At 43.4% G+C, this 143,026-nt stretch overlaps 8 protein-coding genes and 1 pseudogene across 14 annotated transcripts; 6 read left to right on the forward strand and 3 right to left on the reverse strand.

Moving 5' to 3' along the window:
- Positions 1-12,256: 12,256 nt before the first annotated feature.
- Positions 12,257-17,273, reverse strand: LOC115141643 (homeobox protein otx5-like). The gene is made up of 3 exons (XM_029680695.2): positions 16,518-17,273; positions 15,233-15,384; positions 12,257-15,070 (listed from the first exon to the last, which is right to left on the reverse strand). Exons 1-3 carry the CDS (start codon positions 16,612-16,614, stop codon positions 14,438-14,440), a joined length of 882 nt encoding a protein of 293 aa, XP_029536555.1. The 5' UTR covers positions 16,615-17,273; the 3' UTR covers positions 12,257-14,437.
- Positions 17,274-18,523: 1,250 nt separating this feature from the next.
- LOC135559668 (uncharacterized) lies at positions 18,524-38,781 on the forward strand. 2 transcript variants are annotated; one of them, XM_065000247.1, is made up of 2 exons: positions 18,524-18,768; positions 32,130-38,781. In XM_065000247.1, exon 2 carries the CDS (start codon positions 33,907-33,909, stop codon positions 34,543-34,545), a length of 639 nt encoding a protein of 212 aa, XP_064856319.1. In that variant the 5' UTR covers positions 18,524-18,768; positions 32,130-33,906; the 3' UTR covers positions 34,546-38,781. The 2 variants fall into 2 exon arrangements, with proteins under 2 accessions (XP_064856319.1, XP_064856318.1); XM_065000246.1 differs by lacking the exon at positions 18,524-18,768 and adding an exon at positions 21,039-21,258.
- Positions 38,198-41,169, reverse strand: LOC115141646 (histone H3.3A). Of its 2 annotated transcripts, none has more exons than XM_029680697.2 (4): positions 41,061-41,169; positions 40,091-40,234; positions 39,720-39,873; positions 38,198-39,509 (listed from the first exon to the last, which is right to left on the reverse strand). In XM_029680697.2, the coding sequence occupies exons 2-4, from the start codon at positions 40,216-40,218 to the stop codon at positions 39,381-39,383; spliced, it is 411 nt and encodes a 136-aa protein (XP_029536557.1). In that variant the 5' UTR covers positions 40,219-40,234; positions 41,061-41,169; the 3' UTR covers positions 38,198-39,380. The 2 variants fall into 2 exon arrangements, with proteins under 2 accessions (XP_029536557.1, XP_029536558.1); XM_029680698.2 differs by having other exon boundaries at positions 41,065-41,166.
- A 1,002-nt stretch (positions 41,170-42,171) lies between these two features.
- LOC115141644 (histone H3.3A) lies at positions 42,172-45,165 on the reverse strand. Its single transcript, XM_029680696.2, has 4 exons — positions 45,059-45,165; positions 43,679-43,822; positions 43,392-43,545; positions 42,172-42,920 (listed from the first exon to the last, which is right to left on the reverse strand). Exons 2-4 carry the CDS (start codon positions 43,804-43,806, stop codon positions 42,792-42,794), a joined length of 411 nt encoding a protein of 136 aa, XP_029536556.1. The 5' UTR covers positions 43,807-43,822; positions 45,059-45,165; the 3' UTR covers positions 42,172-42,791.
- A 4,112-nt stretch (positions 45,166-49,277) lies between these two features.
- LOC115141647 (ribosome biogenesis protein NOP53-like) lies at positions 49,278-54,176 on the forward strand. Its single transcript, XM_029680699.2, has 12 exons — positions 49,278-49,601; positions 50,044-50,120; positions 50,221-50,317; positions 50,844-51,043; positions 51,137-51,192; positions 51,347-51,442; positions 51,585-51,686; positions 51,787-51,933; positions 52,035-52,210; positions 52,541-52,607; positions 52,856-52,932; positions 53,498-54,176. The coding sequence occupies exons 1-12, from the start codon at positions 49,396-49,398 to the stop codon at positions 53,556-53,558; spliced, it is 1,362 nt and encodes a 453-aa protein (XP_029536559.2). The 5' UTR covers positions 49,278-49,395; the 3' UTR covers positions 53,559-54,176.
- A 3,034-nt stretch (positions 54,177-57,210) lies between these two features.
- Positions 57,211-93,293, forward strand: LOC115141648 (gap junction delta-2 protein-like). The gene is made up of 2 exons (XM_029680701.2): positions 57,211-58,427; positions 86,732-93,293. Exons 1-2 carry the CDS (start codon positions 58,357-58,359, stop codon positions 87,573-87,575), a joined length of 915 nt encoding a protein of 304 aa, XP_029536561.1. The 5' UTR covers positions 57,211-58,356; the 3' UTR covers positions 87,576-93,293.
- A 14,390-nt stretch (positions 93,294-107,683) lies between these two features.
- Positions 107,684-111,011, forward strand: dmac2 (distal membrane arm assembly component 2). Of its 2 annotated transcripts, none has more exons than XR_003865393.2 (6): positions 107,684-107,785; positions 108,640-108,830; positions 109,160-109,240; positions 109,399-109,538; positions 110,009-110,302; positions 110,494-110,581. XR_003865393.2 is itself a non-coding variant. In XM_029680702.2 (6 exons), the coding sequence occupies exons 1-6, from the start codon at positions 107,768-107,770 to the stop codon at positions 110,645-110,647; spliced, it is 747 nt and encodes a 248-aa protein (XP_029536562.1). In that variant the 5' UTR covers positions 107,685-107,767; the 3' UTR covers positions 110,648-111,011. The 2 variants fall into 2 exon arrangements, 1 of the variants encoding a protein (XP_029536562.1); XM_029680702.2 differs by having other exon boundaries at positions 107,685-107,785; positions 110,009-110,171; positions 110,494-111,011.
- LOC115141250 (NAD-dependent protein deacetylase sirtuin-2-like) lies at positions 111,011-113,371 on the forward strand (annotated as a pseudogene).
- A 6,967-nt stretch (positions 113,372-120,338) lies between these two features.
- On the forward strand, positions 120,339-140,813 carry LOC115141650 (ras and Rab interactor 3-like). 4 transcript variants are annotated; one of them, XM_029680704.2, is made up of 9 exons: positions 120,339-120,751; positions 124,449-124,561; positions 124,700-124,772; positions 126,400-126,482; positions 129,556-129,760; positions 131,636-132,283; positions 132,466-132,816; positions 132,957-133,088; positions 135,825-140,813. In XM_029680704.2, exons 4-9 carry the CDS (start codon positions 126,441-126,443, stop codon positions 136,238-136,240), a joined length of 1,794 nt encoding a protein of 597 aa, XP_029536564.1. In that variant the 5' UTR covers positions 120,339-120,751; positions 124,449-124,561; positions 124,700-124,772; positions 126,400-126,440; the 3' UTR covers positions 136,241-140,813. The 4 variants fall into 4 exon arrangements, with proteins under 4 accessions (XP_029536564.1, XP_029536566.1, XP_064856321.1 ...); XM_065000249.1 differs by having other exon boundaries at positions 120,340-120,751; positions 132,466-132,783; XM_029680706.2 differs by lacking the exon at positions 124,700-124,772.
- Positions 140,814-143,026: the final 2,213 nt, after the last annotated feature.

Here is a 143,026-nt window from a genome sequence, read left to right on the forward strand (position 1 = left end):
TCTAGGTCCAAGAGACTTCTAAACAGCTTCTACCCCCAAGCCATAAGACTCCTGAACATCTAGACAAATGGCTACCCAGACTATTTGCATTGCCCTCCCCTCTTACACCTCTGTTACTCTCTGTTGTTATCATCTATGCATAGTCATTATAATAACTCTACCTACATGTACATTTTGGCTCAATTTCTTAGACTAACCAGTGACCCTGCACATTGACTCTGTGCCGGTATCCCCCTGTACATAGTCTCGCTATTGTTATTTTACTGCTGCCCTTACTTTTATTTCTTATTCATATATATATATATATATGTGTGTGTGTATATATACAGTATATCACAAAAGTGAGTACACCCCTCACGTTTTTGTAAATATTTGAGTATATCTTTTCATGTGACAACACTGAATAAATTACACTTTGCTACAATGTAAAGTAGTGAGTGTACAGCTTGTAACAGTGTAAATTTGCTGTCCCTTCAAAATAACTCAACACACAGCCATTAATGTCTAAACCGCTGGCAACAAAAGTGAGTACATCCCTAAGTGAACATTTCCAAATTGGGCCCAAAGTGTCAATATTTTGTGTGGCCACCATCATTTTCCTGCACTGCCTTAACCCTCTTGGGCATGGAGTTCACCAGAGCTTCACAGGTTGCCACTGGAGTCCTCTTCCACTCCTCCATGACGACATCACGGAGCTGGTGGATGTTAGAGACCTTGCACTCCTCCACCTTCCGTTTGAGGATGCCCCACAGATGCTCAATAGGGTTTAGGTCTGAAGACATGCTTGGCCAGTCCATCACCTTTACCCTCAGCTTCTTTAGCAAGGCAGTGGTCGTCTTGGAGGTGTGTTTGGGGTCATTATCATGTTGGAATACTGCCCTGCGGCCCAGTCTCCGAAGGGAGGGGGATCATGCTCTGCTTCAGTATGTCACAGTACATGTTGGCATTCATGGTTCCCTCAATGAACTGTAGCTCCCCAGTGCCGGCAGCACTCATGCAGCCCCAGACCATGACACTCCCACCACCATGCTTGACTGTAGGCAAGACACACTTGTCTTTGTACTCCTCACCTGGTTGCCGCCACACACGCTTGACACCATCTGAACCAAATAAGTTTATCTTGGTCTCATCAGACCACAGGACATGGTTCCAGTAATCCATGTCCTTAGTCTGCTTGTCTTCAGAAAACTGTTTGCGGGCTTTCTTGTGCATCATCTTTAGAAGAGGCTTCCTTCTGGGACGACAGCCATGCAGACCAATTTGATGCAGTGTACGGCGTATGGTCTGAGCACTGACAGGCTGACCCCCCACCCCTTCAACCTCTGCAGCAATGCTGGCAGCACTCATACGTCTATTTCCCAAAGACAACCTCTGGATATGACGCAGAGTACGTGCACTCAACTTCTTTGGTCGACCATGGCAAGGCCTGTTCTGAGTGGAACCTGTCCAGTTAAACCGCTATATGGTCTTGGCCACCGTGCTGCAGCTCAGTTTCAGGGTCTTGGCAATCTTCTTATAGCCCAGGCCATCTTTATGTAGAGCAACAATTATTTTTTTCAGATCCTCAGAGAGTTCTTTGCCATGAGGTGCCATGTTGAACTTCCAGTGACCAGTCGGTATGAGTGAGTGTGAGAGCGATATATATATGAATATGAATAAGAAATAAAAGTAACAAGCAATTAAAGAGCAGCAGTAAAATAACAATATATGTATATATATATATGTATATATGTTTTTTTTTTAACTGCATTGTTGGTTAGGGGCTCATAAGTAAGCAATTCACTGTAAGGTCTACACCAGTTGTATTTGGCGCATGTGCCTAATTTGATACTACTTATATTTGATACTACTACTAGTTCTACAATTACTACTATTATTACTACTACTACAACTAACTACTACTACTACTAATATCACTACTACTATAACTACCTCTACTACTAATATCACTACTACTACAACTACTACTACTACTAATATCACTACTACTACAACTACTACTACAACTACAACTACTACTACTATTACTACTACCACTACTACAACTTATACTACTACTACTACTAATACTACAACTACTACTACTACCAATCAGGTAGGCTCCCCTCACGGCTTCCTATTTAAAAGTAGATGTGCGTGTGTGTGTGTGTGCGTGCGCACGAATACACTGTCAACATTGTTATTGCGGGTTTGATTGAATAGGGTCATCAGATGTGCTGGAATATGAATACAGTAACAGAGTGAGGGGCTTATTGTTCAGGCTCCTCACACTGGCCCTCACACTGGCCCTCACCCATGTGTTCTTCAGATCTCACTGTTCCATTAGTAGACCAGGCCAGAGGGGAGGGAGTGGGTTGGAAAAGTGCCAGAGGTTTCAGCTGGAGCCTGTGCACACACTCTCTCTAGCTCTCTCACTCTCGCTTTCTCTTTCTGTCTGGCACTCTGACCACATCACTGTCATTGACTACTCTGCTCTAGGCCTCCCCCTACTGACGGCTCTTGTTATAGCAGCTACAGTGCATTCGGAAAGTATTCAGACCCCTTCACTTTTTCCACATTTTGTTACGTTGCAACCTTATTCCAAAATGGATTAAATTCATTATTTCTCTCATCAGTTTACACACAATACCCAATAATAACAAAGTGAAAACAGGTTTTTCGAAAACAGAAATACCTTATTTACATAAGTATTCAGACCCTTCGCTATGAGACTCAAAATTGAGCTCAGGTGCATCCTGTTTCCATTGATCATCCTTAAGATGTTTCTACAAATTTATTGGAGTCCACCTGTGTTCAATTCCATTGATTGGACATGATTTGGAAAGGCACACACCTGTCTATATAAGGTCCCACAGTTGACAGTGCATGTCAAAGCAAAAACCAAGCCATGAGGTCAAAGGAATTGTCCGTAGAGCTCCGAGACAGGATTGTGTCGAGGCACAGATCTGGGGAAGAGTACCAAAAAATGTCTGCAGCATTGAAGGTCTCCAAGAACACAGTGGCCAGCATCATTTTTAAATGGAAGAAGTTTGGAACCACCAAGACTACCTAGAACTGTCTGCCTCACCAAACTGAGCAATCGGGGGAGAAGGGCCTTGGTCAGGGTGGTGACCAAAAAAATCGATGGTCACGCTGACAGATCTCCAGAGTTCCTCTGTGGAGATGGGAGAACCTTCCATAAGGACAACCATCTCTGCAGCACTCCACCAATCAGCCCTTTATGGTAGAGTGGCCAGATGGAAGCCACAGCCCGCTTGAAGTTAGCCAAAAGGCACCTAAAGGACTCTAAGACCATGAACTCTTTGGCCTGAATGCCAAGCGTCACGTCTGGAGGAAACCTGGCACCATCCATGGTGGTGGCAGCAACATGCTGTGGGGATGTTTTTCAGCGGCAGGAACTGGGAGAGTAGTCAGGATCGAGGGAAGATGAACAGAGCAAAGTACAGAGAGATCCTTGATGAAAGCCTGCTCCAGAGCTGTAACGGTTTTCCTCTTCTGAGGAGGAGTAGGAAGGATCGGACCAATATGCAGCATGGTACGTGTCCATGTTAATATTTATTTAAACTGAACACAAAAATAAAATAACAAGAGAACGAACTAAAACTTAAACAGTTCTGTCTGGTGCAGAGACAGAAAACAACTACCCACAAAACCCATGTGAGCAAGAGCTACCTAAGTATGGTTCTCAATCAGAGACAACGACAGACAGCTGTCTCTGATTGAGAACCATACCTGGCCAAAAACAAAGAAATACAAAAACATAGAAAAAAGAACATAGAATGCCCATGACAAGAGCGCTCAGGGCCTCCGACTGGGGCGAAGGATCACCTTCCAACAGGACAACAACCCAAAGCACACAGCCAGGACAACGCATGAGTGGCTTTGGGACAAATCTCTGAATGTCCTTGAGTAGCCCAGCCAGAGCCCGGACTTGAACCCGATCGAACATCTCTGGAGAGACCTGAAAATAGCTGTGTAGCGACGCTCCCTATCCAACCTGATAGAGCTCAAGAGGATCTGCAGAGAACATTGGTAGAAACTCTATATGAAATTTGCTCTATCCAATTATATTTTCTTGGCATCTGTTTTTCTTTTTTTTATAATGGCTTGACTGGTCAGTAATCTCATGCCATTCAAAGTGCCAATTGTATCCAGTAAGTCATTATTGAACATTTGATCCATTTGTGATTTGTCGTGTGGTAAAAACAGATCAATAGGCCTATACAGGACAAGCTTAGTATAGTAGGTAACTATCTCTGTGTATTCTGCCAACATTTTCCTGTAGTTGAAATAAATCCACAAAATAACAATTTCCCCAAGTTGAAATGAGGTTGACCCCATGTCATTAATTCATTCTATTCTATATTTGTCTTTTCTCATAGAGAAGTTGATTACTTTGGTAATCTAAAAGCAATTAATTTTAACTTTTTAATACAAGGATATACGTAACTATCTCTGTGTATTCTGCCAACATTTTCCTGTAGTAAATAAATCCACAAAGGATGGACAAACTGATGTAGGTAATGGGGTAGGGTAATGCTTAGTGAAGAGTCTGTCACAGAAAGTATTATTTTTGTTCTCCCAGTGCTGTATAAATGGAGAACAGGGGCCGGATTCACAAAACACTTCTTACACAAAAACTTAAGAAGCTTCTTAAAGAAAAAAAGTTCATAAGATAGTTTGTAAGTGCAATTCCTCAACAATATCGTAATGATTTTCTTTTGAACTTCTCAAATATCTTCTTATGAATCTTCTTAAAAGATGTTTGTTGCTAGGCAACCAATTTAGCTATCTAGCTAGCAATGGCAATCATGTTAGCATATTTCACACCTAGATTACTGTTCTAAAACATGTTCTTGGGTTTAAAATACTCCATTTTGAAACTTTCAGGTGAAGTTTGAGTGAATTAAACATGTTTAATTGCTTTCATGAGCTGTTTTCTTTCACTGCCCTGAGTTTAAGACAAGGGTTTAGCTATCTTGGAATCTTGGAAAATATCCAAGAACCTTTTTGAGGAATATCAACTTTGCTTAACTTTCTTCTTTAAGTCTACAGTTAAAGGGAAAATGGCAGTTAAGAAGAAATGTCTTCTTAAGAATGTTTTGTGAATCTGGGCCCTGGTTCTGAATACTGTGTCTGTACTTGTTTGTCTAACTCTGACACGTGTTATCAATAATCAACAGACACAGACACATCGAGTCTCATGGAATCATTGGAGTCATCATGAATAAACATGTTGACTTGAAATTCCAAAAGGTCCACTCTGATATTTTGAAACTTAATGGAAATACGTACACCCCCCCACAACCCCCCTCGCCGCCTGTGATTAGTCACCACGTCCCGGCAGCACAGATTAAGACATGTTTCCCCACTTTACCTCCCCTGTTCCCCACGCCAGCATCACATGACCCATTACATCACTGGATTGAGGTCAGCTCTGGATTAGGATGCTGGGAGAGCGGTGGAATTACTGAAAGTGAGGGAGAAGTGGCGGGAGGAAGGGGGGTTCAGAGGGTACAGAGAGAGAGAGAGTGGCATTAAGAAGAAAGAGGGGCAAAGGGGAGAGAAATAAGAGTCCGTGTACAGTAGAGTGCTTAATGTAAAAAAAGGAGATTGTACAAAGCAAGCATCTTAAATTCCATGTCCATACTATGGTTAAAGTGCAGTTTGTGTGTGGTCATGGACCTCTGTTAGAGTTCTAACAATAATTTGTTATCAGAGGATAGATAATAACAGATAATGGTCTTCTACATAAGTGAGGAGGAAGGATATGTGACCCACAGGAATGGGGTCACAGTGAAATGATTGGTTGGCTGCTTTGGAGATCACTCCACTGTTTCTCTACTTGTCTGTTCTGTTCCTCTGTTGACCACTCTCTCATGTATTCATTGTATAACGTTGTGTTTATCAAGCCATGTGGGCAGTCCCCTCCGCCTGCTTGTTGCACTGTTCTCTCCCCTCCCTCTCTATTCCTCCCCCAATCTCTCAGGAGATTACGTCTGGAGACTTGTTATTGATGGTCGGTGATGATAACAGTCAGTGGTAGCAGCTTCTTAACAGCATTCCCTTGTACATACCATATCAACACGCATTGGGAGATAACAAAAAGCCACAGGTTCATAACAGCAGTCTAAATCTATAACAACAGACAGGTTCATAACAGCAGTCTAAATCTATAACAGACAGGTTCATAACAGCAGTCTAAATCTATAACAACAGACGGGTTCATAACAGCAGTCTAAATCAAAACAACAGACGGGTTCATAACAGCAGTCTTTTATTTATCCGTTATTTTACCAGGTAAGTTGACTGAGAACACGTTCTCATTTGCAGCAACGACCTGGGGAATAGTTACAGGGGAGAGGAGGGGGATGTATGAGCCAATTGTAAACTGGGGATTATTAGGTGACCGTGATGGTTTGAGGGCCAGATTGGGAATTTAGCCAGGACACCGGGGTTAACACCCCTACTCTTACGATAGGTGCCATGGGATCTTTAATGATCTAAGAGAGTCAGGACACCCGTTTAACGTCCCATCCAAAAGACAACACCCTACAAAGGGCACTGGGATATGTTTTTAGACCAGAGGAAAGAGTGCCTCCTACTGGTCCTCCAACACCACTTCCAGCAGCATCTGGTCTCCCATCCAGGAACTGACCAGGACCAACCCTGCTTAGCTTCAGAAGCAAGCCAACAGTGGTATGCAGGGTGGTATGCTGCTGGCAAGTCTAAATCTATAACAACAGACAGGTTTATAACAGAAGTCCCTAACTGCAGTATGTTGTCAGACATATCATTTAGGTGAGATAGAAATCCTAAACGGACTAGGACTTGTTACTATAACCCAGTGAATTCCTCTGAGCCAGACTCTCCATATTAGTCTGTGAGAGACTGGCACAGCAGGGCCTGGCAGGACTGGTAATGGCTACTGGAAGAAGTCGCACATGGCCAGCCTTGCCATGATGACCCAGAAAACACTATACTGTATGAAAACATGATAGCGATGGAAAGAATTTTACTGTAATTTTTAGGTGTTCTAGTTTTCTTCATGTTTTTGTCCCAAATGAATTTGTATTCCTCTCTTGTTCCAATATGTAGACCTCGTTCTCTTCCCTCATTTATGTACTACAGGTCAAAATTTCATTAAATATCCTTTTTCCCAGGATGCACTGGGCTTCGAGGGCAGATGTCATGGGTAATGTTGGAACCAATTTGTCATCTGGAGAGAGAAGGACAGTAATCCTGCCAGCAGAGAGAACGATGTCGAGAGAAGAGAAGAACATGGAGATGGAGAGGAAGAAAGGCTGGAGAGACAGCGACACCATAGACAAGAGAGAGAGAGATAGAAGGAAGAAGAGAGAGAGAGAGAGAGAGAGAGAGAGAGAGACTGTAATCCTGTCTAATTCACTTAGCGAAGCGCTGAAGGGGCAAAACACTAAAACACTAAGAGGATTGGGACATTCTCTAAATTAGATCAGTAAAAATAACAAAGTGCAAGGAGAGGTGAGAAGAAGTGTGGACATGTGGACACTTGGACACAGGCCAGGGGGCCAGGACAGGGCGACATGACAGGAGAGGGGGACTAAGGATGATAGTGGACATGTTTACTGGCAGACATCGGAACAGGTTGGCCTGGTGCTCCTGTTTGAGTATTCTCTCCAAGTCAGAGAAGGAACCACAATCCCCTAGTTAGTTCTACTTCAATTTAACCCTAATTCTAAGGCTGACCTACCTTCTTCCCCTCCCTCCTCCAACCCTGACTACGCCAAAATCAGACTTCTCTCATAAACAAATCTAATCCGGACAATAATCTCAGTCCAAGACATTAACAATAATCTTGGATCCGAACTCTGACTTTTACTCTCGATTATAACTAGGTGTTGAACTTTAAGCCCCCGTATTGACTTAGTAAAAGTATATAACATGATTGTCAGTCAAGTGTTGATCCAGTGAGAGACCTAACCATAATACTGATCTTATTACTACATGAATTTGAATTGAGCATACTGTATTTATCCTTTAAACAAATTATGGAGTGAGGTCATTCCTGTTGCAATTCTATCTTAGATGAATCATGACAGTAATCATCACAGAACATTTTCACTAAAATAACAATAATAACTTTATTAGTGTAGGACTTCTTAATACAAGTAACAACGGGCTTCACGTCGTAAAATAGAAGTACTAACAAAGAAACAAAAACAAGAGGGAGGGAATGGAAAAAAAGAAGATAGCTAATTAAAATCGTACAGCGAAATCGAACATTAAAAGCATTTTTATAAAGTGTATCCTCACAATGTAAAAAGAGGCACTCAATCTGCAATATGATGGAATGAACAGTAATTACAGTTGTCACGTTCTGACCATCGTTCGTGTGTGTTTTCCTTGTTTTGGTGTTGGTCAGGACGTGAGCTGGGTGGGCATTCTATGTTGTGTGTCTGGTTTGTCTATTTCTATGTTTGGCCTGATATGGTTCTCAATCAGAGGCAGGTGTTAGTCATAGTCTCTGATTGGGAACCATATTTAGGTAGCCTGTTTTGTGTTGGGTTTTGTGGGTGATTGTTCCTGTCTTTGTGTTTGCACCAGATGGGACTGTTTTAGGTTTTCTCACGTTTGTTGTTTTTGTTAGTTATCTCATGTGTAGTTTCTTTATAAATTAAAGAACATGAATAACCACCACGCTGCATTTTGGTCCGCCTCTCTTTCCCCAGAAGAAAACCATTACAACAGTGATAATGATAGAATATGATTACATTCATACTGCAGTTTTATTAGTAAAAAGAGATTTTCAGCCTTGTCATATCAAACAACCAATATCAGAATTAGACACCATTTAAAGATTCAAATGGGCATCTGTGATGTCATTTGGTTGATTGAAGAGAAATACAGTGAATGGCATATAAAGCTTGACAGGGATAGACATAAGCTATTTGTTATTGTTGGTCATATTTAGATGTAAATTTACAACCAATAGCATATTAGGATTAGGCTTTATGTCATAGAGAATACAGGCTTTGGGGGATTGTAAATTATCACAGATGCTATTTAAAACAAAGGCAGCCAAATTTTCTCCATCTTCTCTTATCTACAAAATGTAACTTTCTCTCTCAGTGTCTGTCTTCTTCCTCTTTTAAGTCTTATTTTGGACTTTAAAAAACAATTAAAACTTCACTTTCATGAGATGAACAAATTCATTGGATTTTCCTCCTTTCAGATTTTGCACCTATAGAATTGGAATTGACTTTTAATCAGCTTTATTTACAAACAAAGCATGTGGTATCCAGTAACCTTTGATTGGCTCCTTTCTGTTCACATAACCTCTCAGTTGTTTCAACCAACAATAAATGATAAACGGTTGTAGATAAAGAACTATCCAACCTATCCCTGAGAGCAGTCAAGAACCCTGCCTGGAACCCAGTCTTGAATCAAAAGAAAACAAGCATGCCACCGTGTTCTCACAAACAATGTTCCTCCCTCCCAACTCTTATGTGACACCAATTTACCTCTGTGAAACTATGCCTCTGAGCAGAACAGAGCATTATTGGGAAATTTTTATTTACCTTTACCCCCCCCCCCCCACACACACACACACACCCCTCCACCACCATCCCTGCCCCCACACTTTCTAGTTCCATCCAACCTATCACAGAGAGTAGTCTAGAACCCAAAGCCAGAGAACCCAAGCGTCCTACATGCCATCATGTTCTCACAAACAATGGTCCCCCCAACTCAATTCTTACATGACGCCAATTCATCACTGTGAAACCATGCCTCAGACAGAACAGAATTGGGAAATGTGATTTATTTTTCATTTGCTTTTACTCCTTTCAAACCACCCACCCCCTTCGTGCAGAATGTTGGGGTGGACTGGGGGTGAGTTGTTGGGTTGTTGAGATTAGGAATCGATTAAGAGGAAATTGGACTGTAGGGCTGGCTACGTCTCGTAGGGCCGCCGGCCTGGCCGCAGGATGATTACAGTATTTACAGAACAGCCCGGTGGCCAGCTTGTTTGCCAGGGATTAGAGGCAAAGAAATGAATCATATTTTTAAGTCCCAAGTGTATCTGTCTCCTGCTCTGTCCCACTCTGTCTCTGTGCTTTACTAGTCCATATGCTACTCCCAGGGATTACCATGGGGGAGGTTCTGGTCCTCTCGTCTGTTTCCTCCATCGCTCTACTCCTCTTTCTCATCTCTTATCCATCTCCTTACTTCTCATCTCGCTTTCCTCTCCTGCCTCGTCTCTCATTTCTCATATCTCTTTTTCCCTCTCTCTATTCCTCTCCCTCCTTTTTGTCTCTCTCTCTCTACCATTCGTCTCTCCGCTCCCTGACTATAATGAATACGGGCGGCAGGTAACCTAGCGGTTAAGAGCATTGGACCAGTAGCTGAAGTTAACAGTTAACCCCCAACAACAACTGCTCACTGGGCCCTGATGATGTTGATTAAGGCAGCGTACCTCTCTGAATCAGAGGATGCACTCAGATGTGCAACTGACTAGATATCTCCTATCCTTTTGGGTATCCTTACCATCTATGTCAGGGGTTTCCAAAGATGTTTCACTCAGGCCCCCCTTCTATCACTAAGGGAACACCCCCCCCCCCCCCTCCTCCCGCCCATGTGCCATGTCTATTTCTATGGGAATAAGCACGGTTCGTGACACAAAATACTCCCTCTTGTTATTTGAGCACTGTTCACATGACACAAACTGTAAGAGAGAACATTTTGCAGGTTTTTAGCTTATTTTCTGCAATTCTACACATTTTGCCATGGGGTGCAGAGAAATGTTTGCCATTTTAAAACTAATTTTCTGCAATTCTACACATATTGCCATGTCTTATGTGCGTTCATATGATATTTGAGTGACTTTAACATTACAACAATATCTATGGGCGAAAAAATGTTAGCTGACATGGGCTAGTTGATCTGGACATTTCTGACAAGTTATAAATAGCTCTGTAAGGTATACAATGACTGACATGAGAAGAAGAAAACTGATGATGCACTACCCTATTTTGAAATTGCACCTGAGTTCCTTAAAAAAAATAAAAGGGAGTTACATAGATTGTATAATCTTTGTAACTCTCTCTGTGGACATCATGTTGAAATGCAAAGATCCGAACAGAGATGCTGTGCCATTACAGCCCTAAAACAAACTTTGACCCAAATATGTCAATGCCGTACTCAGTTGATAGTGTGGAAGTATTTGTTTTAATACAAATCAACAAATATCACAATTGACTCATAGAACAGGTACAGAATTAGTCTTCTAGATGGTTATGCAAAGTTTTATTTAGGCTCATCTAGGATTGGTTTGGTCTTTTGGATAATAATGAATCAGATTATATGGACAGGAAGGACCCTGATCCTAGATCAGCACTCCTGCTCTGAGATGCTTTGTGAATATGGTCCCAGATCTTTTTTTGTTTGTTACATATATTGGTCTTTTTACAACCTGTCCAGTGCACTTTTCAGAACACTGGTATAGCTGACTTACTAATAAAACACATGGACATTTATGTTAGCCATCCAAATCCCTACCTCTCTCTGTTTTTAGGAGGTTAATCAATGGGCCCCCGCAGACTTAGGCCTACTTCTAATCTTCATAACTTGCATCCACTCTGTCCTTTCTCCTCTCAACATCTCCCCTCTCAAACGTTTGCATGGATTAGAGTAGTGTCCCCGGACGTCACTTTTCAATCCCACTCTGTGTATGTACGATAGATACTTTACATTCCGGCTCTCTTTGCAGGGATACGGGGATACAACGGGATAACACATGGGAAAGGGATCTAGGAGAGGCATGCGATCTTAACAGCATAATAGCAGTTGCTTCATTCTTATTGGTTGGATGAGTGCCGCTAAAGTGTCCAATGAGGTTGGACTGCTGCTGTTCATTTGCACACTGATAGGATTGTCTTATTACTTTGTTGGGGCCCATTTTTATGCATGTGGTTATTATGCAAGCATTTATATAGCAGTTTTAAAAGAGGAATGTTGCATATTTGATTTGATCTGTGGTGAATGAGTTTTTCAGCACATGAACTAGATGTAATCATTGTATAGGGATAATCTTTGACTATACTGGTCTTTGATTAAATGTTATTTTCGTAGCTGCAAAGCAATTTTTCTCTTGGATAATACAGTTATACTACTCCTGGTAGTGGTACTGTATCCATCAACCACAGTCTTTTAGCCTGTTGTGAGGCTCAGGGCACTGGAATGTGAGCACAAAACACAATGACCACATAGGTTTTCTTCAGTTGTTTAATGTCTTAAAACTCAATAGCTATCCCATGTAGAAGTGGGGGGTGGGCAAACACACAGGAGATATGTCCGATATACTAATACTAAAGAGGGGGAGTCATTCTTGTCAGAAGAAAAAAAACATAGATTAGAATGTGAATAATGAATGTGGATGATCAGGAAGTATACAGAGCGTTGTATGCTCTCACCACTAACTTTATTGGATAAACCCCTGAGTTTGAAAAACGTTGTTCAGAAAAGAAGAGACCAGAAAACAGAAAAAAATTACAATTAAAATTGCCAGTCTTCTAGAAATTTGCGTGGTGTGTCTGTGTAACACATTGTTGGTACCAGACGTGATTGCATTTTCAAGTGAAGTTTAATATTTACAAAAAGAACGACATAAACAGAATAATAGCAATATTCATAATAGCTTTAGAATTAATAATAATAATAATTATAGTAATAATGATAATATTAACTTCAAACAAATTACCACAATTTTACTTCAAAGGACTCACAAATTTAAAGAAACATAATATGTTATACTCTAATACAAAAAGATGAAACGATACATCAACACAAAATGGTACCCCTCGCTTCTTTACAGGTAACAACTGAGAGATGGTCCGTGCTTTCTGTGCAAGGGTAGTGCAGTCATGGCCAGACCCTTCCCTTTCTACTGTTGAGTCTTCTCTCCTGCAAATATCTCATTGTAACAGTATATTCGGCAACAGGGTTAGTTTAGTCATTAAGGGGAAATTTAGTATTTAAGTACTGGTGAAGTAATCGTCAAACCCCCCCCCCATCCGCCCAACAAACACAGTTGGATAGAAACGCAAAGGCTGCACATTTGTCATCCTTGCATATCCCAGAATGCCTTGTGCCCAGATGTGATTCATTCCACGATTGGTGCTCAAAGACAAGAGGTTTGTTACTAACCCTAATCACCCTAACCCAGCCCCCTCCTTTACCCCTTTACCCCACTTCACTCTAACACACTGTCTGCCGAAGGTCCCCTCCCTTCAAAGCTACTGGGTAAAAGGATACAACAATAGCCTATGATCTCTTCTTGACAGTACCAAAGGTTATCCTTGCTTTACCCATCCCCTCTTGCTTGTTGAGAAACCCATGCACATCTGTGTGTCTGTCTGTGTGTCTGTCTGTGTGTCTGTCTGTTTGGCTCCAGGATCTTTCGATTCACCAAATATGAAAAGCAGCTTCATAACAAAAATAAACCATAAAACAAATGACAGAGGTCAAAAGAAAACAACATTGTCCCCATTGGAGTCAGTATTCACCTATTGCTGGAACTCCCTCTGTTTGTTCAATATCAAATTCAAGGCAGAGTCATTTTCTTCATTACAATGGACACAAACTTTCAATTGTCCTGAAGTAATGACAAAAATAACCACTGGATCCAATTTGGTCTAAAGTCAAGGCCAGCCCACCCATCTTGGGGGTGGAATTCCACTTTTCCTTTCTAATTCTAGGTTACCATTAAGCACAACAAGACCACTAAAGGAGTGACAGAACTTGTTCAGAAATCAACTTGGGGTTGACTAGCAGCTACCTGACCAATGGGATTCATTGCAACCAATATTTAATATCCTTTTTTTATTTGATCAATTGTTTGTTCTCTCCATCAAATTGATACTTCATCCAGCCTTCAAATTGCAAATCTCTATTCATTTGGTCCTCAAAACCCTGATTATGGCATACAAGAATGGACCTTTGTTAATTATGCTGTTTTTCGAAATGTAATCATCAAATTAATTTCATTCTACAGGTATTACTTTCAATCGTGTGGTATGTATTCCTTTTTAAAATCAGTTCTCAATTTGAGTATCTCAATTATCTTCTTACATGTCGATTCGTTTGTCATCGCTTCTATATGACTAACTTTATTACCTCAATGTCCCATTGATTGTACATCCTCACGTTGATAATACTGTATTGATTGGATATCATTGATTTAACAATATTGATTCTTGTCACCTTCCCAAAAATCACAAAGCCCAACATCAGTGGATCTGCTTCCACATTGCTTTCCATAAAACAAAAAATAATGACATTTTCTCAGTCATTGAGTTCGTGGACTGAAATGATTAGTTGACCATCTATGTGTCCAAGTCTTTAACACTGAATGGAATGGGAGCTTCTCCTGGCTGGTCCCTTCCTTACCTCCTCCCACCTACAAGACCTGGAACTTCCAGGAGTTCTGGTCTTTGTAGTCCAGGCAGTCAGCTGCGTTGAAGTTGAGTTTCCAGGAGGCCGCTTGGTCCTTGTAGTCCAGGCAGTCGACGGCCCCGAAGCCCAGCGAGGCGGCTGTGTAGCCCTGCGAAGACAGAGAGGCAGGGGACTGGCCGAGGTGCCCGCCCATGGAGGTGATGGGGCTGAGGGCGCCCCCGGTGGCGGAGAGCTGTGAGTGCATGGGAGACAGGTAGGAGCTGCAGTCCAGGCCAGAGAAGTAGGAGGACGAGCCTGCGTAGCTCTGGGTGTAGGCCGGGGCCTGGGTGTAGGTCATGGGGTAGGCAGAGGAGCGCTGCATGCAGGGCGTGGTGGAGGCTGACAGGGGGTCTGGCAGCGGGGAGATGGAGGCAGGGCTCCAAATGGACACGGTCGCGTTGGCACTGCTGGAGCTGGGGGTGATGGCGGGGCCAAGGGGAGGGGGTACTGGACTGTAGGACCCGTTGGTGTTGACACTGGCCTCAGAGTTGGCCTCCCGGGCTGGAGAGGCCTTCTTCTTGGGTGGACGAGGTTTAGACTGGCCTGTGCTCTGCTGTGCCTGCTGGCGGCATTTAGCACGGCGGTTCTTGAACCATACCTGTGGAGGAGCACGTGGTGAGTTCTCAGACAACTCAGCTCCCATTCTGGCCAAACAATCACTGAAGATTTGTAAATAGACATTTGACCCACACTTTCATTTTTGCAAGATCATTTGACCAATTCTGGTGGGCATTTATGCATGAAAGTATATATATCTTACCTGTACACGAGACTCTGGTAGGTTGATCTTGAGGGCCACTTCTTCCCTCATGAAGATGTCGGGGTAGCGCGTTTTGGAAAACAGTGCCTCCAAGATGTCTAACTGCGCGCGCGTAAACGTGGTCCTTTCTCGACGCTGCTTTCTGGGGATGTCTAAAATACACACACACAAAAGTTATTTTTTATTATATTTCGTTAACTCATCATATATTTTGTTTTGTGAACCTTTTCCCCCTTGGCCAGAATGCTTTCAAATGGAACATGAGAAAAATAGAACGGAAGTGAATTGTGAATCAAAATTTGTCAAATTGCCAAGTTAAATAATAGTCTAAATTCCATTAGAATCATTTAGAATTTAATTCGTATATATTCGTGTAATATAATGTTACTAATAACTACTTATACTGAGGTATATATGATGTTATCTATTAAAACATATATTGTATATCCACGGGTGCTTTGTTTCCAATGTTATAGAAAATAAACATATGTCTCTAGCCTATATTTAGGCTATATATATATATATATTTCCCTTTATTACAAATGTTTTTTATTTAATTTTCGAGTGTTCTATATTTTTCTCCTATCTCTTCACATTATACATGAATTCAGCTAAACACTGTTGCTTTATAAAACATAAACAAACACTAAATCAAATATGTTCGATAAAGGGAAGAAATGTTTCTTGATAAAACATGAATGTTTTCACATGAAGGTAGAGCTCTATAAACCTTGATTTCACAACTGACAGGAACCTAAAATATCTAGAACTACAGGTCTTTGTGAATTAGACTGGTGTTCACAACGCAAGACCCTGGGTCAATCAAAAATCAAAAATAAAACATCTGCATTTTTTTTTCTTCATACAAATAGTTGTTACCACATACACAAGAAGTATATAGGTCATCTCATTTTAAAGCTGGCATTTTACTCCAAGGCCCTTGAAACAAGTTACTATGGACGTTGACCACATCTTTAAAAATACAAACATGGTTTGGTATGGTATGTGAGCATGAAGGCATTTCCATTTGAAACAATGTGAGTGATGACCCTCAACATGTGATCAGCTAAGAATAAGACATGGTATCCGTAGTATGACTATATATTATCCACAATTCGCCGTCATAAGTCTAACAATAAGAACGTAAACAACATAATGGGGATGTTGTGCACGATTCCTTTTACGCACTCGTTGCTCGTGGATATGTTATCAGTACCGCTTGGAATTCAGGCAATTGTTGAGACAAACAGTTCTAAAACATGAAAAAGTTACAAATATGACTTACTTGGGTATCCGACGGCAGAGTGTAGTAGATCCATGCCAGGACCAGACAGAGTTAACCCGTTCACGGCGTAATGAGGCTGCTTAATGTAGGACATCATGCTTGTGCCGGCTTTAAAACGCTCCCTCGCCCTCTCTCTCTCTCTTACACTCAGGCCGGGGGCCGGGTCTTCTGCTATTCTCCAAGGGTTGTCCCGCTTTCTCTCTTCCTCTCTCTCTGTCCCTCCCTCTCTCTTTCTCTCTATCACTTGTTTTTCTTTATAAATGCCAATCGGCTTTTTGTTTTCCTCCTTTGTCTCTGACCCTCTTGCAGTACTTTGCAAACTTTTGAGGCTACAGTAGTACCACTCTACTCACTGGTAAAGAGTGCAGGTGCAGGGCGCCTCCTTGTTCTGCTGCCTTCACACCTGTTGATCAAGCTCTTTCAAAGCACATCTATTCAATAGGTATTGTGGTGCCGGTGTATTCTTTCAATTTCACTTACAAAGTAGCCTGAAACCAACAATTAAACACACTAGCCAGTGGTATGATCACCGTTCTAATTGTGATGAACCTTTCAATCCAAGACGTGCGCTTTCGAAGTGCGCATCGGCGTCAAGAAGGGAAGGTATGGTTCCTTATTCTTCCGGTGTCAGATCTAGCGTTCCCTGGACTGAACTAGAGCTTGTCTGTTGAAGCAAAGAGGATCGAGTCGTGCTTCCCGTGAGTGGCGATAAGCTGGGGTGAGAACGCGGAACTGAGCGAACCAAGAAAGAAGTTGGCTAATTAGAGTGAAGTTCTTGCGACGAGTAGACTCTGACCCCTCCCTCCCTCCCTCTCTCTCTCTCTCTCTCTCTCTCTCTCTCTCTCTCTCTCTCTTGGTATGACAATTTTGAATTAAAACGTACAGTAACTGCATAGCCTACCAATCCACTTAACCAAAACATAAAATATTACACTCATTCATTAAATTAAAAAGATGTGCCACTCATCATTTCTGAGTAGCCTATACGTTTGGTGTGTTATAAGAGTCCGTTTTGAATTGTTAAAGACAAAAGGACAAGCTAGCAACTCTGTTGAAGTCATTTTCCAGGAGACGAAGAGGACATTTAGGAGTTGAATAACAGTGCTGCACTGTCAGGGAAAGCTTGATAGCCATCAGAAGAGTACATTTCGTACATTTTACACCGCTTTAAAAAACACAGAAGTAATTGGGCGATGTAGTCTGAGTGAGGAAATTCAAGGGGTGGAAGGGGCTGGGGTGGGGTGGGTGTACAAGCAGGATTAAAACTACATAAAGGCCGCGTTGTTCTCTATTAAACCCCCTACTGATCCCCAACATACTCCCTCTTTTACTATTCATCTTTCTGTAGTAATAATAATAACAATATGAATACTTATAATTATGATATTAATAATAATAATGGTATGATGTTATTTGTTGTAATATTATCATTAATAGGGATAACAGCGCATCTTATTATTGTCTATCAAAATAGTAACATGCTATCAACATTATGGTCATGACTGCAATTTAAAGCCATACATTTTTAGAGTCTCTTGGTGCATTTCATTCCAAATAAATGGGTGAATTATTATAGGAAAACTTGCAGAAGTCTATTTAAGTTGTACTCGTTAGCGCATGTCCCTCGGCGCATTTAATTGCATTTAATCATGACCATAATGTTTTGATTGATAGTTTCGTCGGTTGTGGTGTAAAACAATGTTAAAGACAGCATTAAAATTGGACAAAAAGTTATAATAAACCGCAATGCCACTTGTTGTTGAGTTGGAACTGAGAACATTGCGTTGCTTTAGGTTACTTTGTCCAGTGTTTTTATTCGTTGTAGATGTCTACCCCGGTGATGCAAATGGCCTGTAAAGTCTTGGTGATTTATTTAAATGCGATGAGTTGTTGTCCATCCTGCGATTGTTGGCCTGTGTCTCATCCTATCCCTGTGGCCAGACAATTTCACAGTGTCCAAAGCCGATTCTCTGCTCTTGTTAATTGAATCGGATTTCTTATAGTTTAAAATCCACACAGACCCATGTACTGCCCAAACTGTATAAGGGGTTTATCTGAATCTGCAAAGCCACGACGGAGATATAAAGAGAGAGAGACTATACCCGCATGTTGAACATTTTAAATCTCAAATAAACGTCTTTACCTGCGGCATCTGCCGGTGCGCACAGCGTGAGTATGTGTGTTGTTTTAACCGTCCAATTTGGAATATGTGTTTCAAGAGGCCACATCACCTGCTCAACTAGGCTATCAGGTATGGTTTTTGTCTTTACATTTCATATAGATAATAAAGAAAGCTGACGATCGAATTAGCCTATTGTTTGTAAATATGACAAGAAGCGCAACAGTCGATGGTTAAAGACTAAAACTCCGTGTTACATACTTTCTGAGGAGCAAAACAAAGAGCGCGTGTCAGAGTAGGCCTACACGCGCACTCACGTGCACCTGCTCGTCTGCGCTTCTAGGTCTCGCTCTCTTACCATTCCTTCACTACAATTTTAGGATATGCTTTTATGCGTTGGGAGAAACAATTAACCCGTACAAAAGCTTTTCAAATATAGTATTTAATATTAATGATGTACGTTTTTCCACGCATTTCCTGATTGTTATATTATTTTTACCATGATCAAACCGGTAGCCTTTTCAAAGACAACCAAATTGTATTCATGTAAGTTATTGACTTTTGGTTAGGCATATTTCCTTGCCCAACATTGAAAATGCCATACTTTTTCTGATTTCTTTAGTTTTTATTTACGATTTCGTTGCATAAAATGCTAATGTTATGCATTTTGGTTATCGAATTAATTCGATAAAAGTTAAAGACACACGCTCGGTTAAGGTGTTTGTGTTTGACCTACATTAGCTTATTTCTTCATTCATTCTTTTTCATTCTAGTCTACTTTACTTTATCCTAAAATTGTGTTTAAAACGGAGGACATTGTAAACACAAAAAAATATAGAGCCTACAAATTGTGCATGAAGAAGCACTGCATTTTGAGACATTTGGCAGTAGCCTATCATTATTATATTTCTAGTCTTCCAGAAACGTGTCAACTGGTGATTTATTTTCTGAAAGTATTGCTGTTGTTCTTTTGTGCTGTCAATAACAACTCTAATAACAGTTGTGAATTTATATTTTAGGAGGTGATTCTCTTGGAAATGTACTGTGCAGTGCAATGAATTGTGGTATGGTTGCACTAGGACCCAGGGCAGATACAAATTCAGGACACAACCACCACATAAGAGGCTTACCATATCTAATCACACACACACACACACACACACACACACACACACACACACACACACACACACACACACACACACACACACACACACACACACACACACACACACACACACACACACACACACACCACTTAGAAACATCATATTATTTTAAACTGGCATGCAATCAGTCTCAGAGGCATAACAACTGCTGTATTTTGATAACATTTTCATCTTCTCCAAACTATTTTATTCCCCATTTGACCCCGACTTCTCTCCCACTTTGTCAGAAGACTGCAGCCATATGTTGCATGGTTGCTCTTGTCTAATTTAATTACCAAAAATGTAAGCTCTTTCAATGCATATTGTTCCTGTTTGGCTACAAAGAAAACGGGTAAAATGCAAACATGTTACTTTCCAAACCAATGTCTAAATGTGTAATATTATATATATTTGCACCAGACACGTAGTAATCGGCCTATACATGTATTGATATATTTACTGGGGTCAAAACATTAGTTTGTGGAGCCAGTTTCCCCTCCAGGGGCCTTCTGTTGTAAAACAAACAGAGGCCTGTGGATATTCAGGTACTCACTGAAAAAACTGTCATGAATGTGAGGATGTGACTTATTAGTGAGGGATATTAATCTCTATTTAACATCCAGGCCATGTTAAGACAATGTAACCTTGATTGGTTGCATATACAATTTGAGTGTACTTATGTGAGTGTGTGATACCTTGGTTGTACAGGGCCTATGCTCATGGGTGACAGTGCTATGGCTCTCAGGGAATGTGTGTGTGTGTGTGTGTGTGTGTGTGTGTGTGTGTGTGTGTGTGTGTGTGTGTGTGTGTGTGTGTGTGTGTGTGTGTGTGTGTGTGTGTGTGTGTGTGTGTGTGTGTGTGTGTGTGTGTGTGTGTGTGTGTGTGAGAGAGAGAGAGAGAGATTGTGTTAGCACAGGAAAGAGAAGCTTACCCAATGATCACTACAAAGTTTAAGAGGTCACCGATATAGAGCATTGGTGATTGGTTGCATTAAGCATGGGCCAAAAAATACAAACCAAACACAACAACCCCCTCCTCCAAAACCCCCAAAACCCCAACAGTGTTAGTGTGCAGCTGCTAGAGCCCTGACTTCATGGTATTTGTTCGATACACACATTGTGACACCAACACCAACACACACACACACGCACAGAGTTCAGCCGATTTATCATAATATGCTTTATCTGAAAAGTAAGTATCTTACCTCGGGATAAAGGGAGGATAGTGGGGCTTGTAGTCAGATTGGCAGAGGAAGGGAGAGGATGGAGGGAGTCCGCTAGTCCATAGGAAGGACATGAAGGACCTGTTTGGAACGAATTGATGACTGATAAGATATAGGGGCCTGCTCTCCAATACAATGGGGAAGTGTTGTACCCAGGAACATAGATCTCTGTGGCACTGGGAGATATGATTGACAGATGGACCTGGAGGGACCATCGTCGTACATAGATGGGATTGATGGATGGATGAACAGGTAACCCCCGAGGAGGAGGGTAGGGTGTTTGGACCCCACTGGGGGCCTTTTCTATAGTTGGAAGGAAAAATAATTGTGTGATTCCTGATGAAGGAGTGTAGAGAACGAGAGGAAGTAGAGAGAGAGGAAGGGAGGGGTATAGTGGGAGGGGCGTGGGGTAGGACGTGTCCACAGAGACATTATCAGCTGCATACCTACATACTTTTTACAGGTGTGTGTTTAGTTTTTTCAACCCTTTTGTTGTGCTATGTTTTACATTTGAATTCCAATAGTTTTCTTTATGTGTCTTGTGTGATTGTGGTTTTGTATGTGATTGTCCTTATGTGTAAATCTGGCAAATACTGGCATTTCCATTGAATCGTAAACGGTTAATGGTGAAGTGTTAATATCCATGTCAGTGGTTGTCGTGGTATCAAGGTCAGGCTGTGTCAATAATGAAATTAGACTGATGTAGGGATTACGCTGTGTAACTAAGCCAGGCAGTGACTGTAGTGAGTCTGTGTGCACAGATACACTGACTGTACAAAACATTAGGAACACCTTCCTAATATTGAGTTGCACCCTTTTTGCCCTCAGAATAGCCTCAGTTTGTCAGGAAATTGACTCTACAAGGTGTCAAACGCGCTCCACAGGGATGCTGGGCCACGTTGACTCCAATGCTTCCTACAGTAGTGTCAAGTTGGCTGGATGTCCTTTGGGTGGTGGACTATTCTTGGTGCACATGGGAAACTGTTGAGCGTGAAAAACCCAGCAGCATTGCAGTTCTTGACACACTCAAACCGGTGCGCCTGGCACCTACTACCAGACCCCGTTCAAAGGCACTGACATCTTTTGTCTTGCCCATTCACCCTATGAATGGCACACAATCCATGTCTCAATTGTCTCAATGCTTAAAAACCCTTCTTTAACTTGTCTCCTTCCCTTCATCTACACTGATTGAAGTGGATTTAACAAGTGACATCAACAAGGGATCATAGATTTTACCTGGATTCACCGTCTCAGTCAAAGACTCCAGTCACTCAAGTCAACTCTCTGCTACCGCACGGCAAGCAGTACCGGAGTGCCAAGTCTAGAACCAAAAAGCTCCTTAACAGCTTCTACCCCCAAGCCATAAGACTGCTGAACAATTAATCAAATGGCCACCGGACTATTACATTAACACGCTGCCCCTTTGTTTGGTGCCGCAGGTAGCCTAGTGGTTAGAGCGTTGGGCCAGTAACCAAAAGGTTGCTTGATTGAATCCCCGAGCTGACAAGGTAGAAATCTGTCATTCTGCCCTTGAACAAGGCAGTTAACCCACTGTTCCCCAGTAGGCCGTCATTGTAAATAAGAATTTGTTATTAACTGACTTTCTTAGTTAAATAATGGTTTAAAATTGTTTTTACACTGCTGCTACTCGCTGTTTATTATCCATACAGAGTCACTTTATCCGTACCTACATCAAATAAAATAACATTTGATTTGTCACGTGCACTGAGTACAATAGGTGTAAACCTTGTACAAAATAACTTGACTAACCTGTACCCCCACACATTGACTCGGTACCGGTACCCCCTGTATATAGCCTCGTTATTGTTATTGTGTTACTTTTTAGTTTTATTTGACTATTTTTACCTTTGTTTATTTAGTACATATTTTGAACTGCATTGTTGGTTAAGGGCTAAATAAGCATTTGTAAGTACGCATTTCAAGTTGTATTCGGAGCATGTGACAAATACATGTTGTTTTGATATGTCATGTGAAGAACAGGTGTTTCTAATGTTTTGTACACTCAGTGTATATCATCACTTTATATTTTCATTAGTGGTTCCTGCTTTATGTTACATACATTGTTTAATGTTTGATGTACAATAGAGTATAATATAAATTAGAGTTAATGATATGGGAGTATAGCACAGCTCATTTTGAACATGTATTAAAGGAGCAATCTGTGATTCAAACAAAAACAAAGCAAAAATAGATGTACCAATCCCAGATTGCCACTTGTAATCACAGGCCATTCAGTCTGGGTACATTTGTTAGGATAGGGTTCCTACTACAGTGTACAATTGAAGTCGGAAGTTTACATACACTTAGGTTGGAGTCATTAAAACTTGTTTTTCAACCACTCCACACATTTCTTGTTAACAAACTATAGTTTTGGCAAGTCGGTTAGGACATCTACTTTGTGCATGACACAAGTCATTTTTCCAACAATTGTTTGCAGACAGATTATTTCACTTATAATTCACTATATCACAATTCCAGTGGGTCAGAAGTTTACATACACTAAAGTTGACTGTGCTTTTAAACAGCTTGGAAATTTCCAGAAAATTATGTCATGGCTTCAGAAGCTTCTGATAGGCTAATTGACATGATTTGAGTCAATTGGAGGTCTACCTGTGGATGTATTTCAAGGCCTACCTTCAAACTCAGTGCCTCTTTGCTTGACATCATGAGAAAATCAAAAGAAATCAGCCAAATTGTAGACCTCCACAAGCCTGGTTCATCCTCGGGAGCAATTTCCAAATCCCCTGAAGGTACCATATTCATCTGTACAAACAATAGTACGCAAGTATAAACACCATGGGACCACGCAGCCGTCATACCGCTCAGGAAGGAGACGCGTTCTGTCTCCAAGAGATGAACATACTTTGTTGCGAAAAGTGCAAATAAATCCCAGAACAACAGCAAAGGACCTTGTGAAGATGCTGGAGGAAACAGGTACAAACAAGTACATAACCTGAAAGGCCGCTCAGCAAGGAAGAAGCCACTGGTCCAAAACCGCCATAACAAAGCCAGACTACGGTTTGCAACTGCACATGGGGACAAAGATCATACTTTTTGGAAAAATGTCCTCTGGTCTGATTAAACAAAAATAGAACTGTTTGGCCATAATGACCATCGTTATGTTTGGAGGAAAAAGGGGAGGCTTGCAAGCTGAAAAACACCATCCCAACTGTGAAGCACCGGGTGGCAGCATCATGTTGTGGGGGTGCTTTGCTGCAGGGGGGACTGGTGCACTTCACAAAATAGATGGTATCATGAGGTAGGGAAAATTATCTAGATATATTGAAGCAACATCTCAAGACATCAGTCAGGAAGTTAAAGCTTGGTCGCAAATGGGTCTTCCAACTTACGACTTCAGCTGTATGTGCATGGGGCAGGTTAAAGATTTACAACGTAGTAAGCCTTGTGTAGGGTTTCTTATAAGACGGATGGGTAGGGTTTGTAAAGTATAAATGTCCTGTGCCCAGACACCTTTGAATTACTATCTCTATGAACTATTGCTTCTGTGTGAAAATATTGGGCCTTCTCATTGTAACGTGCAGGTCTGGTGCTGCTCACTAAGATATTTACTCATAAATTAATCTGGCCGTTGGTTATGCATCTAATCAGTCCTGCCAAACTCTGATAATGTGTGCTATGCTGTATATCAATATGAGACATACTACAAATAATGGTAATTAAATCATGCTTTCAAAGTTTTCATGTTTTTATGCATTCATGGTTAGATGATGTTAGCTGTCTCTTTTGCAAAGGTTTTGTTGTTGATTGTCTTGTGAATATTCCTGAATTATTAAAGTTAGTTTTGTAGAGATATTGGATATTGAAGGAGACACAGACTGAAGGCAACATGTCGTATTGTGTTGCAGTGTTAATACACAGTCCCCAGCCAGGATTTGTGGCTCAGTCGATGTCTATTAAATCTCGGTATGTGTGCAATCAATACTCACAGTCTGGGTTGTGTCTTAATCAATGCCACTACTCTGTAAAACACACACACACACACTCACGACGCGTGTGCTGCTGACTGCGTCTGAGGGCAGATGGGCAGATTCCTAATCCTGTGCAGACGGCAGCAGGTGGGGTCTGGGACTGGGTGAGTCAGCAGGGCAGGCAGCAGTTTAACTGTGCTAATGACCGGCATTTAGAGTAGACACCCTGTCTTGCCCTGGACCACACTGTCCTGTCTGGGGATTACACAGGCTAACACCTGCCATGCTGCTTCAAAGTACACTGGGCCTTCACTCAGGCATATAGTCCATGTTTCAAATGACCTTTTCAATGATCCTTTGGTAAAATCCACTACATTTCAACCTATGCTACTATGTCACATAGCATAAGTGTACTTTTTAGTATCAATTCCTGCAATCCTTTATTGGTATACATTTTATCACGACTCGGGATATAACCCAGATGCAGACACAGGAAGCGGATGGTTCAGTTCTCAGATCATTTATTATAACACAGGGGGCAGGCAAAGGGCAGGTTGAGGACAGGCAGAGGTTTGTAAACAGGTCAGAGTCCGACAGGTACAGGACGGCAGGCGGGCTCGGGGTCAGGGCAGGCAGAGGTTTGTAAACAGGTCAGAGTCCGACAGGTACAGGACGGCAGGCGGGCTCGGGGTCAGGACAGGCAGAGGTTTGTAAACAGGTCAGAGTCCGACAGGTACAGGACGGCAGGCGGGCTCGGGGTCAGGACAGGCAGAGGTTTGTAAACAGGTCAGAGTCCGACAGGTACAGGACGGCAGGCGGGCTCGGGGTCAGGACAGGCAGAGGTTTGTAAACAGGTCAGAGTCCGACAGGTACAGGACGGCAGGCGGGCTCGGGTCAGGGCAGGCAGAGGTTTGTAAACAGGTCAGAGTCCGACAGGTACAGGACGGCAGGCGGGCTCGGGGTCAGGACAGGCAGAGGTTTGTAAACAGGTCAGAGTCCGACAGGTACAGGACGGCAGGCGGGCTCGGGGTCAGGACAGGCAGAGGTTTGTAAACAGGTCAGAGTCTGACAGGTACAGGACGGCAGGCGGGCTCTGGGTCAGGACAGGCAGAGGTTTGTAAACAGGTCAGAGTCCGACAGGTACAGGACGGCAGGCGGGCTCGGGGTCAGGGCAGGCAGAGGTTTGTAAACAGGTCAGAGTCCGACAGGTACAGGACGGCAGGCGGGCTCGGGGTCAGGGCAGGCAGAGGTTTGTAAACAGGTCAGAGTCCGACAGGTACAGGATGGCAGACAAGCTCAGGGTCAGGGCAGGAAGAAGTTCATAAACCAGGTCTGAATCAGACAGGTACAGAACGGCAGGCAGGTTCTGGGTCACGGCAGGCAGAAAGGTCAGAACCGGAATGCCTAGAAACAAAACACTAGAGAGCAGGGAAAAACAGGAAACACACTGGGACGACTTGACAAAACAAGACGAACTGGCAACAAACCAAAATAAAATGCAGATATGAGTACACAGGGGATAATGTGGTAAAATTGGAGACACCTGGTGGGGGGTGGAGACAAGCACAAGACAGGTGAAACAGATCAGGGTGTAACGCATTTATCATATATGTATAATCTGTCAAATCAATTTGTGACCCCCCCTGAATTGCTAATAATTTGCACCAGTCCCCCCCCCCCTTCACGAAATAAGAGCTGCAAGATTGACCACGTATGTCTCCCATTTCAGTCCTTCTTGGAGCAGGTGACAACATGTACTTGTATTTGTACTGTACATCCATTTAGAGAGGGCATTCTGTGGTGGACAGAGGGAGAGTTAACATCTCTCTAAAGTCTAAAGTCTACTAACCTTGCCCCCCCCCCCAGGATAAATCTGAGGGGACACATGCCCCTTTGTGCTCCTAATGGGCATGACTCACTGAAGTGATGTTTCAATTGTGTCAGTGTGTTTGGAGGAAGATCTCTGGTTGGTAATCAACTGGATTGAACTGGATGTATGAAGGTATGCAGAGTGAAGTGTATTCACAATTTGCAGATTCAGCAGGTTTCACAGTTACAGATCAGGTTAAAGACATGCCATGTAAAAGAAAGGAGAACAGCTGCACACTGAGCATCTAAACAGTGTGAGGATATTTTCCTTTCTTTTCACATTTCTAGAACACATCAGTAACTCATCTACTACACTAATTCTGACAATACTACTGGAATATAAATCGATAGTTATGTTATTATTGGACAGACTCAATCTAAATTCATAGATTGAACCATTCATTCAAACTGCTTGCTAGAAATAGAGCCTGTCTGATTGGCAGGGTTGTGCTGCAGGTACCAGACACAGACCAGGTTAGGGTAGGTTAGGTAGGTTAGGGTAGGGTAGGACCACTCTGCTCTCCATAAGGCATTGCATATGAGACCACGCATGAATGCACATATCAGCTTTATTGTTTGTGCTGGGGCACGTTGGAGTGTGTGTGTGTGTGTGTGTGTGTGTGTGTGTGTGTGTGTGTGTGTGTGTGTGTGTGTGTGTGTGTGTGTGTGTGTGTGTGTGTGTGTGTGTGTGTGTGTGTGTGTGTGTGTGTGTGAGACCATGTGTCCTGACAGAACGTGTGTGTGGTGGTGTGCTGGTGGGCCTGGATGGGTAGGGGGGTTGAGTGGGTTAAGGAGGGGGTGTACAGTGGCTTGGGCACTCTCCCCCAGCCCATATGGCAGCAGACAGCAGTAGTAATCAAGGAAGTGGAGCAACAGGCCTGAGTCCTTATAATCTCTAACCACACTCTGACACGTGCCATGCTGACGCACACACCACCCGCCACACAAATAGACTTGGATATATGCACACTCACACACGCACACAAACGCATGCAAACATGCACATCATGTACACACATACATGTGTACACATACAGAAGCACACGAAGAGATGAGCACTACATCACTGAAATCCAAAACATCTAAAAACACATTCACAAAATACAATTTTCTTACATTTTTGTCATTTAGCAGACACTTATCCAGAGCGACTTACAAAAGCAATTAGGATTAAGTGCCTTGCTCAAGGGAACATCAAAAAATATATACAGTGGGGCAAAAAAGTATTTAGTCAGCCACCAATTGTGCAAGTTCTCCCACTTAAAAAGATGAGAGAGGCCTGTAATTTTTTATCATAGGTACACTTCAACTATGACAGACAAAATGAGAAAAAAAATCCAGAAAATCACATTGTAGGATTTTTAATGAATTTATTTGCAAATTATGGTGGAAAATAAGTATTTGGTCAATAACAAAAGTGTATCTCAATGCTTTGTTATATACCCTTTGTTGGCAATGACAGAGGTCAAACGTTTTCTTTAAGTCTTCACAAGGTTTTCACACAGTGTTGCTGGTATTTTGGCCCATTCCTCCATGCAGATCTCCTCTAGAGCAGTGATGCTTTGGGGCTGTTGCTGGGCAACACGGACTTTCAACTCCCTCCAAAGATTTTCTATGGGGTTGAGATCTGGAGACTGGCTAGGCCACTCCAGGACCTTGAAATGCTTCTTACGAAGCCACTCCTTCATTGCCCAGGCAGTGTGTTTGGGATCATTGTCATGCTGAAAGACCCAGCCACGTTTTATCTTCAATGCCCTTGCTGATGGAAGGAGGTTTTTACTCAAAATCTCACGATACATGGCCCCATTCATTCTTTCCTTTACACGGATCAGTCGTCCTGGTCCCTTTGCAGAAAAACAGCCCCAAAGCATGATGTTTCCACCCCCATGCTTCACAGTAGGTATGGTGTTCTTTGGATGCAACTCAGCATTCTTTGTCCTCCAAACACGACGAGTTGAGTTTTTACCAAAAAGTTATATTTTGGTTTCATCTGACCATATGACATTCTCCCAATCTTCTTCTGGATCATCCAAATGCTCTCTAGCAAACTTCAGACGGGCCTGGACATGTACTGGCTTAAGCAGGGGGACACTGTCTGGCACTGCAGGATTTGAGTCCCTGGCGGCGGAGTGTGTTACTGATGGTAGGCTTTGTTACTTTGGTCCCAGCTCTCTGCAGGTCATTCACTAGGTCCCCCCCGTGTGGTTCTGGGATTTTTGCTCACCGTTCTTGTGATCATTTTGACCCCATGGGGTGAGATCTTGCGTGGAGTCCCAGATCGAGGGAGATTATCAGTGGTCTTGTATGTCTTCCATTTCCTAATAATTGCTCCCACAGTTGATTTCTTCAAACCAAGCTGCTTACCTATTGCAGATTCAGTCTTCCCAGCCTGGTGCAGGTCTACAATTTTGTTTCTGGTGTCCTTTGACAGCTCTTTGGTCTTGGCCATAGTTGAGTTTGGAGTGTGACTGTTTGAGGTTGTGGACAGGTGTCTTTTATACTGATAACAAGTTCAAACAGGTGCCATTAATACAGGTAACGAGTGGAGGACAGAGGAGCCTCTTAAAGAAGAAGTTACAGGTCTGTGAGAGGCAGAAATCTTGCTTGTTTGAAGGTGACCAAATACTTATTTTCCACCATAACTTGCAAATAAATTCATTAAAAATCCTACAATGTGATTTTCTCATTTTGTGTGTCATAGTTGAAGTGTACCGATTATGAAAATTATAGGCCTCTCTCATATTTTAAGTGGGAGAACTTGCACAATTGGTGGCTGACTAAATACTTTTTTGCCCTACTGTATTCACCTAGTCAATTCAGCGAGTTGAACTAGCAACCTTTCGGTTCCTGGCACAACACGGTTAGCTGCTAGGCTACCTGCCGCCCTTCACTCACACAACACTCATACTGTTTAACAACCCCATTCTACCACGCTTGCCCTATATTCACAGGTACCACTCACGAAAGAGCAACATACACACTCTGTCACAACAAGCACAATGAAACATCGGCACATACATTATTGTTTGTCTCTTTATTTGGATCCTCATTAGCTAAAGTGTCAGCTCCTCTTCCTGGGGGTCCACAACAAACCCACAACATGACAAGTAACAGAACACTGGTACACTGATTGACAAGGACAGTCACACAATTTGAAAATATAACGATATACAAACAATACAACAGAGAAATGATACCCGAACCAAAGGTGTCATTCATGCTGTCACACCCACTCATAGACGTTCAGGATCTTCTACACACATCTATCCTCATTCAATGCACAACTAAATCACAGGGACACATTTACACACTTTGACACACTTCAACACACTTTAACACACGTTTTCAATTTACCACAAAACACCTTGTTAACCCACCAAAATTCACAATGCATGCCCACGTACACACACACACACACAACCCCCTTTGTGGTGACGCACAAGGTCACACTCTCACAATGGTCTCTTATTGTTAATTGGCTGTTTAATCCTGTGGAATGTCTCTAATTAGTACACGCTGGCGGGTGAGGATCTTAATATGCTGCATTACAATAGACTGGCTGTAATGGGGATCTCAGACCACACTCTCTCACCTCCCATGCCCCAACTCAAACACACAACACACACTCATACGCACGCGCACGCGCACACATACACACGTAGCAGAATCTGTAGACAGTCACACATGCAAAGTCATTCATAATCGTGATTTTCATTTCCGGTCAGGTTTCCAATTCAATGCGTTTATATTGATAAGCGAATAGAGCATCTAGGACAGTTGAACCCTTGGAATTTGAAGAAGAAAAGAGGCACATCTACATACATGTGATCAATGACAAACAGATCATCATGAGCTACAGTACACCCTTCAACAGAACACGCCCTTTCTCAGTCCCTCAGATGCCGCCATCTGGCAACAAGCCGTGTTATTGGATGTCTTGCTAACTGTTGGCGAACAGGACCTGTAAACCTTGAGCTCACTTTACTGAATCTCCATGGTAGATCTCAACCCAGCCCGGCAATAGAGTCACAGGTTGTGTTTGCCGTCACTAGACTAGGCCTCAGTGCATGAGCAATGAACCAGTTACTGTTTGCTAGATTTTGCTGTGTGCTCCAAAGTGTCCTTTATAGCTATCCAACTAAGGTCATGTATAGCTTCGCCTGCAACGGGATGTGAACAGTAAAAAAACAACTCTATAATATGTCTGGATTCTATGCAGCCTGACTCTGATAAAACATTTCCTGATGAGGATAACAGCACCACCAAAGACGCTTATGATGACAAGGCCTTCCAGAGCCAAGCCTGTTCACTGTTTAAAGTGCAAGACTGAGGGCATGCTGGAAGCAGACACAGTCAGCACTGGGCCTAGTGACAGGTGTCATGCTGAGTAGAATGTGTGTAAGTGTGTACAGTGACATAGAGGTGGCAGTACTGATGCCAAGAGCTGAAGGGACAGAATAAGAGTGAGATGGAAAATATATACACAGGTTAAATGATGCAGAAGAGTTGTAAGAGAGGAATATTGAGAGGAAAGGAATGAGACAGAAAAGGGTGGAGGGAAAGGAGGTCAGACAAGAAGAGGAGGGGGGGCAGGAGTGGAGGGTGGACGTGTCGGGTGGTGGTGGGTGGGTCGAAGGAGGACCGGGCAGGGCAGCATCACTGCTGACACACTACTGCGGTCCAAATCCCAGCTTAGTGGGTCTAAAACAGGGCCGAGAAATCTCCCCCGAGGCCCCTAATGCTGAGACCGCTGTCACCCCCAATCACTCACACCTGCTTAATCCCCACGCCGTGACCCAACACTGACACACACACAGCCGCCCGCCCACAGCCACCGCACACCAACACCGGGTAGCCCATTGGCCCTGGCGGGGGGGCCGGTCCCAGCACTTGGTGACACGAGCTGGAGGGTCAACCTTCTGTGCCAGGGGGAGGGAAGAGGCGCAAGGGGGGGAAAGGGGGGGAACCTTTAGTAGCTGGGTAGAATTGGGGTGGGCTTCAGTAGTGTTTAGCATAGTAGTGATGCTATAAAATGGTTTAAGAGAATGTACGATGTATGATGCACAGAGAGCGGGAGTGAAGGCGTTTAAAGAAACCAGGACACACATACTAAAATAACCATTTCCTCCTACAACGCAGATATCCTGGTTCTATTGTTCTTGTCATATCAAATGATAAGCATTTGTTTTCTTGTTTATTCTGCAGGTACTATGTGAGCAATATATCCTCTGTGCTCTGAGGATGCATTTGAGAGTCAGACATGCTCATGTTGCTGAAAACGGTCTCTTTTGTGTCTCCCTGTAGGTCCTGTCACTGTCTCTACCAACACGGCAGCCCAGAAAGGTCCAGAGAGCCACAAGCCTATGAAGACTCGCAGTGAATCAAAGTGCTGCAATGAATTAGGAGAGAGGGCCTGGATGAGAGCGGATGCAGGGGTTTCTCATGGCCTCACATAGAATGGTCTCACTTACTTAGAATGAATTGTCAAAGCTTCTTTCGGAAGTGTTAATCCTAATTTAACTGTCTGCAAACAAGCAAACAGATAAAGAATCAGATTAAGTTAATAATACCATTTGGTTTTATCAACATAATGCTGAAACCCAGCCATGCTCAGGTTATGCTTCATATACTATACTGAACAAAAATATAAGCGCAACATGCAAGAATTTCAAAGATCTTACTGAGCTACATTTCCATTTGACCTCATTTCTGCCAGCATGTTAAATGTGCAACCAAAGGGAAAAAAACTCTAGATCACCTTTACTCCACACACAGAGATGCATACAAAGCTCTCCCCCGCCCTCCATTTGGCAAATCTGACCATAATTCTATCCCCCTGATTCCTGCTTACAAACAAAAACTAAAGCAGGAAGCACCAGTGACTCGGTCAATAAAGAAGTGGTCAGATGACGCAGATGCTAAGCTACAGGGCTGTTTTTCTAGCACAGACTGGAATATGTTCTGGGATTCTATCGATGGCATTGAGGACTACACCACATCAGTCACTGACTTCATTGATAAGTGCGTCGATGACGTCGTTCCCACAGTGACCACACGTACATACCCCAACCAGAAGCCATGGATTACAGGCAACATGCACACTGAGCTAAAGGGTAGAGCTGCCGCTTACAAGGAGCGGGACTCTAACCCTGAATCTTATAAGAAATCCTGCTATGCCCTCTGACAAACCATCAAACAGGCAAAGTGTCAATACAGGGCTAAGATTAAATCGTACTACACCGGCTCCGACGCTCATCGGATGTGGCAGGGCTTGCAAACTATTACAGACCACAAAGGGAAGTACAGGCGCGAGCTGCCCAGTGACAAAAGCCTACCAGATGAGCTAAATTATGTCTATGCTCGCTTCGAGGCAAGTAACACTGAAGCATGCATGAGAGTATCAGCTGTTCCGAGCTACTGTTTGAGAACTCTCTCCGTAGACGATGTGAGTAAGACCATTAAACAGGTCAACATTCACAAGGCCGCAGGGCCAGATGGATTACCAGGACGTGTACTCCAAGCATGTGCTGACCAACTGGCAAGTGTCTTCACTGACATTTTCAACCTCTCCCTGTCTGTAATACCAACATGTTTCAAGCAAACCAGCATACTTCCTGTGCACAAGAACACTAAGGTAACCTGCCTAAATTACTACTGACCCGTAGCACTCATATCTGTAGCCATGAAGTGCTTTGAAAGGCTGGTCATGGCTCACATCAACACCATCAAACCCTAGACCCACTCCAATTTGCATACCGCCCCAACAGATCTACAGATGATGCCATCTCTATTGCACTCTACACTGCCCTTTCACACCTGGACAAAAGGAACACCTATGTGAGAATGCTATTCATTGACTAAAATTCAGCGTTCAACACCAAAGTGCCCTCAAAACCCATCACTAAGCTAAGGACCCTGGGACTAAACACCTCCCTCTGCAACTGGATCCTGGACTTTATGACGGGCCGCACCCAGGTGGTAAGGGTAGGCAACAACATCTGCCACGCTGATCCTCAACACGGGGGCCCCTCAGGGGTGCGTGCTCAGTCCCCTCCTGTACTCCCTGTTCACTCATGACTGCATGGCCAGGCACGACTCCAACACCATCATTAAAGTTGCCGATGACACAACAGTGGTAGGCCTGATCACCGACAACGACGAGACAGCCTATAGGGAGGAGGTCAGAGACCTGGCCGTGTGGTGCCAGGACAACAGCCTCTTCCTCAACGTGATCAAGACAATTGTGGACTACAGGAAAAGGAGGACTGAGCACGCCCCCATTCTCATCGAAGGGGCTGTAGTGGAGCAGGTTGAGAGCTTCAAGTTGCTTGGTGTCCACATCACCAACAAACTAACAGAGTCCAAGCACACCAAGACAGTCATGAAGATGGCACGACAAAACCTATTCCCCCTCAGGAGACTGAAAAGATTTGGCATGGGTCCTCAGATCCTCAGTAGATTCTACAGCTGCACCATCGAGAGCATCCTGACTGGTTACATCACTGCCTGGTATGGCAGCTGCTCGGCCTCCGACCGCAAGGCACTACTGAGGGTAGTGTGTACAGCCCAGTGCATCACTGGGGCCAAGCGTCCTCCCATCCAGGAACTCTATACCAGGAAGTGTCAGCGGAAGGCCAGCCACTCCAGCCACCCTGGTCATAGACTGTTCTCTCTGCTACCGCATGGCAAGCGGTACCGGAGCGGACTCCTGAACATCTAATCAAATGGCTACCCAGACTATTTGCATTGCTCCCCCCTTTTACGCTGCTGCTACTCTCTGTTTATTATCTATGCATAGACACCTTAATAACTCTACCTATATGTACATATTACCTCAATTACCTCAACTAACCGGTGCCCCTGCACATTGACTCTGTACTGGTGCTCCCTGTATATAGCCTCGCTATTGCTATTTTACTGCTGCTCTTTAATTATTTGTTACTTTTTATTTCTTATTCTTTTTGGGGGGAATTTTTTCTTAAAACTGCATTTTTGGTTAAGGGCTTGTAAGTAAGCATTTCACTGTAAGGTGAAATTGTATTGCATGTGACAAACATATGTTGTATTCGGTACATGTGACAAATAAAATTTGATTTGATTTGAATGAAATCAGTGAATTGAAATATATTCATTAGGCCCTAATCTATGGATTTCACATGACTGGGAATACAAATATGTATGTTGGTCAAAGATACCTTATAAAAAAGATAGGGGCGTGGATCAGAAAAGCCGTCGGTATCTGGTGTGACCATCATTTTACTCACGCAGCACGACACATCTCCTTCGCATAGAGTTGATCAGGCTGTTGATTTGTGGCTTGCGGAATGTTGGCCCACTCATTTTCATTGGGTGTGTGAATTTGCTGGATATTGGCGGGCACTGGAACTCGCTGTCATACACGTCAATCAAGAGCATCCCAAAAAATGCTCAATGGGGGACATGTCTGGTGAGTATGCAGGCCATGGAAGAACTGGGACATTATCAGCTTCCAGGAATTGTCTACAGATGGGGCAGTGCATCATCATGATGAAACATGAGGTGATGGCGACGGATGACTGGCACGACAATGGGCCTCAGGATCTCGTCACGGTATCTCTTTGCGTTCAAGTTGCCATCAATAAAATGCAATTGTGTTTGTTGTTCCTCTGTTCACAACCTTGACATCAGCAAACCGTTCGCCCCCACATAACACAATACATGCTGTCTGTCATCTGCCCGGTACAATTGAACCCGGAATTAATTAGTAAAGAGCACACTTCTCCAGTGTTCCAGCTGCCATTGAAATTGAGCATTTGCCCACTGAAGTCGGTTACGACACCGAACTGCAGTCAGGTCAAGACCCTGGTGAGGACAATAAGCATGCAGGTGAGCTTCCCTGAGACTGTTTCTGACAGTTTGTGCAGAAATTCTTCGGCTGTGCAAGCCCACAGTTTCATCAGCTGTTCGGGTGGCTGGTCTCAGACTATCCCGCAGGTCAAGAAGCCAGATGTGGAGGTCCTGGTCTGGCGTGGTTGCAGTTGTGAGGCCGGTTGGACGTACTGCCAAATTCTCTAAAACGACGTTGGAGGCGGCTTATGGCAAATAAATTAACATTCAACTATCTGGCAACAGCTCTGGTGGACATTCCTGCAGTCAGCATGCCAATTGCACGCGCCATTAAAACTTGAGACATCCGTGGCATTGTGTTGTGTGAACATTAAATACTAAATGTTCCTCATCAATCTATACACAATACCCTATAATGAGAAAGCAAAAACAGGTTTTTAGAAATGTTTTCAAATGTATTAAAAAAAATAAAAAAAACAGAAATACCTTATTTACATAAGTATTCAGACCCTTTGCTATGAGACTCGAAATTGAGCTCAGGTGCATCCTGTTTCCATTGATCATCCTTGAGATGTTTCTACAACTTGATTGGAGTCCACCTGTGGTAAATGTAATTGATTGGACATGTTTTGGAAAGGCACACACCTGTCTATATAAGGTCCCACATTTGACAGTGCATGTCAGAACAAAAACCAAGCCATGAGGTTGAAGGAATTGGCTGTGCAGCGATGCTCCCCATCCAACCTGACAGAGCTTGAGAGGATCTTCAGAGAAGAATGGGAGAAACTCCCCAAATACAGGTGTACCAAGCTTGTAGCATCACACCCAAGAACACCTGAGGCTGTAATCGCTGCCAAAGGTGCTTCAACAAAGTACTGAGTAAAACTTTTTTTTAAACATATTTTGCATTCTTATTATGGGGTTTTCAGTGTAGATTGATGAGGAAACATAACAATCTAATACATTTTAGAATAAGGCTGTAACCTAACAAAATGTGGAAAAAGTTAAAGGGGTCTGAATATTTCCAAAGGTATTTATTTAATAAACGTATCTGCCTGCTTTTATATTGTTCTCTCCTGTCTGTAGAATGCCTACTGTTGTGTGTTTATGCTGGTGTTAATCTGTATGGAAGCTATACGTACTGTATATATTGTAGTGTGCGTCTGTGTGTACAGATTAAAAGGTGTGGTACAGTAATTGACAAGGACACTGATCCGGTGGCTAGATTAGGTCAGTGTGGGTGGAAACTAGGAATGAGGGACAGCTATTCCTGAACTGGAGAATATACTCTGTATATATATATATATATATATATATATATATATACCAATATTTTTCTGTCCTGCAACCCGGTTAAGCATTTCTAATCAGGTGCTACTTTTTTATATTATTAGCAGATTTGTTTGCAGACTTGCTAAAATGAACAAGTCTGCAAACTACACCTACGATATAACATAGGTATGTGCATAGGAATTATGTGGACAACGCCTGAATTACCATAATGAACAGGTTTCTACTAGTTTCCTGAACAAGCTAAGCAACTTGGTGGAAAACAGACATACTTGTTCAGGGGGGATTTCTAAAAGTCAAGAAGGCCGATTCGATCTTTATGTTGATTTTTCCTGTCCGGTGTCCACCCTTGTGAGAGATGTGCTATTCTGAGGCCCTTGCATGCTTGCTGTCTCAATCATATATTTGCACTTTAACTGTTCACTTCTAGCAGTTCATTAGGACAGACTTTCACAACTTCTACAATAAAACAGAATCTAAATTGGTGTGAATGTTGAAGAGAATGCATGGGTCTCTGAGGCTGAGCCCAGTTGTTCTGCTAGTGTTAATGTAGTTATCAATGTGATGACTGATCAAATAAAGAAACAAAGCCCTTTTTGAACATTCTCTATGGGGATGTTCTCTCTCTGATCTGAAGACGTCACATAAAAACAGGGACACATAGAATGACACTGTACTCTAGGCCTAACTTACCACAACGGGGAACAAATATCTGATACACTGCTGTTTCTGTAAGGTTTCAGTTTTATCTCAGATAGAGCAGCACAGCTCCAATGGTCTGAACACTGTTGAAGGGATACCTAAAATAATGTTTAGTATAGGGCTCTAAGGATACTCCTCCATCCATAGTCTTTACTTCATTCAGAGTATGGCTTGTCTATATGGCTCATTGTTGAAATGTGGTACTTTACTGCCCTCTATTGGTCGTTTTTTAGCTCTAAATTATTACGAGAGCAAACCATGTTTTAATTTGTATTATGTTTTTCCATTGCCTCAACTCAGTACTGGACACTTCTGTGTAACTCCTTTACGCAAGGATTTAGCGCATTCAGAAAAACACCAGATTGTGATGGTAATAGCAAACAAACCTAACTCAGGATTGTTCACAAGAATTTCGCTATACCCGCAATAACATCTACTAAACGTGTATATGACAAATAATATTTCATCAAATGTGTGCTTTTTACGGCTCTGGCCATAATATTAAATATCTGTTAGTAGTAACTGATTCAATCAATGAACTAAACAAAACTGAGACGTGTGTAACATCCATTTATTACCACATATGAGATATCTGGAAATTACAAACATTATTTTATTTAAACCATCTTAACATTTCAAATTCCAATTAAGAAACATAAATGATTTGAAGTTAAAAGGGTGACACAACCTGAGAAGCAAAGGGGGAGGTCTAAATATCCGTGACCATTCCAATTACAGCTCAACATTAACATTCATGATCACTTTACCAATTAGACTGTTTTTGGTTTGCAAGAGAGCATCGACCACCAGCTCCATAAACCTCACAACAAGGCCCCTCAGGAGTGATCACAAAGAACACTGGATTCACTATTTGTTTGCAAAAGCCTTAAAATGCTGTCTCCAATTATTTATCGCAGAAGCCAAATTTGAGAATTCAAAGACAAAGGGAAAATAGAGCCAATATAAGAGGCAATGAAATGAGAATGAACTATCTAGAATCCCCTTCGACAGCTAAAACAAATCACAAGCTTCAACACCTGTAGAAACGATAGCTTACGTCAATTTTGTTTTCTGTACAAAACTTTATTTGAATCCACCTCCATTTCATTCACAAATCTTTTATCCACTATGAAAAATGTGCGTAAGCATAAAAAATAAAAATAATACCCATGATAATGATCAATATTGTAATAAACAATTGCTCCAGAGATGTTTTTGAATTGTATACAATTTGCTGTGCTGATCAGAATCTACACTCACACACAAAGGGGGGGGGGGGCTGGACTCTCGTTCATGTGTTGCCATGAAAGATACCAGCTCAGTCTCTATTTCACTGGAAGAGTGGGGAAGGAGGAAGGGGACTAGGACAGTTGTTCTAGCACCCTGCAGAGAAAGAGGTACTCCACTCTGCAGACAAAAACCTAACCCCATCCTCCTGCGACCACAACCTATGTCAGATTCCCTGTCTTGTTTTATCTGATCTCTCCACACGGCATCATGACAATGGAACATCTGATTTGATGGTGTGATGGTGGGGGTCTGACCAGCAACAAGCAGGTACATGCACAAAAGAGTACCCTATAATAGTCTGCTGCCGAGAGTACTAAGAAAACACCACTATACACGTTATTCTTATCATAATCATTGTTTCTCTAAATCACTACCAACATAAGAGGAGAGGGGGAGGGAAGGGGAGGGCAGACTGTTGAGGGGAGGAGAGGTAAATCAGGTAGGCGTCTAAGCACGCTCCCCACGGATACGACGGGCCAGCTGGATGTCTTTGGGCATGATGGTGACACGCTTGGCGTGGATGGCGCACAGGTTGGTGTCCTCAAACAGACCAACCAGGTAAGCCTCGCTGGCCTCCTGCAGACAACAAAGAACAGGTTGGAGAAACGGCTCACAATATCAACCTGTAAAATTCTATTTTGTCATACATTCAGGCACACGATCGAAGCATTCCTCTTTAGTGTGTGATTTAAAAAAAAGTAATAATGCAATTATAGTCTTCCTGCCTCGAACTTGAGATCTGTGGTTTATGACAGCTTGTGTCCCTTAGTTGGGGTTAGCACTGACCTGCAGGGCCCCAATGGCTGCACTCTGGAAACGCAGGTCAGTCTTGAAGTCCTGAGCAATTTCTCTCACCAGGCGCTGGAATGGCAGCTTGCGGATCAGCAGCTCAGTGGACTTCTGGTAACGACGGATCTCACGCAGGGCCACAGTACCAGGTCTGGAAGGAAACACACACAGTTAGAACAATCCCATGACTAACACAACTGTATGGATTCATTACAGAAATCCAGAGTCAAACATGTCATCAAACTCTTTAGGCCTAAATTCTTCTCTCTTGCATCAGGTGGTGATGGAGTCATAATAAGGAACATTAGTGTGGCTCAGGGACAGAGGGCAGCTTTGGCAAGACCTTTCAGCCTCACTGTCACTCTCACCTGTAACGATGGGGCTTCTTGACCCCACCAGTAGAAGGGGCACTCTTGCGGGCAGCTTTGGTGGCCAGCTGCTTACGTGGGGCTTTGCCTCCAGTAGATTTACGGGCTGTCTGCTTGGTACGGGCCATGGCTCCTACAAATCACCTGAACAAAGGGGAGAACCACAAAAATTACTATAGCTTACACTTTCATTGCAATTATACCTGATAATAAGTAACTGGATTTGTATTCATCCATTACCTCAGCTGATTCAAAACTTTCACAAAATGTGAAAATCCCTGTGAAACAAGATTATTTCTGTACAGTAATTGGGTGTTCAACTCGCTGTCATTGAACACATCCTAGAACCAAAAAAAGTGTTGAGAGTCTACAACATGAATTTTCCCAATCAAAGTCGAGTGGGCCAATCAATCAATGGGGGAAAACGACGGTATTGGTTGGTTAGTCAATCTTATTGTGTAAACATATGACTAAGACCAATCATCCTATGTTCTGTCACGAGGCAGCGCAATCTACAACTCCTAGACGTTGGTAGCCCCGCCCACTCCGCTGTGACGATGGCGGCTGCTTGATGCGCAACCGGGATAAAGACCATAGGCAGAAAGAGCAAAGGAGTACCACTAAAACTTTGATATTTAAATAAACAGCTGTTTGACAATATCATCAAACAACTAATATACATAAAAGACATCTCAGAGAACTCGTATGTAGGCACAGAAACGGACTTCGACCACCAATGCCTGCGTACAACCGAAGCGAACCCGCGCATAATTTGAATTTTTTTTCATCCAGTTGCACTAGCTGTAGAAAAGGCTGCAATTCTGTGCCGTTTCGACAGTGGGGTTTGTTATTTTCCTCTACGACGAAAACGAGATGGATATCCAACAAAATTACACCACAATTGAAGCAATTTGAAACTTTTCGAATGTGAAGATCACGTAAATTAAAAGCAGTCGAGTGTTTGACTTACCTACACCAAAAGTGGTTAAAAAGAATGTGAGAAGTGTTTAGCTTGTCTGGCGGTGTCAGTATTTTCTTCCTCGTATCCACAATGGGAACAACCGTCCAGCGGGAAAATGGCCGCTATGTCAATCATTTCTCCCAGAATGCCATAGTGTATATAAACATTTCTAGTTTCGTTTCATTTGTGGTGCTCCAGACATCTTTGGATATTTTTTTGTACGCCACTGAATGTTACTTTATATCAGTTTCCAAATTTCATATGCGAACATAGCATACTTGCTATCAATATTTTTCTCAAGATGTTGTGGAAACGTTTTGGCTTTTCAATTTGCCATGTTCAAGAAAGCTATTATGCTGAAGTTACTGTGCATTTCTATATCAACCTTACATTCACAAGTCTTGTGCAAATGTCAAGAGGTCTGGTTTCCAATCAGTGGTGTAAAGTACTTAAGTAAAAATACGTAAGTACTACATTAGTTTTTTTTGGGTATCTGTACTGTAATTATATTTTGGACAGTGTTTACGCCACACATTATCCCCGACACTCTAAAGGACTTGTTACATTTTGAATGCTTAAGACAAGAAAAAGGTCCAATTCACGCACTTACCAAGAGAACGTCCCTGGTCATCCCTACTCCCTCTGATCAGACTCACTCCTCACAAATCAGTTACATATTTTGCAGATGTCACTGCGGGTGTAGCGAAATGTGTTCCTAGCGCCAACAATGCAGTAATAGCTAAACAATTCACACATCTTAATTATATTATAAGAAATATAGTATGACGCGCAAAGTCTGAATGTGATGTAAAGATTTTGGACATGCTTATAAATGCCGGAGTGCCCCTGGCTAGTCGTAAAAAATAAAGTTAACGGTGCCGTGTGCTTAGTAAGGAATTTGATCAAGTATATTTAAAACCAAATATTTAGTCAAGTAGTACTATACTGGTGATTTTCACTCACCATTTTCTATTAAAAAAATATCTTCACTTGGCAAGTAAAAGTGGGTACTTTTGCCAATGAATATGACAGTTCAAAAAACATTAAAACGGTTCACTATTCAAAATACCATTGCCAGCAGCATTCAACTCAGTACAGGCCAATCACTTCACTCAACCAGTTGTGGAACAGTAGTTTATCACCTTTGTATGAGAATCCTGGATTTTTACAAATGTCTGCTTAAAAATTAAAAATAATTAAAAAACACAAAATCAGTGTGAAAAAGGCATCACAACCTGATAAAGGAACTAAAATATTACCTGGATAAAAACATGGGAGAAATACATAAACATTGTACTACATAAGCCTATGCAATATTTTGAATCATGCAAAGTCATTTTTATTGATCAATTTCAGAACACAATTAACCATTTGTAAATGTATCATGTAAACAGTAGAAACACTAGTTGTAAAAAAAATTATAATTAAGGGTACATGTAAAAACACCACGTTTATCAATTAGAAAACCAACCCTGTCATAATGTAATAGGAGGGGGAAATGCTTGCCCAAGATGCTTCATGCATGCACCCTTTGCTGTGCCGAGTTGCATACAAAGGTGTGACTCAGATCAGCTTCAAAACAGATACAAAGTACCCTAAAAGTCTGCTGCTAAGAGAACTAAGGGGGACAAGACTACAGTTTACTTGTGTCACAATTACTCAAATCAAGCTCCTTATAAGGATAAGTGGGAAGGGAGGAAAAGACAGACTGAGGTATAAAAAAAAATAAAAGGGAGGAGTCTAAGCACGCTCCCCACGGATACGACGGGCCAGCTGGATGTCTTTGGGCATGATGGTGACACGCTTGGCGTGGATGGCGCACAGGTTGGTGTCCTCAAACAGACCAACCAGGTAAGCCTCGCTGGCCTCCTGCAGACAAAAAAAGTTGATTCAGCTGACATGCATAAGCTCTCGGTATGGACCAATGCATTCTTTGAACATTTGGGGAGATGACTGCCAGTAGGTCACCACCTTTTAAGGGAAACGTCATAATTTTGGCAATGAGGCTCTTTACTTCCCCTGAGTCAGTATGAAGAAAGTTTCTTGAGCCAATGCTAACTAGCATTAGTGCAATGACTAAAAGTTTACATCTATGAGCATGCTAGCAGAAACCCATAGACTTTGTCATTGTGCTAATACTAACTAACATTAACTCGCAAACCTAACTAACTTTCTTCATACTGGACAGACATATTGCATTCAGTAGTTCAGCCGACTCAGCAAAAGATGATAAAAGGGCCTCATTGGCAAAATTATGAAGTTTCCCTTTGAGTGTACAGATTCCCGATAGGGCTGGTTTTAGTGTTATTTGGCAGGTTAACAGAAATCATAAACCCTGACCTGCAGGGCTCCAATGGCTGCACTCTGGAAACGCAGGTCAGTCTTGAAGTCCTGAGCGATTTCTCTCACCAGGCGCTGGAAGGGCAGCTTGCGGATCAGCAGCTCAGTGGACTTCTGGTACCTACGGATCTCACGCAGGGCCACAGTACCAGGCCTGGAGTAAAACACACAGTAATTAATTAACCACTGTGGTCCTTTACTCCATCTACACAATTATTAAAGGAGACCACGACACCAGGTGGGTGAAAGGCTGTTCAGGCACTATGCGTTTCATCACTCTCCATCACCTGTAGCGATGGGGCTTCTTGACCCCACCAGTAGAAGGGGCACTCTTGCGGGCAGCTTTGGTGGCCAGCTGCTTACGTGGGGCTTTGCCTCCAGTAGATTTACGGGCTGTCTGCTTGGTACGGGCCATGGCTCCTACAAATTACCTGAATAAAGGCAAAGTTGAGAAAGGAATGTTAATGGAAGTGTAACCAACTAGATATCAAATTGCAGCGTAAAACCATGTTAGCCTGATAAACACCACATGTCATACTTCCAAATGCCAAGCTTTCATGAGGCATTTGATTTTAGGTGAGACACATTTCAACTCTATGAAACCATAAAAAAGCACATTGTTTGGTCTATTAATGATTGGATACACTGTCCAATCAACGTGGTTTGGAATAATCTGTTACATGTCATCTGATTACAAAGTTAACTAATGTTACCCTAGCAAAAATATTGTCATCCGATTAGAAACTTTTGAAAAACAAGACTGTTACATTTAGAAATACTGTTATAACAAAATACATAACCACCTTTCTAATCGCAGACTTTCAAGTCATCATTGGAAAAAGGCACGTTTAAATTTGTTCCACCTGATCACAAGTAGAGACCACTAGAATGACACAAAGCGTTCGATGGATCTTTTGTCTAACGATTCTAAAGGAAAATTAATCCAAATGTAAAAAGTAATCAGATTCGGTTAGTACTGGTTAATCCAAAAATTATATTAGAGTACAATGACAGGTAACTAGTAGCCGATACCACTTAAAGTAACCTACCAATCAACATGCTTACAATTTGATATTTGTTTACAACACGGATTGTACCCAAGTCTGTGGCTCAATTACGCAAAGATGAACATCAAACTTGAGCGAATTACAGCGTAACAGTTTCATACAACTACCAATCGGGACTTGTTTAGTGATCTGATGGGCGGGATTTTCTTCCTTGTTCGCCAATGAGCAATGTTTCTCACCAAATTAGGTCCCCGCCTCTTACGCATTGGAGACGATGGCTGCTGTAACAGGAACGTACTAACGGGAAGGAAAATTCGAATGTGTTTTACAAGAGGGTGACAATTAAAACGACGTTTAAACGATGACATTGCCGCTTTATACTAACAAACACATTGAAGATTGTTCTAAACACCACTAGGAATCGATTGAAAAACTTCAGTACTCAGAAGATCACTCAGAACCGGTGCATAACCGTGTCAAATTCGACAGGAATGCTTTGGTCTCTAGTTACTACAAGCAAATAATAGCTTGCTTTTTCGGTCGTCGAGCTTGGGTTTCCCTATGATCGCGGATTTAGTTGCAAAAAGATACTAAAGAACAAAAAAAGTGAAAATTCACAAATACACAATTAAAAAAATATATTTCAAACACGACACTTACCTTTGATACAACAGCTAATGTTTAAATGTTAAACTGGTCTCGTGTCCTTATTTATTGCGTTGTTCCCACAACAGAATGGAGTCCTATATTGGGTTAAAATGGCAGGTTACCCACAATGCATCTGCTGCGACAAGAGAGACCAACTTTTCTACACGTTTATCAATTGACCCATTCAATCAATTATCAATCATCTTAACTGAAAAATATGATCAATACATTCAGAAAAGCGTGATATACTACATAATGTGCGATGTTTTTTAAATGTATATTTATTGCATTGGCAGATATTGACCATTTAAATGTATGACATTTATGGACTAATTTAAGGTGTTTTATGGGACACGTGATTCCACGTGAGTGCACGAGACAAAATGTTTATAATTACAAAATTAGCAATTACTGGATTTCTGTTACCAAATTTGTTAATGTAAGAAATCAAACAACTTAGATTCTCAGATGACATTTCTTGGAAGGTTTGTGTATTGTGACAAACATTGCTTTAGTATTATAAACAAGTTTTAAATCACAAAAGTATTAAAATACCTAGAAAAAATACATAGCAAAAATCTTCATTTGATACATTTTGGGCCTACAAATATCTTATTTCCAGGGGTGGTTTTTACACAATCCCTCCTCGAGGTGGCGATAGAGGCCCATCAGCTCATGCTGAACCTCAAAAGAAAAAACATTCTACAGCTGATCCAGCAGAGCATGGACTGGAGACGTCGGAGGGCTACGCAGACGCTCGTTGAACTCCCGGGTACTGTTCTGGTAGTAGATTTGGCCAGAGAGGCTGAAAGCGGTGTCTAGCGGTTAATCTTAGATTAACAAACAATCAAACTTTACTCGGTGTGGCGGCAGTTGGCACCGCTATGCTGAGACTGGGTTAGATATGGTAAGAGATAGTGATGGAGAAGAAAATGAAACAAGTATGCAGGTCAGTAGGAACATAAAGTGGTTCGGAAGTTTAGGGAGGACAGAGGAGTTGGGGAGATGAGTCCGACAAGGTTAACGGCTGTGATAAAGGAGTTGATTGGGGAAGTTGTAATGCTAATGTGTTAAGAGATGTTGGTGTACTGTAAGGACATGGCGCAGAGGGAAGCAACTAGGGAAGTGTAGGGTGGTGTCGAGCAGCGGGGAAGGATTGGGGAGCTGGGCGTTCCTCATTGAGGACCATGTATGTTGCATTGATCCGATCTGTAATAGACTATGGCAGCATAGCGTATGGTTCGACAGCCCGGACATCATTAGAAAGGCTAGATGTCATACAGGGACTAGGACTCAGAATATATATGTAGTGGGGCCTTTCGGACATCTCCCAGAGGCTGCACTACAGGTGGAGATGGGGGACATATGCCATTGCAGATTAGGAGACAGCAGCTGGCAATGAATTATTGGGTCAACCTAACAGGGACATGGGGTGTCTCATCCTGCAAAAGGGATTTTACAGGCATGCTGGGAACATGAGCGAAGACAGAACACAAGCTTTGGGTGAGTGGGTAATACCCAGGCGAAGGTGATGGGACTGTATGGAAGGGAGTTTAGTCCAATGGTAGCTATTCCTGTAAATCCACCGTGGCTACTCCCGCCTCCAGTAGTTGATCTAGAAGCGTTGGAGAGATTACAGAAAGATGGGTGTTGATCCATCTGATTTGTTTAATGGACGTCTGGATACAGTGTATCAGGATTTTGTTGCCATATACACAGATGGTTCAAAAGATCCGAGGACATGACGTTCTGGGTCAGCATTTGTAGTGCAGGAATGTGGGGGTGAGAGTCAGGAAACGCGTTACAGATCATCTGGCTGTATAAACGGCAGAGCTGATGGCCATACTGTTGGCCTTGCAGTGGGTGGAGGAAGTCAAGCCAGACAGAGTAGTTATTCGCTCTGATTCATGTGCAGTGCTAAGGAGTCTCCAGTCCCTTAGGTCACGTAGCAGACAGGGCCTGCTGTATGAGGTACTATAAACCCACGGCAGTAAGGGACAGAAGAGAGGAGGCTATTTTTAAAAGATTACGGGTGGGACACAGCCAGTTGAATAAATCCTTAAATGTGGGAGGAAAGCATCCAACAGGAAAGTGTGATTATTGCCAGGAAACAGAGACCGTAGAGCATATATTGCTACCATGTGGGCAGTATCAGAGGGAAAGAGAGAGGCTCAGATCTAATTTGAGGGAGAAATTGTTACAGGAAATTAGTTTAAAGTGTATATTGAGTAGAACGTCATTAGATATTGTCTCAAATATTGTGTTGTCTTTTTTAAGTGCAACGGATCTGGCAGGTAGGATTTAGTTAATGCCTGTTTCTGGCCCACACTCCAGTACAGTAGCTGGCGGTAATGCACCATAACGTTGGATGTGGTAGGTGTGGTGAAGTTCTCGGAGCCTGAGGCTTGCACCGAGGGTCAGGATAAAGATGAGTCTGTGACAGTAGGAGGGACGTTTTTGGAAAAAGTGGACCCTTGCCTATTGGAAGATCCATTTTTGGTCTCAGGGCAGGTGAAAACAGAGTTGGGTGCTGTGGAATCGGTGAAGGAAACCAGAAGTGGTCTGGTGATAATTGTATGTGTTTCTGCTGGTCAGAGGGAGCAAGTGCTCTGAGTTAAGTGAATGGGGGGCAAGAGATGGGAATTGTTTTGCACTCAAGAAAAGGGCGCCATTGAAAGGAGTGATTTAATGGGGTCGTGGTAAATGTGAAAGCTGACCAACTGAAGGGGAAGATTCCCGGTGTTTGTGTTGCTCATTGTTTGGTGCGATGCAGACAGTGGCGTGAGTGGAGGAACAGAAGAGTCATTGTCTGTTCTTTTGAGTTTTGATGTTGAGTCTTTTTCCGACAAAGTGATGTTACGAGCTATTGTCCTGAATTCTTCACGTTGTTACAGGTGTCAAGCTTATGGGCATGTGGCATCAGTGTGTAGGAGGGAGGTTCCTAGGTATGAGAAGTGTGCAGAAGGGCATGAGACAAAGGAATACGTAGCATTGTGGAAAGTAGTGGAATGTGTTCATTGTAGGGGTGCCCATTGGGCAGGGGATCAGAAATGTCCTGTGCGAGTGAGGCAGGTTGAGGTTTCCAAGATTGGAGTAGTGCAGAAGTTGTCATATGCTGAGGCAGTGAAGAAAGTAGAGGAAGATGGGTCAAGGGGGAGGGATCCTGAGAGGAGTGGTGTGACTAGTAGATCTGTACCAGTACAGAGGGAGGGATCCTGAGAGGAGTGGTGTGACTAGTAGATCTGTACCAGTATAGAGGGAGGGATCCTGAGAGGAGTGGTGTGACTAGTAGATCTGTACCAGTACAGAGGGAGGGATTCTGAGAGGAGGGGTGTGAGTAGTAGATCTGTACCAGTACAGAGAGAGGGATCCTGAGAGGAGTGGTGTGACTAGTAGATCTGTACCAGTACAGAGGGAGGGATCCTGAGAGGAGTGGTGTGAGTAGTAGATCTGTACCAGTACAGAGGGAGGGATCCTGAGAGGAGGGGTGTGAGTAGTAGATCTGTACCAGTACAGAGGGAGGGATCCTGAGAGGAGTGGTGTGAGTAGTAGATCTGTACCAGTACAGAGGGAGGGATTCTGAGAGGAGTGGTGTGAGTAGTAGATCTGTACCAGTACAGAGGGAGGGATCCTGAGAGGAGGGGTGTGAGTAGTAGATCTGTACCAGTACAGAGGGAGGGATCCTGAGAGGAGTGGTGTGAGTAGTAGATCTGTACCAGTACAGAGGGAGGGATTCTGAGAGGAGTGGTGTGAGTAGTAGATCTGTACCAGTACAGAGGGATAAACCAGCAAGTGTTATACGTTTCAGTAAGATTGGATTTTTGGCATTTATGGCAATGGTTATCAACTGTACTGCAGGGATGGAACGTAAGTCCAAGAAAATAAAGGTTGTGGTGTCAGCTGCAGATAAGTATTTGGGTGTGCGAGACTTGACATCAGAATAGTTACAGGGTTTGTTAAGCGGTGGTGTCCCATTCTTTCAGGCTGTTGGCCTGAAAGCACTCCCTCGTGCTTCTACACCTGCATTGCTTGCTGTTTGGGGTTTTAGGCTGGGTTTCTGTACAGCACTTTGAGATATCAGCTGATGTACGAAGGGCTATATAAATAAATTTGATTTGAAGTAGGACTAGATAGATTTAAATAGTGGAGTATGGTATTTTATTTAGACATTATTATTATGTTTTTAGTAGTGTTAGATGGTAGGGCATTTGTTGTATTTATTTATTTTGTATTTTTTTCAAGCAAGGTTTAAGGGAGTTATACTCCAGTCTAGTAGGTGGCGGTAATGCAGCATTTATTGGATACCAACTGCCGTTAAACCTCATCAAAGAAAAGAAGGCTGATCCAGCATGGCGGCGCTTAAGAGACTCAAACTCGTGGCAGCGTTGCAGCCAGGATTCATATCTTTAAAATCGTCGGCCGAATCAGATGACTTGAACAGTGGCCGGAGGAAGCGTAAGAATAAGAAAAAGAAAAAGAATTGGAACAAACACATTGATATTAAAGATATCGAAGAGTTTTTGGATGCCGTGAGACTTCAGGAAAGAGCTACAGGGTGAGCAACATGTTTGCCAACAGAGCTAGCTGTCTAGCCAGCTTTTATTACCTGCTAATAAGCGTATATTTAGCAGGTATTGCGACATTATTAAACATCTGATTATTCTAGCAAGCTAGGTTTGCATGTCAATCAGTCCAGGTCAACATCTTGCAAAAATGGAAGTTGTACCTTACAATGCTAATGTACACGTTGGATTGTTTATTCTAATTAGCAAGCAAGCTAAGCTGGTTAACCAAGGGAGTTGGCTAGAGCAACACACCTAAACTGAATCGTTTCTTAACCTGTTTACTAGTAACGTTATGATTCGGCTGCTTTTATGTAACGTTACTAACGTTAATACTTATATTTAGAGTTTAACACATGCTTTATGCCGTAGCTACATATTTTGATTCAAATTGAATTACCTAGTTAAACTTTTTTTAAATATTTTATTCGACAGAGGACTGATATCTGAGAAGCCAGATGATAGCCTGTTCTTTGTGGACATCGGAGAGCAGAAAAAAAGTGTCCTGCCAGGTAAGCAATATCACTGTTTACTCAAATATATTTTCTGCTTCAACTTTGTTAATGTTTGGAGTGTCAAATCACTGAAGTTTGTGTTTTCTGTGTCTGCTAGAAGTCCAAGAGAGAAAGAAGGGGAAGAAGTCAAAGTCACGGCCCCTGAGGATAGACCTGATCCTGCAGCATGAGTCCCTTGTCCCTCCACCTAAAGAGTGAGTTTTTCTGATATACCCTGACAATTGCCCTCTCACCCCCATCCTTCCCTGGCCCTTAGCTGGAGATGGTTTGGCCCGGTTCAGTCAGCTTGCGCATGGCACAGTGTCCAGTGATGAACCCATCCTTGCGCTCACAGTATTCCCTTGGGAATGTGAAGACAATCATGGAACTCAGGGAGCTGTTGTGTGAACAGCCTCCTGGGAACTGAGGGCAATGTGCTGTTTCCCCTCTACTGGGTCGTATTTACTAGTAATGAAATGGAAACAAACGGGAAAGGTACTACCTGAACTTGTCCAATAAGAAATACTTGTTTTTGTTTTCTGTTGCGAAAGGTTTTGCTAATGTGCACAAACTAATACTACGCAGATTTCCCCCCACTTTGTAAACTGGAGTCATGCAGCAAGGCTGTATTTTGATAAGTACACAAGTGTACTCTGGTTAGCTTATTTCTCATAATAAGATGTGATTGTACACACTGAAGTCTAGGACACTATTTAAAATTCAATTCCCTCTCTCCCCCAGTGTTTTGGCCTACCAGCAACCAAACGCAAAGAAACTCCGCCGCATTGCAGAGAATGCTGAGAAATTGGCGGCCATGGGTGTGTTGTCACGGAGACAGAAACGGCTCTTGAACCGCAGACAGGCAACTAAAACGTCAAAGGCAAAGACGGCAGCCAACAACTTCCCAGACAGACCCTATTATGACTTGTGGGGAGGAGAGGGTAAGTTTGGCTATTCAAAATGCTAAACTAAGTCAAATAAATAGTTGGAGTTTTTCTGTCAGTGTTTGTGACCACCTTTTATTCATATTGCAGCCAAAGAGACCGCAGATCCTTACTACCTTGAGCAAACGGGGAAAAGGCGTGTGAAGGTGAGACTGCAGCATTGTCACTGCCTTAAAGTTTATAGTCTCTCAGTATTGTATGTGCTGTATCGTGAAAAGGGATACTTAGGCAAATAAGAGTGTTTGGATATTTACTGTCTTACCGTATTTAAGTTTTAAACGCTGTCTTGTTCATTCTTAGCGACCAGAGAAGCTGAACGCAAAGCCCTCTATTCTCCCGGCAGTGGAGGTCATAACCCCTGGAGGCTCCTACAACCCAGACTTCTTCTCCCATCAGGTAACTTAATACACGTAAGCAGTGATTTTAAATGCCAATGCCAACTTATTGTTTCTGCTCCCATGATGTGTGTGGTGTTCTGTCTCTTCATGTTGAGTAATGCTGTGGTTGATGTATTGAAGTGCTGACCTTTTTCTCCCAGTCCTTTTTACAAGAGGCCCATGAGGTGGAGGTGAAGAGGGAGAGAGCGGAGCTGAGAATCGAGAGACAGCTGGCTGTCAAACGAGAGGATACTGCCACTGAGGTACGACGACAGATCCCACTGTTCATCATTACACAATTCAGACCTGTATGTGGTCCTTCAGCTCCATTTTGCCTGACCTTCTTCTGTTGTTTCTCTGCAGGAGACAGTCTTCCAGGAACTAGTGGAAGGGTTAGTGGAGGAGGAGGAGGAGGAGGAAGAGGAGGATGATGTTTCTATTCGTGGTGGCTTGCAGCAGGAGAAAAAGACAGAGAAAGAAAGGAAGAGAGAGCGAGCCGACAAGATAAAGGCATGCAAGACTACAAAGCCTTTTCCCCCTAATGTGCTCTAGCCTTTCCCCTCCATGTGCTAGCTTAGGATCTGACCGACGGTGTCTCTTTTGCTGTTCAGTCACAACAGAAGCAGGCGGCAAGGGTGTTCACTGACAAGAAGCAGCAGCTCTTCCAGCTGCGCTCCACCCAGGCGACCCTGAAGAGGCGGGAGCAGCGGACCAGAGAGAGGGTGGCCCAGCGGAAGGCCAACCAGGAGGCAGAGAAGTCCATGCCCCGACGTCTCGGCAGACTCAAGTCAGTACCTCCACAAGAATGCCACTATTCTCATCTACCATCTTGGTTGTTTATTACAATTTATATCTAGAGCGAGATGCAACAGGTCCTCCATAGAGCTTCCTGGCCAATTTGAAAAGCAGGTAAAACGCATCCTAGTATTCACTGGAAGAAGCCTTAGACATTTCTATAACAATGGGCTCCAGAAAAACCTATACCCCATTCCAAACAAAGTAATTTAGCCTGATTTCCATAGTGCTGCTTTCCCCTTAGTGTGAGTTTCGTCTGTGCCGTTGTCCTCTCTGTGATCTCCATACTCTGTCTGAATTTGGCCCCCACATATCTCCCCAGGTTCCAGGCTCAGGATCTAGAGATCCAGCTGAGTGATGAGATTCCTGGATCCCTGCGGACACTCAAGGTTTGTGACTGACCATCCCTCTCACTGTCTACAATGCATTCACACTGGGCTGACCTTTTGAACCCATGTACATGTGTGTGAAACTGAAATGCTGAAAAAGTCACAGCATAGCAACTTAATTCACAATAATGTCACATGCTGACCCGTTTTGGAGCAAGGTCCCTCATCAGAGCAATCTTTATTTATATGGATTTACTGATGTGTACTGACATGTTTCCCTTCTCCACATGTAATTCTGTGTCCTGCAGCCAGAGGGCAGTGTCCCCAAGGACCGCTTCAAGAGTATGCAAAAGAGGAACATGATTGAGCCCAGAGAACGAGCCAAGTAAGTTATTCTCTCCCTTTCTGTAAAACAAACAGCATCTCGTGTCAGGTATATATTTATACATAGTCGTTTCTGCATGTCATTAACTCATAACTTTCATACTAGAACATTCTAGATTTGTTTGCATTATTGTCTGTTTCCAGAGAGGTATACTACAAAGCAGGATCTATGCGTTAGACCATAATATTGTGAAATTGGTCTAATTGACCCAACAACCAAACACACATTTAGCTGTCTTAATGAACCAGAAAATAGTTAATTTTGTTGTTTTATCAAAGTTAGCTGGCTGACAGGCGTTGTAGTATACCTCTCTTTTGGTTGTCATCTTAATAAGCATGACTATGTCCAGTGATGAACCCATCCTTGCGCTCACAGTATTTCCACGGAAATGTGAAGACAATCATGGAACTCAGGGAGCTGTTGTGTAAACAGCCTCCTGGGAACTGAGGGCAATGTGCTGTTTCCCCTCCACGTCTCCTTTTGTCTTTATTATACAAGAGAATATAGTCTTGATTTGATAAAGCCATTGAAGTGCTTTGATTGTGTGCTCCGCCTCCTCCCGCAGGTTCAAGAGGAGACACAAGGTGAAGTATGTTGAGAAGAGGGCCTTCAGGGAGATCACCTAGAGACCAAACCAACCTCTGGAACTGTTCAGGACTGTGATGTCACTCACAACACAGCCTCACCCACCGCCACTGGGCGACAGCCAGCCAAAGAGCTACTATTTGCCCCCTCAAATGTCTCCAATCAACTCGGCCCATTTTAAGTCAGTGATGGATTTGCCACCCTTTTAAATCTGTGTTGTTGGAAAATATTGAAGATCCAAGTCACCACGATTTGGAACATTATTTGCTGTGCAATGATATTTTCACGCACCAGCCCAATCCAGATGGCGCCCGTCAGATTCAGGGTCAGTTCTAATGCATTTGGATATTTAAATACACTGATTCTGGGTCTGTCGGCATCAGTTGGGAATGTTAAAGGCTTCAGAAAGGGGGCTCTCTCCTGTCCCTCTCCCAGTTGGTGATCTTGTCTTTTGTTCTTGCAAAACCAAGATTAATGCCCTCATTAGAAGGAGTGAATTCTTGAGTGAATAACAAGGCTGTTAATGGAAGAAAAACGTTTAAAGCCACTTGTCAACATGTGGACTTCGGTACATTCTTTCAGTTATATCTGTTGTGTACAAAGTCACTTGATTTGCTGTAATCTGACTTGATTTCATTAAAGCAAGTTAATTAATGAAATTGTTTTTATTTTTACTCTGATTATGCTATTTAAATCTGTTTGTGCTTCTCAACAAATAAGTCATGCATTATTAAGGTGTCTAGTATGATTGCAAAGAAGTTTCATATTTCTTAAAATTGTCTCAAGACCACAAGCATAAGTCTCCAGATGAAATTTGAAGTCTTCAACAGCTTAAAAACACTACATTGCTTACAAAAATATTTTTACAATTTCAACAATGTTTAAAGGGTCTAGTTTACATAGTGTATCCATGGTGCTTGTGGTATATAGAAATATCTTAGTGGTCGTGTGACCTTTGAAAATAGTGTCTCAAATGTATTATTCAGTGCCTATAGAAAGTACACGGCCCTTGGATTTCTTCACATTTTGTGTTACATAGTGAGATTCAAATGGATTTTATTGTACATATTTGTCCATTGTCTACACAAAATACTGTGAAAGTGGATGAGATTATATTTTTTAAGATTCATGGAAAATAACACTACCTTTAAGTATTCATCACCCTCAGTCAATACATGTTAACACTTTAACGGCAATTACAGCTGTGAGTTTTGGGAAAGTCTCTTAAGATATTTGGCTGTTCTTTTCACAATTCTTGACTACAAAATTGAATTCTTGCCATTGATTTTCAAGCAGATTTAAGCCAACTGTAACCTGGCCACAAACATTCACTGTCTTGGTCAGCAACTCCTGTGTAGATTTGTGTTGTAGGTTGTCGCGCTGAAAGGTGAATTCATCTCCCAATCTCTGGTGTGAAGCAGGTTTTTCTTTATGATTTTGCCTGTGCTGAGCTCCATCCCGTTTCTTTTCATCCTGAAAAACTCTTCAGTCTTTGCCTATGTCAAGCATACCCATACCATGATGCAGCCACCACCATGCTTGAAAATAAGGAGGCAGTTATTCAGTAATGTGTTGAATTTGCATTTCGGCCAAAAAGAGTATTCCTTTGCTGTTTTTGTTGTCAGTATTACTTTAGTGACTTGTTGCATATATATATACATGTTTTGGATTTTTTTTTTATTATGTATAGTTTTCACTCATTTTGGTCATTATTGTAGAGTCACATGTCGATTCATTCTCAGTTTTCTTCCATCACAGCCAACTTTTAAAATCACCAATGGCATCATGGTGACATCCCTAAGCAGTTTCCTTCCTGTCCTGCAGCTCAGTTCAAAAGGATGACCATCTTTGATGCGTCGGGGTGGTTTAATACATCACCCATAGCAGAATTATTAACTTGACAGGAAGGAATATTAACTTGATAATTATCATCTTAAAGAGATATTCAATGTCTGATTTATTGTTACCCATCTACCAATCACTGCCCATCTTTGAGGCTGTCAAAAAGGTCCCTGGTCTTGGTACTTGAATCTGCTTGAAATTCAATGCTTGACTGAGGGACCTTACAGATGTATGGTGGACAGAGGAAGGGGTAGTCATTCAAAAATCATGTCCGCCAGTATTATTTTACACAGAGTCCATATAATGTAGACTACATGGCCAAAAGTATGTGGACATACAGGCTCGTTGAACATCTCATTCCAAAATCATGGGCATTAATATGGAGTTGGGGAGGAGGAGGACACCGACAGGGAGGGGAGACCTTAAACCTTAACTACATAAACTTTAATTACCCCTGGCCAGGCAGTATGGAAGTATCCCCAGGTCCCGTGGGTGCCTGGAGCTCCGACAAAGCTGCTTATCCCTTAATCGGGGTGCAAATGTAATCTTTTACCTAAAGAGTGGCCCACCACCCGCCTCTGATCCCTCCCCACAACGCTAATCCCTGTGCCTTCCAGCCAGGCAACCTCCGGTGCCCACACCGCCCTGCCCCTACCCACAGTAGTTACACTCAACACACTGGTGCCTCAGACTGTGCCTGTAGTAAACCATACCTATGGTATGGCTATTTCACAACGCAATGGACAATAATGTTCTCGTTTAATCTATCGATGCTACCAGCCATCTTGGTTCACCATGACCTTCAGTCATTCTGAGTGTATAGATTTACGTGTGTGTTTGAGAGCGATGGTTTTCATGTTTATCTCCTATTTTCCCTCACCATATACATGTGCGAGCCATTGATGGAGTCAGATTGCATTAGCATGAGGTAGATGACAATGGTGCGCCGTGAGTGGAGCAGAGCGTTACACATTATGAACGCTTTCACTGCTCACCTGCATCACTTCATTATAGTGTGTCTCGACGCGGCTCCCTGAGTCAGCAACCATCAGTCCTCTCACCTATAGTCCTTATATACCTGTCTTCGAGCTGTCTTTTCTCAAATACACACGAATAGTGAAGGTGAGTACCTCATCCCCTCCCCTACTGACTGCACAGGTACTGACCTTAGGTCACTCATTTAGGACATGATTATGTCAAAGACCCTCTTGGGAGATATTTATGGTCTTCACCTGAACCTCACAGGTTTCTTGAACGTGAGAGGATGGGTAACAGTGATATGAACTGTGTACAATACAGTAGCTTTTACCAGTCAGTCCCACGGCTGTGTTCATCTGGGAGGATACGGGTCTGGATCCTGAAGAGAGGGGGGTGCATCACCTGAGTACATCACTCCAGATCCAACAGGCTCTCACAGTCACTGCAGCATTAGACTTTTCCCACGTTGCTCCAAACGTTGAATATCATCTTCCACCAGAGAATTAGCAAGTGTTTGTGCATTTGAGAGGGACCATAACAGCAAAGGTGACCACGACAAGTCTTCTACATTTGCATCCCCCAACACCATGCCAGTGCCAATAAACACAGTTGTCAATGTGAACGCTCTGTGTACACACAGAAGGTGAGAGGAGAGGTAGAACAGGCACACCAGGAGGTGGGGGAAATGGAGGGATGGATGAAAGGCAAGGCTGGAAGAGAGTGATAATGGAAAATGGTTTGTGTGTCGGTTGTGTTGTATTTGGAGTGGAACAGTGAGAGATGAGAAAGGAGGGGATAAACAGAGCAATGGAGGGAGGAGCAGAGCGATGATTCTTCTCTAATCCTCTGGACACGCGCGAACCGGGTGGCTGCAGACAGACCGAGAGTGTAAGAGAGTGAGAGGGAGTGGGCAGGTGGAGACGGAGAGAGTGTGAAGTCAAACTGTAAGAGGAGCAAGATGAAGGCAGAGGGAGGGAGGAGGAGAAGAAGAGCTATTATTCCTCTATCACGCTGAGAGAAACCAGTGGGGAGCGTTCCTTACGAGCAGAAGCGAATCAGCTATTCACTCTCTGCCAGAGGGGGAGAGCGAGCGATAAACGAGAGAGAGAGAGAGGTACACAACTCCGCTGACAGTGTGAACAGAACGAGGAGAGATGAGAGAGGGAGGGTGAAGCAGAAAACTAGACAATGTGGAGGGAGAGCGGTAGGTAGCAGCTTGTTCGGGAGAGGTGGAGAGAGAGGCAGAGAAGCACAAGACTAGCCACAGGGAAGGAGAGAGAGAGGACGGAGGAGAGACAGTGGAGGGAGGGAAGAAGAGGATGAGGGAGGAGTGGAGCGAGAAGACAGACGCTGATCTTTGACTGTTGAGGACAATGTGCGAGCGTGTGAGCGTGAAGTGTGCTTGTGAGACTGGGTGCGATGGATCACTGCTCCTGCACACTGTAAGTCTCAGTGCATGGCAGGGCGTTTAGAGTGTGTGAGTCTGGTTTAATTGTGTTTTACCAGACACAGCACAGTGGCTGAGGGATTACGACAGCGGGGAGAGAGTGTGAGGCTCTTCTATGTGTGTTGTGGTAGCGAGCAGGTGTGTGTGTGTGTGAAAGCAGCTGGAGACAGAGATAGGTAGAAAGGCCAGGTACACCTAGAGGGCAGGATCGCAGAGAGAGAGAGAACCCACGTGAGGGCAGAACTAGTGAAAACAGGGACACCAACTCTGCCACCAGATACAGTGCTTGTACGTGCACGCGCGTCTGCACGGCAGCACACAGAAGAAGCACCGTTCCAGTCATCTCAGGTCAGCGCGGTGGGGGTGGAGCCAGGGTCCATGGATATCCACCAGGCAGCCATGGGGGCCCAGTGAGCTGTAGTAGAGGACGCCCTCTGCCCCCAGTCCCACCCAGCAGCAGCACTCTCGCTTCCCCTCCGGTGGGTAGACGAAGGTGAGCCTAGGGCACCTCGAAGCCCCGAAGGAGGGCCTACAGCGGGTTTCCTGTACCCAGAGGAGGAACCACGGCCATCATGGGGGAGTGGACCATCCTGGAGCGCCTTCTGGAGGCTGCCGTCCAGCAGCATTCCACCATGATCGGAAGGTAAGCAGCATACTGATATCTAGAGCAGAGGTATTCAAATCTGAGCCTGCAGGTCCAGAGTACTGCCGGTTGTGTTCTACCTGATAATGAATTGCACCCTGGTGTCCCAGGTTATTATCAGTCCCTGGTTAGAGGGAAATATTGAAAATCAGTAGTGGAACTGGCTTCAAAGTCCAGATTTGAATTGACCTAATCTAGAGGTTAAATTACATTACATTCAAAAGCTTTAATGTCACATTCACTTTGTCTTTGGATTCCATTCCGAAGGCTCAATCGCAAACACAATGGCCATAACATTAAAATTATACAAAAATAAAAATAAGAACTTACATGACCATTTTAAAAGGGCAGATTGTTAATACATGTCATTGGTGTTGGCTGCAAAGGGCACTCTATCCTCCATCAGTTTTGATGGGGATGATTAGAATATACTGTAGGCTAGGTATTGGATAGGGGGCTTATTACAAGGATATTCTCTTCTGCATGGTCAGTTTGAGGCTCTCAATGAACCTTCCCCTATGTGTGTCATCTCTATGTGTTGCAAATATGGTCTGATTGAGTCTGTGGCTTCCTGTCCAAAGTGGCTGATCAGAAGCTGAGAGGCTTTGTTTTAATCCTGTGGACAAAGTGATGGGATGTATGATGGAGGGAGGGGAGAATGGGGAGAAGAGAGATGCCATTGGTCCAAGGGGCTTCAGCTGTCAGAGTTTGAAACAGCACGAGGAGGCAGAGACCTCATTTGACTTTCGCCCAGTCCATTCCTCTCACTTTCTCCTCTCACTCTCTATTCTCTCTCTCTCTCTCTATTCTCTCTCTCTCTCTCTCTCTCTCTCTCTCTCTCTCTCTCTCTCTCACTCCCTTGCACTCTCACACCCTCTCACACTTTCTCTTTCTCTCTTACTCTGATAGCGTGTCATGTCCTAAGTGTAGAAGGCATCAGAGAGCGTGTTTTCTCAGAGCTGCATGCAGGAGAAAGTGGTCTTCTTTGCTATGGTGTCTTCTGGGAAGTCTCTACAGAAGGCTGTGGGGTTGGTTGTGTCCTCATTATGGGCAGTGGTCACTGGTCCTCCCTGACATCTGCATAAAGATAAATGAATGTTCCAAGACTGCAGTGGAAAGTGTGCTCATTTGGCTTTGTGTGCGTCCCAAATGGCTCCCTATTCCCTACACACTGACTATACCAAACATTAAGAACACCTTCCTAATATTGAGTTGCACCCACCCCTTTTGTCCTCAGAACAGACTCAATTCGTTGGGGCATGGACTCTACAAGGTGTCGAATGCATTCCACAGGGATGCTGGCCCATGTTGATTCCACAGTTGTGTCAAGACCATTCTTGATACACACGGAAAACTGTTAAGCGTGGAAAAACCCAGCAGCGTTGCAGACACAAATCACAGCACCTGGCACCTACTACCATACCCCATTCAAAGGCACTTCAATCTTTTGTCTTGCCCATTCACCCTCTGAATGGCACACATACACAATCCATGTCTCAATTTTCGCAAAGCTTAAAAATCCTTCTTTAACCCGCCTTTCTCCTTCCCTTCATCTACACTGATTGAAGTGGATTTAACAAGTGACATAAATAAGGGATCATAGCTTTCACCTGGATTCAGCTAGGCCAGTTTATGTCATGGAAAGAGCAGGTGTTCATAATGTTTTGTACACTCAGTGTATAGTGCACTACGTATGACGATGGTCACAAGTAATGTAGTATACTATCAAGTGAATAGGGTGTATTTTGGGATGTACATTTTGTTACTCACTAAAGAGAAACCTCATTCATATCTGAGCATTTGAGTTATTATTTTATTATATTACATATACACTACCATTCAAAAGTTTGGGGTCACTTAGAAATGTCCCTGTTTTTGATTTTAAAAAAGCACATTTTTTGTCCATTAAAATAACATCAAAATGATCAGAAATACAGTGTAGACATTGTTAATGTTGTAAATTACTTTTGTAGCTGGAAATGGCAGATTTTTTAATGGAATATCTACAATGGCGTACAGAGGCCCATTATCAGCAACCATCACTCCTGTGTTCCAACGGCACGTTGTGTTAGCTAATCCAAGTTTATAATTTTAAAAGGCTAATTGATCATTAGAAAAATATTTAGCAATTATGTTAGCACAACTGAAAACTGTTGTCCTGATTAAAAAAGCAATAAAACTGACCTTCTTTAGACAAGTTGAGTATCTGGAGCATCAGCATTTGTGGGTTTGATTACAGCCTCAATATGGCCAGAAACAAAGACTTTCTTCTGAAACCAGTCTCAACGTCAACAGTGAAGAGGCGACTCCAGGAATTGCAAAGAAAAAGCAATATCTCAGACTGGCCAATAAAAAGAAAAGATTAAGATGGGCAAAAGAACAGAGGTACTCTGCCTAAAAGGCCAACATCCCGGAGTCGCCTCTTCACTGTTGACGTTGAGACGGGTGTTTTGTGGGTACTATTTAATGAAGCTGCCAGTTGAGGACTTGTGAGGCGCCTGTTTCTCAAACTAGACACTCTAATGTACTTGTCCTCTTGCTCAGTTGTGCACCGGGCCTCCCACTCCCCTTTCTATTCTGGTTAGAGCCAGTTTGCGCTGTTCTGTAAAGGGAGTACTACACAGCGTTCCACGAGATCGTCATTTTCTTGACAATTTCTCGCAAGGAATAGCCTTAATTTCTCAGAACAAGAATAAACTGACGAGTTTCGGAAGAAAGTTATTTGTTTCTTGCCATTTTGAGCCTGTAATCGAACCCACAAATGCGGATGCTTCAGATACTCAACTAGTCTAAAGGCTAGTTTTATTGCTTCTTTAAGCAGAACAACAGTTTTCAGCTGTGCTAACATAATTGCGAAAGGGTTTTCTAACGATCAATTAGCCTTTTAAAACGATAAACTTGGATTAGCTAACACAGCATGCCATTGGAACACAGGAGTGATGGTTGCTGATAATGAGCCTCTATGAATATTCAATAAAAAAATCAGCTGTTTCCAACTACAATAGTCATTTACAACATTAACAATGTCTACACTGTATTTCTAATCAATTTGATGTTATTTTAACGGACACAAAATGTGCTTTTCTTTCAAAAACGAGGACATTTCTAAGTGACCCCAAACTTTTGAACGGTAGTGTATGTTTTGAATTATATCACAAATGAATTGTAAGGTTCTTATGTCATTGGTTGTCCTAATGCAGTGGAGGCATAAAAGTGCAACTGCAGCACAGCGAAGTACAAAAGAGCTGTCACTGTCAGTCATTGTTGATGTTTTCTCATCACAAAATCATGTCTTGCCAAATCTACTGTAAGCCTAGAGAGAGAGAGAGATTAAAACCAACATCCAATATCGACTGTAGGCTACCTCATAATACAGTACTGGGCCCTATAGCTAGTTGTCCATAATTTGTCATACAAGAGTAGATACTTTGAGTGTATACATTACATGATCAACTATTCAGCACATTCATTATAGGCTGACACATTGTTTGAAGGGTACCTACATAACGACTTCATAACACATTCGTAACACTATCATAATCCGTGTGTCCATCGCTATGTCTATATGAATGTTCCTCCAGAACTAGCGCTATAGAATTACAGTATATTATGCATAGTGCCAAAGCTGCCTGACCCCTGGCTTCCACAAATCTGTGCCTCCATTAGGAGACAGACCAGTCAACCTGTATCCGGTAGCAGTAGTGGTGCTATGAAGGATCACACCTCCCCTACTCATTCATGATCCACACTGATCATCTGAATTAGTCACCAACGCTAGAAGAAGTGCGAGCAAAGTGTTATTCACACTCTGACAGAGGCAGGCGTCATCGCGTCAGTCTGCAGAGGCTGGTTACAGTCATAGAAATGTAATTACTAGAATGTTAATCCGATATTCAAGTAATGTTCTGATTTACCCATTCTATTGTCTTGTAGTAGTTCTATTTCTATGGTTACAGTATCAGTGTAAGAACTGTCCTCTCTCTCTCTCTCTCTCTGACAATGGTGTGAAAGGGTAAGATGGTAATATAAACATAAGCAAGTGGAGTATTAGAGTTCGAGTTAAAGCAGCTGTTTTGTAGCTGACTCATTTTGTCATGTTTGCTTTTCATCCACTGTTACACTCTTAGAAAGGTGCTATCTAGAACCTAAAAGAGTTAATTGCCTGTCCCCATAGGAAAAATCTTTGAAGAACCCTTTTGGGTAGGGTTCTACCTAGAACCAAAAAGGGTTCTCTTATAGGGACAAATGAAGAACCCTTTGGAACCCTTTTTTCTAAGATTGTACTGTAAGTAGCTGGCATGTTATCTGGCAATTGCCTTCACTATTGTTCAGCCGCGGTAGACAGTGATGGCTCTCCATGACATGACATCTGACCTTGGCATCATTGCTGTTTAGAAACATTGTGGAAACTGGAAATTCCCCTGAGCACAAGTCCCTGATTGGTCCTTATACTGTGGTTTGGGGCACCTCATTGGTCACTATCTGAAGATGCGAGGGAATAAGGAAGGAAGCATCATGGCTCCCTTATTCCCGCTGGTGATGCCACTGTGCATTCCCTCAGGACAATACGAAAACAAACTGGCTGCTTTTCAACATGAATCACGTGAATTGCATTAGCATTAACACACGCAGGAGAGATGCCACATTCCTTTCCCAAGACAGTGTGTGTGTATGCGTATGATTTATCAGACGTCGTCCACTTGGAAATAGAATTCCTGGCTGAGCTCAGATAGTAGCTTCCTTCCATTGATAGGCAGGCTGGAGAGGGAGAGAGCATGTCTGAACACTGGCCACATACCAGGGTTCCTATTGAACCAACCTTTGATCGACACTGATGCCCATTGTTGGAAGGAAGAGTCTCAAAACAGGCAGAGATCATAATGACTTGGCTATAACCCAGCTTCATGACTGATGAGCGCTATGGACAGTTGGTGGGAAAACATTGTAGACAGCAACAGACAAAGGGAGTAGGAGTTGGTAAAACCTCTTGTTTTGAATTAGATACAATTTGATTCACTTGTTACTTTGAGTTGGGTTAGACTTAGATAAAGGAGTAGGTAATGGAACATGTGAGGGAACCCATGCGAGGGAACCCATGCGAGGGAACCCATGCGAGGGAACCCACGCTCCAGTCAGGTTAAACCTGATGGAAACCATGTGGTTGGACACCAATTAGTATGATATTTTAACCTGATGGATTTGTTATAGTTACTTACTAATCATAGTTGCGCTGAAGCAACCAGCCCAAACGATGGCTTCCAGAAACAGGGTTTACCATACTTACCATACGGTGCCTTGCGAAAGTACTCACCCCCTTGGCATTTTTCCTTTTCTTACAACCTGGTATTAAAATGGATTTTGGGGGGGTTGTATCATTTGATTTACACAACATGCCTACCACTTTGAAGATGCAAAATATTTTTTATTGTGAAAGAAACAAGAAATAAGACAAAAAAACAGAAAACTTGAGCGTGCATTACTATTCACCCCCCCAAAGTCAATCCATAAAGCACAGCTTAATGTGGTCCTATGGACAGATACTCCAATCTCCGCTGGGGAGCTTTGCAGCTCCTTCAGGGTTATCTTTGGTCTCTTTGTTGCCTCTCTGATTAATGCTCTCCCTGCCTCGTCCGTGAGTTTTGGTGGGCAGCCCTCTCTTGGCAAGTTTGTTGTGGTGCCATATTCTTTCAATGTTTTAATAATCGATTTAATGGTGCTCTGTGGGATGTTCAAAGTTTCAGATATTTTTTTATAACCCAACCCTGATCTGTACTTCTCCACAACTTTGTCCCTGACCTGTTTGGAGAGCTCCTTGGTCTTCATGGTGCTGCTTGCTTGGTGGTGTCCCTTGCTTTATGGTGTTACAGACTCTGGGGCCTTTCAGAACAGGTGTATATATACTGAGATCATGTGACAGATCATGTGACACTTAGATTGCACGCAGGTGGACTTTATTTAACTAATTATGTGACTTCTGAAGGTAATTGGTTGCACCAGATCTTATTTAGGGGCTTCATAGCAAATACACTGCTCAAAGAAATAAAGGGAACAATAAAATAACACATCCTAGATCTGAATGAATGAAATATTCTTATTAAATACTTTTTTTCTTGGCCTCCTGGTTAAGGGCGCTGTACTGCAGCGCCAGCTGTGCCATCAGAGACTCTGGGTTCGCGCCCAGGCTCTGTCGTAACCGGCTGCGACCGGGAGGTCCGTGGGGCAACGCACAATTGGCCCAGCGTCGTCCGGGTTAGGGAGGGCTTAGCCGGTAGGGATGTCCTTGTCTCATCGCGCACCAGTGACTCCTGCGGCGGGCCGGGCGCAGTGCGCGATATTAAGAAGCAGTGCGGCTTGGTTGGGTTGTATATCGGAGGACGCATGACTTTCAACCTTCGTCTCTCCCGAGCCCGTACGGGAGTTGTAGCGATGAGACAAGATAGTAGCTACTAAAAACAATTGGATACCACGAAAAAGGGGTAAAAATTCAACAACAACAAAAAAATATTTTTTTCTTTACATAGTTGAATGTGCTGACAACAAAATCACACAAATATTATCAATGGAAATCAAATGTATCAACCCATGGAGGTCTGGATTTGGAGTCACACTCAAAATGGAAAACCACACTACAGGCTGATCCAACTTTGATGTAATGTCCTTAAAACAAGTCAAAATGAGGCTCAGTAGTGTGTGTGGCCTCCACGTGCCTGTATGACCTCCCTACAACGCCTGGGCATGCTCCTGATGAGGTGGCGGATGGTCTCCTGAGGGATCTCCTCCCAGACCTGGACTAAAGCATCCGCCAACTCCTGGACAGTCTGTGGTGCAACGTGGCATTGAACACTTTTGCAAGGCACTGTATGTAGAGGAGCAAGCCTGCACGGCATGGCATACCCTGTGCCTTGCCTCAGGGTAATGTCATTGCGGAGTCCCACACAGGTCTATTTATTACCGTCCTCATTTCAGATACATTGGCCCCTAGTGTTTACAGTCGCTTATTCCCCTTACAGCATGGGTAGGCAACTAGATCGGAGCGAATGGTAGGAGGGCTGGAAAATAATTATAATTTGTACACTATATATATATATATATATATGTCTCTTTTTTTTATTAGTGGGAATACTTGGGAACAGACTTCCTAAATTACATATTTTTTCCAGCTGAATTCCTGGTCTTTTTTTAACCAAAAACTACACTGAACAAAAATATAAATGGAACATGCAACAGTTTAAAAGATTGTACTGTTCATTTTACTGAGTTACAGTTCATATAGGAAATCAATCTTTTGAAATAAATTCATTAGGACCTAATCTATAGATTTCACATTGACTGGGAATACAGATATGCATATTGGTCACAGATACCTTAAAAAAAAGATAGGGGCGTGGATCAGAAAACCAGTCAGTATCTGGTGTGACCACCATTTGCCTCATGCAGCAACGACACATCTCCTTCGCATAGAGTTGATCAGGCTATTGATTGTGGCCTGTGGAATGTAGTCCCACTCCTCTTCAATGTCTGTGCAAAGTTGCTGGATATTGGCAGGAACTAGAACACGCTGTCTTACACGTTGATCCAGAGCATCCCAAACATGCTCAATGTCTGGAAGAACTGGGACATTTTCAGCTTCCAGGAATTGTGTACAGATCCTTGTGACATGGGGCCATGCATCATCCTGAAACATGAGGCGATGGCGGCGGATGAATGGCCCGACAGACAATGGGCCTCAGAATCTCGTCAGGGTATCAAATTACCATCAATAAAACGCAACTGGAAAGGTTCAGAACTTTTGTGAAACATCACAGCACAGTTGAAAAATATATGGCAAATAGAAATCAAAACTGGATGGTGTTAAGAGATAGATGGGAGGGGTTGAGTGGAGCTGAAGGGTGGGACTAAAAACAACAAGTTAACTAATGTAAAATATACTGGGTCCGTAAAATGTATAGAGGTTCAGAATGTTTGTGAAACGGCACAGTCAAAAATATATGCCAGCTAGAAAGCAAAACTGGATGGTCTTCAGCGATAGATGGGAGGAGATGAGGGTAGCTGAAGGATGGGATAAAAAAAAAGAAGAGAAAAAGCTGGAAGTAGTGTTGTTGCCCGTTAGTTTACTCCAATTAGGGGATGGGTGGTACAGTTAGGGGAACATAATAAAGGAAAATATATTTTAAAAATATACAGTGGCAAGGAAAAGTATGTGAACCCTTTGTAATTACCTGGATTTCTGCATAAATGAGTCATACAATTGGATCTGATCTTCATCTAAGTCACAACAATAGACAAACACAGTGTGCTTCAAATAATAACACACACATTATTGTATTTTTCTTGTCTATATTAAATACATAATTGAAACATTCACAGTGTAGGTTGGAAAAGTGTGACCTCCTAGGCTAATGACTTCTCCAAACGCTAATTAGAGTCAGGTGTCAGCTAACCTGGAGTCCAATCAATGAGACGAGATGTTGGTTAGAGCTGCCCTGCCCTATAAAAAACACTCACAGAATTTGAGTTTTCTATTCACAAAAAAGCATTGCCTGATGTGAACCATGCCTCGAACAAAATTAAGATTAAGAATTGTTAACTTGCATAAAACTGGAAAGGGTTACAAAAGTATCTCTAAAAGCCTTGTTTATAAATGGAGAAAGTTCAGCACCGTTGCTACTCTCCCAGCAGTGGCCGTCCTGCAAAGATGACTGCAAGAGCACAGTGCAGAATGCTCAATGAGGTTAAGAAGAATCCTAGAGTTTCAGCTAAAGACTTACAGAAATCTCTGGAACATGCTAACATCTCTGTTGATGAGTACCATATACGTAAAACACTAACCAGGAATGGTGATCATGGGAGGACACCATGGAAGAAGCCACTGCTATCCAATTAAAACATTGTTCGCAAAAGAGCACTTAGATGTTCCACAGCGCTTCTGGCAAAATATTCTGTGGACAGATTAAACTACAGTTGAGTTGTTTGGAAGGAACACACAACACTATGTGAGGGGAAAAAAAGGCACAGAACCCCAACATCAAAACCTAATCCCAACTGTAAACTATGGTGGAGGGAGCATAATGGTTTGGGGCTGCCTCAGGGCCTGGACAGCTTGCTGTCATCGACGGAAAAATGAATTCCCAAGTTGATCAAGACATTTTGCAGGAAAATGTAAGGTTATCTGTCCGCCAATTGACGCTCAACAGAAGTTGGATGACGCAACAGGACAACGACCCAAAACACAGAAGTAAATCAACAACAGAAGAAAAATAAGCCTTCTGGAGTGGCCCAGTCAGAGTCCTGACCTCAACCCGATTGAGATGCTGTGGCCTGCCCTCCAGAGAGCAGTTCACACCAGACATCCCAAGAATATTGCTGATCTGAAACTGTTTTGTAAAGAGGGATGGTCCAAAATTCCTCCTGAACGTTGTGCAGGTCTGATCCGCAACTACAGTAAACGTTCGCTTGAGGTTATTGTTGCCAAAGGAGGGTCAACCAATTATTAAATCCAAGGGTTCACATACTTCCCCCACCCTGCACTGTGAATGTTAACACGGTGTGTTCAATAACCTGAAAACGTATAATTGTTTGTGTGTTATTAGTTTAAGCAGACTGTGTTTGCTTATTGTGACCTAGATGACGATCAGAGCAAATTTTATAAACAATTTATGCAGAAATCCAGGTAATTCCAAAGGGTGCACATCCTTATTCTTGCCACTGTATACATATAGTTCCAGTCAAAATTTTGGACACACCTACTCATTCAAGGGTTTTGATTTATTTTTACAATTTTCTACATTGTAGAATAATAGTGAAGCCATCTAAACTATGAAATAACACATGGAATCATGTAGTTAGCAAAAAAGTGTTGAACAAATCAAAATATATTTTATATTTGAGATTCTTCAAAGTAGCCACCTTATTCCTTGATAATAGCGTTGTGACAACTTTGAATAATCTAAAATATATTTAGATTTGTTTAACACTTTGTGGTTACTACATGATTCCATATATGTTATTTCATAGTTTTGATGTCTTCACTATTATTTTATATATATATATATATGTATACACTGCATTCGGAAAGTATTCAGACCCCTTCAGTTTTTCCACATTTTGTTACGTTACAGCCTTATTTTAAAATTGTTTAATTCTATTTTTCCCTCATCAATCTATACACAATACCCCATAATGACAAAGCGAAAACAGGTTTTTAGAAAGGTTTGCAAATGAATACCATTTTTTAAAAACAATGAAATACCTTATTTACATAAGTATTCAGACCCTTTGCTATGAGACTCGAAATTGAGCTCAGGTGCATCCTGTTTCCATTGATCATCCACGAGATGTTTCTATAACTTGATTGGAGTCCACCTGTGGTAAATTCAATTGAATGGATATGATTTGGAAAGGCACACACCTGTCTATATAAGGTCCCACATTTGACAGTGCCATGTTAGAGAAAAAACCAAGCCAAGAGGTTGAAGGAATTATCCGTAGAGCTCCGAAACAGGATTGTATCGAGGCACATTTTTTTATTTAACTAGGCAAGTCAGTTAAGAACAAATCCTTATTTACAACGACGTTCTACCCCGGCCAAACCCGAACCCAGACGACGCTGGGCCAATTGTGCACCACCCAATCACGGCCGGGTGTGATACAGCCTGTAATCGAACCAGGGTCGGGAGTGACCCCTCTAGCACTGAGATGCAGTGCCTTCGACGACTGCGCCACTCGGGATCCCAGATCTTGGGAAGGATACAAAAAAAGTTTTGCAGCATTGACGGTCCCCAAGAACACAGTGGCCTCCATCATTCTTAAATGGAAAAAGTTTGGAACCACCAAGACTCTTCCTAGAGCTGTCTGCACAGCTAAACTCCAGAGTTCCTCTGTGGAGATGGGAGAACCTTCCAGAGGGACTACCATTTCTGCAGCACTCCACCAATCAGGCCTTTATGGTAGAGTGGCCAGATGGAAGCCACTCTTCAGTAAAAGGTACATGACAGCCTACTTGGTTTGCCAAAAAGCACCTAAAGGACTTTCAGACCATGAGAAACAAGATTCTCTGGTCTGATGAAACCACAATTGAACTATTTGGCCTGAATGCCAAGTGTCACATCTGAAGGAAACCTGGCACCATTCCTACAGTGAAGCATGGTGATGGCAGCATCATGCTGAGGGGATGTTGTTCAGCGGCAGGGACTGGGAGACTAGTCAGGATCAAGGGAACAATGAACGGACCAAAGTACAGAAAGATCCTAGATGAAAACTTGCTCCAGAGTGCTCAGGACCTCAGACTGGAATGAAGGTTCACCTTCCAACAGGACAACGACCCTAAGCACACAGCCAAGACAATGTTGGAGTGGCTTCGGGACAAGTCTCTGAATGTCCTTGAGTGGCCCAGCCAGAGCCGGGCTTAAACGCAATCGAACTTCTCTGGAGAGACCTGAAAATACAGTTGAAGTCGGAAGTTAACATACACCTTAGTCAAATACATTTAAACTCAGTTTTTCACAATTCCTGACATTTAATCAGAGTAAAAATTCCCTCTCTTAGGTCAGTTAGAATCACCACTTTATTTTAAGAATATGAAATGTCAGAATAATAGTTGAGTCATTTATTTCAGCTTTTTTTTCTTTCATCACATTCCCAGTGGGTCAGAAGTTTACATGCTACCAAATACGAATTGAGTGTATTGCCTTTAAATTGTTTAACTTGAGTCAAACGTTTTGTGTATCCTTCCACAAGCTTCCCACAATACGTTGGGTGAATTTTGGCCCATTCCTCCTGACAGAGCTTGTGTAACTGAGTCAGGTCAAATCAAATCAAATGTTATTTGTCACATACACATGGTTAGCAGATGTTAATGCGAGTGTAGCGAAATGCTTGTGCTTCTAGTTCCGACAATGCAGTAATAACCAACAAGTAATCTAGCTAACAATTCCAAAACTACTACCTTATAGACACAAGTGTAAGGGGATAAAGAATATGTACATAAAGATATATGAGTGAGTGATGGTACAGAGCAGCATAGGCAAGATACAGTAGATGGTATTGAGTGCAGTATATACATATGAGATGAGTATGTAAACAAAGTGGCATAGTTAAAGTGGCTAGTGATACATGTATTACATAAAGATGCAGTAGATGATATAGAGTACAGTATATACATATACATATGAGATGAATAATGTAGGGTATGTAAACATTATATTAGGTAGCATTGTTTAAAGTGGCTAGTGATATATTTTACATCATTTCCCATCAATTCCCATTATTAAAGTGGCTGGAGTTGAGTCAGTGTGTTGGCAGCAGCCACTCAATGTTAGTGGTGGCTGTTTAACAGTCTGATGGCCTTGAGATAGAAGCTGTTTTTCAGTCTCTCGGTCCCAGCTTTGATGCACCTGTACTGACCTCGCCTTCTGGATGATAGCGGGGTGAACAGGCAGTGGCTCGGGTGGTTGTTGTCCTTGATGATCTTTATGGCCTTCCTGTGACATCGGGTGGTGTAGGTGTCCTGGAGGGCAGGTAGTTTGCCCCCGGTGATGCGTTGTTGCAGACCTCACTACCCTCTGGAGAGCCTTACGGTTGTGGGCGGAGCAGTTGCCGTACCAGGCGGTGATACAGCCCGACAGGATGCTCTCGATTGTGCATCTGTAGAAGTTTGTGAGTGCTTTTGGTGACAAGCCGAATTTCTTCAGCCTCCTGAGGTTGAAGAGGCGCTGCTGCGCCTTCTTCACGATGCTGTCTGTGTGGGTGGACAAATTCAGTTTGTCTGTGATGTGTACGCCGAGGAACTTAAAATTTACTACCCTCTCCACTACTGTTCCATCAATGTGGATAGGGGGGTGTTCCCTCTGCTGTTTCCTGAAGTCCACAATCATCTCCTTAGTTTTGTTGACGTTGAGTGTGAGGTTATTTTCCTGACACCACACTCCGAGGGCCCTCACCTCCTCCCTGTAGGCCGTCTCGTCGTTGTTGGTAATCAAGCCTACCACTGTTGTGTCGTCCGCAAACTTAATGATTGAGTTGGAGGCGTGCGTGGCCACGCAGTCGTGGGTGAACAGGGAGTACAGGAGAGGGCTCAGAACGCACCCTTGTGGGGCCCCAGTGTTGAGGATCAGCGGGGTGGAAATGTTGTTGCCTACCCTCACCACCTGGGGGCGGCCCGTCAGGAAGTCCAGTACCCAGTTGCACAGGGCGGGGTCGAGACCCAGGGTCTCGAGCTTGATGACGAGCTTGGAGGGCACTATGGTGTTAAATGCCGAGCTGTAGTCGATGAACAGCATTCTCACATAGGTATTCCTCTTGTCCAGATGGGTTAGGGCAGTGTGCAGTGTGGTTGAGATTGCATCGTCTGTGGACCTATTTGGGCGGTAAGCAAATTGGAGTGGGTCTAGGGTGTCAGGTAGGGTGGAGGTGATATGGTCCTTGACTAGTCTCTCAAAGCACTTCATGATGACGGAAGTGAGTGCTAGTCGTTTAGCTCAGTTACCTTAGCTTTCTTGGGAACAGGAACAATGGTGGCCCTCTTGAAGCATGTGGGAACAACAGACTGGGATAGGGATTGATTGAATATGTCCGTAAACACACCAGCCAGCTGGTCTGCGCATGCTCTGAGGGCGCGGTTGGGGATGCCGTCTGGGCCTGCAGCCTTGCGAGGGTTGACACGTTTAAATGTTTTCCTCACGTCGGCTGCAGTGAAGGAGAGTCCGCATGTTTTAGTTGTGGGCCGTGTCAGTGGCACTGTATTGTCCTCAAAGCGGGCAAAAAGTTATTTAGTCTGCCTGGGAGCAAGACATCCTGGTCCGTGACTGGGCTGGTTTTCTTTTTGTAATCCGTGATTGACTGTAGACCCTGCCACATACATCTTGTGTCTGAGCCGTTGAATTGAGATTCTACTTTGTCTCTATACTGACGCTTAGCTTGTTTGATTGCCCTGTGGAGGGAATAGTTACACTGTTTGTATTCGGTCATGTTTCTGGTCACCTTGCCCTGATTAAAAGCAGTGGTTCGGGCTTTCAGTTTCACGCGAATGCTGCCATCAATCCACGGTTTCTGGTTTGGGAATGTTTTAATCGTTGCTATGGGAACGACATCTTCAACGCACGTTCTTAATGAACTCGCTCACCGAATCAGCGTATTTGTCAATGTTGTTGTCTGACGCAATACGAAACATATCCCAGTCCACGTGATGGAAGCAGTCTTGGAGTGTGGAATCAGATTGGTCGGACCAGCGTTGAACAGACCTCAGCGCGGGAGCTTCTTGTTTTAGTTTCTGTCTGTAGGCAGGGATCAACAAAATGGAGTCGTGGTCAGCTTTTCCGAAAGGAGGGCGGGGCAGGGCCTTATATGCGTCGCGGAATTTAGAATAGCAGTGATCCAAGGTTTTTCCAGCCCTGGTTGCGCAATCGATATGCTGATAAAATTTAGGGAGTCTTGTTTTCAGATTAGCCTTGTTAAAATCCCCAGCTACAATGAATGCAGCCTCCGGATAAATGGATTCCAGTTTGCAAAGAGTCAAATAAAGTTCGTTCAGAGCCATCGATGTGTCTGCTTGGGGGGGAATATATACAGCTGTGATTATAATCGAAGAGAATTCCCTTGGTAGATAATGCGGTCGACATTTGATTGTGAGGAATTCTAAATCAGGTGAACAGAAGGATTTGAGTACCTGTATGTTGTTATGATCACACCACGTCACGTTAACCATGAAGCATACGCCCCCGCCCCTCTTCTTACCAGAAAGATGTTTGTTTCTGTCTGCGCGATTCGTGGAGAAACCAGCTGGCTGCACCGATTCCGATAGCATCTCTCCAGTGAGCCATATTTCCGTGAAGCAAAGAACGTTACAGTCTCTGATGTCCCTCTGGAATGCTACCCTTGCTCGGATTTCATCAACCTTGTTGTCAAGAGACTGGACATTGGCGAGAAGAATGCTAGGGAATGGTGCCCGTCTCCGGAGTCTGACCAGAAGACCGCTCCGTTTCCCCCTTTTACGAAGTCGTTTTTTCGGGTCGCCGGCTGGGATCCATTCCGTTGTCCTGGGTGAAATGCAGAACACAGGATCCGCTTCGCGAAAGTCATATTCTTGGTCGTACTGATGGTGAGTTGACGCTGCTCTTATGTTCAGTAGTTCTTCTCGACTGTATGTAATGAAACCTAAGATGACCTGGGGTACTAATATAAGAAATAACACGTAAAAAAAACAAAAAACTGCATAGTTTCCTAGGAACGCGAAGCGAGGCGGCCATCTCTGTCGGCGCCGGAAGTACAGGTTTGTAGGCCTCCTTGCTCGCACAAGCTTTTTCAGTTCTGCCCACAAATGTTCTATAGGATTGAGGTCAGGGTTTTGTGATGGCCACTCCAATACCTTGACTTTGTTGTCCTTAAGCCATTTTGCCACAACTTTGGAAGTATGCTTGGGGTTATTGTCCATTTGGAAGACCCATGTGCGACCAAGCTTTAACTTCCTGACTGATATCTTGAGATGTTGCTTCAATATATTCACATAGTCTTTCATCCTCATGAGGCCATCTATTTTGTGAAGTGTACCAGTCCCTCCGGCAGGCAAGCACCCCCACAACATGATGCTGCCACCTCTGTGGTTCAAGGTTGGGATGGTGTTCTTCGGCTTGCAATCCTCTCCCTTTTTCTTCCAAACATAACGATGGTCATTATGGCCAAACAGTTCTATTTTTGTTTCATCAGACCAGAGGACATTTCTCCAAAAAGTAAGATCTTTGTCCCCATGTGCAGTTTCAAACTGTAGTCTGTCTTTTTTATGGCGGTTTTGGAGTAGTGGTTTCTTCCTAGCTGAGCGGCCTTTCAGGTTATGTCGATATTGGACTCGTTTTACTGTGGATTTAGTTACTTTTGTACCAGTTTCCTCCAGCATCTTCACAAGGTCCTTTGCTGTTGTTCTGTGATTGATTTGTACTTTTTGTACCAAAGTACGTTCATCTCTAGGAGACAGAATGCGTCTCCTTCCTGAGCGGTATGACGGCTTGCTCCCAAGGATGAACCAATTTTTTTTCTGAGGTCTTTGCTGAATTCTTTTGATTTTTCCATGATGTCAAGCAAAGAGGCACTGAGTTTGAAGGTAGGCCTTGAAATACATCCACAGGTACACCTCCAATTGGCTCAAATTATGTCAATTAGAAGCTTCTAAAGCCATGATCATTTTCAGGAATATTCCAAGCTGTTTAAAGGCACAGTCAACTTAGTGTATGTAAACCTCTGATCCACTGGAATTGTGATACAGTGAATGATAAGTGTAAACAATTGTTGGGAAAATGACTTGTGTCATGCACAAAGTAGATGTCCTAACCGACTTGCCAAAACTATAGTTTGTTAACAAGACATTTGTGGAGTTGTTGAAAAAACGAGTTTTAATTATTCCAACCTAAGTGTATGTAAACTTCCGACTTCAACTGTAGCTGTGCAGCGATGCTCCCCATCCAACCTGACAGAGCTTGAGAGGATCTGCAGAGAGGAACGGGAGAAACTCCCCAAATACAGGTGTGCCAGGCTTGTAGAGTCATACCCAAGAAGACTTGAGGCTGTAATCGCTGCCAAAGGTGCTTCAACAATGTACTGAGTAAAGGGTCTGAATACTTATGTAAATGTGATATTTCAGATTCAGAGTTTATATAAATTTGCAAAAAAGTTTAAAAAAATAAAAAGTTTTTGCTTTGTCATTCTGATGTATTGTGTGTAGAAACTATTTAATCCGTTTTAGAATAAGGCTGTAACATAACAAAATGTGGAAATATTTGTACTGTATATATGTACTGTATATATATTTACAAAAAATATATATGGGGGATTGGAAATGATGCAGACAATTACTTTGATGGAAGCTACAATCTATCTGCAATATTAAAGCTGATTGTGTTCGTAGCTTATGCCTTCCCATATCATAAGCCCACCACCACAATGGGGCACTCTGTTCACAATGTCTGCCATCTGCCCGGTGCAGTTGAAACCGGGATTCATCTGTGAAGAGCCAACTTCTTCAGCGTGCCAGTAGCCGTCAAAGTTGAGCATTGGCCCACCAAAGTCGGTTACGACAATGAGCATGCAGATGAGTTTCCCTGAGACTGTTTCTGACAGTTTGTGTGGAAATTCTTTGGTTGTGCAAACCCACAGTTTCATCCGCTGTCCGGGTGGCTGGCCTCAGACGATCCTGTAGGCGAAGAACCCGGATGTGGAAGTCCTGGGCTAGGTTACACCTAGTCTGCGGTTGTGAGGCCAGTTGGATGTTCTACCAAAATCTCTAAAACAGCATTGGAGGTGGCTTATGGTAGAGAAATTAACATTAAATTCAATGGCATCAGCTCTGGTGGACATTCCTGCAGTCTTGAGACATCTGTATTATTGTGTTGTGTGACAAAACTTCACATTTTAGAGTGGTCTATTATTATCCCCAGAACAAGGTGTAATAATCATGCTGTTTAATTAGCTTCTTAATATGCCACACCTGTCAGGTGGAGAAATGCTCACTAACAATGACTTAAACAAATGTGTGCACAAAATTTGAGAGAACAAAGCTTTTTGTACGTATGGAAACGTTTTGGGATCTTTTATTTCAGCTCATGAAACTTGGGACCAACACTTTACATGTTGCGTTTATATTTTTGTTCAGTATAAAATCCACCCCCCCAAAAAACGTTGGGGCACCAACCTTTTAATGTTGGTTGGTTTTGGTTTCGCGGGACACCTGTTGCTGACCCCTGCCCTACAGCCAATAAATGTGTCTATCAACATGCACCACAGCGTATAAAAATGTGTACAAACGCATTTCGATGCAAATATTTTCTCATTTCCCTTATTCTCCACTGGATGTTTCTTTCTGGATTTTTCCAGTTTTCTGTTCTCATTCCATATCTCTCTTTTCACCCTTTCCTCCCACAACCCATTCCTCCTCTCTCACCGATTCTTATTTTCTATCCATTATTCCAATTACTCATCCTTCCAATCCTTTAACGCTAAGCTCCCTGTCATCACTGTTAAAGTCATACAGATAAACCCTTGTCTTATGTGTATGGGTGTATGGATGAGTGTTTGGATAAACCATGTCACTTTGAAAAAGCCGGAAGATATCCTATACACAGCTGTTACATTCAGAGACTTCTGAGTGATTTTCTCTCAATGGGGTTCTATCTGACTGGATTAATCCAGGTGTGACGGCTCCACTCGACTATTTACTGTACCCCAAACAGCTGGGTAAACAATCAACAGATGATTAGGAATCCTAAGAGAGAGGGGGGTTAGAGAAAAAGAGTGGAGGAGAGGTCAGTGACTCTGGCTGTTGAAGGGCTGTTAATGAGGGTTCAGTCCATGAGTCAGCGCTTATGACTTCCAGGGGTTATAAATGACCGTAAGGCTGACCTTAAATGACCGTAAGACTCACAGGGAGAGAATAGAATAGACACAGTGTCCCAGACCACTCTTAGGCCACTCTTAATTATTATCTTATTAACGCATGTCAACAACTCACAGTCATGGAGCCATAGATTCAGAGAGAGACATACCATGGTTTGTCAGAGATTAAGTAAAGGCCTCATTGTTTAGGCCTCACACTAGTGTTGGGCTCTCCACAACATTACAGTGAGTTTTCTTTATCTTACTTAGCAAGAAGCATATGAAAGGTTGTATCCGTTTGTTAGGAGCATTTTCCCTTTGTTCTAAGCATCCATGAGTGTCTGTGGGTATTGATGTGCACCTGGTGCAGATCATATCTTTCCCATACATCTCTGACACATTGTCTTATACCGCCTCTCAATGTTTATCTATTTTAATAAGGTCTCTCTCTCTCTCTCTCTCTCTCTCTCTCTCTCTCTCTCTTGTTCCCTGAACAGATAGAACTAGAAGGCTTTGAGAGGGAGGGCGGAACTGAGACGCAATCTGCATCTTATCATTCTGCTGCAATGTTTGGGCTATAGGCATGATGAGGGCATGGGGAGATATGGCATTTGTGTGTGTGTGTGTGTGTTTGTCCACTGTGTCCAACGTTGTCCCTCAGGGCTGACAGCAGCAGCTGCTGTGTGTGGTTGAGTCAAAGTTATAGAAGCTGATGAGAGAGCCAGACAGCTCACACACACACACACACAAATACATACTTATTCACGCACACAAACACCAGTGAAACACCTTACACAGACCAATAAAGGACCACGCTCCCTCCAACACAGATAGACAAACATAAACAGACACTTGTGAAACAGATCCTCATTTGACTCACAAGTTCGCCCCCAACACACACACACACACACACACACACACACACACACACACACAGTCATACATCCAGATGGCCGGCCAAACATACAAACACAAGCGTAAGCAAATTGCAGTGCGGATGCTATATTTACTCTTACACTCTCAGGCAAATGTTTACACTGCCAAAACGGAGTAAGCCACACACTGTTAGCAGCCAAATATGAATAACCACATGCTAAATGTGACAATGACTTCACACTCCACCTAACACGTTATCAAATTCACTTATCTTCCCATGAACTATTCAGCTTCACCATGCTGCAGAGAGAGACTGGCAAGAATATACTGAATTGATTTCCACTCTTTCCAAGTAAATTGTGTTACAAACATTTGGGACATGTATTACACACACACACACACACACACACACACACACACACACACACACACACACACACACACACACACACACACACACACACACACACACACACACACACACACACACACAGGGAGAGAGCAGTGGTTCATGTGTCTGATCTCCTTAGGCCTCAGATGGGAGCATCACACCTTTTGTCATCACACCTTTTGTGTGTGTTTGTGTGCGTGATTAAGTGTGTGCGTGTGTGACTGAGCTGTCTGGCTCACTCACACAGGCCTGACAACTGCTGCTGTCAGCCCTGAGGGACAACGTTGGACACAGTGGACAAACACACACACACACTAATGCTATATCTCCCCATGCCCTCATCATGCCTATAGCCCAAACATTGCAGCAGAATGATAAGATGCAGGTTGTGTCTCAGTTCCGCCCTCCCTCTCAAGGCCTTCTAGTTCTATCTGTTCAGGGAACGAGAGAGAGCGAGAGAGAGGGAGAGAGAGAGGAGGTGGAGAGATAGGAGACATACAGAGAGAGAGAGAGAGAGAGAGGAGGTGGAGAGAGAGAAGGAGACATACAGAGAGAGAGAGAGAGAGAGAAGGTGGAGAGAGACCAATGCCATATATGCCCTCATCATGCCTATAGCCCAAACATTGCAGCAGAATGATAAGATGCAGGTTGTCTCAGTTCCGCCCTCCCTCTCAAGGCCTTCTAGTTCTATCTGTTCAGTGAACGAGAGAGAGATAGAGAGAGAGAGAGAGAGAGAGAGAGAGAGAGAGAGAGAGAGAGAGAGAGAGAGACCTTATTCAAATAGATAAACATTGAGAGGCGGTATAAGACAATGTGTCAGAGATGTATGGGAAAGATATGATCTGCACCAGGTGCAACCCAATACCCACAGACACTTCACCCATCTTACTCTCACAGATAGAGCGAGAGCGCTGGTGCCTTTGTACAATCAGTGGATCTCATTATGAGTCTATGGAAGCTTAGAACAAAGGGAAAAGGCTCTTAACAAACTGATACAACCTTTCATATGCTTCTTGCTAAGTAAGGTAATGAAACTCACTGTTCTGTTGTGGAGAGCCCAACACTAGTGTGAGGCCAAAACCATGGTATGTCTCTCTCTGAATCTATGGCTCCATGACTGTGAGTTGTTGACATGCGTTAATAAGATAATAATTAAGAGTGGCCTAAGAGTGGTCTGGGACACTGTGTCTATTCTATTCTCTCCCTGTGAGTCTTACGGTCATTTAAGATCAGTCTTACGGTCATTTATAACCCCTGGAAGTCATAAGCGCTGACTCATGGACTGAACCCTCATTAACAGCCCTTCAACAGCCAGAGTCACTGACCTCTCCTCCACTCCTTTTCTCTTTCCCTCTCTCTCCCCCCACCTATAAACAGGTAAACACACAAGCATTAAAATGTACAACCTTCACCCAAAATGTAGACGTTCATCACACTGAAATGCACAACTAGCAATGTGTTATTTTTACATTGATTCACTAACTGTACACATCAATCTTGATGTGACATGTCTCGTGAATCATAATGTCTGGGGTCCTTGCTTACTTCTCTGTACTGTACATGTTTAGAATATATGAATAATACTTCTCTGTACTGTATATGTTTAGAATATATGAATAATACTTCTCTGCACTGTACATGTTTAGAATATATGAATAATACTTCTCTGTACTGTATATGTTTAGAATATATGAATAATACTTCTCTGTACTGTACATGTTTAGAATATATGAATAATACTTCTCTGTACTGTATATGTTTAGAATATATGAATAATACTTCTCTGTACTGTATATGTTTAGAATATATGAATAATACTTCTCTGTACTGTACATGTTTAGAATATATGAATAATACTTCTCTGTACTGTATATGTTTAGAATATATGAATAATACTTCTCTGTACTGTACATGTTTAGAATAGATTTAGGAGCGATAGAGGAGTGTGTGCTAACCATGTGTGGCTGGGAGTCAGTGGAGAATGCTTCCGGCATGTGTGACTGAGAGTGATTTGGGTTTTGGCGTTGGCATGGGCCACACTGGATTGTCCAAAACAGCAGATTAAATGCGGATTATAGCCGTGCTCCCACCCCGATCGCTGACTGTTGCTCTCTTCCCAGCTCACACCTCATGACCTTCCCAAACCCAGCACTCTCCTCTGATGGCTGTGTTGCCATGACGATACCAGCCCTATAGCACACCTATACTGTTACCAGTTGATTACTGTGGAGTGGAGGTCTCTGGGACTCTGTAAAGGACTGCCGTGAGACTGTGAGTGTACTTGGAGCTACTCGTGTGGTAAATATGGATTAATCACGGCTGTGCTGTGTATAATTAAATCATCAGTACAAAATGCAGCTCCAGTCACTCTAGTGCCCTTGTGTGTGTCCATCGAGAAAGGACACCACTGTGCCATGACCCCAGTCTGTCTCTCAGTACTGATCAGCTGCACAGGGATAGCGTGTTTGTTTTCAGGCCAGTAGTAGGACCTAATGAGAAGTAGATAGTGGGTACTGTCTCGCGTCAGAGGTCTACAAATGAGATTTACATCCGTACGGCATAGACTGTAGACCTACAGACACACAAAAAACACAGACACGGATCATTACCTTCTACCCATCTACACACACATACAATATTGGCTCTATATCTGTCACACCAAACCACACAAAAACCCACACCCAGTGACACACACACACACACACACACACACTTAGCACTGAGCACTGAGCAGTGTGTACTGGCTCTGCCACGGAGGGTGTGTTCCGGTCTTGAGGGCTATCCTGGACCTCCTCCATCTCTGTCACATTCCAGTCGGTGACAGAAGGAGCAGAGGGGAGCCGCTCCCCTGCCATCAGAGTGCCATCCTCACTCACACACACGCAAACACACACAAGCCAACAGATACGCAAAGACACACCCAAGTAAACAGATACGCAAAGACACTCACACACACAGCTGTTGCCCGAGCATTAGAAAGCTGATTGTGTCTGTAATGTCTGACATTCCTGTGTTCTTCCCGTGCTCTCTAAGGTGGGTGGATTTGTAATGGACAGCCCAGTAATAATTATATCAGACTATTTGCATCATGTATTTTGTGTGTATGCTTGACTGGGTATGTGGCTGTGTATTAATATAAGTGTGTCTGTGCTGATGGTGATGTTTTATATACGGTACGTATAGATATTATATACATTTATATACGTATTTATAGAGTACGACCCTGCCTCACACAGGAAGCAGCGCAGGTCCTAATCCAGGCACTTGTCATCTCCCGTCTGGATTACTGCAACTCGCTGTTGGCTGGGCTCCCTGCCTGTGCCATTAAACCCCTACAACTCATCCAGAACGCCGCAGCCCGTCTGGTGTTCAACCTTCCCAAGTTCTCTCACGTCACCCCGCTCCTCCGCTCTCTCCACTGGCTTCCAGTTGAAGCTCGCATCCGCTACAAGACCATGGTGCTTGCCTACGGAGCTGTGAGGGGAACGGCACCTCAGTACCTCCAGGCTCTGATCAGGCCCTACACCCAAACAAGGGCACTGCGTTCATCCACCTCTGGCCTGCTCGCCTCCCTACCACTGAGGAAGTACAGTTCCTGCGCAGCCCAGTCAAAACTGTTCGCTGCTCTGGCCCCCCAATGGTGGAACAAACTCCCTCACGACGCCAGGACAGCGGAGTCAATCACCACCTTCCGGAGACACCTGAAACCCCACCTCTTTCAGGAATACCTAGGATAGGATAAAGTAATCCTTCTCACCCCCCTTAAAATATTTAGATGCACTATTGTAAAGTGGCTGTTCCACTGGATGTCTTAAGGTGAACGCACCAATTTGTAAGTCGCTCTGGATAAGAGCGTCTGCTAAATGACTTAAATGTAAATGTAATGTAAATGTAAGCATGTGTGTACGATTTCATACACTGCATGTATGGACGTGTGTGTGTGTGTGTGTGTGTGTGTGTGTGTGTGTGTGTGTGTGTGTGTGTGTGGGGGGATGTGTGTGTGGGGATGTGTGTGTGTGTGTGGGGGGACGTGTGGGGACGTGTGAGCAGCTGAGGAAATAGGCTACATTCTCTGGGGAGAGTCAATACAGTATTGGCTAGACGGACAAGATTCTGACCTCACCTGAAGCAAGACGTACTGTAGCTGTGGGCTAGGTGCCAAATGGCCTGCTGTCAAGTCAACCAGGTCCTATTGATGCTCAACCCTGTTAGCCTGACACAAGACAGACATGAGGAAGCCAGGGAAATACTTTATAGAGAGAGTTAACGGGATGAGACCAGGTAAAGCAGCAGCAGAAGCCAGGGAAAGAGGGAGCCCTTTAAGAGGATTACACAGCAGTGTCACATGGGGAACGCTTAAATCATAGGGCAAACAAGCCAGCTTTGACTCTTCACAGCTTCTTTTGTATGGATCGCTTTTTCAGCCATCACCTACTGAAAAGGACTTGAATACTTTCTAATAACATGACCTAGCCAATTTATTTATTTAACCTTTATTTAACGAGGCAAGTCAGTTAAGAACAAGTTCTTATTTACAATGACGGCCTACCCCGGCCAAACCCAGACGACGCTGGGCCAATTGTGCGCCGCCCTATGGGACTCTCAATCACAGCCGGATGTGATACAGCCTGGATTCAAACCAGGGCCTGTAGTGACGCCTCTTGCACTGAGATGCAGTGCCTTAGACCGCTGCGCCACTCGGGAGCCTATGCATTGGACAAGACAGATGGAACACATACACTTCTCTAGTGTCTTTTTATATTAGTATATATCGGTCGTGTTCGTGGTTATCAGTAAGATTCCATCACAAATCAACCATGTCTGCACCATTCTACACAACAGGTTGTGAGAGATGTTCTCTCCTGGGTGTGGAATGATTGTTTTCTGGCTCCATCCACAGATGACAGAAGACAGTTCCAGTTTGATTTGGTAGCATTGTTGTTGCTGGTGTTTAGTTTCTCTCAGCTTGCTGGGTAGTTAAGTTGCCTTTCTTCACTTTAGCTGGTCCTCGGCTCGAATCAGAGCTCATGAGCACCTCTCGTTTTTTCTTCCCATCGGCTGTTGCCATGGTAACTGGCAGAGGAAGTTGGGTGCGAGGCGAGAGAGGAGGGGAGGGAGGGGGTTTGTGGGTAAAGGCACCAGGGAGCCCCCCCCCCCCCCCCCTTCCTCTCGTACCCACTTTCCTCAATCAACATATTATCTCCAGGGGTTACTTAAAGAAACACGGTTGAATCGGTAAGTCACACTTAGGGAAGAGCGACATTCATGACCGTACGGTACAACAGGGGCTGTTCTTCCTCCATAACAACGTACAGTGGCATCACTTCAAATGGCATCTCTGTATTTCTTTTTTAGCAGGCAAACAATGCAAGCTGCTCAGTGGTTTGTGCGCGGACGGTTGTGACAACGCTTCACTCCGAAAAATAATGTGTAATTCCACATGTTGGTGCACACTGTTAGTTACTGATCACTGCAGATACAAATAAACCTCCCTGGCCTTTGTCCTCAAATTTGAGAGAGAAACCGTGATCAAATTAAAAGAAGCAGTTTGGGTTCTGGGCATAATGTTTTGATGTAATCACTGGGGATCGGATGAAAACACAGACAGGGTGTTCATTTAACGACAAACAAATGCAGGCTGTTGAGGGGGAGGACCGGGGGACTACTCAGATCGTTTTGGACGTTTTTGCAAGATTCACAAAGGAGATTTCCTTTTAATGTTAAACAGGGTCTGCCGACAATGGTAGCAAAAATGGTTCCCAAAAAAAAGAGAATAGTCTCTATTTGGAGCTGATTCTGTTGTAGTGCCAGGCAGAGGTGGGGAGGGAAAGAGAGGGGGGTTAGGAGGGAGGGAGGGAGATGGTAGGAGCAGGAGCACAGAAAGACAGGGAGAAAAGACAGAAAGAGAAATAGTGAGGGGAAAAGAGGAGAAGAAGCAGGTGGTGGTTATGGGCATAGATAATCTAAAGCTAGTCGATGGCATTAAACAAACTACTAGGCCTAATGCAAGAATCCTCCATTGGCCCTGGTGCAGATTAAGGTTGTGGGGTTGCCTGTGGAAGCCATTATATAATTCATTCTCCCTGATGAGATTTTGTTCTCTCATGGCATTTTTTTTATTCAAGGAAATCTCTAGCTCCTGCATTTTTTGTGTGACTTTTAATCTCTGTCTGTAACTAATTTGACAGTAACTTGATGTTTTTCCTCTGTACCTAAGACTTTTTCACATCCTGTGACTGATACAGTGCGCTAGCTGGCACAATGCTCTAGAACTGCTACAGTGAATACTCAGCCCTAAACTGGCGACAACTGGAAAAGCATTTCATTTTTTCTCTACTGCATTTCCATCCGGCACGATTGGGAGCATGTCTTCTTTAAATAGTAATAATCATTTATTTCCAGTCATATTTTTTTTTTTTACATCTGCAGTCAATTCAATTCAATTCAATTCAATTCAATTCAAGGGCTTTATTGGCATGGGAAACATGTGTTAACATTGCCAAAGCAAGTGAGGTAGACAACATACAAAGTGAATATATAAGGTGAAAAACAACAAAAATGAACAGTAAACATTACACATACAGAAGTTTCAAAACACTGTTTTGAAACTTCTGTATGTGTAATGTTTACTGTTCATTTTTGTTGTTTTTCACCTTATATATTCACTTTGTATGTTGTCTACCTCACTTGCTTTGGCAATGTTAACACATATATATATATATATATATATATATATATATATATGACATTTGTAATGTCTTTACTGTTTTGAAACTTCTGTATGTGTAATGTTTACTGTTCATTTTTTTTTTTTATGTAATCACTGGGGATCGGATGAAAACACAGACAGGGTGTTCATTTATATATATATACAATGTACAAATAGTTAAAGGACACAAGATAAAATAAATAAGCATAAATATGGGTTGTATTTACAATGGTGTTTGTTCTTCACTGGTTGCCCTTTTCTCGTGGCAACAGGTCACAAATCTTGCTGCTGTGATGGCACACTGTGGAATTTCACCCAGTAGATATGGGAGTTTTTCAAAATTGGATTTGTTTTCGAATTCTTTGTGGATCTGTGTGATCTGGGGGAAATATGTATCTCTAATATGGTCATACATTGGGCAGGAGGTTAGGAAGTGCAGCTCAGTTTCCACCTCATTTTGTGGGCAGTGAGCACATAGCCTGTCTTCTCTTGAGAGCCATGTCTGCCTACGGCGGCCTTTCTCAATAGCAAGGCTATGCTCACTGAGTCTGTACATAGTCAAAGCTTTCCTTAATTTTGGGTCAGTCACAGTGGTCAGGTATTCTGCCGCTGTGTACTCTCTGTGTAGGGCCAAATAGCATTCTAGTTTGCTCTGTTTTTTTGTTAATTCTTTCCAATGTGTTAAGTAATTATCTTTTTGTTTTCTCATGATTTGGTTGGGTCTAATTGTGCTGTTGTCCTGGGGCTCTGTAGGGTGTGTTTGTGTTTGTGAACAGAGCCCCAGGACCAGCTTGCTTAGGGGACTCTTCTCCAGGTTCATCATAAAATTAATTACAGCAAGATCCACTTTAGCAGGGACTGGGATGAGGGTTACGTGTTAAATGAGCCTGACGCTAAAATTAGACCATGAAGCAGAGAGATGTGTCATGTCCCTGTTTTAAATGACTGTTGAGCTGGAGATAAAATGACTGGAAGTAGCACGGAAAAAAATATTCACGTAATAATTGTTATTTCTCTAATATACGTACAGTGCATTCGGAAAGTATGCAGACACCTTGACTTTTCCACATTTTGTTACGTTACAGCCTCATTGTAAAATACCCCATAATGACAAAGCAAAAACCTAGACATGAACGGTAAAAGTAGATTTTTTTAAATGATTCACTTGGCTAAAAGCAATACTTTTGGATACTGTATTTGAAGTTGGTTTAACAGTATTTCATACATGCTGTGCTTACTTCCTGTACACAAAATGTGAATGATGGTGGGAGAACAAAGTGCAGTGTTCTGGAAAGTCTGGTTTGATGTGCTTTAGGATATGGGTTGAACTTGAATAGGAAGAGTGAAGTAGAGGTTATTGACAACTATAAGCATTCGTAAAGTATTCAGACCCCTTGACTTTTTCCACGTTTTGTTACTTTACAGCCTTATTCTAAAATTGATTAAATAATTGTTGTTCTACATTAATCTACCTGTTTTTTCTTTGTCTTTATGGAGTAGATTGTGTAGATTGATGAGGACGAAAAAAACCCAGATTTAATCCAATTTAGAATAAGGCTGTAACGTAACAAAATGTGGAAAGAGTAAACAGGGCTGAATACTTTCTGAATGCTCTGTAGATATTGTGCTCAGCAGATGAATGTGCTCCAGATGAATCCCTTGTTCTACCTCATCTAAAGGAACAGTGACATCCTTACCTATCACTCACTACTCATAATTCCCACAACTCCACATCTCTTATCCAAGTTCTCTCTCTCTCTTGCTCCTGCTGTGCCCAAAGCTACTTCAGTCTCTTTAATCCAATATGTTTTATTGGTCTTCTACTATCCTTTCTCTCTTCACCACTCCTTCCAGTTGTTAACTGTAACACTGTATGTATTTTCTACTCTCTCTCTCTCTCTCTCTCTCTCTCTCTCTCTCTCTCTCTCTCGCTCTCTGTCTCTCTGTGTCTCTGTGTGTGCCTCTTTCATACAGGATTCTTCTGACCGTGGTGGTGATCTTTCGGATCCTGATCGTGGCCATCGTTGGCGAGACGGTGTACGAGGACGAGCAGACCATGTTCATCTGTAACACCCTGCAGCCGGGCTGCAACCAGGCCTGCTACGACAAGGCCTTCCCCATCTCCCACATCCGCTACTGGGTCTTCCAGATCATTCTGGTGTGTACGCCCAGCCTGTGCTTCATCACCTACTCTGTGCACCAGTCGGCCAAGCAGCGTGACAGACGCTACTCCTTCCTCTACCCGCTGTTGGAGCGTTCGGATTACGGGCAAAGCGGCACCAGGAAGCTTCGTAACATCAACGGCATCCTGGTGCACCACGGCGACGGTGGCGGGAAGGACGAGCATGACTGCATGGAGGTCAAGGAGATCCCCAATGTGCCGCGGGGGCTCATGCATGGCAAGAAGTCCAAGCAGCGCCAGCAGGAGGGCATCTCGCGCTTCTACATTATCCAGGTGGTGTTCCGTAACGCACTGGAGATCGGCTTTCTGGTGGGACAGTACTTCCTATACGGCTTCAGCGTGCCGGGCATCTTCGAGTGCGACCGCTACCCCTGCGTGAAGGAGGTGGAGTGCTACGTGTCGCGGCCCACCGAGAAGACGGTCTTCCTGGTCTTCATGTTCGCCGTGAGCGGCATCTGCGTGCTGCTCAACCTGGCAGAGCTCAACCACCTGGGCTGGAAGAAGATCAAGGCAGCCATCCGGGGCGTGCAGGCCCGCCGCAAGTCCATCTGCGAGATCCGCAAGAAGGACATGACCCACATGTCGCAGCCCCCCAACATGGGCAGGACCCAGTCCAGCGAATCCGCCTACGTCTGATGGAGACAGGGCTATACGCTGGGTAAGTGAGGGGGCAGGGTAGGGAACGAGTGGGGCGACCACTCCATTCCACTCTCTCTTTTTAGAGTTTTAATGGAAAGAGGAGGAGGGGGACGTGGAAAAAAAGCTGCCAAGGAATATTTGCTGTATTTTTTTATTTATTATGAGACCAGATGCACCTGTTCTTGTTCACCTTGTCATGTGATTTTGTTTTATTGGGACGTTCCCAAAGTGCTGTACGGAAGTCTTCAAGGAGATGCTTCTGGCTGTTGTAGGGTTTCCGGGCCAGAGGCGGTGGGGTGGAGAAGGGGACCGAAGGGTAGGCTATGTCATGATGCTGTTCTGGCTTATGTCATCCATGATGAAGAGAGTAGGAGGGGTCGTGAGGAGGGGTCGTTAACTGAGAAGGAGCGGAAGAGCTGTCGCAACGATGATCCGACTCTCCACAAGCAGCACACACGGTGTCGACTCTCTAGCCCCTCTTTGCTGGTGTGGAGAGAGAATGATGTTCCTCTCAAGCTGGTCTGCAGAGATGACGATGACGGAGAGAGCCAGTGTTCGGGAGTCCTGGAGCTGGTGCCAGAAGAAACTGCTGTTTACATTTTGTCTCCTGGCAAACAGTTACTAACACAAACACCATGAAGGAATATTGAAAACATTTTCCCTCTACTTCTCCAATGCTGGCACCTGCACCGTTGAGACTGAGGGTGGATGACAGTAATGTCTTCTCCTCTTTCTCCTTGGTGTAAACTTTAGAGATAAACCCAAGGAGGTCACGCATAAACGACACCTCCACAGTCACAAACCGTTCCCCCCCCCACCAACATCTCTCCAGCATTCCAATGTGTTGCGTGTGTTTGTGACTGACTGAAATAAAGATAGAAATAAAAGGAGAGCGAGAAATAGGGAATAAGAGAGAGTAAAAGAGGAACCTTCTCCTTGCAATCTCTATGGTGAAGGACCAGATCATTGTATTACTAATTTATATGTTTATGATATAATTATTATGAGTTGATTTATTCTCTTTGTGACAAAGTTGGTACCGTCCTTTGGATTTACTTCTTGTTTGAAAGTTCCTGCATAGTATTTCCTCTTTTAGATGAGAGAGTATGTCAAAATAGATGTATTTGTCTTTATGGAGGGAGGGGAGGCCAAAAAAACATGGTTGGGTTTTATGAGGGTACTTTGTTTTTGTTCATTTCAAAGCATTTTGCCTCCGATCGATGGAACTGAATTTCTGTCTGAGAGGAGGATTGCATGAGGTATTTGAAAAAAGGCATGTACACAAGCAGTGCTTCTGAAAGGAACTAAGTGTTGTCATGAATGGTACTCCTGACAGAGAACATGTTCATCTACTGGTTTGTGCTGCATCTCTCTCATCTGTGGTGATCAGCAGGCATGCCTTTAAGAGACTGAGGAAAGTACCAAGGACAATAAGCGCTGCACCATGATCCTTGAAGACAGACGGGAGAGAGAAAGGAACTCTCGTTGGGAAAAGCTCTGTAGCACCAGCAATAAAAGCCCAACACACTCGCTCAACGCCACTGAACACAGGGTTCAGCTTTTCTACAATAGTGGTACGCTCTAAAAGGGATCCCACATTTACAGCACAATGACCTTTGACCCTGCAGTGAGGCTAGACACGGGAGGTGGAGGGGGGGGGGTCCTTGTGGATATATTGAGGGAGTGGTTTGTACACTGAGCAGTAGTAGTGTCCATGGCGATGAAATAATAAGAAGGCCAAACATGACCAGTGAGGTGCTTCACCATACTGTACACTGTGCCTGTGTGTGTGTGCTTGCATGCGTGTGTGCTCCTTGGTTTATGTCCCATCCAGAGACAGAATCCCCATCAGCATGGTTCTGCTCGAATGGAAATGCTTTGGCCGGAACATTCTCCTTGTGTTCTACCCCGCGATCATATGGGAACCCTGTAATGGGGGTCACCCCAAGCACTGCCAAGGGACACACAGCCTGGAGTGTGTAATCTCTGAAACACTCTGTAGGGAGCAGGAGAGAGAAAAGGGAGAGGGGGGAGTTGCTGGTAGACATTGACATCAACACTACGTGTTCTTTTGGCACTTGCGTCTGGTACACTGTAAAACAGAGTAGACAGCCCAGGTTGGAGATGTTTGGGTTTACAGTGACACCGACTGGGCCCGGGCCAAACTAACTCCAGCCGAGAGGGGAGGACAGGGAGGAACAGTCCCAGCATGCATTTCACACCACTCAAAATGTATATGATGCAAGCCAAGCAGAGAAAACAGACATGGGAGGGGAAATATGGATGCCACTACCAGTGGAATATTGAAAAACAGAAAGCCTTTAGTTGCACATTTGTTTGAAAATAACAGGAAATGAACAATGTCCTAAACAGAACGACAGAAAGCCATGACATCGCTCAGACAGAGCCAAGGCCTCTAAAAACAAAGGCCTTGCCTTTGTCTAGTCTAGTCATTCAATTAGTCATTCAATTACAGAGGATTTACAACCAAGTTTATGGAGAATGGTTCAGAACTGTCCCCATGTAAGATGGCTGACAAATTGTTCCCGTCTAGAGCTTTGGGGCTCTATGAAATCAGCCTCTAGTGTTGTATCTCTATGTATGAGTGCAGCTATCCATGCTCCTCCTCTCTATCCTCACTGAGCACACTACTGACATGGTGGTATAGTCTTATTGAGGTGTGACTGGTGAAGTGGCCAAAGAAGACTCTTTATTCATTCAGGCTCGTCTGTGATTCACCCTCTGATACCAGTCGGTAATCTCTAGTATAGAATTAGTCCCCTTCTTCAGAGCTCGTTGAATGTCCGTGGGATTGGATGTGGCGGAGCCTTGTTCTCAGAAGACCGCTGAGAGGATGTAATAATAGGAGGTTAAGGTCAGGCTTTCTTTAAATGATCCTGGGCCCTTGTCTTTAAGAAATGGCTTGGTAAGGTTGGTCTGAAGTATAGTATGGATATACAGGACTCTCCCCACTGCTCTCCTGTCTGGTCTCATTGAGGGGTATATAACAGGGTTGGGATGAGGACACTTCCCAAAGTGAACACTTCACAGGGTTCTAGTGGTCCAATGGTCTCTCCAGTCTATATGTGAAAATTATGCAATTTTCTTTTCTTGATTTTTTTCCTTTTTTTTTCCTGACTTGTGGATTCATTTTATTGTCTGTTGCTGTTTTTTTGTACAGTGATGTAATTGAAAGAGAAATCGTTTTTTTTCCTATGTAAAGAACAAAACATTTGAAATGTGCAAACTGGGGTGGTGTGTTGATATGTAATGCACTAGTATTGTATCCCTCCCTTGCCAAAGTGATATGCAAATGACATGGGCTTTCAAATGTATTCTTTTTTAAGGCATGTACAATGGCTAGAATAAGCATGTTTCTACCTGTTTTTTAAACTCTCTTAAAAAAAAGAAGAGTTTTTTTTAGTCGTTGTCCAAGCTTTTGAGATAAAACGTATATTAAGTCTTGATGTCAGGAATCTCTAATTTCCAACTCTTTTACAAGTCAGTACCAACTCAATTAGTCCTTTCTAAACGGAGTAGCGTAGGGTTCAGCCCTGCTGTTTTTTACCACCATTTTGAGATACTTTGAATTACCTGCTATAAAATATTTAGAATAACAACACTTGAGATGTGAATGCTCTGAATTATACTTTTGTGTACTGTAAGACAAATGTTTCAGGGTAAATAAACACTACATTGACAAAATAGAGGAAACAACATTCCAGAGTAATGTAAATGAATTACGATGGAATGAATTAGCTCTGATGAATGAATCAGTGAAGCCCTACGACACAGTAACATTATGGGGACTGTGTAGCCCTCTGCTTCAGGTCAACACATTGAGGGCTACTGCACATCATACAAACAGTCTCAGGAATGATGCACGTCTAAATGAGTAGCAATCTTTTAAAACGAGGTTTTTATTCATATTTCTACAATTAATTCAACAAAACTTTTCTAAACGTTATCAGACAACACCTGCATCCTTTCTTAAAACAGGAAACGGCATATAGCCCAAACGGGCACATAAAACATTGTCAATCAGTACACACATTAGTATTGTTGCATAACTTCTTGTATCCAAGCCTCAACCAGCCCTCTAGCCTGAAACATTGGTGCTAACCTACCCTCACCCTGTGATGCATTGAATCAGTGACGTAATTTACCAGGCAAGTTCAGATAACTATTTCCTAGGAGATGGAAGCAAGGACAGACAACTCTTCCAATTGGCAGGAACGGACACCATCTGTGGTGGCAGAGAGCAAACCCTGGAGGTTGTGACACTATTAAATACCTGCTGTACTGTCACTCTAGCGCACTACTACCACCAGCGCCACCTGTCCTAACCTCACATGTAGGGCTGCATCAAACCAGTGGCATGGGGGGTGTGGAGAGGTAACAGAACCAGGTTAACGTCATCAGGTCTGGCACCGCCCACTCTGGAGACAAAGGGACCCGTCCAAACATTTTAACGAGACCGGCTGTGTTGAAGGTTTTATAAACAAGGGCTTTATAGTTTCAGCACAGAGAGTGTGTCTTGGTCTCCTTCATCCCCCTTCACCGTAGAAACATAACATACCGCTATCCCAATATTTATCTCCCTAAGAGGACGTGGTGTCTGTTGCTCAAGGACTTAATCAAACCTTTATCCTTGTGCCAATGGGTGATACGCGGTGCCGTCAACTTCACTAGCCTGAAAGACGAACACGTCGGAACTCTAGCTCAGGAATATCTACACAAGGCAACAGGGAACATGACGCCCCCCCCACGAATGATGATACTTGCTTACATTCCTTTAGCATCCCACTCTCCACTCTGAGAGTCGGAGCCATGATGAAGCCAACTCTGTATTGTTATGTGAAGGACATGACACCCACTGAGTCCGAGGCTTCGACGTGCTATAAGTGCACTCGATGCATGGTGCTGATGTAGTCGACAAAACAGCCACATCGAGCTGGATTAGGCATATTTATTTAGTTTATGGGGGCAATTTCCAACCCTTTAATCTCAATAGTGATGAGGTCATTTCATTCAACCCGAGAGCTACTAGATCTAGTGAGGACGGGGCTAAGGCTGTGAGGTTTTTCAGAAGGGAAGCTTTAGTGTGGGGAAAACGCCTACTAGTTCGTATAGCCGACGTGTACCGCAGCAGTCCCCTCACCTGACACAGTGGCCCTTTGTGTCATAAAGTAGCATAGTTAGCGAGCTAGAGTCAAACGATTTTTTAAAAAGCTATTGATTCTTGATCAACAACACCGCTGCACTGTAAAATGAACTTAGGCTTCCTTACAGGAGTGGTTGTTACGGTTACGGCATAAAAAATCATATCAAGAACGCGTTCGGGTACGAGAGTGGGTCGAGGACGAGGTAATGTCTATATTTGGCTCGGTTGCAACCACAGGGTACTAAAATGACTGAACGTCAGGTATGTGTGTTCTTAAAGGAGCAGAAAGGGAAACATATTAGCTGTAGAAGAACATCTAATTGTTTCATCATAGCTCTGTATATCTCCAACATCTGCATGGATGTAAAAAATATATAATATGCCAAGAAATAAAATAAAAACCACTTGTTTGTGATTTTGAATGGAAAATCTGTTGTTTTGACTGCAGATTTCATTTTATATCCAACTGACCTTATTTGAAGGCTTCTTGACCATTGTTTCTGACTTGTGTACTGTATGTGAAGACTGAATAAAACCTTGAATGTTACACACGCTGAGCTTGACCTTATGGTGATTGATAGTGTGCAGCCCTATCTGAAGGGATGTTGGTGTCAACATGTCAAAACAATGTTCTGCGTGTGTTGGTGTGTATGAGAGACAGAGAGAGAGAGAGATGGGATACTGAGATGTCAGAATGTCAAAACAATGTTCTGCGTGTGTTGGTGTGTATGAGAGACAGAGAGAGAGAGAGAGATGGGATACTGAGATGTCAGAATGTCCAGGTGAATGGAATCGAAAAAACTAAAGCATAATATTATCACATGACACATCAACATGTGCTGCTGGCGAAATGGTAAAGCTGACCAAAAACAATAACAATTCCAAATCGTTGCTCGCACTAATGGCATCCGTGATAATAGCGAGGGAAAGGGAGGAGAGAATGCTGTGTGTGTTTGCGGGGCAAGGTTATTATAGGGAACTAAAACAAAAACGAATCATAGCAAACTAAATTCATTTCAATAATTAACAAACACGTTTGGAAAAACTAAAACTATACTGAAACTATTATCTTTGACTCCAAAACAAACTTAAAATCAATAAAAAGCACATGAATTATGTTCAGTTTGAGTGTTTTTCCCTAAACTTTCAATCTAGGTTTTCAATTGGGTTTTCAAACTACTGAATCTAATTTGTGCATCACTATCATTAGATATCACCAAAGATTATGGAGGAATTGAGATGAAGCAGAAAGGCAGTTTCCCATTGAAAAGAAAAGGGTCACGGTTCAGGTCTGTGTAAGTGGGCGTTACCCCTCTCCCATGAGCATGCTTTCTCGGGTAGCCTAGCGACTAGCAGGCAGAGACGACTGCTTCAGGCACTTTGACAACTATGTTGTTTTTCCTCCTAATCTATTTATTGGAAAAATGTCAGTTTGGGCTCAGAATGCTCAATAAAGTCTCATGCGCCAAATACAACAAAATGCTTACTTACGAGCCCCTAACCGACAGTGCAGTTTCAAAAAATATGGATAAGATTAAGAGATAAAAGTAACAAGTAATTAAAGAGGAGCAGTAAAAAATAACAATATATACATGAGGGTACCGGTACAGAGTCAATGTGCAGGGGCACCGGTTAGTTGAGGTAGTATGTACATGTAGATGCCTGTTATAGAGGTCCTGGATGGCAGGAAGCTTGGCCCCTGGATGGCAGGAAGCTTGGCCCCAGTGATGTACTGGGCCTTTCGCACTACCCTCTGTAATGCCTTGCAGTCGGAGGCCGAGCAGTTGCCATACCAGGCAGTGATGCAACCAGTCAGGATGCTCTCAATGGTGCAGCTGTAGAACCTTTTGAGGATCCATGCCAAATCTTTTCAGTCTCCGGAGGGGGAATAGGTTCAGTCGGGCCCTTTTCACGACTGTGTTGGTGTGTTTGGACCATGTTAGTTTGTTGGTGATGTGGACACCAAGGAACTTGAAGCTCTCAACCTGCTCCACTGCAGCCCCGTCGATAAGAATGGGGCCGTGCTCGGTCCTCTTTTTCCTGTAGTCCACAATCATCTCCTTTGTCTTGATCACATTGAGGGAGAGGTTGTTGTGTACTACAGTTACTGAGTTTTTTTATGGACAACCTTTAATATTTGGCAAAATCCTACGGCTTTCGCATTGGCACCAGTGGGATAGCAGCTAGCTCTGGTCAACTTAAATAAAAAATAGATAAACACAAAACTATTATAACCACGGTGTGAGCGTGCGTGTGCATTTGTGTGTGTGTGTGTGTGTGTGTGCATTCCTCTTTTATGTCTGTTGCACTAAGCAGCGGCACTGTCAACAGAGAAAGTGTGTGCAGTGTGTGTGTATGTGTGTGTCTCTGATGTCGCCATACTGAATTGGGATTGAGGGCCGGTTGCCACGGTGATAAGCCTGGCAGTAATATCTCTAAGCGCAGCAAGGATTAATCTGCAGACAGATGGCCGGGGGACAGCGTCACTTCCTGACCACTGTGACAGCCAGTGTCATCACCATCATTATCACCAAGACTAGTATCATCATGAACATCAGCAGCCATCGTGTCATCTTCATCATCATCATCATCATCACTGCCATACCCATCATCATCAAGACTAGTGTCATCATAAACATCTCCGCCATCTTCATCATCATTATTATCATCATCCTCGCCATCACCGTGTCATTCATCACAAATGTAATCATCATCATCATCGGCATGATCAAAACCATCTTCATAACAATCAATAACAATCAATACATTCACCAGCTGGCAAATCATTACATCATTACAACTATCCCAGTAATATGCCCATTTAGGTTTATCTGTCATCTATCTTAAAAAATACATATGATGCAATACACTGCAGGGCAGCATCTAATATGGATGATCAAATTTGTGCATCGATCAAAGAGAAACAAAAACTATATGTGCAAACAAGTACATTACCATCAATGTTACAATGTACCCTGATGAAAACAAGCATGTTTCCTGGTGCTGATGAGAGAGGGAGGAGGAGGAGAGGATTAGTGGACTGAGAACAAGGACAGAAGAAGAGGGGGTTGCGGGTAAGACGGTTCGAAGAGGAGAGAGGGTTAAAGATATAGGAGGAGAGGAATGGGGGAAGAAAGTAACGGGGTGAGCAGATGAAGAAGGTAAGGGGTAGAGGAGAGAAGAAAGGGGCAGTGTGAGGATGCAGTAGAGGGCTAGAGGACAACTCAGGGAAGGAGGAGGAGGAGAGGGGTGGAGGAAGAGGGTTAGAGGGCTGCAGAGCTGGGAACAAGCTGGATGTTCTGCCTGAGTGCTCCTGCCTTGTCTTCAGGGGAGCAGCTGAGAAGCAGGGAGGGGTGGGCCACAAGACAGGGGAGAAGGAGGGAGGAAGGGGAGGGGACACTACTACAGGAACCAATAGAGGGTGTTCAGAGAGAGAGAGAGAGAGAGGTGATGAGAACAAAGAGCGTTAAGGGGAACTTCATTGAGGGTGACAAGCAAAGAAGAGAGGAAATTATAAAAGGTAGAAGCGGTGAGATGGTCATTAAGAGACCGAGGAGAAAGGAGAGGAGTCAAACTGAGCAGGAGAGAGAGAGGGAGAGGGAGAGAGAACGTGAAAGTAAGAGAGAGGAAAAGAGAGACAAAGAAAGTGCAAGTGAGAGGCTGAGACAGAGAAAGAGAGACAGAGGCCGTCGCTGTGGGGTGGCTGAGAGGAAGTGAAGCGTGCCCTAATAGGAAGCAGCAGATCTTAGCGGCACACACCAAACACCAGCCTTCCTTGGCGCCCTCGCCCACTCTCACACACACTGATGGGCTGGCAAGGTTGCCGTGGAATGACACGGGCGATGTCTGGCCCTCTCCTCAGCGCCGCACGCCACCCTGCATATCGACGTGGCAGAGATTCATCAGGCTGACAAGCAGTGAAGGCCGGGGACGGACCACTTAGAGCAGAGCTGGGATACTATAGGCTACACATCTACAAGTTAACACAAGGATAGAAAAACACCTAAACACTTTGCATCTTACAATTAGTCACACTAATAAAAAGATCTGTTTACATCCTGTATATCAGGTTCCATATCTTGTATTCCTCTGACCCTAAAACCGACCCAACTCTAACCCATTGTAAACAAGACAGTCCTTACATAACCAGAAGGAACAGGGGGAGACAATATAGGCCTACATTATCTCCCAAAAGACCACTGGACTCTCTGTCATAATAACTCTGAGAGCTGTACAGTCCTTATGTAATTCTTAGATCCTCTGAGATCCTCTGCTTTTAAGGCTGGCCCCTCACTTATAGAACCACTTCTGCTGCCTTGCTAAGTCTTTAGGGCCATAGGGAATACTATGGAAGACAGTGGTGATAGTCCTTGTGAAACAGGAGATCTGAGAGTGTTTGATGGGTGATGATTGTGTCTTGTTGTTGTGCGTCACACCGGGGAGGTTGAATTGTCTTCCATTGAAAATAAGCCTCAATCCATAAAGTTTTACGCAAGGAATTTAATATTGTGGATTTACGAGTTTACATAACAACCCACGGGAGAGATACAATATTCACCAAAATCATACTGTAGATTAATAGGGTCCACAGTGTAAGGAGTGAGTCGGGAAGCAAGTTCAGGGAGTGTTTTAATAAACAAACGTAACATAATCCAAAACAAGAACACACGAACAAACGCACAGGCATGAAACTGACACAGAAACAACAACGCCTGCGGAAGGAACCAAAGGGAGTGACATACATAGGGAAGGTAATCAGGGAGCTGATGGAGTCCAGGGGAGTCTGATGACGCGCAGGTGCGCGTAACGATGGAGACAGGTGCGCGTAACGATGGAGACAGGTGCGCGTGACGATGGTGACAGGTGCGCGTAACGATGGTGACAGGTGCGCGTAACGATGGTGACAGGTGCGTGTAACGATGGTGACAGGTGTGCGAGCCATAAAGAGCAGCCTGGTGACCTAGAGGCCGAAGCGGGAGCACATGTGACACACAGAGTCAAACGCACTACTCAAGCAGACCTGATACAGCGTTCCATGATTCAACACAATGGCTGTAGTTACATTCTCCATAGATTTTGTATCATTTTAAATGCAGGAACTAAATCCGCATCTATGCATTAACGGTAGCACAGAATAATTCCCCCCCACTCATAAATTATTAAACAAATCCATATTTTTTGAATAGTTGAACGGGCAGCTTCAATTTGATGTATTACAACAAAATTCCAAAGTGTTGCATTTGATAGACATTCTTTGTTAACGTGCCTATCTCTAAGACTACTCACGCGAAGCAGAACATCCTGCCATTTTCACCTTAAAATAGCCTTTTCCATTTTTCCATTGCTGAATATGCAGTTGTAGTATTCATTACCATAATCTTTCATGAATATATCGTCTGTCTATTGGCTTTATTAGGTTATGGTAAAACTCTGAGGATTTTACAAGAGTGTTTTCATTTTTCAAGAGGGATCATAAATGGATTAAGAAAAAGCTTGGTTTCTACATTTTCCTTGTATGTACAGTCAATTTCAATAACAGTATCTAACTCTCACATACACACACACACACACACACACACACACACACACACACACACACACACACACACACACACCAAAACGCATAAGGCTTGATATAGTGGTTGTCTCTAAGGACGAGAGAAATACTGAAAATACAGCGAAGCAAGCTTAAAGTGGTTTTGGCCGAGAGCAGCTTCAGATAACATCATTACAAAATCAATAGGAAGGTCAGTCACATCAGAAACAACGGGGAGCATCGGAGGGCCGTGCTTAATTAAAACACGGACGTGCTTTCTGATGGACTCAAAGACGGACCTTTGTTTTTTGTTTTATGTATTCTTGTCTTTCCCGGGTTCGATACTAGCCCCATTCTGGAAAATCAGAATAGATTGTCTTTGTTTTCCTCTCTAATAGAAAGATAATGATCCTAACCCCAGTCTATTTCCAGTCTGTGACTGGGTATCCATATCTCACAGTGGAGGAGGAGGAGATGGCTACTAGGCTACTCTCTAGTCCAATCCTTGGTGATTTAATGACATCAACCTACCACTCTCATTAGGAATTGCTATGAAATATGTGTAAAGCTGATTACATTTCAACCAAGACCCTTCAACATGACATAGTACACCCCTGACAGCAGATATGGAGGAGAGGAGGACAGAGAGGATGGGGGGGAGGAGGGAAGGAGGAGAGGACATATCTGCTGTCTAGGGTGGTGGCGGGAAGGAGGGAAGGACATTATGGTTGTGTCAGAGTGAATTAATGAGTAGTCGAGGAGGGGGGGGAGACAATAAGCTGCAGAGAGAGAAGAGAAGTGTCACGTTCTGACCTTTATTTCCTTTGTTTTGTCGTTATTTAGTATGGTCAGGGCGTGAGTTGGGGTGGGCAGTCTATGTTTGTTTTTCTATGATTTTGGGATTTCTATGTTTCTGCCTAGTATGGTTCTCAATCAGAGGCAGGTGTCATTAGTTGTCTCTGATTGAGAATCATACTTAGTTAGCCTGGGTTTCACTGTTTGTTTGTGGGTGATTGTCTATGTCTAGTTGCATGTTAGCACTATGTTTCATTAGCGGTAACGTTCGTTAGTTGTTTTGTTAGCTTGTTCGGTTTTACGTCGTGTTTTTCGTCATTCAATAAAAGGAATGCATTCATACGACGATCGTGACAAGAAGAGAAAACAGAGAGAGAAGAGATAGAGAGTGGAGAAAGGCAGGGAGCACCAGAGGTATTGGTTGACTTTCACAACTATGGATAAGACTGTGAATGGAGGCTGTATCTGTCAGTCTGTCCCCTCACCACCATGGCCCCAGAAAGGCCCCTCAGAAAGGCCCCTCAGAAAGGCCAGCCAGTCTGCAGCCAGGGGCACTGACTATCCTCCTGTCTTCCTGTTAGTGTGTCTGCATCCCAAATGGCACCTTATGGCCTTTACAGTGCACTACGCTACATTGGAACAGGGTGCCACTTGGGATGCATCCCGTGACAGTAATATCTGGGTGCATGACAGTAGCAGGATGTCAAGATGGCCTAACGAGGCTGCTGTTAATCGCCTGACCTTTCCGCTACCTTACTGTAATTAGACAGTCATTAAACAGCTTATCACCTGAGAGAGCACAGGGCCGCCCAATAACAAGGGACGGGTGAATGAGAGTTCAGACTGGAGGCTTATACAACAAATCCATAATCCATAGTATGACACTTGCTCTCACATAACAGGTCAATGCCATATTGTGATATATAGGCCTCGTAGAGATGAAGATATTAGAAATGGGCATTTTGAATATTTTTAAATAAGTAAAGCCAAGGGACTTTGAAAATGGGATTTGACTCCGTAAAACAAAGCATGCACTTTAACCATTGGGTTTTTAGCTAAGACGCTTTGAATAGACAGATCAGATTGGTGAAATTGCTCACTAAGCATAGGAGGAGCCAGTCCTCTCTTGGCAGTACAAAAACAATTATCAGCTAGGAGAAGACAGCATATATGATTGACGATGACTCCTGGCATACCCTGATAGAACATTAATATGTCAAAGTATTTTATTAGCCAGTGTCATTTGTATTGCTTCCTAAATATGTGTGTCACATCAAATCACATTTTACTTGTCACATGCTTCGTAAACAACAGTGAAATGCTTACATACAGGTCCTTTTCCAACAATGCAGAGAAAAAGAAAATTGAGAAATAATACAAAAGTAATAACACATAATAACACAAGTAATAATAAATACACAGTGAGTAACAGTAACTTGGCTATATACACGTTTGGTGTGTGTGTGTGTGTGTGTGTACGAGAGAGAGAGAGATAAAGATGTGTGTGTGTGTGTACGAGAGAGAGAGAGATAAAGGTGTGTATGTGCGTGTGTGTGTGTGTGTGTGTGTGTGTGTGTGTCTGTGTGTGTACGAGAGAGAGAGATAAAGATGTGTGTGTGTGTGTGTGTGTGAGAGAGAGAGAGAGAGAGAGAGATAAAGATTGGGAAATGGGGGAACGAAAGAGGGAAGAACAGATTGAGAGAGATTTGAAACAAATAAAAGGGCAGAGGGAGAGAGTGTGAGAAAGAAAGTGAATAATACAATGCAAGGGAATATTTTATTTTGATTTATTTAACCTTTATTTAAGTAGGCAAGTCACTTAAGAACAAATTGTTATTTACAATGACGGCCTACCAGAAGGCAAAAGGCCTCCTTCTGGGACGGGGGCTGGGATTAAAAATATAAATAAATGAAATTAAAATGTAGGACAAAACACACACATCACGACAAGAGAGACAACACAACACTACATAAAGAGAGACCTAAGACAACACCATAGCATGGCAGCAACACATGACAACACAGCATGGTAGCAACACAACATGACAACAACATGGTAGCAACTCAACATGACAGCAGCACAACATGGTAGCAGTACAAAACATGGTACAAACATTATTGGGCACAGAAAACAGCACAAAGGGCAAGAAGGTAGAGACAACAATACATCACGCAAAGCAGTCACAAATGTCAGTAAGAGTGTCCACGACTGAGTCTTTGAATGAAGAGATTGAGATAAAACTGTCCAGTTTGAGTGTTTGTTGCAGCTCGTGCCAGTCGCTAGCTGCAGCGAACTGAAAAGACGAGCGACCCAGGGATGTGTGTGCTTTGGGGACCTTTAACAAAATGTGACTGGCAGAACGGGTGTTGTATGTGGAGGATGAGGGCTGCAGTAGATATCTCAGATAGGGGGGGATGTAAGGGTTTTCCTGTGGTGAAGAAGAAGCGGACCAAAATGCAGCGTGGTAGTTATTCATGTTCTTTAATTTATAAAGAAACTACACATACATTTACATTTACATTTAAGTCATTTAGCAGACGCTCTTATCCAGAGCGACTTACAAATTGGTGAGATAACTAACAAAAACAACAAACGTGAGAAAACCTAAAACAGTCCCATCTGGTGCAAACACAAAGACAGGAACAATCACCCACAAACACACAGTGAAACCCAGGCTACCTAAGTATGATTCTCAATCAGAGACAACTAATGACACCTGCCTCTGATTGAGAACCATACTAGGCCGAAACATAGAAATACCCCAAAACATAGAAAAACAAACATAGACTGCCCACCCAACTCACGCCCTGACCATACTAAAATAAATACAAAACAAAGGAAATAAAGGTCAGAACGTGACAGGGGAGTGAGGCCTAAGAGGGTTTTATAAATAAGCATCAACCAGTGGGACTTGCGACGGGTATACAGAGATGACCAGTTTACAGAGGATTATAGAGTGCAGTGATGATATAAGGAGCATTGGTGGCAAATCTGATGGCCGAATGGTAAAGAACATCTAGCCCCTCGAGAGCACCCTCACCTGCCTATCTATAAATTACATCTCCGTAATCTAGCATGGGTAGGATGGTCATCTGAATCAGGGTTAGTTTGGCAGCTGGGGTGAAAGAGGAGCGATTACGATAGAGGAAACCAAGTCTAGATTTAACTTTATTCTGCAGCTTTAATATGTGCTGAGAGAAGGACAGTGTACCATCTAGCCATACTCCCAAGTACTTGTCCAGACTACCTCAAGCTCTAAACCCTCAGAGGTAGTAATAACACCTGTGGGAAGAGGGACATTCTTCTTACTAAACCACATGACCTTTGTTTTGGAGGTGTTCAGAACAAGGTTAAGGGTAGAAAAAGCTTGTTGGACACTAAGAAAGCTTTGTTGTAGAGCATTTAACACAAAATCCGGGGAAGGGCCAGCTGAGTATAAGACTGTATCATCTGCATATAAATGGATGAGAGAGCTTCCTACTGCCTGAGCTATGTTGTTGATGTAAATTGAGAAGAGCGTGGGGCCGAGGATCGAGCCTTGGGGTACAGCCTTGGTGACAGGCACTCTTTGAGAGAGGTAGTTAGCAAACCAGACCAGAACCCTCAGAGACACCAATACTCCTTAGCCGGCCCACAAGAATGGAATGGTCTATCGTATCAAAAGCTTTGGCCAAGTCAATAAAAATAGCATTTCTTAGAATCAAGTGCAATGGTGACATCATTGAGGACCTTTAATAGCAGTAATGTAAAGAATGCCTTTGTGTAAATTAAGCAATTAAAAGCTCTGTTTCTTTGTTTTAGCAAAGTCAAATAAACTAAACTGAAAGCATGAAACCACACCAACCAAACCACCTGATACCACTTAGACTCTGATCCCCTTTAGTATCAACTGGAACAAAGCTTTATCGGTGTCAGAAGTCACTGAACCTTTTACACACACAACGGGCATGACAGACGCTTAAACATGCAGACCCATAAACCGTAGCATCACACAATAATCTATATCCATATCATAGCACCAAGTAGCCTCTTATCTCCAATGCATTATTCATCCAGCGCTATGCTATGTAACGCTACTTTCAAACAGTTCCCTAGGGGAATCCCTGACATCTCGTCTCGCTCAGAGACGGCCTGGATGATCAGAGAGGAGTTATGGGCTCGAGGGAACTTGTATCTACAGAGTTAGTGTCTCTGCTGTGCTGTCCCTGTGGAGTTGTATCTCTAACCTTGCTCTCACTACAGTTCACACTCAGCACTCAGGGCCGCACATCAGAGGAATTCAGATGGTGGGTTTTTAAGTGGTGTGTGTGTGTGTGTGTGTGTGTGTGTGTGTGTGTGTGTGTGTGTGTGTGTGTGTGTGTGTGTGTGTGTGTGTGTGTGTGTGTGTGTGTGTGTGTGTGTGTGTGTGTGTGCAGATCTGCAAAACTGGATGGCGTGCAGTTTCATTCCCTTTCACAAATCCAACCGTGAAGTGTTCTTATGGAGACTATTCAATTATAGTGGAGTCTACAGTATTTTGCTATTTTTGTGCAACAAGCTACAGTTGGCCATTTTGAGTGGCAGACAGCTGTGGAGTTAATGAAGTCAGTTCATTGAGTTAAACGGTAGACTGGCTCAGCATCGTGCAATCATTAGCATGCCTCACTGTGGTAATTGCAGCTGTCAGCTCCAATCTCGAGAGTAGCGTGGGTTCAGCAAGACACCAAGCCGAGGTAACGGCACTAGTATACAGAACTGTGGGACTGAGCACTCCATATGAGATACCGACACATCTTATTTGTACAGAATTGAAACCGTTAACTGCACAAGACAATCGTAGGACTAGGTGTGTGTGCGTGTCTGCTATGGCCAATTTCCGCGTCATTCATTTCATTTCTATTCACTCTTTTAATTGACTGAATTGAAAACAAAATAAACCCCAACTCTGCTATGGACGACAAAACCAACATGATAAGAGTTGGTTCTATTTAGTCAACTGTCAGAGTAACAGCAGACATGCTGAGAGGGACTTTGGCAGCGTCATCACCTGTGGGATAACGCTAACTATTAATGAACCGAAACGGGCTAAAATTTGCAGCAAATGGGGCGATAGTTGAAAATACAGTCCAAACCAATTAAAGAAAAAAAAAGCATTAACAGTTGGCACTGGGTCAAAATCTGAAGAACTTCTCCTGGTATCCTTGGCAACACACATTGCAGTGACTATCTCCACACATAAACATCATGGGCTATTTATGCGTCAGCAGCATAAATACCATCTAACACACTGAGAAGCAAGCAGACATATTGTTTGTGTGTGTGTACTGCATCATGTACAGTGTGAATCCTATCCCCTCTATGTGGCCAGTCGGTACTGAAGGACACGCGCTATCAATCTTTCGAGCTGTGATTTACATGTACAGCCTCCCTGTGACCTTATGGGAGGTTTAAAAGAATACACCTCACGGGCAGCCATTTAGAAATCTATTTTCCCTATATTCTCCCCACGTGGGCCAGCCCCCTAGCAATTTGAGTTCTAGCCAATGAGCTTCAGCCCCTCGCATTTGAGTGACAGCTAGCAAGAGGCCTGCAAAGCGCTATCGAATGAGGTTGCAGGGCGGGCTCAACGGCTCAGTGGAGAGAGAGAGAGAGAGAGAGAGAGAGAGAGAGAGCGCAACAACGTGGTGCACATATCTGCACAAATGTGACGCATTATGCCCTTTTCGGGGAACACTTTTGGCTCGTGAGCTCTACTTTCAGAACTACTGACTCAAAAGTATACAAGCTACTGGAGAATGTCTTTAACAGTAGAGCTGGCTGAATTTCTATGGGAAATGCCTTTGATGTTGTACACATTCATATTCATTTGAAATTGCATCACAAAATAACACCATTAAGGGATATTAATGGCAACATAGTTTGTGATGTACTACAGGTGTAGGATCTTAATTTGAACAGTTTCTCACAGCAGGACAATTATCTTGCAGCATCAGTAAATGTGTGTCACGCCTTGGTCATAGTATTTTGTGTTTTCGTTATATATTTGGTCAGGCCAGGGTGTGACATGGGTTTATTTTGTTGTGTTTCGTATTGGGGTTTTGTAGGCATTGGGATTGCGGCTGAGTAGGGGTGTAGCATAGGCTTGGCTGCCTGAGGCGGTTCTCAATCAGAGTCAGGTGATTCTCGTTGTCTCTGATTGGGAACCATATTTAGGTAGCCGGGGTTTCACTGTGTATTTTGTGGGTGATTGTTCCTGTCTCTGTGTAGTGTTCACCAGATAGGCTGTAATAGGTTTTTGCGTTCCGTTTGTTGTTTTGTTTATATATATATAGTTATTTCATGTATCGTTATTCTTCATTAAAGAACATGAGTAACCACCACGCTGCATTTTGGTCCGACTCTCTTTCTACAGACGAACGCCGTTACAATGTGAATTATTGTGTGTATTATAAATAATGGACATTTGTGTAGGGGTTGATACATTCTTTTGTTGCAAGTCAAGTCAGATTCTTAAAAAAAAAATGTTATACCTCAAATACACTACACACACCATAGACAAACTGTGTGTGAATACTGAAGAGTGTCAACACCAGGGGTGTTAAAATCTTACCCTATGAGGTCAGGACTACTGCTGTTTTTTTGTTCTACCTGATAATTCATTGCATACACCTAATGTCCCAGCTCTAAATCAATCCCATATTTGAGAGGATGAATGGAAAAAAAGCAGTGAAACGCTTCGAGGTCCAGATTTGAAGTTGAGGGCTCCAGACATTCACAGAGACTAGACTACTCCCTGAGGTCTATACTCTCTATACCACCTTGTTACGTTCCCCAGCAAGAAACCCAAAACGCTACTTAAACAGAAGGGGGAACTAACAGTGTCCCTGACAACAACCAAAACGAAACAGGTGTTTTTTTTAGGAGGGGTTCTGAAAGACACTCATGAGTGGCCGCTAAATTTGAGGCAAATAACATTTTAAAAACACACCAAACTTAAAGACAGGAGCAAAACAAAATCAGGCAAATCAGACAAATATTTTTTTTTTCTAGAAATGAAATAAGGAGCGCTAACTAAAGGTGTTGACCCTACACATCTCTCAAGACAACTGGAGCACTCAGCCAGCACTCTTAAATATCACATGTGCCAGCAGACAGCAACCAGCACAGGTGTAACACATACTGACTAACGAGGTGACACCAATCGGTGCGCCATATGTGCTAACAAGCTATACATGCTAAAGTCCAACCTCAAAACATAAATGGAAAAACCAAAACCAGTAACAACCTCCTCCTGGGCCATCTGCTACAGTAGTTCCATTCCAACAACCCAACCATCTATTCATGAATTAATTTATTAGTAAACCATTCACACATTATCCTCCATGATTAGCTTCAGATCACATTCAACGGACACTGCCTTGTCTCTCAGTGAATCTGATGCTTTTCTAAGTCATCTGGGTAATACCTTACTTTATACACATTACACATTCATGAAACCAGTCATAACAACATTACGAGTGTTTCTGTATCATTCATAACAACCTTCACGACACATTATTCAACAACATTCACAAGGGGTTTTGAATATGAAGATTGTTATGAAAGATACTACAAGGGTTCATGGTTTCATGAAGGTATTATGAATGCCTTATGTATACCCCCAATAGTGACGTAATACCATTATCCTCCACTTCCCATCTCTCTCTCTCTCTCTCTCTCTCTCCCTGTCTCTCTCTCTCTCTCTCTCTCTCTCTCTCTCTCTCTCTCTATATATATATATATATATAGAAAAAATCAATCTTAGGACTGGAGTAAATCATCAGCGAGGCTAAACTGATTTTCTAGTTACCAGTGACAGCAGGTGAGAGCCGTCTGTTGGTCTGGCACTGCCCCAGTGGATCCTGGGAGAAGAGACAAGGAGAGACAAAGGGGATGTTTGTTTTTCTTCCATGTATCGAGCCGTCTGCACATCTGTCAGACCTGTTTTTCTCCTATACCTGCAACGTATGTGGAAATGTAGATGATGGGAGATGAGGGAGAAGCCATTGGGAGAATGGGATTGTGGAATAAATGGATTGGAATGAGACAGGGGAGATGTTGCCTCACTTTTACATTCTTACTTAGGCTATTCTATCACTCTCTTTCAGTTAGTACAGCTCTCAATTCTCCATGTTGCCTGTATTCCCCAGGCATACTTTATCAAATCATTCACTCAACACACCACCTGCAGTCCTGCACCCCCAAATGATTAACCGATCCACCAATTTCCAGGTCCTAAAATGAATCTAGAAGGACTGACCTGCTCTCAGACAGTTAATAATAGCTTACCCTACTGTTATTCTCCAAGTTATTTTGGCTGTGGTCTAGTTAGGCGACATTGACAGTAAAGGGTAGAGAAGAAACAGATTCACACAATGTCTAGTGCTATTGCCAAACAACAACTGTGATGATGGAGTATAAATCTTAATTTATTATGGAAAGGCCTAAACGACATACCTTGGCGTCAAATTACAGTAGCTTCTTGAATGCAAAGGTTGTACAGTGTATCATTTGGTGAAATCACCTATGTTGCGCTTCATTCTTTTTTTCGGGTACTTTCCATTTTGTGAGACTTCTTCGAGCGCCCCCCTGCGTTTTGAGAGATATCTACAAGGTAAATAGAACGCAAAAGCGCTAAGTTTGTCCCAAACCACTGCCCGTAGTACGTCAACAACATGGCTGCTCCCTTGATGGTAAGAATATCCTTCGCTTCTCACGTCGCTAACGCTAATAAATACAAATTAAAACCGGTATTTTGCATTAGTGTAGCCTATATTTTGAAGTTGTATGTAATCTCTGAGTTCAGCGTCCAGAATATACACGCTATAGCAAAAAATGTGGAGGGATCACATAACGGTGAGAGGATCGCGATAACGTTAGTGATGTCTCAGTGCAATATTTTCTATACTAATATATTTTTGTGACAGGAAATATTCTGCAACACCTACATGATAAAATGCATACATAAGTACTATGAGCATCCATATTTTAGCAGAATTACAAATAGCAGGTTAAAGCAAGGACAACCACCACCAGGCGCTCTGGCTCATGGCACATAGCTATGGTTCCAGGTATATTGTCTTCTCACCTCTGCCTACTCAAATGTTGTTTTATAGAGTAAAAGACAAATCAGTGGTGGACCTTTAAAAAGGAGCTACCTATCACATTTTTCTAGATTATCAGTAAAGTGGATGTGGTATACTTTTGTGGATCAAGTGATATGTTTGGGACTCGTGGGGGGGCAAGAGCAGTGTGGGCCGTTGAGAGCTAAACGTAACTAACTAATCAAATCAACAGTTGGAGTGCAAAAGTCTACACATACATGGGGGCCTTCCAAGAACAGGAGTGATGAATTGGTCTATGAAGTCAAAACCCAAACTATGCAACATCACACATGGACAAGTGTGGAGGTGCAAACTAAAGCACTCCTCTCACAACTCCTGGGTTTATAGTTACCGCATATTAGCATGGCAAGTAGATTTTCCCCTCCTTTGCATTTGCCTCTCTCCTTTCTCACTGTCCATGTTCTGTGTATCTGTCTTGTCAGTTGATGCGGCGAAGCTGTAGGCAGGTGACCCTCTTGGCCGCCGCGTCGCGTTACTGGAGCTCTAGCCCTGTGGCTCCGCCCTCAAAACAGTCCAGGCTCCTCCTCTTCCTGAGCCAGCGTTTCCATGACATTGAGACTCTCCTCAGCTGGAGCTCCTGGTTCAAGAACCGAGGTCTACGACAGAAGAATTTGTATGTGTAACAGGAAAACACACCGATTTATTCTAGCTACATGCATTTCTATCAGCGCGCCACGGTCTAAAATGAACGTGTAGGTTATCATCTGGTCCCAAATCAGTCCCTCCCCCTTGGCCCTTATTCTTCAATGCACCATCTATAAGGCGTTGGTAAGCAAAAATGGTGGACGCTCCAACACTGCTTATGCTATCCAGACCCTTTTAGATCTTCATGCAATGAAGGGTTATAGGCTAAGGCGAATGTGTAGGGAGTGAATTGGAACAGGCTGTCCCAACTCCATAAACATCGCTCTCAGCCCAACCACTGTCTCTTTCCCTTCACAGTTTCTATGGTTACACCCAGCAAAACTATGGGGACAACATTGCAGCTGCTTATTACATCCTTAGCCTGAAGGGAGGATTCAGGTAACTGTTCCGCCGTCTTGGGCTGCCCATAACCGCCTGTGCATGCCCCCTTTTTGACGTGTTGGTGAATATTGATGTGCTTTCAGTTTTTTGTTGTTGTATTTGCTGATCACTGTGTAATTCACTTGTTAGTGATGACTAGTCATTTGACCCTCCAGGTTTGCAGGGCAGTCAGAGTGGTTCCGATCAGACAGAAGAGGGAAGTTCAGTTGGGACTTCATGAACCACCGGGACACCTCCATAGAGGAAGTGGATGTCGGCAACACGCTCATTAACTACACAGGCCTGGAAAACCTCGGTACATACCACTTTATTCATGTCTGGGGGGGGGGGATTTGTATTTGTTTCACATTGCAAGTTACCCTTCCTAAATATTAATGGATAACTTAGCATTGTGGTTGATATGTATTATTATGTATGTACTCTGTGCCAGTGGTTTTCAACCTGTTTTCCGCAGGGTTTTTTAAATGATTTTTTTTCAACATTAAATAACAGTTGGCACTATTAATGGTATTATATGCTATTTTACATTATTTTTCACAATGCATATTGTTATAAAAATAATAATAGGCCTTTAATCTGTTAAAGTCACTGATCAAATGTATTCTAAATTTGACCGCCAGGGTTTTGTTAAAAAGTTTTGCGACTCTGCGGATGGTGTTCCTCAAACTGTCGGCAGTGATTTGGTGGTCCCCGAAATGGAAAAGGTTGGGAACCACTGCTCAATGCTGTAAAATGTAACTCCTTTTTCTCTCGTCTCTTTCTCAGTGAAACAGAGGGGGCTGCGTACTCTCTCTGTGAGTGGCTGCGCTGAGGTGGATGACTGGTTCCTGTCCCGCCTCTATATCTTCCAGGACACCCTGGAAGAGCTGGACATTTCGAACTGTCCCCGAATCTCTGTGGGGGGCCTGGCCGCACTGCAGAACCTGAGGTACACTGACCAACACGGGAGGAAATGACAAAAACAGAGGTGTTTTATCAATTAGTACGTGAGGAACCGAGAAAAGACTATCTCCTTGCTTCGTCCTTAAAATGGATTGGAGGATGCGTTTTGAGAAGAAGGTGAGGAGAGAACACAAGGAATCATGGGAAGATTAATTGAGAAAGAGACGGCATCACTAAAATGTCCATGCATTTCCTCATGGCACTTGCCTTAAATATATTTGTATATGTGTGTGTATATATAGGGGTCAATGGACTCCATAACGTCACAAATTGATACAAACATCTCTTCTCCTCCTCTTGTGTATCAGGGGTCTGCGACGGCTGAACGTGTCCTCCCTCCCCAGGCTCCAGAACCCTGGGCTGGTCGCCATCCTGCTGGAGGAGATGCTTCCTCATTGCCATGTTACTGCTGTCGGGTACGACCACAGCCTGATCTACAGCCCCACACAGACCGACGGCTAGACGCCCAGACACAGATAAAGGCTGAGGCTGGATGTCAAAATCTGACTAGAGAAGTGGAGAGACACAATCGAAGTTGGGCATCGTGACAAATGCTCTTATTCGCTACCTTTTTGATTCTTTAACACTCACACGGACAAACAGGCAGGGAGGGATGCCCATTTAGTGTGTGATGTAGAGCCTCACTGATTTAAAAAATGATAAATGATCAGAGAAGGGTTTTACTTACTTGTAGAGCAACATTGTCATCCTTAAGCTACCAAAATTATCAGTCAAAATATTTCCTTCAAAATATGTATATATGATGATGGTATGGATTATTATTATGCGTTGTATTGGTGTTTTAAATAAAAATATTTGTAAAATATGCCTCCTGTTGTACATCTGGATCAATACAGACATTTATGAAGCAGACAGAATAAATAGACAAGTCGTGGTTAGCGTTTTAAAACGGGTGTGAATCTTATTAACCGTGAGGGATGTAAATCCCATAATCCTTTGTGAGACTGAGAGGAGACCTTAAAGCTGCCGTTGAATAGGAGGAATAACGATTCAAGAGGAAAACGGAGAGATTAACATTTTGTAGACTGAAGTAATGATGTATTAACTACCTTATACTGTTGCAATATTTTTATTTTACCTTTATTTAACTAGGGAAGTCAGTTAAGAACAAATTCTTATTTTCAATGACAGCCTAGGAACAGTGGGTTAACTGCCTGTTCAGGGGCAGAACGACATATTTGTACCTTGTCAGCTCGGGGATTTGAACTTGCAACCTTTCGGTTACTAGTCCAACACTAACCACTAGGCTACCCTGCCGCCCCGCAATCATACTGTTCAAAACATTGCAGCTATGACCTCATGCTTAAACTACTTCTGCAGGTACATAACACTATAGTCAGTCATAATAACCTACACAGATTATTTTGTTCTTTGCTGCTATCACCAGTCAATATTCACCCCTCTCTTTCTACATCAGAAACACCCTGAGCCCTTCTTTCCCCTGGCCAGGGAGCTGTACCCAGGACAGTTTAAGGTAGGATCAAGCCTATTTTCTGGCTTTTTCTTAACTTAATTTCCTGAATTGTGCAGTTGGTGCCTGTGTATTATTAGGGATCACTAACAGCAGTGTTGTTGTGTGTTAAGCCCACAGTATGTCACTACTTCATCAAGTTGCTGAAGAACAAGGGGCTACTCAAACGCTGCTACTCACAGGTTCGGTATTCTTTCATATCCGTTGTTCTGTGTCTGAGTTAGTCACCTACAGCCTGTTGTGAATTGTTATTGGGGTCGTCCATTTCGGTTTGTGCAGAATAGTCACACCCTGGAACGTGTGGCAGCAGGACTGGAGGGAGAGGACCTGATTGAAGCCCACGGCACCTTCTACACCTCACTGTCAGATTTATGTGCCGGGAAGAGTAGGACTTGGACTGGATGAAAGGTTAGTGTGGTACGGTAATATCTAACTGTGATGGTTTAACAAAACGCTGTTATACCACCTAGGCAGACACTCATTTACATGGATATGCTAATTAAGTTGTCATTTTAAAGGAATGTGTGTGCTATTAAAATAATTGTTGAATTATGCTATTTTACCTCTGACCTGCAGAGAAAATCGTCTCTGATGACATCCCCAAATGTGACAAGTGCAGCAATCTACCAAAGAGGTTCTTCACCTCAGTGGCCATGGTGAGTGTGGTTTGGGTGGTGACTTGAAAGACTACATTGAGTTTGTGTGTCTTTGTCTTTTTCATGTATGTGCATATTTGTGTGTACACAACCATAATAAAGTGATGAACCATAATGAAAGGCACAGTACTCAGTACTGATTTCCTGTTTCTTTTCTTCCAGGACTTTCCTCGACTGTGATTTGCTGATTATAATGGGGACCTCCCTGCAGGTTCAGCTTTATGCTGCTCTTGTTGGCAGGTGAGTCTTTCTGTCTTGACTCTTTTCCCAGGATCATGATTATAATGCTATCTGATACACTACTATTGGTATAGTATTGCATTTCAACATGTGTCCACTTCAACCATGGATTCTAGCATCAACGAGCTCATAAATGGTGCGTGATGGAATATGTGTTTGCACTGTTTCAAACAGCTGCCCCAGACTGCTCATTAACCTGGAGCCAGCCGGGCAGCGTGAGTCCTCTGTCCTGTCCCTGTCTGTCTGGATTTGCATGAGACTTTCCTTCCTCTATCCACCTCTGTATTTCAACTTGTATATCTTTCTGTCTGTCTCCCTGTAGGCAGATCCTGTATTAGGGATGATAGGCATTGGCGGAGGGATGGACTTTGACTTGGCGGAGGGATGGACTTTGACTTGGCGGAGGGATGGACTTTGACTTGGCGGAGGGATGGACTTTGACTCAGAGAAAGCATACAGGTGAGAAGCTATCGCCTTCAATTGAACTATGATGATAATGGTTAAGATGGTGTTGGAAGTGTTGCTGATGAATATTCATTGGTTATGAGTTGTCTCTTGTCAGGGATGTGGCTCATATTAGTACATATGATGATGGATGCTTGGTACTTGCTGACCTACTGGGCTGGAAGGTACATGCTTAGTAAATACCCATATGGACACAGTCATAAGAGTGCAACAGAGATGGTTGTATTTTCTATTTTTTTCCTCTCACCACTCTCTCACGCCCACTATCCCTCCCTCCATTATCTCTCTTTCTCCCAGGCGGAGCTGGAAGAGATGGTTAGGGAGCATTGGAGGGGGGGGTAGAATAACCATTGAGAGTCCGGCCGGCTCCAACCCATCACTAGGCTTCAGTCTGGAAGCAGATTTGCATAGAGTAACCAGGACTGTGCTCTACTGTCTGGTTATGGATTTTCTCCCTTTAGTTTGCACTTTACTAACTTCCCTCTCCTCTCTAACCTCTGTTTGATATAAACCCACCTCCTGACTCCTACTGTGTGTATTGGTCTGTCTTTTGACAGTTCCCACAGATGGAGTTTATAGCAATACACACTAAAACGAGCATATTTTTCCTTCTGAGGGAGAGACCTACAGACACTGAGCTGTCAGCATGCCAACTAGCTCTGTTGAGTCAGTTAGTTGATTAATTTAGACGGAAGTGAGAAAGTATAGAAGCCATGGCAGGGTAACAAAGATGATGAATGGCTGATTCATCCACTGATGCAGTGACACAACTACTGTAAATAGAATGAAAAAAATATATAATATAGCATTTTATGATCAATTACTATTTATAATCAATTATAATGATGCATTTGCTTTTCATGGCATTGCTTTCTATTCTTATTGTTTATATAAATTGTTTTAATATAATTATTTTTAATCTATTAAGCGTACCTGTGGTATTTGGTTTCTCTACTTCCTGTGGATGTTGGCGTTGGACGTTCCTATTTCAGCACGAATGATGCAGCAGAAAGTTACCACAGTGGTGTGATATGATGTCGCAGTACGTCTCTGGTGTTGACCAAATGCAACTCCATGCTTTCTAGAAGATTCTGTGTGATACAACAAGTAAAAACACAAAACAAGGTCTCCCACTGAAGTTATTTTTCATGCACATACACTACATTAAGCATTGAGCTCATACACAGCTGGTACAACTAATGTTGATTGGTACAAATTATGTTGTCTGTGTGGGGTGCATGGGTTGTTTATTTCTATGTTGAATGTATTGTAGCCGTGAGTTGAACAGAAAATGCTATTGCACATTTACAGTACACTTAGAATCCCACCTTTTTATTCCTATGCAGCTTTTAACTGCATCCATTTTGTCTGTGTTTTCAGCTCTATAAAGTGCAACATTCAGATGTGTCTCTGGGTAAAAGAGAGCGAGATGAACATTATTCAGGTCTTGAGAGTAAAGGCTAAGTAGACTAATTTCTTTGTTAGATGTGTTAGCAAGGTTAACCACATGAAGGGGGTGGGAGATGAAGGAGGATGAGAGAATGAGAAAAAGAAAAATAGAGAACTTGTGGGCAAGTGGAAGTGCAACATCAAATGTCAAGGTGTGTGGTAGAGGCAGGTGATGCATCGACACAAAATATACTTCTGACGGAACAGAGAAAGACTGTTGCTGAGGTACGGAATCTGTTAGAATGTCAGAGGACAGGTCTGTAGGCACAAGGTTACAACATGAAGAGATCTGTGGAGTTTGTTAGGCTGACAACATTAAGAGATCTGTGGAGTTTCTGTTAAGCTGATAACATAAAGAGATCTGTGGAGTTTCTGTTAGGCTGACAACATGAAGAGATCTGTGGAGTTTGTTAGGCTGACAACATGACGAGATCTGTGGAGTTTCTGTTAGGCTGACAAAATGATGAGATCTGTGGAGTTTGTTAGGCTGAAAACATGAAGAGATCTGTGGAGTTTCTGTTAGGCTGACAATATGACGAGATCTGTGGAGTTTCTGGTAGGCTGACAACATGACGAGATCTGTGGAGTTTCTATTAGGCTGACAACATGAAGAGATCTGTGGAGTTTCTGTTAGGCTGACAACATGAAGAGATCTGTGGAGTTTCTGTTAGGCTGAAGGGGAGACACATAAAGTCGCAGCTACTTTGACAAGCAGCCCTAGGGGCCGTTAACAGTAAGTAACCCTTTTTAATACATCTATCATCTCAAATCAGCTGTAAAGGTTAGTTCACCAACTTTTGGGTGAACTATCCCTTCAAATGTTAGTTGAGGAAGGATATAATCACAATTTTTTTCCAGAATAACTTTTTCAAATAGTTTAATGTTCCTTTTTCCATATATTTCATGTTGATATATTGGATTTCATCTTAATCCGTACGCAGTTGGCACACACTAAACATTTTGTACGCTATGTGTCACGTTCTTTCAAAATCGAACCCAGAAGCAGACCAGGACAAGGAGAGTAAGAAGGTGAGTATTTATCTACAAGTGAATGGGTAGATATATCCAGGTGGCGTAGCGGGCAGCGGTGGTGAGTTGATGGGAGTAAATAGGTGGATCCAATGGGGTAGCGGAATCCTCCGACGACCAGGCGGGAATGGGGTAAATGATCCGGGTGAGTAACTGAAGACAGAACAAACGGAGGTAAGTTTAAGGCAAGCAATACGTAAAAACTAACAAAACAAATTCTATCCGACTTGAGGCTGATACTATGGCACAACATACTGTTCATGGCTAACGATCCGGCAGGGAATGGATGTCAGGTCCGGGCTTATGAAGAGGAGAGATGATGATCAGGACCAGGTGTGCAGATAGCTGATGGGATACAGGTGCAGGTCATCAGAACTCCCAACTGGCTACATTGCCCGGCAAACAGACAGGGTGCGTTCCAGGACGCCGGAAAAAACACTCCAGGACAGAACACATGCAAAAAACAGACTCAGGAAACCGGATTCGTGACAGTACCCCTCCGACGACGAACGCCACCGGGCGGACTACCCAGAGCGCCAGGGTGGAGGCGGTAAAAGTCACGAAGCAGGTCATCGTTAAGGATCTGACGCCGAGGAATCCAACTCCTCTCCTCAGGACCATATCCTTCCCAATCCACTAAATACTGGAACCCTCGACCCCGCCGTCTGGAGTCCATGATGCGGCGCACCGTGTAAACAGGACCACCTCCGATCATCCGAGGAGGAGGAGGACGAGGAGGAGGGGGCAACAGAGGACTGAGGAGAACCGGCTTGAGGCAGGAGACATGAAAGGTGGGATGTACTCGTGGGATGTTAGTGTAGCAGGCAACTTGAGTCGGACCACAACAGGATTAATGATCTTCTCCACTACAAACGGACCAATGAACTTCGGTGACAGTTTCCTCGACTCAGTCCGTAGAGGAAGATCCCGAGTAGCCAACCAAACCCTATCTCCGACGGTATAAGCGGGGGCAGGAATACGGCGACGATTCGCCTGGATCTGATACCGGTCAGAAACCTTAAGGAGGGCTTTCCTGGCCCGATGCCAGGTGCGGTGGCAACGACGAATGTGGGTCTGGACAGAAGGAACCGAGAGATCCCGCTCCTGAGAAGGAAACAAGGGAGGTTGGTAACCGTACAGGCACTGGAAGGGAGACATCCCAATGGCAGATGAAGGGAGAGTATTATGGGCATACTCGACCCAGGGTAATTGAGAGGACCAAGAGGTGGGATCAGAGGAAACAAGACAACGCAGCGTGGACTCCATCTTCTGGTTGGCTCTCTCCGCCTGACCATTAGATTGGGGATGAAATCCAGATGTTGAGACTGACTGTAGCTCCAATGGCCAAACAGAACGATTTCCAGACAGCAGAGGTAAACTGAGGACCACGGTCAGAAACAATGTCACAGGGCAACCCGTGGACCCTGAACACCTCCCTAACCAGGATCTCGGACGTCTCAGTGGCAGAAGGCAGCTTGGAGAGGGGAACAAAGTGGGCAAACTTGCTGAATCTATCCACAATGGTCAGAATAACCGTGTTACCAACAGAAGAGGGCAACCCCGTGACAAAATCCAGGGCCAGATGCGACCAAGGTCGCCGGGGAATAGGTAGGGGGTGAAGAAGCCCAGAGCTGGCCCGATTGGTACTCTTATTCTGCGCACAAACAGGACAACAAACCTCCGGGTATCTTCTCCCATGGCAGGCCACCAAAATCGTCTGCGCAGTAGCGCCATAGTCCGAGCAACACCAGGGTGACAAGCTATCTTGCTGGCGTGGGACCACTGAAGGACAGCAGAATGAAGCGACTCAGGCACGAACAACCGACCGGGTGGACCGTTACCGGGCCCGGGCTGTGTCCGAAGAGCCGCCATCACCTCCTCCTCAATCCATGTAACGGCTCCCACGACAACGTTCTGGGGAACAATCGTCTCAGTCTTGGCCCCTCTCTCCTCCGTCTTGGAGAACATCCGGGACAGGGCGTCCTCCTTCACGTTCTTCGACCCAGGTCGGAACGTCAGGGAAAAATTGAAGTGTCCAAAAAACAAAGCCCGGTGGGAGTTGAGACGTTTAGCCGATTGCACGTAAGCCAGATTCTTGTGGTCAGTCCAGACCACAAACGGTTGCTCCGCTCCCTCCAACCAGTGACGCCACTCCTCCAAGGCAAGCTTCACAGCGAGAAGCTCCCGGTTACCCACATCGTAGTTTCTTTCAGCTGGAGAAAGACGACAAGAGTAGAAGGCGCAGGGATGGAGTTTACCGTCAGTGGAGCTACGCTGGGACAGGATGGCGCCCACCCCCACATCAGACGCATCCACCTCCACAACGAACTGACGGGAAGTGTCAGGTTGAGAGAGAATCGGGGCGTTGGTGAATCGGCTCTTCAAATCTAGAAATGCTCGGTCTGCCTCAGGAGACCAACAGAACTTTCTGGTGCAAGACGTCAGTACAGTTAAAGGGGCGGCCACCCGGCTGTAATCACGGATAAACCTCCGATAAAAATTCGCAAACCCCAGGAATCTCTGGAGCTCCCACATTGCACCCCATAGCCTGACAACCCACAGCACACATCCAACTCCTTGATTCTCTCCTAAGCGGACTCCAATGTCCAATTTGTAAGTCGCTCTGGATAAGAGCGTCTGCTAAATGACTTAAATGTAAATGTAATGTAAATGTTGTACCGGGCTGGACCCAATCCCGAACCGCCCGAACCTTCTCTTGGTCCATCTTGATCTCTCCCCTGGAGATGATGTACTCGAGGAAGGACGTCGTGTGGGCGTGAAAATCACACTTCTCAGCCTTCACGAACAGACGGTTCTCCAATAACCGCTGCAGGACCTGCTTGACATGCTGAACGTGGCTAGAAAGCTCCTTCGAGAAGATGAGGATATCATCCAGGTAAACGAACACAAAAATACCAATTATATCTCTCAGAACGTCATTCACCATGCTTTGGAACACAGCAGGAGCGTTGGTCAGTCCAAACGGCATCACCTGGTACTCTAAATGTCCCATCGGAGTATTGAACCCAGTCAACCACTCGTCCCCCTCTTTGATCCGAACCAAATGATAAGCATTACGTAAATCAAGCTTCGTAAAAACCGTAGCACCCTGTAAAGAATCGAAAGCCGAGCTCATCAAGGGCAGGGGATACTTGTTCTTGACCGTAATATCATTCAAACCCCGATAATCAATACACGGTCGAAGAGAGCCATCCTTCTTGCTCACAAAAAAAATCCTGCTCCCAGAGGTGATGACGAGGGCCGAACGAGACCTGCAGCTAGAGACTCCTTGATGTAGGTCTCCAAGGCCTCACGTTCAGGTCGAGAGATACTGTATAACCGTCCCTTGGGAAAGGCAGCTCCAGGAAACAGATTAATTGCACAGTCATAAGGTCGGTGGGGAGGAAAGGACTGAGCCTTCTGTTTAGTGAATACTTCACCCAACTCGTGATATGTTTCTGGAACCAGGGACAAATCAGGAGGAGCAGAGTCACTGACCTGACTGGAAACGGCAGGAGAACAGGCAGTCCTAAGGCAGTTAGCATGACAATCAATGCTCCAACTAGTTACCTTACCCGTCACCCAATCAAACGAGAGATTGTGTTCCTTCAGCCAGGGGTAACCAAGAACCAGAGGAACATGGGGCGAGGACAGAATGAAGAAGGAGATAAACTCTGAATGATTCCCCGACAACAACATCTTAACCGGTTCAGTCCTCATAGTGATCCGTGCCAGACTACTGCCGTTCAGAGTGGTTGCTTCAATGGCTTCCGGCAATTGCTCCTTGGAAAGCCCCAGCTGTTTCACCAAGTCGGCATCAATAAAGCTGCCATCTGCACCTGAATCGATAAAAGCGTTCATCTCTAAGCTATGATCCTTATTCATAAGGGTCGCAGGAAAACGGGGTCTGACAGGATCTTTGAGAGGTTGAAACTGGCTCGCTAAAATTCCTCCCAAAACTAGCGAGCCGGGCAGTTTAACGGGCGCTGTGGACAAGCGGAGATGTAATGTCCGGAGCTACCACAGTAGAGACAGCTGTTGGTCTCACGTCTACGTTGGCGCTCCTCCTTAGTTAGCCCGTGTCGCCCCACTTGCATTGGTTCAGGATCTGGTGGCAAGACCCCTCCACTAATCCCGTGTGGGGAATAACGATCAATACGTTCTGGTTCACTTCCTGAACCGAATGGTAACCGAGTTGCTGATTGATTGGATGGGCCAGGACAGAACACAGGCAAAAAACAGACTCAGGAAACGGGATTCGTGACACTATGTTTCTGTGGTGTCCTCTCTAGTCTGGGATGATGAGGGTGTTCTGTAGATCAGGATAAGAAGAATGACTCACAGGTGAGGGTCTTTTCTCCCCCCCCATGGATCATTATTAGGGACCCACTGGGGTTATAGATCTATTTTATACGAGCTCTCTGGTGGTTTCCAGGACACAGATTAAGAGTCGTCCTGGACGAACAGGCATTTAAAATTGTACATGCTTTTTAGTCCGGGACTAGACTTAATATGTGTCCGGAAAACCTCCCCTGTATGTTGTAAAAGCATATTATGAAGCCTCAAACTACCTTTGTGTCAATATCTCTAGAGGTGTGAGTGGCACGGTGAGGACAGAGAATGGAGGCCCCTGACTCTGCTGGACAAGTTGCGACGGTGTCAGGACACCTGGGCCACTGGGATAGAGACAAGGCCCATGCTGCCCTCTGGGGCCGGCCAGCTAGGGTGACCTCTGTCTTTACAAAATGGCACCCTATTACCTTATATAGTGCATTACTTTTCACCAGGGCCCATAGGCTCTACTACCCATAGGGCTCTGGTCAAAAGTAGTGCGCTATGTAGGGAAATGGGTGTCATTTAGGACAGACACACTGTGTAGGCCCATGACACTATCTACTGTCTGACCTCATGGTTGACCTCTCTGCATCCAGGCCACCTTGGTACATTAGGTTAGCATGTGGACAGGCTGCGATTTTACAGGTGAATTTGGAAGCAGACACTTACAGTATGTCGAGTTACTTTTGTAGTTCCCTTTTCTTTGCACGAAGGGAAATGAATGCAGAAGTACTGCATGTGTGAAAAAGTAAGAGAGGAGAGATACAGATGGACTGAAAGAAAGCGGAACGGACTGAGTAGCGGCGTAGAAGTTGATCGATGCAGAAAATACATTTGGTTTGCCAAAGAACCCCAGCTATCTTAAGGACCCAGTTTTAACAAGATCAGCCACTGAGACAAGTGAGTATGCTGAGACAATGGTGATCCAGTATCTGGATACAGCATCCTATTACACTGTAAGAACTACTGTATGTCAGGGTTTAGGTTGAATTGGTGGTATAAGCAAAGTAACTTTTTCTAAATGTTGTTGTGTTACAGCCTGCAATTAAAAGGTATTAAATGTAGATTTACTTTTGTCTCTGGCCTACAAACAATAGCCCATAATGTCAAAGTGGAATTGTTTTTTCGACATTTTTACAAATGTATTAAAAATGAAACCCTGAATTAAGTCAATAGGCATTCAGGAGTAAATATTTGCTTAACAAGCCACATAATAAGTTGCATGAACTCACTCTGTGTGCAATAATAGTGTAATGATTTTTGAATGACTACTTCATCTCTGTACCACACACATACAATTACCTGTAAGATCTCTGAGTCGAGCAGTGAATTTCAAACACAGAAGGTTTTCCAATGCCTCGCAAAGAAGGGCACCTATTGGTAGAAGACAAATTAGCAGACTTTGAATATCCCTTTGAGCATGGTGAAATTATTAATTACACTTTGGATGGTGTATCAAAACACCCAGTTACCACAAAGATACAGGCGTCCTTTCTAACTCAGTTGCCTAAGAGGAAGGAAACCGCTCAGGGATTTTACCATGAAGCCAATGATATTTTTTCATTTTACCTTTATTTTACTAGGCAAGTCAGTTAAGAACAAATTCTTATTTTCAATGACGGCCTAGGAACAGTGGGTTAACTGCCTGTTCAGGGGCAGAACGACAGATTTGTACCTTGTCAGCTCGGGGATTCGAACTTGCAACCTTACTAGTCCAACGCTCTAACCACTAGGCTACCCTGCCGCCCTTTAAAACAATTGCAGAGTTTAATGGGTGTGATAGAAGAAAACTGAGGATGGATCAACAACATTGCAGTTGCTCCACAATACTAACCTAATTGACAGAGTGTAAAGAAGGAAGCTTGTACAGAATAAAAATATTCCAACACATGCATCCTGTTTGCAACAAGGCACTACAATAATACTGCCAAAATGTGGCAAAGCAATTCACTTTGTCCTGGATACAAAGTGTTACAGTATGTTTTGGGAAAATCCAATACAACACATTACTGAGTAGCACTCTCTATATTTCCAAGCATAGTGATGGCTGCATCATGTTATTGGTATGCTTGTAATCGTTATGAACTAGGGAGTTTTTCAGGATAAAAAAATAAATGGAATGGAGCTAAGCACAGGCAAAATCCTATAGGAAAACCTGGTTCCGTCTGCTTTGCACTAGGCACTGGGAGATTAATTTACCTTTCAGCAGGACAATTGCCTAAAACACAAGGCCAAATATACACTGGAGTTGCTTACCAAAAAGACAGTAATTGTTCCTGAGTGGTCGAGTTACAGTTTTGACTTAATAAGTCTTCTTGAAAATCTATGGCAAGACCTGAACGTGGTTGTGTAGCTATGATCAACAACCAATTTGACAAAGCTTGAACAATTTTGAAAAGAATAATGGGCAAATGTTGCACAATCCCAGTGGAAAGCTCTTAGAGACTTACCCAGAAAGACTCACGGTTGTAATAGCTGCCAAAGGTGATTTTACAAAGTATTGACTCAGGAGTGTGAATACTCATGTAAATTAGATACTTCTATATTGTAGTACTTCTATAGTGAAGCTGCAAAATAATTTTGGGACATTTTCACTTTGTCATTATGGGCTATTGTGTGTAGTTGGGTGAAGGGGAAAAAAACATGTAATCCATTTTGAATTCAGGCTGTAACACAGCAAAATGTGGAATAAGTCAAGGGTATAAATACTTTCTGAAGGCACTGCAAATTATGAAGTGAAAAAAGGGGAGTTAATTTCTCTTCCCCAAATTTAGTTGACGATATGCATCGATATTTAGAGAACTTGATATTTAAAATAGCTTGCCTTGCATCAAACTGCTGCTTCCCATGGTTTGTTCTTGGCACAATGTGAACATACCAATGTGTCACTCACTATCACAGTCAGGCATCTGAACACAATGTTCATTAAACCCACTTCTGTAGCCTTATTGCGCACTCACTTACAGTACCAGTCAAAAGTTTGGGCACACCTACTCATTCAAGTTTTATTTTTTATTTGTACTATTTTCTACATTGTAGAATAATAGTGAAGACATCAGAACTATGAAATAACACATATGGAATCATGTAGTAACCAAAAAGTGTTAAACAAATCAAAGTATATTTTATATTTGAGATTCTTCAAAGTAGTCACCCTTTGCCTTGATGACATCTTTGCACACTCTTGGCATTCTCTCAACCAGTTTCACCTGGAATGTTTTTCCAAATGTCTTGAAGATGTTCCCACATATGCTGAATACCTGCTTTTACTTCACTCTGCGATCCAACTCATCCCAAGCCATCTCAATTGGTTTGAGGTTTGGTGATTGTGGAGACCATGTCATCTAATGCAGCACTCATCACTCTCCTTCTTGGTCAAATAGCCCTTACACAGCCTGGAGGTGTGTTTGGTCATTGTCCTGTTGAAAAACAAATGATAGTCCCACTAAGCGTAAACCAGATGGGATGGCGTATCGGCGCAGAATGCTGTGGTAGCCATGCTGGTTAAGTGTGCCTTGAATTCTAAATAAATCACAGACCGTGTCACCTGCAAAGCACACCCAAACTATCACACCTCCTCCTCCATGCTTCACGGTGGAACCCACACATGCGGAAATCATCCTTTTTCCTACTCTGCAGCTCACAAAGACACAGCATTTAGAACCAAAAATCTCACATTTGGACGCATCAGACCTAAGGACAGATTTCCACCGGTCTAATGACCATTGCTCGTGTTTCTTGGCCCAAGCAAGTCTCTTCTTATTATTGGTGTCCTTTAGTAGTGGTTTCTTTGCACTAATTCCACCATGAAGGCCTGATTCACACAGTCACTTCTGAACAGTTGATGTTGAGATGTGTGTGTTACTTGAACTCTGTGAAGCATTTATTTGGGCTGCAATTTCTGAGGTTGGTAACTCTAATGAACTCTTCTGCAGCAGAGGTAACTCTGTGTCTTCCTTTCATGTGGCAGTGGTTGATGGATGATGCACTGTCTTTGCTCTTTGCTTATTTGAGCTGTTCTTGCCATAATAAATACTTGGACTTTACCCTATCTAGTCACAACACAGCTGATTGGCTTCAGAAGGAAAGACCTTCCACAAATGAACTTTTAACAATACACACCTCTTAATTGAAATGCATTCCTCATGAAGCTGGTTGAGAGAATGGGTGGCTACTTTGAAGAATCTAAAATATTAAATATATTTTGATTTGTTTAACACTTTTTTGGTTGCTACATGATTCCGTATGTGTTATTTCACTGTTATTCTACAATGTAGAAAATGTTTTTTTTTAAATAAAGAAAAACCCTTCAATGAGTAGGTGTGTCCAAACTTTTGACTGGTACTGTATTTCACTGTGAGTTTGTGGTGAGTATATGAATGTGTGTGTGTTATTTGTGCTTGCACATTCTCTGCCACTTAGTTAGCTTCGGTGTGAGGCTAACCTGGCTTGCTCACTTCTGTAGGCCTTGAATGACTGGTCTACAAAACAATGAGTAAGTCCATTCTCTCTGAAGCTGCTCGGCACAATCACTGTTTCCTGACGCCCAAACACAGTGTAATGAGGCTTCTTGTCACCTCTCTCTCTCCTTTCACAGAGCTTCCTGGTGTTGAGGGACTCTGCCTCCCAGCCCGTCCTGTTGTGTGTCCACTGGAGGAGAGAGTGGATATATCAGAGACAACCCCATATAGGCAGGACACACACACACATGTATGTTTTCCTGTCCAGAACCTCAACAGCCATACTTCATACTTCCCCGTTGTTTAAAAAAAAAACAACGTAAAGTTAAATCTCAACTTCTTAGTTTGTTTTACGTCTTTTAATAATCTCTCTCTTCTACTCTCTCAGTTTATCAGCCATCTCAGTCATATTTAGGCTTCTCTGATCCGGCTCAGTTAGTGGTCTTCTACTCGCTGAGCAGGTGAGTTACAACAACCTACGGTATATATACTGACTACAGTATTTATCAGTTATGCATCTGATATATCTCATTAACTTCTCTTTCTCTTTCTCTCTCTCTCGCTCAATTCAATTCAATTTAAGGGCTTTATTGGCATGGGAAACATATGTTTACATTGCCAAAGCAAGTGAAGTAGATAATAGACAAAAGTGAAATAAACAATAGAAATGAACAGTAAACATTACACTTTTGGAACACAAAAGTTCCAAAAGAATAAAGACATTTCAAATGTCATATTATGTCTATATACTGTTGTAATGATGTGCAAATAGTTAAAGTACAAAAGGGAAAATAAATAAACATAAATGTAGGTTGTATTTAAAATGGTGTTTGTTCTTCGCTTGGCTGACCTTCTTGTAGCAACAGGTCACAAATCTTGCTGCTGTGATGGCACACTGGTATTTCACCCAGTAGATATGGGAGTTTATCAAAATTAGATTTGTTTTCAAACTCTTTGTTGGTCTGTGTAATCTGAGGGAAATACGTGTCTCTAATATGGTCATACATTTGGCAGGAGGTTAGGAAGTGCAGCTCAGTTTCCACCTCATTTTGTGGGCAATGTGCACATAGCCTGTCTTATCTTGAGAGCCAGGTATGCTTTCAGTGACCTCTCTCACATAGTCAAAGAGTCTGTACATAGTCAAAGATTTCCTTAATTTTGGGTCTGTCACAGTGGCCAGGTATTCTGCCACTTCATACTCTCTGTTTAGGGCCAAATAGCATTCTAGTTTGTTTTGTAAATTCTTTCCAATGTGTAATCTTTTTGTTTTCTCATGATTTGGTTGGGTCTAATTGTGTTGCTGTCCTTGGGCTCTGTGAGGTATGTTTGTGTTTATGAGCACAGCCCCAGGACCAGCTTGCTTAGGGAGGGGGCTCTTCTTCAGGTTTATTTCTCTGTAGGTGATGGCTTTGTAATGGAAGGTCTCACTCTCAAAAATGTTTCATATATTTTTTCAATTCTCTCTCTCTGTCTCTCTCTTTTTTGCTTCTCTCACTCCATATCTCTCTCTCTCTCTCTCTTTTGCTTCTCTCACTCCATCTCTCTCTCTCTCTCTCTCTTTTGCTTCTCTCACTCCATATCTCTCTCTCTCTCTGTCTCTCTCTCTCTTTTGCTTCTCTCACTCCATATCTCTCTCTCTCTCTGTCTCTCTCTCTCTTTTGCTTCTCTCACTCCATATCTCTCTCTCTCTCTGTCTCTCTCTCTCTTTTGCTTCTCTCACTCCATATCTCTCTCTCTGTCTCTCTCTCTCTTTTGCTTCTCTCACTCCATATCTCTCTCTCTGTCTCTCTCTCTCTTTTGCTTCTCTCACTCAATATCTCTCTCTCTCTCTCTGTCTCTCTCTCTCTTTTGCTTCTCTCACTCCATATCTCTCTCTCTCTTTCTCATGTTTCCAGTGTGTCTGTTCCTCCCTTTGTGGCTCTACAGTGTAACAGATCAGCTACAGTCCAGCAGTCTGTCCCAGCTGGGTCCAAGTCTGAATTCACCCTCGTCGTCTCTCCTCTTCCTCGCCCACGCTCTCTTCCACTTATCATCTTCCTTTCACTCCTCCTTTCCTCTCTTTGTTTTTGTGTATCTGTTTGTGTGTAGAGTCCTGGCTGTGTCTCACCTCTGACCTCCAGCCTGATCACATGACTCAGAGGGCTCCTGGTACTGCCATGTGCACCATACAGGTAATCAGCTGTATTCATAGCTTCATAACATGTCTATAAAGGTTGGGACCTACACTATATGGTCAAGAGTATGTGGACACCTGCTCGTCGAACATCTCATTCCAAAATCAGGGGCTTTAATATGGAGTTGGTCCCCCTTTGCTGCTATAACAGCTTCCATTCTTCTGGGAAGGCTTTCCACTAGTTATTGGACATTGCTGCGGGGACTTGCTTCCATTCAGCCACAAAGAGCATTAGTGAGGTCGGCACTGATGTTGGGCAATTAGGACTGGCTTGCAGTTGCCATTCCAATGAATCCTACAGGTGTTCAATGGGGTTGAGGTCAGGGCTCTGTGCAGGCAAGTCAAGTTATTCCACACCGATCTCGACAAACCAGTTCTGTATGGACTTCGCTTTGTTCACAGGGTCATTGTCATGCTTGAACAGGAAAGGGCCTTCCCCAAACTGTTGCCTCAAAGTTGGAAGCACAGAATCGTCTAGAATGTCATTGTATGCTGTAGCGTTAAGATTGCCCTTCACTGGAACTAAGAGGCCTAGACCGAACCATGAAAAACAGCACAAGACCTTTGTTCCTCCAAACCAAATTTTACAGTTGGCACTATGTGTTGGAGCAGGTAGCGTTCTCCTGGTATCCGCCAAACCCAGATTAGTCCGTCAGACTATGGTGACGTGTGATTCATCACTCCAGAGAACGCGTTTCCAGTGCTCCAGAGTCCAACGGCGGCAAGCTTTACACCACTCCAGCCGACGCTTGGCATTGCGCATGGGGACCTTAGGCTTGTGTTCGGCTGCTCGGCCATGGAAAACCATTTCATGAAGCTCCTGACGAACAGTTATTGTGCTGAAGATGCTTCCAGAGGCCGTTTAGAACTGAGTAGTAAGCTTGCAACCGAGGACAGACAATTTTTACGCGCTTCAGCACTCGGCGGTCTCCTTCGGTGAGCTTGTGTGGTCTACCACTTCACGGCTGAGCCGTTGTTGCTCCTAGACATTTCCACTTCACTATAACATTTCCTGCACTGGGCCTTACAGTTGACTGGGGCAGTTCTAGCAGGTCAGAAATTTTACGAACTGAATTGTTGGAAAGGTGGCATCCTAAAAACCACATTTTTTTAAATGTATTTTTTTTTACCTTTATTTAATTAGGCAAGTCAGTTAAGAACAAATTCTTATTTACAATGATGGCCTAGGAGCAGTGAATAACAGTGAATTAATAAAACAAATCAAATCTGATAACTAAAAAGTTGTTTTCAAAACATGAACAAACGTGTTAAAATGATTATTTCAAGCTGTGTGCTTTCTTGTTCAGGGGCAGAACAACAGATGTTTTACCTTGTCAGCTCTGGGATTCAATCTAGCAACCTTTCGGTTACTGGCCCAATGCTCCAACCACTAGGCTACCTACTGTTGAAAGTCGCTGAGCTCTCCCGTAAGGCCATTCTACTGCCAATGTTTTGTCTTTGGAGATTGCATGGCTATGTGCTCGATTTTTGTGGCTGAAATAGCCGAAACCACTAATCTGAAGGAGTGTCCACATACTTTTGTATATATATAGTGTATTCACTGTGTTGCAATGTGCTTTAACATGACATCTCGTTAGAGACCCATTCCAGCGGATGTGTTGCCATGGTTTGACATGTGGTTCACGTTGAGCAGAAGTCTGCTCTGGGTGTTCCTGTTGCTTTGTAACAATATCTCAGTCAAATGTCCCTCTCATAATTATAATTGAGTAGAGGTGTACCTCAGTTCAGACTGACTTCACAGCTCCTATTGCTCTTCATTCGAAGAGTTGTATCTTACAATTGAATGCTGTATGTCCGTTTTCAAATCTATATAGGTTTTAAAGGCCCAGTGCAGTCAAAAGTATGTTTTTCTTGTGTTTTGATATCATATTGTAACAACAGCTGAAGAAGCTATCACTGTAAAAGTGTGAGGAAATGATATCAGTAGCTAGGTTTCCATCCAATTAGTAAATGTTCTAGAATCAGCGTTAAAGAAAATATGTGCATTTTCTCACCAGTGGTTTGTTTCCACCAAACTGACTTGTTGTGAATATAAATCATGATGAGTTTTCATGTACAGAATAAGTTTAATGTGCTTCCATCTAATTGTCACAAAAACTGTTGTGTTTAAATAGCAAATGTGCCTACTTTGGCCTTGGCCCGTGCGCAATATCCAACAGCTCACAGATACTGTGCTAGTCTCCGTGATGAGATTATTATGGATAAGAGCGAGGATATTTTTATTTGTCAAATGGCAGTCCAGCATCGATCATCATGTCACCATCGATATTTATTGGAAAGGAGCATCAAGCTCATCACCGTGCACTTTCACCATCCTGTGAAGTTCATCATAACTTATTTTATCTGTAGCCAGAGTCATAGTGGGAGGACCTCATCGCGTGTTTACTTCAATATGATGGTTATTAAATCAATATTTACGCATAAAGGTGTTTTCACCGCCATTTCTCGCATAAATAATTTTACAGACACAAATGTCGAAAGAGGAAATGATCTCTGCATTTTAAAAGTTGATGGAAACTTCCTGTCTCCATCACAGCTGTCGTGATTTCTTTAAAACTGTGGAAGGAAACGTGGTTAGTGTTATTTCCTGATAGTTTCTGGCTCGCATACACAGGATGAATGGGTGCATGGGTGGAGTTTTGGCTTGCCTGATGACATCACCAGGCGGTACAAGGTGTAATAGACCAATGACAAAGAGAGTTCTAAACCTCTCTGCCAATAACCTCTCTCCCATTAGGCCCATCCTCCACTTTGGTGCCCTTCCCCTCACACTCAGACCTCTCCCAGACAATCCTAGTAAAATGATTGATTAAGAAAGATTATTTTGCTATAAAGCTATTTTTGTTTATTTTTGACCACTACAGTAAGGTATTTATTTCTTACCCAGAAATAATTTGATATTGAGATAAAAACAACCTTTAATACTGTAACCATTATATTGTATCAAGTTCAAATCATTCTCCAATGATAATTTAACATTTTCGGGAAGATCCTCATGTCTTTTAAATACACAGTCAAGCTCCCTCTCAAGTGTGTCTTCTGTTCAATAGCTGACAGCAGCCAATGGTGCTCTGTCCATCATCAACCCACTGTATCTCCATGAGCATGGCGATGACTGGCTGACACATCAACCAACCAGCCCACAGCGAGTTAATCGGCCATCTAATTATAGTACCATACCATGGCCAGGGGCGGATCTTCTTACTAAGAGAGCTATCTCATTGGAGCAGGAGCCCTGCAGTCCTAATAATCCAGGTAAAGTGCTTTTGCTGTTAAAGGCCCAGTGTGGTCAAAAACATGATTTCTTTAGTTTTATCATTATTTCCTCACTACGAGGTTGGAATAATTCTGAGAAATTGTGAAAATGATGATGATGCCCTTTTAGTGTAAGAGCTGAAATTATTTGATATAAAAAATAATATATATATATTTTAAACGACTGCATTGGACCTTAAAGTTGTTTTATTATCCATGTCCATCCTGTCTGTGGGAAAATGTCACCTCATTAATCTTCTCTCTGTAGCCAATGAGACATTTTAGAGCTCACCTAGCCATTATGCCAAAACCAAAATCAACCAACGACTAACTGATACAGCGCATTCGGAATTTTCCACATTTTGTTACTTTACAGCCTTGTTCTAAAATGTATTAAACTGTTTTTAATTCCCTCATCAATCTACACACAATACCCAATAGTGACAAAGCAAAAACATTATTTTATTTTTTTAAAGAAATAAAACTGATATCACATTTACATAAGTATTCAGACCCTTTACTGAGTACTTTGTTGAAGCACCTTTGGCAGTGATTACAGCCGAGTCTTCTTGGGTATGATGCTACAAGCATGGCACACCTGTATTTGGGGAATTTCTCCCATTCTTCTCTGCAGATCCTCTCAAGCTCTGTCAGGTTAGATGGGGAATGTCACTGCACAGCGATTTTCACGTCTCTCCAGAGATGTTCGATCGCGTTTAAGTCCGGCTCTGGCTGGGCCACTGAAGGACATTCAGAGACTTGTCCCAAAGCCACTCCTGCGTTGTCTTGGCTGTGTGCATAGGGTCGTTGTCCTGTTGGAAAGTGAACCTTCGCCCCAGTCTGAGGTCCTGAGTGCTCTGGAGTAGGTTTTCATCAAGGATCTCTCTGTACTTTGCTCTGTTCATCTTTGCCTCAATCCTGACTAGTCTCCCAGTCTCTACCACTGACAAATATCCCCACAGCATGATGCTGCCACCACCATGCTTCACTGAAAGGATGGTGCCCTACAGTGACGCTTGGCATTCAGGCCAAAGAGTTCAATCTTGGTTTCATCAGACCAGAGAATCTTGTTTCTCATGGTCTGAGAGTCCTTTAGGTGCCTTTTAGCAAACTCCAAGCGGCTGTCATGTGCCTTTTACTGAGGAATGGCTTCCGTCTGGCCACTCTTCCATAAAGGCCTAATTGGAGGAGTGCTGCAGAGATGGTTGTCTTTCTGGAAGGTTCTCCTATCTCCACAGAGGAACTCTGGAGCTCTGTCAGAGTGACCATCGGGTTGTTGGTCACCTCCCTGACCAAGGCCCTTCTCCCCAAATGCTCAGTTTGGCCGGGCGGCCAGCTTTAGGAAGAGTCTTGGTGGTCCCAAACTTCTTCAATTTAAGTATGAAGGAGGCCATTGCGTTCTTGGGGACCTTCAGTGCTGCATAATTTTTTGGGATACCCTTCCCCAGATCTGTGCCTTGACACAATCCTGTCTCTGAGCTCTATGAACAAGTCCTTTGCTTTAACATGCACTGTCAACTGTGGGACCTTATATAGACAGGTGTGTGCCTTTCCAAATCATGTCCAATCAATAGAATTTTCCACAGGTGGACTCCAATCAAGTTGTAGAAACATCTCAAGGATGATCAATGGAAACAGGACGCACTTGAGCTCCATTTCAAATATCATAGCAAAGGGTGTGAATACTTATGTAAATATGTATTTTTTATATTCATATACATTTGCAAAAATGTCTTTCGCTTTGTCATTATGGGGTATTGTGTGTAGATTGAGGGAAAAAAGATATTTGATCAATTTTAGAATAAGGTAAACTTAACAAAATTTGGAAAAATGAAGGGGTCTGAATACTTTCCAAATGTTTAATCTTGTCTATAGGGTCTCCTGTAGTCCAGGCTGCCCCGTCTCCCCCCACCCCTAAAGAGGGGGTGGTTTTGAGGAGCCTCAGTAGGGATTCTTCCATTGAGTCACTCCACAGAACAGGGAGCCAGGACCGCACTACCATGCACCCCTCAGACCCCAAGCCCCTGTTCAGCCCTGCCCCTCAGTCGCCTCAGAGGGTGTCCTGGATTGAGGACAATGTATGGTTTTCCCAACCACCATCCCTCTCCCTCCTCCACCCACCCTCCCCGGAGCTAGACTCGCTGTCAATCAACAGCGTCGAGGAGGAGCCGGAGTCGGTCACTAATCCCTCCCATGCCCCCCACCCCTCGCATCGGTTGGCCGACAAGGTGATGCACCGCCTCTCGGTTGTGGGCCTCGCCATTGGTGGGCTGGGGCGTTCACAGAAGAGGCTGACCAAGCGGGTGCAGGAGCTCAGCAAGCGGAGGGACGGAGTGTTTGCCGAGGCAGTGATGGGATTCGTTGAGATGACCCTGGGGGCTGGGTTTATCCCTGACATGACAGGTGCGGACCTGCTTCAGGAGGTGCGTACGGCTCTCACTGCCCTGAGAGAGACACTGCTGGACTGTCCTGAGATACACATCTTCATAGACAGTATGGCCGACACAACAGACTGGGAGCTGGGTGAGTGTTAGAAAACAGAATATCACTACTATTATACAAAAAAAACTGCTTTAGTTCACTATCCACCACAAAGCCAAGACGGACGAATACTCAACTACATAATATTCCAGAGTTGGTTTCTAACACCTCAGTCTCTCCTTATCATCCATTTTCTCCTTCTCTCTGTCCTCTATCTACATTAGATGCCATACTGGAGCGCTCCCTACATAAGGTGGCCCTAAAGCCTGTGAACACCCACCTGTACACCTGCCTCCAGAGCTGTCGGGACCACGACGGTAGCCTGCGGAAGCTGAGGGAGAACCAGCGGCTCCTGGAGGGCCGGGGGGTGGAGGAGCTGGAAGGGACGCCTGGGGCGGGGGTCCCTGACCCTGTCACCCTGGAGAAGATCCAGCAGAGGTGGTCAGCCATGCACCAGTCCTACTCCCCCAGCAGGAAGGTCCATATCCTGCTCAAGGTCTGCAAGACCATCTACCACAGCATGACGGCCAATGCCAACCCAGGTGGGTGGTGCAGGGTACACCTCCTCAGCCTCGGTATGTGGAGTAAATGGGGTTGGTTAGGGTTAGTGTATGTCTCTCTCTTTCTTTAGGTATGGTGAAATTCACCATAAACTCTATTAAGGATAATGTTTGGAGTTCATTGACCTTTGACTCCCTCCTCACATCTGTCTCAGGTGTGGTGTATGGGGCTGATGACTTCTTGCCCTGTCTGACCTGGGTGCTTCTGCGTGGTGATGTGGTCACTCTGCAGCTGGACACTGACTACATGATGGAGCTACTGGACCCCACACAGCTGCAGGGAGAGGGTACAAATTATACAAACGTATCACGCAGACCCACAGAAACATGTACAGCACCTGTGAAAAGTTTGGACACACCTACTCATTCAAGGGTTTTTCTTTATTTGAACTATTTTCTACATTGTCGAATAATAGTGAAGACATCAAAACTATGGAATAAATAACACATATGGAATCATGTAGTAACCAAAAAAGTGTTAAACAAATCCAAATATATTTTAGATTTTAGATTCTTCAAAGTAGCTACCCTTTGCCTTGGTGACAGCTTTGCACACACTTGGCATTCTCTCAACCAGCTTCACCTGGAATGCCTTTCCAACAGTCTTGAAGGAGTTCCCACATATGCTGAGAACTTGTTGGCAGCTTTTCCTTCCGTCTGCGGTCCAACTCACCCAAAACCATCTCAACTGGGTTGAGGTCAGGTTGTAGCGGTATTTATTAGAGAGGGGTAAAGAAAGATTTTGTTCGGGCGCCAGGCAGGTATTAACCATGCCGAAAGGAAAAGAGTAGAATAGAGAGAACCACTACCAGACCCACACACATCAGCAGAAGAGACTGCCTAGAGTGTAGTCTGTTTACCAGATAGCCAGTGGAGAGAAAAGAGAATACACACCATATAAAACCCACATCACAGCACAGGGGTAACCCAAACAATAATACCTCATACAATAATACTAATAATGGCAGAGCAATTCAACAGCAACTTCATACAAGAACGAACCCAGTCATCAACATAGGATTTGCAATAATCTGTATTATTTTCTAGTGGATGAGTGCAGAGGGTATGAATGTGGGGGTGTTCATCGACACAACAAAGGCCTTAAAAATGTCCACAGTCTTCTCGGCCACATGTCATTAGTACACCCCTCCTCAATACAGTTCACATAATATACAACTTGCAAGTAACCTACTAAAATGTCCATCCAAATACTTCTGGCAGGGAAATAATAGTCCAGCTCTAATGAACTTCAATGGGAAGTGCATTTAAAAAATAGAGAGTCTGTTGCAGGGTAAAGCACTGGAATGAGAGGGAAGAGAAAGAGAGAGAAAAAGATAAATCTTAGCTGTGATCTTCAGGCCTGCCGGTGTCTGACTGTCCGATGGTTTGTTGGTTTGTTTGTTAAAGCTTCGCAACAATGTTGCTACTAATCCATGCGATCCATAACGGGCGCGGTCCCAAACAAAAACAACCACGATCTAAAGCGATCACACCGAAGATTGAGTTAAATACGTTATAAACTACAAACGCTGAAAACAAACAAAAATTCTGCAACACAGCACACACAATCAAACTGTCGCGCCACCCAAGAGTTCCTCCCCAAAGAGCTGAACGAGCTCTCTTTATTTCCTCCTTCCTTACTGCTCATGCGCTCTTAAAGTGGCAGCGCACGGTGAAGGCTCCGAGCAGATTTCGCCACAGGGTGATTGCGGAGGCCAGGTCATCTGATGCAGCACTCCATCACTCTCCTTCTTGGTTAAATAGCCGTTACACAACCTGGAGGTGTGTTGGACAATTGTCCTGTTGAAAAACAAATGTTAGTCCCACTAAGCGCAAACCAGATGGGATGGCTTAACGCTGCAGAATGCCGTGGAAGCCATGCTGGTTAAGTGTGCCTTGAATTCTAAATAAATCACATACAGTGTCACCAGCAATGCACCATCACACCTCCTCCTCCATGCTTCATGGTGGAACCCACACATGCAGAGATCATCTGTTCACCTACTCTGCAGCTCACAAAGACACAGCGTTTAGAACCAAAAATTTCACATTTGGACGCATCAGACCTAAGGACAGATTTCCACCGGTCTAATGTCCATTGCTCGTGTTTCTTGGCCCAAGCAAGTCTCTTCTTCTTATTGGTGTCCTTTAGTAGTGGTTCCTTTGCAGCAATTCAACCATGACGGCCTGTTTCACGCAGTCTCTTCTGAGCAGTTGATGTTGAGTTGTGTCTGTTACTTGAACTCTGTGAAGCATTTAATTGGGCTGCAATTTCTGAGGCTGGTAACTATAATGAACTTGTCCTCTGCAGCAGAGTGACTCTGGGTCTTCCTTTCCTGTGACGGTCCTCAGGAGAGCCAGTTTCATCATAGCGCTTGATGGTTTTTGCACTTGAAGAAACTTTGAAACTTCTTGACATTTTCCGGATTGACTGACCTTCATGTTTTAAAGTAATGATGGACTGTCATTTCTCTTTGCTTACTTGAGCTGTTCTTGCCATAATATGGTCATGGTCTTTTACCAAATAGGGCCGTCTTCTGTATACCACCCCTACCTTACAACACCTACAACACAACTGATTGGCTCAAGCTCATTAAGAAGGTAATACATTCCACAAATGAACTTTTAACAAGGTACAACTGTTAATTGAAATGCATTCCAGGTGACTACCTCATGAAACTGGTTGAGAGAATGCCAAGAGTGTGCAAAGCTGTCATCAAAGCAAAGGGTGTCTACTTTGAAGATTCTCAATTATGAGATTTGATCACTTTTTTGGTTACTACATGATTCCATATGTGTTATTTCATAGTTTAGATGTCTTCACTATTATTCTATAATGTAGAAAATAGTTTAAAAAAATAAGAAAAGCCCTTGAATGACTAGGTGTGTCCAAACTTTTGACTGACACTGTATGTGTACACGGACACTTATGTGTACACGGACCCACCTTATACAGTAGTAACCCTCTTTCGATCACTGTTTCTCTCTCTCTCTACCTCTGTGTCTGTCTCTCTATTTTGCAGGAGGTTACTACTTGACGTCCCTGTACGCCTCTCTCTTCTACATCAGCAGCTTCCGCCCTCGTCTCGCCACGCGCCAGCTCAGCACCGAGGCCCAACAATCCCTGAGCCAATGGCAACGCAGGCGCACACTGCACTGTAACCAATCACGACGCAGCACGAATCGGAGGACCCTCCGGAGACCTGGGCACGGCGAGAAGGGCAAGGAATACTCCAGTGATGCAGAGCCGGAAACTGGCACAGGAAGTGTAACTGATGACCCACCGGCGCCCTCTAGTGTTCTGGCAAAGGCACTGCACATAATCTCAGAGGTTGTGGTAGCGGTGAGGGAGGAGGAGGGCAGCAGAACGGAGGGCCAAGGATCCCCAGCTGTACAACTCCAGGCCTCACCTCAGAAGGGGAGACAGGACTCAGGTTAGTCTCCGCAGCGTCCATGAGGCACTCCATAGATGCTACCCTCCACAGCATGGCCTTCGCTCCAGATCAAAACTCCAAACCTACAACCTAATTATGGCCAAAATTAACCGGATAGATTACTGCTACCAAGGTTTCCTGTTTCCAAGCTATACAGAGGGTGCTCTAGCAAACAAACAGCAGAGACCTGAGGACACCATCCAACCTGGAACTGAGTGAGTAGTGTTTGGTCTGATGCTATTTTGAAAACCAAGAAGAAAAAGAAAGTACATTACAGTGATATATTTTATTTTATGGGTACTGATAGCTGAGTTAAGGCTCCCAGGCTTGCTAGGACAGACCAGATACAAATTCAATTAGCACTAAGGTGTGAAGGCAAAGGTGTCGAGGCCTTTGGGCCCAACAAGTTGCAGGAGTCTTTGAAGCATCCTCTGAAGCCACCTCCTGCTGTTCAGAGACCAGAGAGACCACTGGGATTTACGTCCTGCTGTTCAGAGACCAGTGAGACCACTGGGATTTACCTCCTGCTGTTCAGAGACCAGTGAGACCACTGGGATTTTCTACAAGAAATCTGCCTCCAGAAATAAAAGTTTCTCCCAAGTGGGTGTGACACCTATTCCTGTTGCCTGCTGCACTGCTGCTTGGATTCCACCTGGAGATCTGTTCACCGTCTTCCCTGGCCTGTCTCCCCCTGTCTGGTACAGGTACCCCCACCACACTCCCCCCTCTCTCCCGAGCTTTCGCTCACCTCCAGCACTCAGTTGGGGCGAGTGGCTCTGAACTTACAATGGCTAGCCCCAAGTCGTTATATATTCTATTATTTTCTTGTCCATTTTGCTCTTTTGCTTTTTGACTCATGACTCCTGCATACTTTGTTGACTACAAACTTTCTTTACCCAACCGTGGGACAGACTGTTTGTTCCCAGACTCGGGACTCTGACTCTCTATTGGTTACACAGACTTTTGGCCTTCCATCCTATTCTAGCCACCTCTCGCCGGCTTTGTATTCATGTTACCTGATGAAATTGCTGTATAATATGATCTTGTTGCCATCTAATGTGCATTCAGATGTCATAAATCAGCACTGCAGAGCTCTCTCTGTCCTCTGCCGTGCCTTGATTGTATTACTGTTGATATCTGGAAATATGCATGTACACCCTGGCCCATCTACTGTTTCAGGCCCCAATTCTGATTTGTGCTCCGATATCTGTTTCACGGATTTCTGCTCTCGTAAAAGCCTGGGTTTTCTGCACGTTAACTCTAGAAGCTTATTACCTAAAATGAAAGTGTGGGTTCACAGCTCCAATCCAGATGTGTTGGTCATTACTGAGACGGGGTTAAGGAAGAGTGTTTTGAATACTGAATACTAACCTTTCTGGTTATAACCTTTTCGGCAGATCTTCCAAAGGTGGGGGAGTGGCAATCTTTACAGAGAATCACCTTCAGTGCTTGGTGGTCTCCACCACGTCTGTCCCGAAACGATTTGATTTGCTGGTTTTAAGCATTAAACTTTAAACACCCAGAAAAGGCTACTCTCCTCGATGTTATCCTCACAAATAATCCTGATAGGTATCAGTCTGGTGTTTTCTGTAATGACCTGAGTGATCACTGTTTTACAGCCTGTGTTCGTAATGGCTGCTCAGTGAAACGACCTGTCCTGATTTGTCATAGACGCTTGCTAAAAATCTTTAATGAGCAAGACTTCCTTCATGAACTGGCCTCTGTAAAATGGTATAGAATCAGCTCTGTCGAAGATGCTTGGACCTTCTTTTTTGATAACAAACACGCCCCCGTAAAGAAAATGGAAATTAAAAACAGGTTCAGCCACTGGTTCGACCGTGATCTGGCAGAGTTACTCCACCTCAAGAATTGGCATTTGGCACACGCTTACTCAGGCTGACTGGCTCTCGTTCAGGCAAATGACAAATAAGTGTACTTGGGCTACCCGGAATGCCAAAGTTAGTTACTTTAAGGAGCAGTTCTCTCTCTGTGGGTCTAACCCCAAGAAGATCTGGAAAACTGTTAAAGACCTGGAGAATAAATCATTCTCCTCCACAGCTGCCCATGTCCCTTAATGTTGATGATGTGGTTGTTACTGACAAGAAGCACATGGTTGAGCTCTTAAATCACCACTTAATTAAGTCAGGATTCCTATTTGACTCAGCCATGCCTCCTTGCCCGTCCAACATTTCCTCATCTCCCACACCTTCTAATGCGATTATCCTTGATTCTCCTCTTCTCCCTCTTTTTCCCCTGCCCCGCCACATAGTTTCTCCCTGCAGGCAGTCACTGAGTCTGAGGTGCTAAAGGAGCTCCTGAAACTTGACCCCAAAAAACATCTGGGTCAGATGGTTTAGACCCTTTCTTCTTTAAGGTTGCTGCCCATATCATCTCCAAGCCTATCTCTAACCTTTTTAACCTGTCTCTCCTTTCTGGGGAGGTTCCCATTGCTTGGAAGGCAGCCACGGTGTGCCCTTTATTTAAAGGTGGAGATCAAGCTGATCCTAACTGTTATAGGCCTATTTCTATTTTGCCCTGTTTATCAAAAGTGTCGGAAAAACTTGTCAATAGTCAACTAACTGGCTTTCTTGACGTCCATAGTATTCTCTCAGGTGTGCAATCTGGTTTCCGCTCAGGTTATGGATGTGTCACTGCAACCTTAAAGGTCCTCAATGATGTCACCATTGCTCTTGATTCTAAGCAATATTGTGCAGCTATTTTTATTGACTTGGCCAAAGCTTTTGAGACGGTAGACCATTCCATTCTTGTGGGCCGGCTAAGGAGTATTGGTGTCTCTGAGGGGTCTTTGGGCTGGTTTGCTAACTACCTCTCACAAAGAGTGCAGTGTATAAAGTCAGAAAATCTGCTGTCTCAGCCACTGCCTGTCACCAAGGGAGTACCCCAAGTCTCGATCCTAGGTCACACACTCTTATCAATTTACATCAATAACATTGCTCAGGCAGTAGGAAGCTCTCTCATCCATTTATATGCAGATGATACAGTCTTATACTCAGCTGGCCCTTCCCCGGATTTTGTGTTAAATGCTCTACAACAAAGCTTTCTTAGTGTCCAACAAGCTTTCTCTACCCTTAACCTTGTTCTGAACACCTCCAAAACAAAGGCCATGTGGTTTGGTAAGAAGAATGCCCCTCTTCCCACAGGTGTTATTACTACCTCTGAGGGTTTAGAGCTTGAGGTAGTCTGGACAAGTACTTGGGAGTATGGCTAGATGGTACACTGTCCTTCTCTCAGCACATATCAAAGCTGCAGGCTAAAGTTAAATCTAGACTTGGTTTCCTCTATCGTAATCGGTCCTCTTTCACCTCAGTTGCCAAACTTACCCCGATTCAGATGACCATCCTACCCATGCTAGATTACGGAGATGTAATTTATAGATAGGCAGGTGAGGGTGCTCTCGAGGGGCTAGATGTTCTTTACCATTCGGCCATCAGATTTGCCACCAATGCTCCTTATATCATCACTGCACTCTATAATCCTCTGTAAACTGGTCATCTCTGTATACCTGTCGCAAGTCCCACTGGTTGATGCTTATTTATAAAACCCTCTTAGGCCTCACTCCCCACTATCTGAGATATCTACTGCAGCCCTCATCCTCCACATACAACACCCGTTCTGCCAGTCACATTCTGTTAAAGGTCCCCAAAGCACACACATCCCTGGGTCGCTCGTCTTTTCAGTTCGCTGCAGCTAGCGACTGGCACGAGCTCAAACTGGACAGTTTTATCTCAATCTCGTCATTCAAAGACTCCATCATGGACACTCTTACTGACAGTTGTGGCTGCTTTGCATGATGTATTATTGTCTCTACCTTCTTGCCCTTTGTGCTGTTGTTTGTGCCCAATAATGTTTGTACCATGTTTTGTTCTGCTACCATGTTGTGGTGCTACCATGTTCTTGTTATGTTGCTACCATCTTGTGGTGCTTCCATGTTGTGTTGCTACCATGCTGTGTTGTCATGTGTTGCTGCCATGCTTTGTTGTCTTTAGGTCTCTCTTTATGTAGTGTTGTCTCACTTGTTGTGATGTGTATTTTGTCCAATATTTATATTTTATTTATTTGTATTATTTTTCATCCCAGGCCCCCGTCCCCGCAGGAGGCCTTTTGGTAGGCCGTCATTGTAAATAAGAATTTGTTCTTAACTGACTTGCCTATTTAAATAAAGGTTCAATTCTAATTAAAATTCAAATTGGGGCACGGCATGGAGGTTTTCAGCAGGCTGGCTCCATGGTTAGAACACAGTTGATGTGTTTTCCATGCTGACCACTAGGTTGCAGTACCACACCACATCTGTCTGTTTCCTCTGGGTTGCAATAGTTAAGCATAACAGTGGAGCTCGTTAGTGAATAAGGAGTTTGAGAAAGGGAGAGAAATGTGTTGGGAATGCCTGAATTAACAGCTATCAAGAAATAACTGTTGATCCGATTGTATTATGTTGTGTGTAATATGTCCTCTGTTTTTAACTTCATTCTGTTATTATTATAATCAACATTATTTGTCATGCTTTAGGATGGTGGAATGTGAAATTACGTTTGCATACAGTAAAAACAGCATTCTAGACATCTGCTCATTATAATACTTTGATGCTAAAGAGTGAACAGTGGAGCAGACAGGTCCTTATGCAAGCCCATGTATTACCATACACAGACACATGGTAGCTCTACCACATAGACACAGATCACACACACACACACGGGCATACTGTAATATATACATGCACATGCAATTACTTATACAGAATGCCTCGTATGCAAATGAATGCACACACACACGTGCCCTCCCATACATTCATACATATGGAACTGCCTCATTCAGAATTTTAAATGAGAAACCTAATCAAATTTGCCTAATGAGACATCTGGCATTCTGCCTGCTTTTCAGTCTTTTAACCAGGTCTAAGAAACATCTGGGCCCTCCATCAGCCCAGTCAAACCTGATGAGAGAGAGACTGATGGAGGAACATTGGCTGAGACTTTACCTACTACACACACCTACCTACATGATCACGTGATATATTATGCATACATGGGACCATATTACACATTCAGTCCAGCCGTGCATTTGATATATGGCGGTGACGAGCACACAGATGGCAGACGCCTGAGGCTTTTAAAATTAGGACTTCGCTAGCTAGCTGCAGCTAAACATAGAGGCCGTCCTGATGCAGAGTGAGAGTGAGAGAGAAGAGAGAAGAGAGGGAGAGAGAGAAGAGAGGGAGAGAGAGAAGAAAAAAAAGATGGTCACACAAAGATACCCACTTGCACGCTCGCACACATACTCACACACACAAAGTACATGCACATCCAAGCACAAGGCAACACCAGAACAATGGAAAAACATGAATATTCACACTAAACAGTATATCACAAACACTTGTTCTTCACACTAAATGTATACCAGTATCAGTGTGCCTGGTGTGTCTCCCCTCCCCCTTGATTGACAGGCATCTAACGAGCAGCTGTTCTAATGGGCCTGGCAGCCTCTCCTAATAGTGATAAATAGATGAGAGACATTTGTGAATCAGGACCAAACACTTTTCAATCAATTATTCACGACATTACTCCAGTTTATGCATCATCAGGCTGCTACACATCCGGGCTGTTCCCAGGCTGGAAACAGTATTTGAACTCTGTGGTAAACGACCGTCGGAGCTACCAACTCTTGTTTTCCCCTCTCTGGCTGACAGATAAAATGGTTCTATTCTACATCGTCCTGTGCGATTTTTAATGGAGGCTTGTGAAAGCGAGCGGAGCGTCGTCGTTGGATCCTGACCTGTCTGCTCTGACGATGGTCGTTCCATATGGGACTGCACGTCACTGAGCTCATCTGTCTGTCACTGTCTCTCTGGCCTCCACTCTTATTTTGTTTGTCCCTTTTGTCCTATTCTGCTCTTTCACTCGTTGTCACAAACCGCTTCCCCCTGTTGAGGCTTTGTCTTCGGACACTTTTCCTCTCACTTTCTCTCCCTCTTTCTTTCTCTCCCCCCCTGTGTGCAGCTCTCTCCCCTTGTCTGAACTCTGACAGGTGTGTAATTGAATGATTAATGACCACCAGAGGCCCTCCTCCGCACACACACACACACACAAACACACTTGCGCGCGCACACACACATTCAGCATTCCGCATTCCGCTTAAAAACAAACCACACACACAGACATATAAACAAAATGGAGATTTTTTTCGTGCACCTTTTCGTTCATTCAGACCTATTAGCTATAGCATTGATACACATACAATATGCATATTTTTATTCTCAAAACACAATCCTCAAACAGAGTTGCTCATATGAAGACTTAAAAAATAGGAAGCAATATTGTTTAGCCATTGTATTTCTGTAACTCAAATAATCTGCAACACATGTCTGCCAAAATCCTGCTGGGATTCATTATACAAGTACAATGTTCTCACAAATATTGAATACATCTGGTTTACATTAAGGTTAGGTTAAGGTTATATTTACAATATAAAAATATGTGTTTTATAATATTTTCTCCTGCTCTAGCCTTCCAGTTTTGGGTTATTTCATTGTTAAGGTAGACTTAGTTGCCATAATGACTTCACGCTATACGTTTCCCTCACTGAGCTCTGTGGCTGTGCACACTATTCTCTCTCCCTTGCCTTTCCCAGTATTGGCACATTTATGCAATGCAATTTCCACTAGCTAATGGATTTTGTGTTTGTGTGAGGCTACGGACTCTAGCTATCAAAAGCAATCACAAAGTGAAAACAGTATGAATAGAATCTCACTGCTGCTGTCTGTATGTTTGCTGTTG

Source organism: Oncorhynchus nerka, linkage group LG14 (genome assembly GCF_034236695.1).
Source record: "Oncorhynchus nerka isolate Pitt River linkage group LG14, Oner_Uvic_2.0, whole genome shotgun sequence".
NCBI classification, from domain to species: domain Eukaryota; kingdom Metazoa; phylum Chordata; class Actinopteri; order Salmoniformes; family Salmonidae; genus Oncorhynchus; species Oncorhynchus nerka.

What these genes read in the sequence shown, in the direction of transcription:
- LOC115141643 (XM_029680695.2), bottom strand. Translation starts at nt 16,614, where the DNA reads ATGATGTCCTACATTAAGCAGCCTCATTACGCCGTGAACGGGTTAACT. An exon ending in CTCTGCCGTCGGATACCCAA is followed by an intron (nt 15,385 to 16,517) that starts GTAAGTCATATT and finishes TGTGTATTTTAG; the next exon opens with ACATCCCCAGAAAGCAGCGT. An exon ending in TACCAGAGTCTCGTGTACAG is followed by an intron (nt 15,071 to 15,232) that starts GTAAGATATATA and finishes GCTCCTCCACAG; the next exon opens with GTATGGTTCAAGAACCGCCG.
- LOC135559668 (XM_065000247.1), top strand. Translation starts at nt 33,907, where the DNA reads ATGGCCAGGCACGACTCCAACACCATCATTAAAGTTGCCGATGACACA.
- LOC115141646 (XM_029680697.2), bottom strand. Translation starts at nt 40,218, where the DNA reads ATGGCCCGTACCAAGCAGACAGCCCGTAAATCTACTGGAGGCAAAGCC. An exon ending in AAGAAGCCCCATCGTTACAG is followed by an intron (nt 39,874 to 40,090) that starts GTGAGAGTGACA and finishes GTTTCCTTCCAG; the next exon opens with ACCTGGTACTGTGGCCCTGC. An exon ending in CAGCCATTGGGGCCCTGCAG is followed by an intron (nt 39,510 to 39,719) that starts GTCAGTGCTAAC and finishes TGTTGTCTGCAG; the next exon opens with GAGGCCAGCGAGGCTTACCT.
- LOC115141644 (XM_029680696.2), bottom strand. Translation starts at nt 43,806, where the DNA reads ATGGCCCGTACCAAGCAGACAGCCCGTAAATCTACTGGAGGCAAAGCC. An exon ending in AAGAAGCCCCATCGCTACAG is followed by an intron (nt 43,546 to 43,678) that starts GTGATGGAGAGT and finishes GTTTTACTCCAG; the next exon opens with GCCTGGTACTGTGGCCCTGC. An exon ending in CAGCCATTGGAGCCCTGCAG is followed by an intron (nt 42,921 to 43,391) that starts GTCAGGGTTTAT and finishes TTTTGTCTGCAG; the next exon opens with GAGGCCAGCGAGGCTTACCT.
- LOC115141647 (XM_029680699.2), top strand. Translation starts at nt 49,396, where the DNA reads ATGGCGGCGCTTAAGAGACTCAAACTCGTGGCAGCGTTGCAGCCAGGA. An exon ending in GAAAAAAAGTGTCCTGCCAG is followed by an intron (nt 50,121 to 50,220) that starts GTAAGCAATATC and finishes TGTGTCTGCTAG; the next exon opens with AAGTCCAAGAGAGAAAGAAG. An exon ending in GAGCCCAGAGAACGAGCCAA is followed by an intron (nt 52,933 to 53,497) that starts GTAAGTTATTCT and finishes CTCCTCCCGCAG; the next exon opens with GTTCAAGAGGAGACACAAGG.
- LOC115141648 (XM_029680701.2), top strand. Translation starts at nt 58,357, where the DNA reads ATGGGGGAGTGGACCATCCTGGAGCGCCTTCTGGAGGCTGCCGTCCAG. An exon ending in CATTCCACCATGATCGGAAG is followed by an intron (nt 58,428 to 86,731) that starts GTAAGCAGCATA and finishes TCTTTCATACAG; the next exon opens with GATTCTTCTGACCGTGGTGG.
- dmac2 (XM_029680702.2), top strand. An exon ending in AGCCTGAAGGGAGGATTCAG is followed by an intron (nt 109,241 to 109,398) that starts GTAACTGTTCCG and finishes TTGACCCTCCAG; the next exon opens with GTTTGCAGGGCAGTCAGAGT. An exon ending in GCCGCACTGCAGAACCTGAG is followed by an intron (nt 110,172 to 110,493) that starts GTACACTGACCA and finishes CTTGTGTATCAG; the next exon opens with GGGTCTGCGACGGCTGAACG.
- LOC115141650 (XM_029680704.2), top strand. Translation starts at nt 126,441, where the DNA reads ATGACTCAGAGGGCTCCTGGTACTGCCATGTGCACCATACAG. An exon ending in CTGCAGTCCTAATAATCCAG is followed by an intron (nt 129,761 to 131,635) that starts GTAAAGTGCTTT and finishes TCTTGTCTATAG; the next exon opens with GGTCTCCTGTAGTCCAGGCT. An exon ending in CACACAGCTGCAGGGAGAGG is followed by an intron (nt 133,089 to 135,824) that starts GTACAAATTATA and finishes TCTATTTTGCAG; the next exon opens with GAGGTTACTACTTGACGTCC.